At 45.6% G+C, this 121,896-nt stretch overlaps 2 long non-coding RNA genes across 9 annotated transcripts; both read left to right on the top strand.

The window, feature by feature from the left end:
- Window positions 1-8,363: 8,363 nt before the first annotated feature.
- On the top strand, window positions 8,364-83,846 carry LOC308654366. Of its 8 annotated transcripts, none has more exons than XR_014023248.1 (5): window positions 8,364-9,002; window positions 14,358-19,550; window positions 46,054-46,170; window positions 46,346-46,415; window positions 46,909-53,068. It is a non-coding gene; the product is annotated as an uncharacterized lncRNA (long non-coding RNA). The 8 variants fall into 8 exon arrangements; XR_014023249.1 differs by having other exon boundaries at window positions 46,346-46,430; XR_014023245.1 differs by lacking the exons at window positions 46,054-46,170; window positions 46,346-46,415; window positions 46,909-53,068 and adding exons at window positions 56,858-56,908; window positions 57,473-60,338.
- A 214-nt stretch (window positions 83,847-84,060) lies between these two features.
- Window positions 84,061-94,136, top strand: LOC308654368. The gene is made up of 5 exons (XR_014023251.1): window positions 84,061-84,237; window positions 86,531-86,599; window positions 89,738-91,237; window positions 91,703-91,968; window positions 93,423-94,136. It is a non-coding gene; the product is annotated as an uncharacterized lncRNA (long non-coding RNA).
- The last annotated feature ends 27,760 nt before the right edge of the window (window positions 94,137-121,896 follow it).

Genomic DNA, 121,896 nt, shown 5'->3' with positions numbered 1-121,896 from the left:
TGTGCTTCTGGAAAGCTCTTACATTATTCTGACTCGAGGGCTGCAGACCAGCTGTTCCCGCCCTGCACATGGCTGCCTGGCTTCCCTCCCTGGGACCCCAGCTGCTGGTGTGTGAGAAGCACATGCCCGCTCCTGGGCCTGCCGTGGAAGTCCCTTCAGCCTGAGCGGCCTGCTTCCCCATCCTCCCCCTCTTCTCATGGGCATCCCCTCCTGTCATCCAGGCCCACAGAGGAAGGGAAGTCCCCAGAGTCACCTTCATGGGGCGGAGGAGTGGGGGCACCTGGGAAGACCCACGCAGCATAACAATGATATCTTGGTTTCCACCCCAGGGGCTGCCCCTTCTGCAGGTGGGCACACGGGGGCCACCTGCTTCTGTTACACTGAACTGAATACTTAGATGAACATGGATGTGACAGTGGAGAGCCCCCCAAGGTTGGGGCAGGGTCTCTCTTAACAACTGAGACCAGTAAATCTGTTTTCCAGATTTGGAGCAGGAAACTCAAGGGTATTGGGATGGTTATGGAGGAGAGTACCACTTGATAAAGAAGGGTCCTTTTAGGCTGGGGATGTTGCTCAGGGGCAGAGCACTTGCCTAGAAAGTGGGTTTGATCCCCGCACCTCAAAAGGAAGGGTCCTTTTGTTTTGGGGCTTGGCAGTGCTGGAGTGGTGTAGGTACACAAAGAGCTGGGCCTTGGGGCGAGTGTCTCTGTATAGAGCCCGGGTGAGTGTGCCTCATTGGGGTGTCTGTGGACGGGTCAGCTAACAGCGTCAGTTCCATGAAGTCTTTTCTCATGGACCAGGCTGGAGATTAGTACCTGTTCACAGAGTTATGTGCAGAGTTGGTTTTAGTTAGTTGCAAAGTTGTCAGTTTATTTTCAATGTCAATAGAAGAAACAGCTTTTGAAACTTGTATTTGGAACTCTGTTTTAGGATGTGGTAGAGGAAGTTATTTTCTCCATCGTGTCCTCTCCATTGGAAAGATTCTTGCTTGATTTTTCTGATGGACGTGGTGGTTTGTGTGACTCACTGCTGGTCCGTGGGCATCGAGTGTGGGCATCACCGTGATGGCCATCCTGGCCTCACCTTGGCTCTGTTTATATTCTTGCTTTTTAAAAAACTTTCAACTTTTTACTTATGCTTTATGCAGTAAGTATTTGTGTAAGTTGTGTTTTTAATCTTTCCGAGATTATGAATAAATTCTGAGACAATAAAGTTTTAAAAAATGCATTTGTTCTTAAGTAAACAAGCAAGCATGCTGAAAGCAGTTCTCCCAGGGCTGACTGGTTGGGAGCTGGTCCATAACAGAAATGTCAGCTTTATGTAAGGGTCTCTTTCTCCTCTGTGAGTTTGAGTGGAGACTCATAGGGCCATATTAGAAGGGTGTGGTAAAGGGATTCTCACCACAGAAGCCCTGAAAGGTGTTCCTGCGTTAGGTAGCAATCAGGTACAATTTTAAGACAAGCTGCGGGCCCACAAGGTTCAATTTCTGCATGGAATTGTCTATCGACAAGCCCAGCCTCGACCAAAAATAATCGAACAGTTATTCCAGTCTTTGTATGAGTTTCTCAAAGCAGTCAAGGGGGTCTTGCTCTTTGCCAGCCACACATGGTGAAATCTTGGTTCCTCGCCTTTCGAATCCCTTTCCACTAGGGCTTCTGCCACTCTGTGGCTCTGGGTGGTGCCTCTGCCTGGGCTGCTTTGGTCAGAGGCCCGTTTTCTCACACCTCTCTGGATTTCCTTCTCACGACCCATTCTCTGATTCTCCATCATAAAAGATTTATGAAGTAGGCTGACAAAGACGATTCTTCTGCTGTGGGTGGGTTGGGAATTCTCAGATGCTAATAAATCTCTGTCATCCGGGGAATGAAAAGGGATGAACGTGGTAGAAAACTCTGGAATGCGGCCTTGCCTCAGGAGTAAGCGCGGGCTGCAGCGCCTGAAGGGGGCGGTTGAGGCAGAGGTTCCAGAGCGGGCCTCTTCTGCTCCTGTCTGAAACCACACTTCCCCGGCTCCAGGGCAAGGGACTTCATGGCCTCAGCCTGGAGGTGGAGTCGCCATGCCCTGTACTGGACCAGGCTGAAGGTGTAGGTGCCGATCGGGGGACATCTGGGGGGAGCAAAGGAGCCATGCTGCCCTTGGTCTCCGTAAAGTGCTGGAGTGGCCGCAGAACCACACCACCTCCTCAGTGTGGAGCAAGGAGGGAAAGAGTCCAATTCATTACACCCAATTTCCTGCTGGAAAGTGGAGGTGTCCATTCACAAAGTGAGTTATTTTCTTGCTCCAAGAAATCCAGTAAGTGATATGTTTATTTACTGCAAACCCATATGCTTATATATGGTACACCAACTTCTGGTCCCTGATCAAGCCTCCTGTGTAAGGATCATAGTTGAAGGGAATCAGAAATAGGTAGAGGCTAGGTCAGAAGATTGAGCCACAGAAATATTGACCCAGTACCACAGGGTTAATTAATAGGATCATTGGAATTGAACTTATGGATTTTCCTTCTCACTTTATACTCTTTTCAGTCAGTGAATATTTATTGAGTGCCTGCTATTTGTGAGTTCTGCTAAGTGCTAACAACATTAAGATGATAAGGCACTGGCCTCTGCCACCCAGGAACTGTGTCATAGATAGTAAGGGACACGGAAGAGTACAGAGGATAACTGGATCACAACACATGCAAGGCCACAGTTGGGGTAAACCAGAAAGTGGTGGGAATCCAGAAGAGGGAGGAACTCCTGTGACCTCGAAGGGAGGGGAGCCCTGGGGCCAGGATTATGCATAAGAAAGAGTTTGCTCATTTGCCGGGGTTACATTTACTAGGTTTTAGTTTGATCACTCTGTTTCATAAATATTAGAAACCATCTTCTGGCCAAATATGGTCTTAGCATTTGGTCTTTTGGTTCTCCCAATTAGTGACAGACCACGGTAGCATCCCTGGAATGTTCTTCTGAGCTGAAGAATATAAAAGATGTCATACACAGTCAGAAGCCGATCACACCCCTGGGGCCTAGCAGATAAGTGCTCTGATTTGTTAATAAGTTTATGGGAGACTCTCACTTGGGCCACCCAGAGTTGCCTTCCTGTGCTAATAACACCCTGTAAAATATACACCAGTTTTGGGAAAGATGATCATTCTGAAATGTTTGTGTCCAATCTCCAGGTCCAGGCTGAATGGACAGATGTTGCTGTCACCAGGGGCCACTGGCAGTGACTTGGAATGACTTAGCATGTGGCAGAAGTCCCTCCAACCAGGAGTGAATTTGTTGGGCAGAGCTTGCAGCCAGGAGCCTTGTTTGAGGGTGCAGCCTGCTCACCACCAGGAGGGTTGACCGGGCGGCACCAGTTCTCTGAGGCTTTCCCCAGCTCCGCAACACATTTCTTGCCAGTTTTTAGAAATAAACTCTGATTTAGAGCTTTGTATTTCTTCCTTAGTGTTTGTTATAAAAGTGACCGTTAAATACAAGGTTTCAGTGACTCAAACAGTTGGAGGCCACAGTGGGGCTGACAGCTTTAGTAGAGTTGTATTTTAATTTTTTTTCCCCCAGCCTGATTTCGGCTTTAAGTGAGATTGTAATAATCATAGTAGAGCTCCTCCCTGTCCTTCCTTGAAGCGTTCTTCAGACCCAAGGCCTTTCTGAGAGTATTTACGACAGGAATCCCATGCCATTTTAGAGCTTTCCTCTTCTGTGGGGCCGGCATCTTATGGGTCTTCATTTTCTGTAGCACTGCAGAAAGCATTCTCTAGAAAGGTCTGTGGGGAGGACTCGGCCCCTGTCATTTGCATGGATGTGGCTCTGGGGGGCTAGTTCAGGATTGGTGTTGGAATCTTGTCATCTGGGTGTATTTTCCAGCTTAGTTATTTGCTAGCGGTGGGACCCTAGGCACCTCCGTGCACATCTCCATGCTACGTTTTCCTCAGCTGAAGAGGTGACGAAGGCAGTGCCCACCTCAAAGGGTGATTGGAAGGATCAGCCAGTTAGAAGACTTGAAGCGCCTCAGAGTAGCTCTTCGTAGTGGCAAGTGCTGAACAAATGTTAGCTGCACAGAGGTACGTAGCATCATTGATGAAGCCGAATGACCCAGTGGGCATCAAGTCACCCCACGTGGGCTGGTCTGTGGGTTTGCGCTTGCTTGCCAATGGTGGGTAGAGGAAATTCAACGCTAGACCACCCACCTCCATCCGTGTCAATGCAGAATGATGATCTTCTCGAGACAGTGGGAGGCAGTGTAGCTCAGGTGCCAAGAGCCCTGGTTTGGAGTAAGTCTGGTGAGATAGCAGCTCTGCTACTTACATGGCCTCTTTGGGTCTCAGTTCTCTCATCTGTAAAATGGAGCCAATTCCCCATGAGACCGTCCAAAGTACAATATATATGGATTTTTGGAACACATACTGAACACTCAAAAAATTATAGAAGGTGAACAGAAGTGGGATGGATTGGTGTAGGTCAGGGCTTTTCATTCACGGCTTGCTCCCTGGTACAAAGGACAGGGGCAGGGGCTTTCCCAGGGCAGCAGGCATCCAGCAGAAAAGCGGAACACTCCGTCCTCCTTCACTTTAACAATGTCGAGAGAAGTTACACAACCCAGGAGCCTAATGGCAATTTGCTGTTGTCAGTGTTATAAACATACGTGTGAGGGTGGACAGCTTCGTCCAATGAGTCACTGTGGAGCTGTCCCGTCTCGCCCAGGCGCTGTGCTTGCACAAGATGGGGTGACATCAGCTTAGGAAAAGACCTGGGTTTTCTACTTCCTGCTGGAAACAGTGGTGGTGGCTGTGCTGTCCCAGGGTTTGTTCACTCTTACAAGGCCCCAAACTGCAGTGGATTAAAACTCAGGTGGAAGACTCGCATGAAGGGCTCCTGCCAAAGCCTCATCCCCAGCAGTCCCAGTTTGGCAGGTCCTCCGTGTGGCCGGGGGCTCTGCATGTGACAGACTCTCCAGCTGCTTCCCACGCTGGTACTTAGAAGACGACGCTTTAAGGACAAATTCAATGAGGATGGCAGAGTAAAATTCCCCTGAAAAAGTCAACTGTCCCCTGCACTGGCCTTGTCCCTAGCGTGATGATGTGCTCCTGAAAAGGCAGGAGCAAAAAAATCCAATTCTGCTTTATTTGGAGCCAAGACACTGCTTAATAACCTGTGTTAATTGTTTCTCACAACACTGCGTGAGGGACATGATATTCATTCCATTTGACAGAAGAGAAGTCGGGACACAAGGGAGAGTTCTTTAGGGGTGCCGTGTGGTTTGGCGCAAGCATGAGTTATGGGCAGACATTACACAGGCCCTTCAATATGTCCCCAGCCATCTGGGTATTGCTAAACACATCTGTTCCTTCTCCTGGAGAGGATGCTCCAGTGTCACCAGATGATTTAAATTACGTCAAGAGAGGGGCTCCATTTGTCCACTTCTCTGGTTTGCAGGGATGCTCGGGGGATCCTGGGTTTCCGTGAGTGGCATTCATTCAGGGCTTGGGTTTTTAATTCTGAATTTTGATTTGCATTTGCCTGGGGTGTTATTCTGCCAGGGCCTTCCCAGTCTGTTCTCTGCTGTTTTGCTCTTGAAGCTTTACAGCTAATGGAGGGATAAAGAAAGGTCACGGCAAGAGGCGGCAGCATGTGCTCGTGACTCACTGGCGGGCCTGGTGCGGAGCCAGTTTGGGTGGGACGCTTGCTCGACTGGCTGCTGGGCCTGCTTTCATGTGGCTCTCAGCCACGGCCCTGCAGGAAGCCGTTTCTCGCCTGTTCCTGGGCAGAGGGAAGGCCTGATGTTCTACCTGTCCCCTGCTGTTGTAGACTCGAGTGAGTGCAATGGAGCCTGTTGGCCCTTTGAGGAAGAATCCAGCAGTCAGGTGCTTGGCAGCTCAGGAGACCATGGCTAAGCCAGACCTGGGAGGAGCTGGGTTTAGAGACCAGTCACAGCTACTGCAGCCATTAGGGGTGTATTAGCATCAGGTCCTGAAGGAGGTCACACGGGGCTGCCACTGGCCGGGCAGAGTCTGTCTCTCTCTGTTGGCATTTGAGACCGAGTGATTGACTGCTGTGCTATTAGTAGCATCCCTGGCCTCTGCCCCCTGGAGGTTAGTAGCCTCCCCACCCTGCTCAGTCCATGCCACCAGCAAAATCAGCTCTGGTGGAGACCACTGTGGTGTGGGTGGGTCCCAGGCATGTGGCTGTCCAGGGTTAAGAAGGTCCATGCTCCATTCTGACTTCCTCCTCACCGTAGCTAGAGTTTGCTGAGTACTCACCGTGTGGTGGGTACTCTATATTTTGCATTCATTCTCCTATTCAAATACACAACACTCAGCCACAGAAACTCTTATTGCTCCCAATGTATGGATAAGAAAACAGAGGTTCACAAAAGTTCCTTACCTATGTCACACAGTTTGGGGCTTCAGCCTGAGCAGGAGGTGTCCCTTCCTCACCCTGTTGCCCTGTGGAGTGGGCAGGAATCTTGCAGAAGGGCTGAGGTGCAGCATAGTGGTTGCCAGCTGAGCTAGAGGAGAGCCCCTCCCTTCAGTACTGGGGTCCAGGAGTCTAAGGACAAGCCCTGTGGAGGTGGTTAGGGTCGCAGATGCACTGATACCAGGCAGAGGATTCAGACGAGATGCACCTTGCAGGGTGGTCAAAGGTAAACCTTACCTAGGCTACCTGTTCCTGACCCCTGAACCCTGAGACACGACCCCTGATGTGAGCCCAGATGTGCCTTCTTCACTTCAAATGCAGCCCTTGGGACTGGTCCCCACCCACTTGGTTACTCCCGGAGGACCAGCCCTTCTGCGGCAGCGTTCCTGCTGCTTCTGCTGATGTCCTGCTGCCTGGGGCCAGGGGCCTGCCTGAGCTTGGAGTGGACGCTGAGATGACTGGACAACATGGTTTGCTGACCACCTCTTACACATGACGTGGTCTCCAGTGTGTGTGGGAACTGACAATTCTGCACTGAACGCCTGTGGGCAGAGCTGACCCTGGGAATGCGTGTCCAGCAATAACTGCATTTTTCAAAGGAAGGGTCAGGGTTTCTCATGTGTGGTTTCCTCCGGTAACAAGGGCAGCAGGCAGAGGCCAGGAAGAGGCTACCTGAAAACCAAATGACAGTCTCTAGCAGGTCCTCTTTCCCTTTAGTGGGGCAGGATGGATCGCATCTTGGAATGCATGGTTACTTTGTAGTCTGGCTGTCATCTAGATCCAAATGGACTTGAATTTGAAAAGTGGCATGAATAGCCAGCATTAGCTTTGATTATGCGGACTTCTTTTTCCACATTCAATTCATTAGCAATTCAATCCACGTGCAGTGTGAAAACTGGGAGTTACTTGGCAAAAAAAGAAAAATTTCACCTGAATTGTGAAGGGCCTGCTGGGGTCCTTCAATGGTCTGGGGGGAGGGGGGCCCTGCTGCTCACAGGCCTGATAGTCACTGAGGTCCCATTGAGCTCCTCAGGGTGACATTTTACCCAGCAGTCACCACGCAGGTCTATTATGTATTTCCAAAAGTCTGTGACACTGTCTCTGTGATTCCCTCGTGCCCTCTCTGGGGGTCTGCCCTTTCTTGAGGATATTGTGGTTGATTCAGTGACTGGCCATTTGAACATCAGAACACAGCAGGGCTTCTCTCGGGGATTTTTTTGCTTTTGCTTGCTCTGCTTTTACCTTTACTTTATTTTACTTTCAATATTACAAAATAATATGTGCTTATTGAAGGCAAGTTAGACAATGCAAATATACAGCAGAGGAAAGAAAAGGAAAAAAAAATCACCTGTACTCTCACAACCCAGATGGAGCCTCTGTTAGCACTTGGACTGTGTCCTTGTGTTTTTATTTTGCTTTTAACAAAAAGAGGGGAGCAAGGAAATCGTCAGAGGCACGTGGCGTTTTCTTAGTAGAATTTTCAAAATGATGCTTTAAGAAAATCTTTTTATTCCTTGGTAAACAGGAGTCATCGTTGACGATTCTCAATGATATACTTGGTTTGGGAAACCTAGTAAGAAATGCCCTATTTCCTCCTTGCTGAGAAAGGGTATATCCAGAAGAGAGTGTGCACGCACGCGTGTGTGCGTGTGTCTGTGTGTGTGTCTGTGCGTGTGTCTGTGTGCACGTGCCTGCAAGCCAGCATATGTAAATGGACTCTCTGTGTCTCCTGAAAAAGAAATTCTGTTGCTGGATTTGCTGACTCACTGCCAAGCTCTGCTGCAAGCAGGGAGCAGATTCTAAGTTATTCAAGCCAAACATTTGGCCCTCCTGGTTTATTGGCTACTGTGACAGACTTCTCCTCACACCTCACCTCCTCGCTGGCGCGTGGACATATCAAGAATTTTGTTCATTTTGCCTCCTCCTGTTTCTTTCCATTACTCGTTGACAATTAATCCCAGGACCAGCCCAGCTCCCCATGCACAATGTCAGCAACAGCCAGAGGCTTCCTTCCTGAGGTCACTGCAGGAATCCAGGTCTCCTCTAAGACCTGGCTCCTGAGCTCTGGGGAGGGACCCTGGGAGGGAGTGCCTTCAGCCCTCATTGGTCACAGGCACAACAGCTCCCTGTTGCCTTTCCACCCCCAAGGTAAGAGCAGCACATACAACTAAACTGGAGCTCTGTCACACCCTGGGGAACAAGTGAGGAGTGCCAGCCAAGGAAGAGGAACTGTGCTATCATGGAGAATTCCTCGCCATCCAGGTAAAAGATGATTCAGCACAGACTGGTGTGACCAGGAGCACCATCGCAGAGAAGATGCATCGAAGGATAGCAATTCCAAAAAAAAAAAAAAAAAAAAAAAAAAAAAAAAAGAAAAAAGAAAAAGAAAGAAAAGAAAGAAGTGTTTAATTCTAATTGGCAAAACCTAGGCACAGGAAGACACTGGAGGCAGCCTGCAAGGACTTTGCAGGAAGAACTCCTATTCCGGCTCTCTGGTATTTCTTCTTTTGGACTTGACTTCACTTTCTTTGCAGGAGAGTGTTGCAGGGTCTCTTCTATAAGCAGAGGCAACTCCCCTGGGGCAGCTGATTCCATTGGGTAAGTCCTACTTAATGATAACATGAATTTCATTGTGGTCAATCTTCCCACGAAAGATTTAAGAGGGGAGAATTCAGGGAAGAGGAGACATTCTTCAATTAGGAAAAGTACCATTCCACATTTCCAGGGGAAAAAAATTGATCCACAGAGGAAGGACATGTTTAAAAGAACACAAAATAAGGTTTGGAGGACTTAGCACCAAATTGGCTGAGGGAAACACCCTTTTCAGCCGATGGCCACAGGTTCCCAGCAAGTCATTTGGCCAGTTAGTCTTCTGTTTCCCTGGTGGGGTTGCCATGGGAAGACCTGAAGAACCACCTGTAACCCTCGGCAAGATACCTCCTGGTGATCTCCTGCCACCTTGGGAGGCGAGGTGTCTTGGCATGTCCCCTGTCAGTTTGCTGGAGTCCTGTGTCCCTGCCCCCTGCTGAGGGAGCTGTCACTTTCTGACCACTTGAAGGCCCAGCCTGATCCAGCCAGCACTCGGGGCGTGCAGAACTACTGCAGGCAGGAAGGCCACCTGGCCCGAGCATGGCCTTCCACAGCTTGCCTTGTCCATGACAGGCTGTATGAGGCTGGGCTCCATGACGCCGTGTACATCGGGGATGGAGTGCTGTGGCGACGATGCTGACTCGTCATCCTTAGAGCCACTTTATAAAGCCAGTTCCCTTCTGGGTGTTGCCATGAACTTGGGAACAACTTTCTAACTCTTTATCTCTCAGGGCAGAATGCATCCTTTCCCTCTGACCCCACAGAGAGGTAAACATTACCCAGGGCCACATGTTCTGGTCTTGGGAAAGGAACGTTAGAGCCTCAATTTCCTCTCTCCTTTGTTTTCTGCTGTTTGCTCCTTTCATCCCACACTCACTCTCACACCTTTATGGGGGTCTCCAAGGTTCCACTTTCATTAAATGAGGTCATTCATTCCATAAATTTTAATTTAAATGCCTCTTCTGGGCCAGGCAACGTGCCTAGGAAGAGAGCAGATCTCTGCCCTGACATTGGAGAAGCCGAGCACAGATATGGTGCTGACGCAGAGGGACAGGGACGATGCCAAAGGGGAGATGGGAGTCAGATTGCAAAAAGTCCCCCACGTCACACAGAGAAGACTAGATTTTATGTTATGAAGAGTCGGAGCATCACGGAAGATATATATGTATTTGTTTTTCCACACAAAAACCACCGACGCACATATTCACGTGAGAGGCGAGTCCTTGATAAAGTTAAGTTAGTAGCTCTACACGAATGTTTGATGGGCACCAGTTTTGTGCTGTGCTCTGTGGTGGACGCTGTGGACAAAGGTGAGCAAAGCCTGGCTCTTGCTTTCTGGGAGGAGACTGAACTACACATGATGCCTAATGACACGGACCAGTAGAAGTTGGTCAAGACCAGTAGAAGTTTCTTCTCCAAGCCAACAGAAGCTTTTATGCAGGAGGACTGTTCTTAAAAATTGTATAAAAATAGCCCTGCCTTGGTATGGAGGGCCAACTGGCTGTTGACTGTAATTTCCATTCAGGGTCTGTCGCCATGACTGTCACCGATTTTGCTGTTTTTGTCGCGTGACATCACACTTTGGGAAGTTCTACCTAACGGGTTTCTTTCTAGGATTCCATAGCTAGCATCCACTTGGACAGATAAATCAAAATGATGAGAGAAAAGTCCGCTGGGGCCTGGCCAGCTCTGTTTTACATATCAAGAGTTCTTGCCTGTTTCCCAATGTCCTGGGTAAATGTGAATTGTTTGGAGGCTGGCCAACTCAGACTTCTCAGGAATAAAAAATGTTCTTATAATTAAAATCTTTCAGGCCCAAGTTACCTTTTGCCAATAATTCACTTGTGACTTATACTTGGAGACATATATAATATCAAATTCCCTGAGTGGGGAGAGGGAGGACAGGGCAGGAAAGCTAGGCTGTGTTGTAAGGATCAGTTGTCAGAATATTGCTGACTTCATAAGCCACTCCGGCTTTTTTCCAGGCAACGGTTGATCTATTTATAGCCTTGTAATTCAGTTACCTATCACTTAGCTTGTGTGTGAGTCACCCGTGAAATATATGCGCAGAGACCAAATGTACTAATTACCAAGGCAGAGTGCAGGTGGGAGGCGTCTGTTAAGACCCCTGTTTAACAACAGTGGCAAATTGTTGGGAAAGGATCATTTATCATTAAGTGACACTGAGACTCATGGCAAAGCTCTGGAGCCTGGTTTAGAGGGCTGTCCAGCTCTGTGCCCTCTCCCGCAGCCTCGGCTCTCTAGGGTGACTGACAGTGTGTTTGTTTCCTGGAGGGGGTGCTGGGCTGCAGGGCGGGGGTTATGGTGGGTGGTGAGGATTTGCCATCGGGAGGGGGAGTAGCTGTTCGGCTCATTGAGCTGAGTCATTTGTGGTAACTTAATTTTCCTTCAGAAGTGACATTCTGACAGAGCTGTCAGAAATGACTTTTTATTAATTTATTTTTTTAGCCTCCACGTTTCCACCCCCCCCCCCCTTCCTGGAATGATTTTTCATCCCAGACTATACCTGGTGAAATCTTGTTCATCTCTCAAAAACTCATTTCAAAAAACGTCTCCCCCTAAGGAAACTCAGGCCTTCAATTTTCTTTCAAGCAGACATTAGCATATTAAACCCAAACGGAAGGTATTATATTTAGGAGTAAGAAAAGCTTCAAGTTCAAACTGAGTGCACGGTCCTGTTACGGAGGTAGATCTAAGGTCACCTCACTCAGCAGGCCTAAAGCTTTCTCCTGTGAACTCACAAGTGTGGTCGCACCTAGCAGAAAGCGGGAGGAATTGGTTCTTCCAGGTCCTCTTCCTATGCTGGTCCTCTAACAGAGGAAAAAAAAAAAAAAAGAGGCAGATGTTGGAGAATTTTTAAAAGCAAAGTATGTGTTTGAGAGCCAGCTAGGGCCCTGGAAAATGAATTTGTTCTGAATCTGGATGAAACATTTTATCTCTCCACGTAGCTGTCCAAGTGCTCCATTTCAGCAAAGGAAACCTACCTTCAACATGTCTTGGCAGCAAAGAAACCCAAGGTCAGCTTAATTGCCCAATCACAAACAGGGAGCCACAGCCTCTAAAAGAAGCTCAACATGAGATGATGTTTTCATGTTCTTGAAAGATCCACTGTACAGCCCCTTTTGGAAGTGGAATGGCTAAATATATCCTAACATGAGCAGAGAAGTCCCCCCTTGTCCTTGGACACTGTTGTGGAACTGGAGTCGTCTTGGGTACAGGGAGACTGAAGTCCCTGCAGCCTGTGCTGACCTTGGAGATTGCTGGGTTGTGGTATCAGTAGTTCAGAGGCTGGGTTGAACACTGAGAGAGGTCAGAAATATGGCCAAAGCCTGACTTCAGTGCTCTCGGATTGGAAAGACTCAGCCACATCCAACTAATCGCCCCTCTGTGCCTCCGCAACACAGGCCTTCATTGTGCGAAGATTTCATTTGAGTCTTAATGGCTGAAATTGAGAAGTCATTCATCATTCATTGCACATAAATTCTGAGTGCTGAGGGAGGTGTAAAGAAAGAAGTAAGATCCATCTCCACTAAACTGCGATCTCATCCAGACTACCTGACATGACCTGCTCTTGGGGAGCTCATAGGATCCTAGGGGTTCATTCAGAATCACACTTATGTCATTTAAAAACAAGTTTTAAAGAATTTAGGCAATTCATGAACATGGTTTGAAACATCAAGCAGTGTGGAAGGCTTATGCTAAAGTGTCATCACTCTGACCCCCCCTCACTTATCAGAAGTCCCCAGCTGCAGCCATTTCTGCTTTTAGTTCTTTTGAAGCAACACCTTTGTCTCTAAAAATGTGCTGACTATGGAGTCTTGGTTCATCCTGTAGACACTCTATATTGAAGCCCATCCGTGGTGGATGAGAATCAGCTTGTCCACCACTCCACCTCTCTTCTTTTTAATGCAATTATGTCGATATTTTGGTTCTTCTAATGGTTACTTTTGTGACTCAAAATAGTGTACTTTCAACTCTCTTTTTCAATTGGCTATTGACATAATCTCTTGACCATCCACTTAAAAAGATAAGGATATTGATATTCTCATCTTCCTGCCACTTTTTTTTTTATATATAACTCCTTCACCTTCTAGCTTCTCTCAGATCTAATTTTGCTTTCACAATGTCAAGGTTGATAATATTTACACTCTGTTCTATAACATAATTATTCTCAAAAGTCATTTAAAATGATCCATTGTAGGATTTTTTGAGGACTTCAAGCTCAGTGAATCATCATTTCCGGAAAGAGCCCCTCTTTGAATATTGGAGCAATATTCTGGCCTCTTTCCTATAGACTGTGGTTCCTCAAAGGTTATTGATGATGGTTCTGAGCTCAAGCCTAGAAATCCTTTTATACCTTGCATTAGAATGTGTCTGGCTTAGAGTTTTGAGTTAAAATTGATTGATGATGGTCTTTTACTCTCTTCTTCCCCAGTCTTCTTGGCCCTCATTTTCCTCCTGAAGTTCTTATCTGGCCACCCTTAATGGAGAAGAATGCTGCCATCTTCTTTACTGTTTTCTACCTTCAATCCACACTATTCGTGCTTCCTGACTCATTTGTCTAAATAGGACTTCAAACATTCCACATCCCACTCCTCTGTTCTTTCTTGTGAAAGAAGGCTCAAATTAATTGTATGTTAATAATGAAAAACTGGAGTTAGGGTTTTCTATCTGGGTTTACATCATGAAAATAATACACTATTAAAAAACTTTTTGATGTATGAAGTAGTTTTCTTAACACCATTTCATTTAAAACTTGCAACAGTTGAATTCAGAGAGATCAAATAGCTTGATTAGGTCGCAGTCAATATATGATAGAGTCAACAAATCCTTCAGAACTGGGACCCTCTTCCCTTCCACTCAAACATGCTGTTACACAAGTTCTCATCATCCAGAACTTTCTGTAAGTAACCAAATCACACTTGCTATAATATAAACCAATTTCCTTTTGTTTTATCTTTAGTCGATTAAAGAAGCCTACTCTATCACCCTTAAAGGATTATTTCAAAGGGTAGATTGACCTCATACAGAGTTAGAATCATAGGGCCCTCAGGCGAAAACACCAAAGAAACTGATAGGTTTCAGAAGAGGCTTAAATCACGAGATCCCACTTTTCATTTCCAAGAAAAATGTGTGTGTGTGTGTTTGTGTGTGTGTGAACGAGCATGTGCCTGAGGTGAACAGGATAGCGCATAATTATTCCTTCCTTCATTTTATCCAACATGGGAAATCTTTTCAACCTGAGGTAGAAAACTACAGTGAAGAATATAGAACTACAAGTCGGGGCACTCAGAATTATGCTGATCCCTGGGAGAAATATAAAATACATTGTTTCTGATCTAGATCACCCACATGGCACCTTCTCTCAACCCGGTCCTCAGTGTGATTCTCTTCCTCGGGCTGACCTGGTGTATGAATCTGAAAATTGACTGGACCTCTGACCTGAAGGAAGAATCTTCTGAAATTAGTACCAGGATGTGGTCAGGACTCAGCGGGTATGGCCAGAGTGGCCGACAGGTGGAAAAGCAATGGAAAGTTCTGGAAGAAGCAGACTTGGGAAGTGGAACCCTAACGTGGAGATAGGAGAAAAGTACACAAATTTCTTGAAATAAAGCAGTCCCCCTTATCAGGAGACAGCTCAAAGTTGCACCTCTGTTGCCAAATAAGAATCTGTTCGTTTGAGGACCTGTCCAGTTCCCCTCAGGCGTCCTGGGCACTGCTCAGCGGATGATTCTGTGCTAAGTGGGTCTACATGTCTTTGAGGAGCTCAGGGTTTCATGTCACCTGAACTTGGAGCAGGCAGCTGACCTGGGATCCTTGGGCTTCTCTTAGTATAGTTTTCCTCTTTGGGAATGTTTCAGTCCCTGGACTGGAACGAGACTGGGCAGAACCCTGAGGGTTGGATTTGATAAAGCTGACTCTTTTCCACAGAGAGAATGTGATCTGCCTGAATACCCAGTTCTCTGGGCCAAAATCAACATCTTTATGTCACAATCGGCTTTGTGAATTCCAGGAATGAGACTTCATCAGCTTTTTTGAAATTAGGATTTTTGTCAGATCATACCGGAAGAAGAAAACATCAAAACTATGCATACTCAGGTAGAGTCACTGTGCGCTGCATGTCGATGGACTCGCTTATTCTGTTCAGTGGATATTTGTCAAAGGCCTGATACTAGACATGGAAGTAATAAGAAGTAATAAGGTATTGTCTCTCTTCTGAGGAAGACTTCAAGAGCTGAGGAGACACCAGATTGACCATGGAGAGTGTGCTAAGTACTCTGGACGATTCTCTTTAGAGTTTCAGTACAACTCTGCAGCCAAAGTCTCCAGTGTTGTCCAATATGGAGGTCTCAACTGGGATCTTTTTAAAGGACCAATCTGATATGTTGATTAAGTGTGAATTTTTTCCTTTAGGTCAGCATTTCACAGCGTATGAATGTCATTTCACACTGATATGAGGAGTCAGTCCCCCAAAAGCTCACATGTGAACAATGTAAGAATTTTCAGGGGTGAAACAATCACATTGAAAAAACTGTAACCTACTCAGTGGACTAACTGGGCATTCAGGGTGGGCAGGTACGGGTGGCTGGAGGAAGCAGTGTGTTCCAAGCTGCTTTCCTCTGCGACGCCATTCTGCCATGACATTCTGCGTCACCTCAGGCCCACAGCCATGGAGTTGGCCAACCATGGTCTGAACTTCTGAAATGGTGAGTCAAAAGTAACTTTTCCTCCTCCAAGTTGTTCTTGTCAGGTCTTTTGATCACAGTGACACAACCTCTGTGTCCTATATCCCAAAGGGACTAAAATTGGGTGGCTTGTGTTCTCCACACTGGCTTAGAAGCTACTGATGCTGAATATTGTTAAATTTGAAAGTGAGAAAAATTTCAGCTTACAACTCAATCAGCCAATCTTAATTTCTGCTGGAAGAACTCAATTCTAAAGATATTCTAAAGATATATATTCTAAAGATAGAATATCCCTTTTTGGAAAAACGCTACTCTTTATTAATTAGCATAAGTATTTTAAAGGTGACCCATCAATTGTTTTAAATTTGTTCCTATTTTACATAGTTTACTGAGTGAGTATTTATTTTGTGAGATGTGAGATATACCCATTTCTTATTGGAAGCCCAAATGAGAATTCAGTGTGTGTTTGTGGGTGTATCATGGTGGTTAGGGTGAGGGCACCCGCATTTCCAGTGCATCCGTGTAAGTCCTTATTCATTATTATTCATATGAATAATATGAATAGAAGAGGGAAAACATTTATAGATCACTTAAAACATTTCACTAGAAGAAAGGGAACAAATTAGCCCACTTGAATCACTAGCTTTGCAGAAGAGAATGAGCAGAAGATATATTTAATCTTTCATCAAAGACTTTATTTGAAATCACTAATACGCAGTTCCACTCAGAACAGTGCTTAAATGAGTTATTAGAACATTTAAACGAGATCCTCATTGTTTTTATCAGCAGCATTACTCCTTACTCTTTTTGTTAGAAAAACACCCTGCCGCGTGTGCAGATCTGTTTAATTACAATGCTTTTCCATTTTCCCTCAAATGTAGTTGACTTATTTTATAAATATTTCAAGTACATAATTGCTATTTTGCTTTAATGAAAATCACAAATGTATTTAGATAATCTGAGGGGTGAGAATATATGTGCTCCTGGGTCAGGTTTCTGGAAGAGTTAAAGCAGGACTTCCTGACTGTCTTGGCAGCGATCCTGGGAGAGGGTCCGTCACCTTCACGACCCCCTCATGCAATGAAAAGCTTAGGCATTCGGTAGACTTGGGCTTCAAGCCCAGCTCTTCTCTTTACTAATTGGGTAAACTTAATTAAGTTCTTTACCTTCTTTGAGTTTCTGGAACGTTTTGTAGAATTTATTGAGGATAATAATTTTAAATTTGTCAGACTGATAGAAAATAAATAGAAAATATTAAGCACTCCACAGAGGACCAGACATAGTAAGCACTCAGTAAATGTTAGTTACTTTGTGGCTGGCTACTTTTAATTGATAGGAGAGGTTTACTAAGGGGATTCTTAAAATTTTGATCTCAGTTGTCAGTAATGAACCATCTTCTTTGTTACTGGGGCTAAGAGTCCCCAGTTTTAATCTAGGACCAACCCCTCTCTGTGCTGTGCAAAAAAGTGTGTCATTGTCCACATTCATCCTCATCCCTGTGGCTCGAGAGTTCTCACAACAGCAAACGTGAAGAAACTACAGTCATCCCAAGTGAAAAGGTGGAGCAGACGTGGAGTCCAGCCAGGAACTGGCGAAGGGGGCCAGGGACTTTGCATGAGGTGAACTGGCTGGAAAATTAGAGGAGCAGGTGTCTTCCAGGGTCGGGTCTGGGGTCTTGGTGGTGGTGTGAGGTGGTCTTTCTTAGTGGCTCAGAAGCAGCTATCATCTGCAAATAATCCATCCCATAATCAGTGGTTGGTATTTCCTAGGAGACGCTGTGGCGCTGGGGATGCAGCTCAGTGGTACATCACCTGCTGGTCACGCTTGAGGCCTTGGGTTCAACCCCCAAACTTCCCCACCTTCCAAAAAAAATATCCTGGAAAATTACCCATGCTCTCGTCACTTAACCCTGCAGCTCTCACTCAGTGCTCACTAACACTTTGGAAGGGAACTGGTCACTTCAGTTAATGACACAGTCAGGTGATTTACCTGTCAGATACATCTTTCTTAAGTTGAGGGCTAGGAGGATGAACTGGCAAGAGCTCATATGGCTTTCATGTCCCGAGCTGCTTTCCTGGGCCAATTTTCAGCCTACCTTAGAAGCCAAACCTTGACTGCCTATTTATTATTTCTGACGTCTGGAGACACTCAAGGCCAGCCTGGGAATTTCTATTCTAAAGGGTGAGCTTTTAGGACCCCAGGCCTTCCTGGGTAGAGATGGATTTCCTGACCCTCTCACAGAGTCCAGACTGCTGTCTTCACGGCACAATAGTTGCTCAACATGGATCCACTGTTTGGGTGAAGATGAGTTTCTTCGGGATGGCTTTTTAAATATTGGGCATTTGTGCTTGTGGACAGCGGTAACCTGCGTCGTCACTGTTACCATCACCATCGTTGAAATCATCACCAACGGGAAACATCTGTTAAACACTATCCAAGGAATTGTGCAGAGAAAGGTTAGACAAAGCCATCTAAATCGAGTTTTTGAGGGTAGTCACCAGTTCTTCACTGGCTTTTTATTCCTAGAGGTTGGCACAGTGCCCGTCACACCGTAGAGGCACACAAAATTGTCAAATGATGATTTCTGAAAGGATAAAAGGGCTACAAAGAGTAGGGGGAAATTTTTACACCCCCATTTTTCTCTTTTTATCAAACCAGCTCCCCAACATTCCCATCCCACACCTGAAAGAGCTGTGTTCTCCAGTTTGAGAAAGGAGTGCATTTGGTCTCTCAGAGCTACTACTTGGATCCATGAAGGGGAGCACAGGAGGTAGCATGTGGAAATGTTAAGATTTTGGCTGCCTGGGAATTTTCAGAGAGAAGAATTCTTTCTAATACTAGAAATAGATGGATATCCAGCACCCACTAAAATCAGGAGGAGTGGGGGTGCAGTATGGGAACAAAGAATGGGGGCCTTGGTGTGTTAATTTGAATTTCATTCTGTCACTTCACTTTGAGAGTGATTCTGAAAAGTGAATGCATTTATAAGGCTATTAATAACCATATTTCTCTCTTAATCATTATGATTAAGTTGTTGGCACTGCCAGGTACCTGCAGCTTCCATCACAAAGCCCCAAACAGTTTTGCTCTCCCATGTGATGGCATGGAGATGCTGACGGACAAGGCCAGGGCACGTGCTGCTCACTTTCCTTCCTCTGTCACTCAATTTAAATTCATGCTGAAAACACAGAGTAAAGTTTAAAACAGTTTTCTAAATCATAAATGTCTTCCTTCAGATAAGGAACAGTAAGTCAGCTTTCCCTTTATTGGTCTGTTCCCAAGGAGGGTTTTTATGGTCTCAATGTCACAGTTGGTTTTTCCACATTTTCTCTCCTTCCATCCTGGTGTCTTCTGGTTCTTTCACTCACTGCAGCCCGAAGCTCTTGGAAACTTTCAACCTCTCTATCGTATTTACTGTGAAATTGTTCCAGATCTCTAGGGATTGAGTCCAGCTCCTGTCTGTGATATTGCAGTCCACACCACGCAGGGCCAAAGGGCAGACCAGAGTGCAGACCCTGGAGAAAGAAGGCCTAGTTTTAACTTGGTGTGGGGCAAATTACCCACCTCACAAAGCCTTTATTTCTTCCTATGAGAATGAGAATCATAATAGAACTACATCCTAGGTTAGTAATGAACATTAAAACAATACTAGGACCCTAAAAGTGTCACTGTCATGACAAAGAGAAAACAGTCCCCAATGCCCAGCATCTGGATTGCCATGTGGTCTTGGTATTCTCCTGTTGAAACAAGCACTTCACAGGAAATTCAAGATGGCGGGCTAGAGGAAGCTGCATTCCTAGTGGCTCTGTGGCTTGGGATTCGCACAGCAGGAGTACTGCTTCTTAGACAGGTGAGTGAAAGAAGGATCTCATTAACACTCAATGTTGGACTGTCAGAGTGTCTTAGAGACTCAGAAATTTGGGTATATTAAACAAGGAAGAAAGAGCACATTGCAGCTAAGCTGATTGCAACAGTGGTAGTGATTCAGCAGAGAGGGAGGGAGAACACAGGGAGAAACACAATGGGCCAATTTGGGATGGTAAAACCTGTATATCAGAAAAGCAGCTTGAATTTAGCTGATCCAGAAGCTCCACTGTGCACTGGTGCTTGAAAAGTGCTTTGTGTTTCTCGGCTGGTTGAGGGGAGGTGAAGCCATCTTGAAGTACTCACACTGCAGCTGCTGCTGTGGAGCCAGGAGGCCACAGAAAATACTGCCATACTGTCCCTGCAAGCCCCTACTGTGTGACCTAGAGTGTACCTAGCAGAACATTAGTGAAACAGGCACAGAGAAGATTGCACCCACAGAATCAAGTTGGAAACGTGTAGGAGAGTCCAACTCGCTTCTCCTTTGAGTCTGTCGGCTCACATGAGCAGCGGAAGAGGGTCTGGAATACGAAGAGGCAGCTGTGAACACATTCAGGGCCTAAGCAGGGGAAGGCTGTGTCTGTGGGCAGCAGAGAGTGTGGATGATTGACTCCCCTATCCCATGAGTAGAATTCTTAGAAGGCTCTGAGATCTAGACTCTGACTGAGACAGACAACTGCCAGGACCTAAGGCTGCGTTAATCAGTTCTCTCTACCTCAGAAACCTCCCTACAAAGCCCCTGAGGCCTAATTAGACCTGAATCTCAGACTCCAGGACTCCATTCATAGAACTCTGCGGCAACCCCACCCTGGGAGGACAGTGATCTGGTCTGTGCAGACAAAGCTCCAACTGAAAGTACTTTCCATCCCATCCTACCTCATGATGGTGAGAAGGAAAGCTGAGAGCTATCTCAACCAGCTCCAGTATTAGGCCACTACAGTTGGCAGCTTGGTGAGCAACACAAAAAGCCAAAGAAGAAATGGAAGGAAGAACAGTTGGGCTTCGGCAGTGACCGTCCAGGCTCATCAACTGTTTTACCCATAACCACCTCAGTGGAGATGATTCTTTCATTTTCCATTAAGAATCTTTTTTTCCATTTTTATTTTTGGTGTGCTTGCTGTTCTTATTTGTTTGTGGACACACACACACACACACAAACACACACACACACACACACACACACTTGTTTATTTTTTCCTCATTTTAAATGTAGGTATTTTTCTTTGCCTTGTTTTTTAAGGATTAAGGTTTTGGGTTTGTTAATTTTGGTTTTGTTTTGTTTTTATTGTTTGTTCTCTTGTTTTTCTTTCTCTCCTTCTCCCTTAATGGCCAAATCCCCTTGTTCTCTCTTCTTTTTACTTTGTTTTTTCCTATTTTTCTCCTCTTTATAACCATCATCTGCTATGTCTCTTATGTATTGTCTCTATTCACATTTTGAGTATTGTAAATTCTCTTCTATCTTCCTATTACAGTCTCTTTTCTCCTAATGAACTGTGTTTTTAAGAATCATTTTTAGAACTAATTGGTGTATATAAATTCTATCCCCACCACTCATGCTATTGCTGTTATTGCTGCTGTGGATGACATAGTTGACATCTGCTGTTTGTGTGAATGCCAGATCTACTTCACAGTTATTTATTGTTTTTGCTGTTGGAAATTGCTGGCCTCACCATTCCCATTTATGTGCTAAAAATTAATGCTTATTATTATTAATCATAATAAGAACTGTGGTTTTATTTTGAGCTTGAACATTGTTTGAACTGGCTGTTGCTATTGTTCATTTCCCTCCTTTCTGTGAGGTACTGGGAATCTACAGGGGACTATAAGTTCACAGGGCAGAGACTCTGATGCTGAGACGAACTCAGCCAGAAGATGGTGCACCTTGCTCCACACACAAAGTAACAACACAAAACTTTAGCTACACTTTAGTACAAAGAAGAAAAGAGGCAAAAACCCAAACTAACAACCAAGTCCCATATAGGAATGGCTAGGGTGAGCCCTCAGGTGCCATTCATGGACATCCACTGCTACAACAAAAACAGAATTTACACAAAGCCTGTGGATACCACATCTATGAGGGGGGGAGGGTCTCAATATAGATCACTCTAGGACACTTTGGCAAGAGTGGACTGTGTTCTGAAATGACCAAACATAAGCGCGAAAGAGAAATCCATCCCAATGGATGCATAAAACTCAACACATTAATATAAGATATTATACATATGTGTGTGTGTATGTATACACACACACACATAAATACACACACACACAAACAAGGTAACATAGCATCTCCTAAAGTTCATAATTCACCAGAAACTCACTCAAAATATCTACCAAAAGATATTGGAGTGGATGAAATATCAGATAAAGAATTCAAAAGAATGATTGTAAAAATGATCAATGAATTCCAAGATAATACAAAAAAAGACCTGAATGTATTAAGGAAGTCATTACAGGATATGAATGAGAAATTCAATAAGAAGATGGAGATATTGACAAAGAATCAAACAGATCTTAAAAATGAAAGACATAATATATCAAAAAAAAAAAAAGAAAGAAAGAAAAAAAAAGGTCAGTTGAAAAATCTATTAGAGTAAACCATGGTGAAGACAGAATCTCAGAGCTAGAAAATGAAGTGGTCAACCTTGAACATTCAGAGAGTATTAAAGAAAAGAAAATAAGTACCCATGACTAGAATACATAAGAACTTCTGGACAACATTAAGAGGGAGAATTTAAGAATACTGAAATTGAGGAGGGTTGGGAGATGCAGGATAATGGCATGAATAACCTCTTCAGAAAAATAATAATGGAAAAATTTCCAAACCTTGAGAAAGGGATGGACAGCTAGACACAGGAAGCATTCAGAACTCCAAATAGACAATATCAAAAGAACCTCTCCATGACACATTATAATAAAAATGCCTGACATACAAAACAAGGATAGAATTTTAAAAGCCTTAAGAGAAAAACATCAGGTCACATTTTTAGGAAGTCAATCAGAATTATTTCTGATTTCTCAGCAAAAACTCTAAACGCCAAGAAGGCTTAGAATGATGTATTCCGAGTCCTGAAAAAAAAATAACTGTCAAGATTGCTATAACCAACAAATCTATCCTTCAAAATCAATCAAGAAATAAAAATCTTTCAAGATAAGCAGAAACTTAAACCCTCACTACTAAACCCACACTACAGAACTTATTTAAAGAAACACTGCAAGGCTGGGGATGTGGCTCAAGCGGTAACATGCTCGCCTGGCATGCGTGCGGCCCGGGTTCAATCCTCAGCACCACGTACAAACAAAGATGTTGTGTCCACCGAAAACTAAAAAATAAACATTAAAAAATTCTCTCTCTCTCTCTCTCTCTCTCTCTCTCTTAAAAAAAAACAACACTGCATGTATAAGAAATTCAACAAACAGCCAAAAAACAACCACAACAAAACCCAGAGCTCACATGAATGAACAATTATCATTTGAAGTGTAGCCAAGCAAATAAGAAACAAGACCAAATTGTGCATTAGAATGGAATCAATAATCCCAGTGACTCAAGAGGCTAAAGCAGGAGGATAGCAAGTTCAAGAACAGCCTCAGGACCTTAGTGAGGCCCCATTCAACCTAGTTAGATCCTGTCTCAGAGGGGCTAGGGACTTACCTCAGTGCTAAAGTGCCCCTGGTTTCAATTCTCAGTTAAAAAGAGAAGAGAAAAGAAATAAAAATGGCAGGGATTAATAAACATCTCTCTAATAATAATAATATTTAATGTAAATGGTCTCAACTCTCCAATTAGATAGGCTAACAGAATGGATTAAAAAACAAGACCCAACTATATGTTGCTTGCAAGAGAACCAACCATCTTAGAGGCAAAGACAGCCACAGACTGAAAGTAGAAAGATGGAAATTGGTACACCATGTGAATGGAGCCTAAAAATAAGCAGGAGTAGCCACTCTCATATCTGACAAAGCCAACTTCAAACCAAAATTAATCAGAAGAGACAAAGAAGGCCACTTCATACTGGTAAAGGGAACAATCCAACAAGAAAATATAGTAATAATAAACATGTATGCTCCAAATGTGGGAAAATCAACACTACTTGAATTAAAGCCTCAGCTAGACCTCAGCACAACACTGGGTGATTTCAAAACACCTCTCACTAATGAATAGGTCATCTAGAAATAAACTCAGTAAAGACTCATCAAACCTGAAAAATATTATAGATAAAATGGACTTAGCAGACATCTACAGAGTATTTCATCCAATGACAGCTGAATACATTCTCTTCTAAGTGGCTCATGGAACATTTCCCCAAATTTTAGGGGAATGTTATGTTTAGACCATATTTTAGGACAAAAAGCAACTCTTAGTAAATACTAAAAAAATTGATATAATTTCTTGCATCTTATCAGATCATAATTAAATGAAATAGAAATCAGCCAAAAAATCCTACAGAAACTATATAAGCTTATGAAGATTGAGTAATGCACTTATAAATTGATGAATGGATGATAGAATAAATCAAGGAAAAAATTAAAAATTTATTAGACTCAAACAAGAACAGTAATATAACCTACCAGAAGCTCTGGGGGCAGTATGAAATCAGTTCTACTAGAAAAGTTTATAGCTCTGAGTGCCTACATAAGAAAATCAGAAAGATCCCACATAAATAACCTAATGATACATCTCAAGACTCTTAAAAAAGAAGAAAAAACCAATTGTAAAACCAGTAGAAGAAAGAAATAATTAATGTCAAAGCTGAAATCAATGAAACTGAGAATAAAAAGATAACACAAAGGATCAATGAAACAAAGACTTGATTCTTTGAAAAGATAAACAAGATTGAAAAACCTTAACCAAACTAACTGAAAGAAAAAGAAGATTCAAATTAATAAAAACAGAGATTAAAAAAGGAGAAATCTTGACAGATATCACAGATATCCAGAGGATCATTAGGGACTATTGGACTATACTCCAATAAATTGGAAAACCTGGAAGAAATGGATACTTTTGTAGACACATATTTCCAAAATTGAATCAAGAGGACACAAAAAAACCTAAACAGATCAATAATTTGCAAAGAAATAGAAGCAATAATAAAAAGCCCTCTAACAAAGAAAAGCCTGGGGCCAGATGGACTCTCAGCTGAATTCTGCCAAACCTTTGAAGAAGAACTAATGCCAATATTCCTCCAATAATTCCATGAAATAGAACGGGATGGAACACTTTCAAATTCATTCTATGAAGCCAGTATCACACTCATACCCCAAACAGACAAGGACACATCAAGAAAAGAAAACTATAGGCCGACATTTCTGATGAATTTAGAAGAAAATTCCTTTCTAAATTATCAGCAAAGCATGTTCAACAACATATTGAGAAGATTGTACATCGTGACCAAGTTGGTTTGAGCCTGGAGATGCAAGGATGGTTTAACATATGCAAATCAATAAATGCAATTCATCACATAAGTAGAATTAAGGACAAAAATTACTTAGTCATCTCAATAGATGCAGAGAGGAACTTTAGCAAAATTCATTACCCATTCATAATTAAAAACACTAGTAAATTAGAGATAGAAGGAACCTACTTCAACTTCATAAAGGCTAAATATGAAAAAAACCCCACCCAAATCAGCTTCATAGTAAATGGAGAAAAACTGAAAGCATTTCCTTTATAATCTGGAATGGGACAAGGATGTCGACTCTCACCACTCCTATTAACATAGTACCAGAAATTCTAGTAAGACCAATTAGGTAAGAGAAGGAAATAAAAACGATAAAAATAGGAAAGGAAGAAGTCAAATTATCCCTGTAGATGATATGATCCCATACATATAAGAGGCAAAAAAAATTCCACCCAAAGACTTCTAGAGGTAATAAACAAATTCAACAAAATAGCAGGTTGCTAAGCCAGCACACAAAAATCAATAGCTTTTCTATACACCAACATCAAATCTGCTGAGAAAGAAATCAGGAAATCAATCCCATTCACAATAGCTAAAGGAAAAATAAAATCCCTAGAAATAAATCTAACCAAGGAAGTGAAAGACCTCTATAATAAAAACTATGGAACCTTAAAGAAAGAAATTGAAGAAGACACAGAGATGGAAAGACCTCCTATATTCATGGATAGGAAGGCTTATGTTGCTAAAATGGCCATACTATCAAAAGTAATATACACATTCAAAGCAATCACCAGCAAAATGCCACTGACATTCTTTGCAGAACTGGAGAAAATAGCCCTAAAGTTAATTTGGAAGAATTAGACCCAGAATAGCCAAAGCAATTCTAAGCCAAAAAAGCAATTCTGGAGGTACCACAATATCTGACTTCAAATTATACTACAGATCTATCCTAACAAAAACCTCATGGTATTGGCATAAAAACAGACACAGAGACCAATGATAGAGGATGGAAGACACGGAGACAAATCCACACAGATAGTTATCTGATCCTTGACAAAGGTGCCAAAAACACACATTGGAGAAAAGACAGCCTCTTAAATAAATGGTGCTGGGAAAACTGGTCACCCATATATGGAAGGATGAGACCAGTCCCTTGTCTCTCACTCTGCACAAAAATCAACTCAAAATGGATCAAAGACATAGGAGGAATTAGATCAGAAACTATGCAACTTCTAGAAGAAAACATAGGGTCAGCACTCCAGCATGTGGACACAGGCAATGATTTTCTCAATAGGTCCCCTAAAGTTCAGAAAATAATGCCAAGAGTTAATATATGGGATGGCATCAAGTTGAAAAACTTTTGCCCAGCGAAGAAAACAATCTGGAATGAGAAGAGAGAACCTCCAGAATGGGAGAAAATTGTTGCTAGCTACTCTTCTGACAGATGATTAATATATAGAACATACAAAGAAGTCAAAAAACTTATCACCAAGAACACCCACAAATAACCCAATTAATAAATGGGCAAATGAATTGAACAGACAACTCTCAAAAGAAGAAATACAAACGGGAACAAATGAAAAAAATATTCAGCATCATTAGCAATTAGGGAAATGAAAATTAAAACTTCAGAGATTTCATCTCATACCAGTCAGAATATCAGTCATCAGGAATACAAACAATAAGGGATGGGGCTCAGTTGGTAGAGTGCTTGCCTTGCATGCATGAGGTCCTGGGTTCAATCCCCGGCACCACAAAACAACACAACACAACAAAAACCCAAACAATAATAAATGCTGGAGAGGATATGGAGAAAAAGAAACATGTTTACATTTTTCATGGATTTGTAAATTATTACATCTACTAAATTATTATGGCGGTTCCTCAAAAGACTAGGCATGGAACCACCATATGACCCAGCTATACCATCTCTTGCTATTTGCCCTGAGTCATTATACTACATTATAAGTCATTATACTACAGTGGTACATGCACACACATGCAGCATAATTCACAATAGCAAACTATGGAGCCAGCCTCAGTGTCCATCAATGGATGAATGGATAAGGAAAATGTGGTATACATACGCAGTGGAGTTTTACTCAGCCATGAAGAAAAATGAAATAATGTTATTTTCAGGAAAATGGATGGAACTGGTGAAAATGGTGTTAAGGGAAATCAGCCAAAATCACAAGGTCAAGGGTGGCATGTCTTCTCTCATATGTGGAAGCTCGAGAGGGAGAAAGAAAGGTGGAGTGGGGGGAAATCTCACAAAAATTGAAGGGAGATCAGTGAAGAAAGGGGACAGGGGAGGGAGAAGCAGGCAAGGTGGGGGGAGACGAATATTGGGAAATGCTACTGGCCTAATTATATATTGTAATGTGTGCACGTTTGACTATGTCACAAGCCCCACCATTATATACCACTGTATACACCAAGAAGAAATTGTGTGTATGTGAAAAAAAAAGGGTATTGCAAACTTTTTAAAAAAAAGACAGAGAGAGAGAAATGCATCACAGGACATCACCCTCAGACAAGGTCAGTATTTGATAGTGAAGACTAAGGAAAAAACAAGATCAATGTGTGCTCACATTTGAACACAGAATGTGAACATTGTCCAATCCACAAAAATGACCAGTGGCCAGTATGAGCAACTCCTGATTCTTTACCAAGGATAGCTGAACCCTTTCTCTATCTTCCCTCTGTCTAGATAACACTTATTAAGATGCTCCCACCTCCTGAGACCCCCCGGTCCAGAGCAAGCCCACTGTCTTGATCCCTCCAAATCATCCACTGCAGCCCCAAGTCTGCCCCAAGTCCTTTAGGACACTACCCTCTGCCGTTCCCCATGCTCCTCCCCAGTGCGTTCTCTCTGGGCAACACCCAGAGAGAAAGGGAAAGGGCCGGGAGAGGGAGAAGCAGGCACGGTGGGGGGAGGCACCTCGTTCAACTCGTTCCACTCCAGGTGTGTTTCTGTGATCCCCGGCTGGAGGACGTGGACAGTTATTCCTTCTGATAACCACAACTCACAGGACTTAAAGCCATCCCACGGAGCCATGGAAGAGATGCCTTGCAGCCTCAGACGAGTTGCTTAGGGGCTTCGTTGCTTTTCTCATTTATCAGAATTGGGGGTGGGTGGGCCTGTGAATGCCATGGTCCTCTTCGGCAGCGCGATGCTGGGGGTCTCTGTGCCAGACACCCACACCGGAGTGCTGTGGAACAGCAGCCACCAGTGTCTTCAGATGCTCCTGTTAAAGAATCCCACAATTTCTGACCCAGTTTCTCCCCTGCTTCTGCCTCTCTATGAAAATGAGCTTGGTCTTTACAGGACCCAGGAAATATGCTGAGCCCAGAGAAGGAGAGGATGGAAAGAAGGCCATGTGGGCTGGGTGGGAGGGAGGTTTCCTGGGGATCCCAGAGGGTGGTGGAGAGAGGGAACTGGATGGGAAACAAGGAAAGTCTGTGCGAATACGGATTGGGATTCCCTTTGCTGTCTTTAGAAGGAAGCAAGTAAATAGAAGGATTGATTATTGAGTAACTCCATTGTTGAGTTATGCTTCCTGAAGGGAACGCTAATAAAAAAATTGAGGCATGTGGGACTCTGATTCATTAGGATTTATTCTACAGTCAGAAGACCCACAGAGGCAGCCCTCTTTCTCCTGGAGGCCTTGCTATTTCAGTGTTAACAGAGGGAAAAAGTGATTTTTTTTCTCAGACATTTCCAGCAGAACCCAGGATTGACCATACCCAGTTTTTCTCCTGATCTCCCATCTGAAGGACCCCTAGGGCCCACCTCCGTGGGCAATGAGAATATGCATAAATGGAGCCGGGGACAATGGCACACATCACTGTCATTTGCTGAAATGTTCATGAGGCTTGGTTCCTTAAGGCCTTTAATTTGTAGAGATGCCCAAAGAAGCCCATCTGTGGCAGACTGAGCAGTGGGCCACCGAGCATTCTGGAGCACCCTTGACTGTGGGGTTCCCGGAGCGTGGAACTTGCAGTGTTAGAGTGAGGACGTTCCTTGGCCACCTAGGATCGCCTTGGCACTTGCCTTCATTCACAGCCTCCTTCACAACCTTTCTCCTTTTTCTTGTGCTGCTGACTGAGCGCTTCTTCCTAAGGGGCCCCTGGTCCTCTGACCTCTGCTAAACCATGGAAGAGACGTTTAGACCTCCTGACATCATCCACTGCCTCAGGTGGTCAGACGGACACTCCCAACCACGCACCAGTGAGAGGCCACAGGCGATGGTCTGACCAAGGCTTTTCTATCTTTTTATAATCCTTACCATTTGCTAATTGAATTTCTTTCCTGTTATGCCGTTTCTTTCTCTTTTCCTTACACGCTCTTGTGTAATTGGAAGGTGTGGCTGCCCCACACCTCTTATGAGGATGTCCCAGAGTTTAGAATTTCAGAGTTCCTAATAGTAATAGGAGTTGTGGTTTGCGGGGACATTACTGCTCTGTATTGGTAAATATAAACAAAAATTTCCAACAAATATGGGTATTAACTGAGAATTCAGTGTTTAGTGGGTTCCTCCAAACCTCTGTTAGAACTAAAGGAGATTGACAGTCTCATTCTCAGGCAACAAGTTGCTGATATTTCATAGCCTACTGGTTTCGCTTAGAAATGCTTGAATTCCAATCCTTGGTTAATTCTTTATATTTATTTTCTCTTCTACTCAGATGCATGTATATCCTACTCAGGTAATTTTAAAGGTTCAAGAAATGACATTAATTTTCTTTTGTAAATATATTGGTGTGTGTTTTTAAAAATTGCAACTGGGGCAGATGATCTGTCTGATTTCAGTTGGCCAGTCTACTCTTGGGTCCCAGTCACCTTAGATCAGAGATGACTATAGATAACTGGTTCGGATTGTCTGTAGAAAACTGTACTAGATCCAGAAGGTGACCTTATGGATCCCAAACCTTGGGTCTGGTAAGACTTCAAGACACAGCTGGATATGGTATGTATATATTTGCTGTTATTTGTAAAAATAAATTATTTTGTCCCAAAGTTATAGCCAGCACATAATCACTACATTAAATTTGTAAAATATGGAAAAATAAGGGGAAGAGGAGAAAATTACTCTGATTCCACCTTAAAAAACCAACAACCCCAAAACCCAGCTTTGGGCATGAACTTCTTCCCATGACATTTTTGGGTGCTCCTCCAGTGCTGGAGGGGATGACACATGGAGAGTAAGCTCACTTGGTGCTCCCACTGGGGTGCGGCGGGGACAACCAGGTGTCCTCGCAGGGTCGGGGGAGAGAAGAGCGTCCCAGCCCCTCTTCTCCCATCCTGCGTCAGTCTGATGAGACACACAGCTTCCGCTGCTGCTTTCCACAGCAGGCCTCTGAATCTTGAAAGGCCCACCACCCGTTCACCATCCTTTTGTATCCTTCCTGGAAGAATTCACAGGACAAACTATGCAGTTTTGTTGAAGATATTTATGACAACATTGAACTTTCCTGGAACCCAACTCAGCAAAGAACTAAGGTAATGTTCTTATCTTGGAGGATGTGTCAGGTATCAATTTTTTGCCTCACAGCTACAAATTCACTCTTTATTGCTGCTCTGAGAAAATGGATAGGGGCCTTTTGAATGTTTTCTTTTTGTTAGATGGCATCAGGTTAGCCTTCGTCAGTAAAGGGAGCTTTGAGAGATACTGCAGGGGAAAGGGGTTGGCTTCCTGGGCAGGCTCCTTAGTGCCTTCTCCAGCACCTGGCTCCTGTCATGCATGGTAGCCAGAGGCACCCAGTAGCCAGGAGCATACTCTTTCACCTCTTCCTGGGTAATGGTTTCAGAACAACCAGGTCCCAGTATATGAGAACCAACCCCCAGGTCTGATGAGTTGAAGAGAGAGGCTGATAGATCCAGGATTGCCCAGAGTGCAATTTATTGGGGACTTAGGGACAGAGTGTGGTTCAGGGTGGGAGCAAGGCCAGTGGAGTCCCACAATTTGGGTCAGAAGGAGGGGTCTTATATCATGGTCAGGACAAAAGTGGCTGCATTCAAGCTGGAATGTTCCTGCTTTATCTTAAGCTAATATCAAGAACACCTGGCACATTCCCTGCTCTGCTGGCACCACAGTCTGGGTCACGAGGCTCCACATAACACTCTAGTGGTTTTGTCTATTTATAGTATCCTGGGGGAATCACTGGGGGAAACAGACCAGGGTTCACCCTGGGACAATCATGGTGGTGGCAACTTAGGATGGCACTCAGGTCAAGCTGAATCCCTACAGTGCTTTCAAGGTAGAATGCCTCAGAGAGATATCTCCTTATGAACAGATTTCTGGACACCTTCAAGAGTGGATTTCTATAAAGTGCCAGAGAGCAGGTTTCCAGCAATTTCGCTCAACAAGACATCATGGTAATTTTTCTGCAATTCTTTCAGCCATGACTAAACCTCCTCCAGAGAGGTCTGGATTTCAGCTCTAGGTTGGGGAGAAGTTAGAGATCCCTTCCTGGGCATTGTATCATGGCCCTTATTCCCATGTCCATGAGAGTTCTCTTTCCTTCTTATGAGCCAATTCCTTCTACTTCAATCTCCAGTCATAATTAATGGTTCTTTATATTAAACATTCTTGCTCAAATCACCAAGTATCTTCTTTCTCTTGATTGGACCCAGACTGATAAAGAGGAGGAAAGCAGAGTTGAGAGCCCAGATATTTCTGGCTGTAGCTTTCCAGCATGATGGAGAGGCTACTTCTCTCTTCAGTCTACTCCCTGAGTCCCAGATTTCTCAACTGCAAAAGAGCATTAATAATATTACCTGCCTCAGGATTCTTGTGAGGGTTGAGAGAAATAATGCATAGAAATTATTTGAAATAGCACCTGGCACCTATTAAACACTAAGTAAGTGTTATCTGTTAGTATTAATTAATCTAGGTGGATCTTTCAATGAGTTTGGTTGGAGGACCACAAATACAAATTCTATGCCTAACAGAAGCATGTACCATAGTTTACTTAATCATTCCTGCATGGGAAACATTTTAGTTGCTTTTAATATTATACTATAAAAAAGAATGGCATGATGAACATTCTTGTGTACAAAATTCATTTACTCTAGAATTTTATTGATGAAGGGACATGGAAAGTCATTTACCCTCAAGGAAGTGCTTCAGTAACAGGAGTAGGTTCTGGCCTAACGCAATAAGGGAAGTAGAATTAGAAAGTGTAAAATAAATCATGCTGAGGATCCCAGTAATCTTTGGATTTTTATATCTTTTCAAAAACCTCTTCTAACTTCTCTTTAATGTGTGACAAAACAAAGGTTTTATTTTCAAGGGAATACTGGTCTACATGGCAAGTCATCTTGTCATAGTCCTTAGAATGTTCCTTGTCTCTTAAGTCGGGCACCTCGGAGGGGCCCACTCTCAAGTAATCAATTAAGTTAATCAATAACTAAACAATTTTGGGACAGAATTTCAGAAAGCTCTCTTCTAAGTGTTTAGGATGCACCAGTGGGAAAAAAAATCCCCTGGCCCAAAGGACCTTATGTTCTGTTGCTGGCGGTAGTGATGGGGAGGGGACAAATAATGAATAGTGCCGATAATTCTTAAGTAAATTGCTTAGCGTGTTGGAAAATGGTGATGTGATGGAAAACAGGCCGGATAAGGAGGATCAGGTGTGCCTTGACGGAGTGCAGTTTTTTTTTTTTTTTAAAAGGATAATAAACAGAGTGAGAGGAAAAATGGCAAGAGATGAAGACAGTAGGTAACTGATCCCGGATTGAGTGTGACCTTCTGGGCCAATGTCAGAACTTTGGTTTTCACTCTGAGTAAAATGTAGAGTCATAGATGGTTTTGAGCAGAAGAAGGCTATGATTGGATCCCTGGGGCTCTTGAGTGAGAATAGACTTGGTGGGTAGAAGGCAACATTGCCACCCCTCCTCTTTCTCATTCCCGTCCCCATGGAAGACAGAAGATGGCAGCTAAACAGTGACAGTCAGGGGGTCTTGGAGGGCCATGAAGAAGCCTGGGCTGGGGTGGGGTAGACTGGTGGGCGGAAGTGGGGAGAGTGCACAGGGGTGGTGGTAGGGGTGTCAGGGACAGCGAGCATGCAGGGGAGCTGACACTGAGCAAATCGGTGGATCGATTGCATAGATAAGTATCTAATGAGGGTCAGGAAGCCAGGTTTCTCATTGCTGCAGAAGGGACTTCTAAGCACAGAGAGGGGAGGACAGAGGGGCTCTGAGATGACGTGGGAATGGGAGGTGTGTGGTGGTCCATCTCACTTGTCGACTTGATCAGATTAAAGATGCCTAAGATTGAGGGGCTTCCTGGTGGGTCAATGAGGGTGTTTCTAGAAATGATTGGCTCGTGGGACAGCAAAGGGACCCACCCTAAACATGGGCAGCATGGTCCAGGAGGCTCTGGGCCTGGTTGGAACAAAAAGATGGAGCGATGAGGAAGCAACAGCTGATGGCAGCCATATTCTTCCTGGGTGGGTGCTCGGGTTGGTGCCATGATCACCTGAGGACACCAGAATCCAGCTCCTTCCCCCTTCCAAAGTGGACTCTGACCGGTGACTCTCCAGGGAATTTCCAGATGACCAAAAGACCTGACAAGAACAAGGTGTCAGTATGGACTAATGATTATCTGTCCATCCATCCATCCATCCATCCATCCATCCATCCTCTGATTATAGATGTCTGAGTGTGTAATATTCTACATAAGTATGCGCATCTCCTAGTTCTGTCCGTAGAGAGGGCTTAGAAGCAACAACACCCTCATAACAATAAATACAACAAGCATCCAGAAACTGGCCTCTGAAAACCATCTTTCACTAAAATAAACCAGGGCTTCTTGAAAAATAATGAATGGTTAATTCCAGGATGAAGGCTTGGAAAGTGCAAGGTGAACCTGGAACACCTTCTTGTGCTGAAAAATAAGGAAATGCTCAGGGAATGATGGGAACATTTCAGAAGATATGGGGTCTCTCACTGGTCAGATCAAGGACAATTTTAAGCATGATAAATGAAAACAATGGATCACAGTCCAATGAATAGAAGAGGAATGTGTGAGTCCATATTGATTAAGTTGAGCAAATAAATGAAACAAATGAAACAAATGAATAGAGAGGGATTTCCTAATGATAGAGTGTCAAACTGGTAAAGCAAATGGAATCATGGAAATGGAGGGTAACCATCTGGCAGCCTTCATAGATACGCCTCGTTTTGAAGTCATCAATGGAGGCTAACTCTGAGGGGGAAGGTTTCATGAGGAACAGGTATTTTGACATAATCTAGGAATATCACCTCAGAAAATATTAACAAATTACAAAGGAAAAGTGTAATTTGAAATTACATTTATAATTTTTTACATTAGGAATTTTTAAATTTAGAATTTAAGTGGAGAAATCTGGCAGGCATCATCATGACCAGGTGACAAGATGGGATGGGGGGACCTGGTGCTCCTCCTGACGGGGTGAACTGAGAAGAGCCCGATGCTGCTTCTGTGGAATCTGGCCTGAGTCTGCTCACGAGGCACCATCAGAGAGTCTCTGTTACCCTCCATCCTGCCACACATGCCACAGAGCATGGAGTCCCTGGCAGTGGGAAAGACAGAAGTGCTGTTTCAGATGGAAGGATGTGGAGATATATGACAACTGACATGGCATGCATTCCTCAGACAACCCTGGACCACAGAGGAAAGAGGTATTTGGGGGACAACTATAAAACTTGAGTAGCATCGGATGGTACTATGTCAATATTGAGTTCCTGATTTGCAGGGTTGTATACTGGGTACATAGGACAGCGTTCTTGTTTTTGAAAAACACACATTGGATACTCTGGGGGGCTATAGGACTCAACTCCTGAAAGGTTCAGAATATTTGGTTAAATTATTATTTCAAAACACTTGTTTTTTTGTCTTTTTAAAATTTATATATGACAGCAGAATGCATTACAATTCCTATTAAACATACAGAGCACAATTTTTCATATCTTTGGTTGTTTACAAAGAATATCCACACCAATTTGTGTCTTCATACATGTGCTTTGACTAATAATGATCATCACATTCCACCATCATTTCTAACCCCAAGCCCCCTCCCTTCCCCTCCCACCCCTCTGCCCTATCTAGAGTTCTTCTATTCCTCCCATGCTCCCTCTCCTTACCCCACTATGAATCAGCCTCCTTATAACAGAGAAAACATTTGGCAATTGGCTTTTTGGGATTGGCCAACTTCATTTAGCATTATCTTTTCTAACTCCATCCATTTACCTGCATATGCCATGATTTTATTCTCTTTTATTATTGAGTAATATTCCTTTATGTATGTATGCCACATTTTTTATCCATTCATCTATTAAAGGGCATCTAGGTTGGTTCTGCAGTTTAGCTGTTGTGAATTGTGCTGCTATAAACATTGATGTGGCTGTGTCTCTGTACTATGCTGTTTTTAAGTCCTTTGGGTACAGACGGAGGAGAGGGATAGCTGGGTCAAATGGTGGTTTCATTCCCAATTTTCCAAGAAATCTCCATACTGCTTTCCATATTGGCGGCACCAATTTGCAGCCCCACCAGCAGTGTATGAGTGTGCCTTTTTCCCCACATCCTCACCAACACTTATTGTTGTTTGTATGCATAATAGCTGCCATTCTGACTGGAGTGAGATGAAATCTTAGAGTGGTTTTAATTTGCATTCCTCTAATTGCTAGCGATGATGAACATTTTTTCATATATTTGTTGATTGATTGTATATTATCTGAGAAGTGTCTGTTCAGGTCCCTGGCCCATTTATTGATTGGGTTATTTGTTTTTTTGGTACTTAGCTTTTTGAGTTCTTAAATACCCTAGAGATTAGTGCCTATCTGATGTGTGAGGGGTAAAGATTTGCTCGCAATATGTAGGCTCTCTGTTCACCTCACAGATTGTTTCTTTTACTGAGAAGAAACTTTTTAGTTTGAGTCCATCCCGTTTATTGATTCTTGATTTTAATTCTTGTGCCAAAGGAGTCTTATTAAGGAAGTTGGGGCCTAATCCCACATGATGGAGATTAGGGCCTACTTTTCCTTCTATTAGATGCAGTCTCTGATTGTATTCCTAAGTCCTTGATCCATTTTGAGTTGAGTTTTGTGCATGGTGAGAGATAGGGGTTTAATTTCATTTTGTTGCATATGGATTTCCAGTTTTCCCAGCACAATTTGTTGAAGAGGCTATCTTTTCTCTAATGCATGTTTTTGGCACCAAAACACTTGTATTTTTTTAAAAGAAGGCTATTGGACGTAAGAGATAATGGTGATTTAGGCTAGGGGTAACACAGTAGTTGGGGGAGAAGATAACATTCTGGATATATTTTGAGAATAAACTAGTAGCACTTTCTGGTGAATTAGATATGGATTATGAAAGAAAACCAAGATGCTAGAATGACCCCAAGCATTTTGGCCTGAGCCCCTGTAATGAGTGACTGTATTGCCACCTGCGTGTGAGCTGTGGGTAGGGCTGGCTTTTAGGGACGGTGAAGAGTTCTGCTTTGGAGGAGTTGTTTGAGATTCACGAGACATCCTAATGAAGATGTCGAGTATTTAGCTACCAGAATCTGAAGCTCAGAAAGGGAGTCAGGCTGGAGATTTAAATTTGGGAGTTGTCAGCAAGCAGATGGTATTTAAAGTCAGGAGGGTGTGAGATCACCACGCAGGGAGCACAGAGGACTAGAGACAGCACACACTCAGGACCGCCTTCCAGGGGGCTTCAGCCAGGTAAACTCTCCAAAAAAATCACTGAAAAATGTCCACCCATGTAAAAATGTAAGGCTAAGACCCGAACATTCTTTGTCCTCAAAGTGGCAAAAGTTTGGCTCGTGGAGAGAGGACTGACGTAAAAACCATAATGCCACAGGTACTGACATTTTCATTATGTTTACTATGTGCCAGGCGCTTTACGTGGCTTATCACATTTCATCTTCATCTCAACCTTATGAGGGAGGTGATATCATTCCTTCTTTTCATGCAAGGAAACTGAGGCTTATAAATTAAAATGCTGTGTTCAGCTGGATCGGGAGGCTGAGGTGGGAGGATCGAGAGTTCACAGCTAGCCTCAGCAAAAGCCAGGCGTTAAGCAACTCAGTGAGACCCTGTCTCTAAATAAAATACAAAATAGGGCTGGGGATGTGGCTCAGTGGTCGTGTGTCCCTGAATTCAAAACACTGTATTCAACATCTCGCAGCTAGTACCCCATGAGGCTGGGGTTCAGACCGCTGTGATCTCTGCAAGTGGACTTCCAGTTGAATGGCTGCGTTATCCAGCCCTAAGCACAGGAAAAAGACAAAGAAGTTTCTCATCGGGCCCTAGACCTGGCTAAAACAACCAAGCCAACACACACACATACACACAACAAATGCACAAACACACACAAAACACACACACACATCTGTAACTGAAGACTTCCAAGCATTTGAGAAAATTCCATTCCCCAAACAGATTGCCTCTCACTTATGGGGGTGTGCCCTCTGAGAGAGGTCCTGGAAGCTTGGGTGTGATGGAGAAAGGGCTTGTTGGAGTTGACCCACGTCTCCAAGGGCCTCGTCTAACAGACAGTGCAGTTTCCAGGGTCCCCAAATCCTGGGTTCTGAACACAGCCAACCCTGTGTTTTTAAGAGCTCTGTCTTTCCTGAAATTCCTTTCTTTTGGCTTGCTGTTATTTGCCACTTTTACAAGCTACTGAACCACATCACTGGTGTGAACAGTTTCAAAGCTTACATATTTCTTTTTGTAATCAGTTTAGTCGATCTTGTAACTATAAAGAGAGAGATGGTAAATCCTAAGCTCCCATTCTGAGTCAGAATTTATGACAAGAACAACGTGCTTGTGCCCAAACAGAGCCATGCATGTATGGTAATATGGCACTTGAAATTTATGTACTTCCTTTTATCCAAGGAACAGAAAGTGCTTCTATAAAATGGATTAAGAGCCAACTGTCTCCAGCAGGCAATGAGAATGGTTCAAAATAGGACTGCCGTGGGAATCGTTTGATTTCTGCAAGGCCAGAGGTCACACTAAACAACCAGGAGTCCCGTGTTTTTCGGAAGTGGATTTCAGGAGACCACTGCCGCTTCCACCCCGGCTGCCAGTGATGGATTTCACTGCACCTTCGCCCACAGGTGTGGGATTGAAGACTCGCCTGTGGCACTGCTGTGTGGTGCTGGATGCCACACAGGACGAGCCCCGGGTGTCAGGAGGAGATGGCAAGCAGTGTGCATCCCAGTCATCCCCTTCTACGGACTAACTGGTTGGCTCTCCTTAGCAAGGACAACTCTTTGTGATTCTCGTTGTCAGTTTGAAAAACTCCAGTCTTATAGATAAGCCAGAATTGAAGGCCCATGTAATAATATGGCTTCTATATATTGCATTCTCTAAAATGCCCACACTTGGATAGGTCCCTGTATTAGTTACCTATTGCTGTGTAACAAATGATCTCAAATGGACTGACTTTAAATAAGATTTATGATGTCTTAGTTTCTGTTGGCCAGGAGTCCTGGGGTGACTTGACTGGGTCCTCTGCTTTGGGACCTACCTTTAGGTGTTATCTAGGGCTGTGTCCCCTCCAGGCTTGACTAGGGGACAATTTGCTCCTACTCACAGGACTTTTTGCATGGTTCAGTCCCTTGTGGGTTGTCGGGCTGAAGTCCCAGCTCCTCGCAGTCGGTCAGAGGTCCCCCTTAGTCCCTTGCCACATGAGCATCTCACAAGAAGAGGGCAAAGGAGAGTACTGGCAAGACCAGCCGCAGGCTTGGCAGTACTTACTGAGGTTTGTTGCTTCATCACAGAAACACAGTTGGCCACTAGTCAGGGGCATGTCAGCAGCTTACGCTTCAGGGCTGGGGACCACACAGGGCATGAAAGGTGGGGGTGGGGGGCGGACCCCTGGGAACCTGCACACACCTTGTGTCACTGTATCCTAGGAGTAACCCTCCAGTGCAGTGTCGGTCCTTCCCTGTTATGGATGGGACAACAAGTTCTCTGATTCCTCAACTTTCCCCCATGACAAAAAAAGTTCAAACTTAGTGATTCACAGCGTTCATTCATTTATGTGTTTATTCCATAAATATGTGATATGATACGACATAGTTGCCAAGATGCCAGTTTGTATTCTTGGTAAAATATGGGAGTATACCAACATCCTAGTAGTTCTTGAATCAACGTTCCTGTGAGAAGGAACCATTCATAAAACCATATATTATATATAGTGTCTGATTTATTGTTATACCCATAGGAGATGTTCATAAGCTATAAGAATTGTATCTTTTATATCATTGTAAGAATATAAAAATTCTCATGAGAATTATTAATTAATCTACCTTTATCATTTTCGTTGAGACACCTGGGATTGGAGTGTCTAGGATCCGACCATTTCCATTTCAGAGATGGATGAACAGTGGTTATGATGTAAACAATATGCTGCAGGACCTACAATGGAGAATTTCCGCTCAGTCCTATTTAGAGCTCAACCTCTATGTACAAACCAGATGGGAGAGGTTGACATGTAACTAGGGTTGACGCCACCGTTACAGACATCACGTACCCACCACAGGTGTTAGCGAGGCTCGCCGTCCTGCTACCCTTGAGATCATGTGCAAAGTCTATAAAACATAAAATTTTAAATGGTGAAAATAATGCACATATGTAAAAGATGAATTTTAAAAGTTGTGCCGTTTTCTTAACTCAGAGGAACCTACCATGTGGCAAGTACTGAGATGAGGAATTGTTCATAATATACATATATGTATCATAGTGCTTGCTTTATGGTGTTAGACTAGTCGTGGATATTCATTTTATATAGGGGACTTGAGCATCAGGGGATATTCATTTTATATAGGGGACTGTCATCTCTTGGGGGTGCTGGAACCAATCCCCCAAGAGACAGCTGTAATTCTTTTCGGTCTTATTATTTGGTGTGGAGGCAGGCCTCACCCACTCTGAGCATGCCATCTACCATTGAGCTACCCCCCCTCCCGGCCCCTTTGAGATCATGGAAGATACTCTGGGATTGTGAAAGTCGGCGAGGGGAGCTGCTGGGGGAGTGCTTCTTCACTGACAGAAAGGCAGATGCTCTTCTGGGGCATCATCAAACAGTCCAGATGCAACCTAGAGCCAGGGATGGGGTCATTTCTGATCTATGCAATTACTCAGAGGCCAAGAGGAAAGACACGCCCAGTTTCATAAAACCCAACAGCAGGGGTCTGGAGAATCAATAAATGTTGGTGGATACCCACTGGGCAACTTGGAAGCCAAGTCACTCCACTCGGGAAACCTTTCACAAAGAGTTATTTTTGAACAACACTCTGAGATGTGGAAAAGCAGGAATTGAAAGGATGAAGGCAGAAAGCTGACTGGCTGCCTTGAGATCCTCGGTGTCTGTGGCTGATTTGCAGCTCTTTATGCTGTGGCCAAGAGGCTGCAGGATTCAAGGCCTCTCTTGGGATAGAGCAACTTGCTAAATATTCTGTAGAACCGGTGCTCTAACCAGCAGCCTCCTCAGCAGCAGGACAGGGAGGAGGTAGCTGCTGTGGTTGGTCTTTTACTTTTTTCCCTCAAAATACCCAGATTTCCAAGTGGCGAGAAAACAAACACCAAACCCTTATTAGAATTTTGGATTAAGGACAGCTATCTGTCTTGTCTCACTTTTGATTCACCAGCTGATAATTGGGCTATCGCTGGGTCTAAAAATAACATACAGTACATTAAAATAATATTCCTTGGCTACATTTCCAAAGTGGTATTCTGGGACTTCTGTGCATTAATCCTGTAACAATAACAGGATTTGTGCTTTTAACTCCCCCGGCGTAGCTTTGAAAATCTAGCCTACAGCAGCTAATGTTGCTGTTTAAATCATCCTCTCACCATCCACAGGGAAATGCCGAGATTAAAAAATGACAACCCGACCGGTCGAATGACCTATACCTGGGAGAATAAGAGAAACAACCTATTTCCTCTCAGGAACTGGGCCGATCAATATAAATATTTCAAAAGGACTACCGTGAGCTAAAGGCCTCAGAATTGGTGTTCTTCAGAACACCCTAGATATTTCCACAGTGGACTTATCAGGTTTTCCACGGGGGAGGGAGATACTGTGAGTGCTGAATAACTGGAACTGAGCTGGCAGGCCCTGTGTGAGTCTGTGTGTGTGTGTGTGTGTGTGTGTGTGTGTGTAAGGAGGGAAGGAGAAGGCGGCTGTCATTATTGTGTGTGTTTCTGGTAAACATTCTTTTTTATTCTGTCGAAACTTGGGCGTATCCCAGAGATTAGGTGCTCTTAATGGTGTTAGCGTAAAAGAAAAATTGCACGTCCTAAAATTTGCACTCAGCTCTAGATTGAAGTGGCAGGAGTTTTTCAATGATACCATTAATTGCATTTCATTAATGAAGAAAAAGCTTTTGTGTAGCCACGGTTGTGATGGGCTGGATGTAGCCAGTGTCGGTCCCACGAACAGGCTGGCAGGGCTCTCGGCCTGCAATGCCTTTGAAATTCTAAAACGGAAAAGGAGGCCAACACACTGAGCAATTATTTCGGAACAGATTGCCCGTTAACATTTCATAATATCATTGAAATGCATCGTTTCTGGGACGGTGTCTTGCTTTGGCTACAAACCTCCGAGAGGTGGCAGCACCCCCTGCTCCTTGGCTGGCCGCGGCCCTCCAGCAGCTCACCGCAGAGGCCTCCTCATTGCGTCACCTGGAAGCCAGTTTGGAGGGAGGGCAGAGGTGGGGGAGGGGAGATGTTCTTCTGCAGAGTTCAGGAAACAGCTGCAAGGCTTATTTTAAATGGATTTGGAAAGGTTTTTCTTTTCCTTTTTCCCCCCCTTGAAATCCACTGGCCTCTGTGATATCTTTCTATGAAAACCACATGGGCACCGTTAGGCGTTCCCTGGTTCACACCCTGAGGGAGGAAGGAAGAGTTCCAGTTGTTGGGGATCCCCCGAGGTCTCATTTTCAATTCCCCAAACTCGTCTGTTATCAAGACAGGAAGGTGGGATTAAGATGGCATTACTGATGCTTATTTTTTGAGCACACATGTGTGCAAGGCGCTTAGCCCAGCATTGAGCATGGGACGCTGCCCACCTAGGATGGCTTTCTTCTTCCCCAGCTATCTCTCAGCACCCCACCCCCAATCTCATGCTAAAAATATTCTGCAGAGCAAATAGCTGTTGAGACAGCGTCAAACCCTTCACAAATAAGTGACAGAATAAACTGCCAGGCTAAGTGTCAAACGCCGAGATGGAAAGCATCTGGTGTCGGCTCGAGGAGTGTCAGGGCAGGTCTGGACGGGCAGCAGCACCCAGGCGTCCCGGGAACCTGGTCCCCTTCATGTACGCTAGGCGGTTTGAAGGGAGAGCGGGCACACACCAAGGTGACCTTGCCGAGGGGGGTTATTGACAGGATGCAGAGATAGGACCCTCCTGGGAAGCTGGACTCTGGGAGGGAGGCCAGGTGGAGCAGGGCTCAGCATGGTTTCCATCCAGCACAGTCAGCTAGGGACTTCCCTCCCACCTGGCCTAGCCATCAAGGGACTGTCTCTGGTCCCCACCGTCAGCCTGCCTTTGACCCTGCGCCTCTTCATGAGCTCACTTCCTCAGCTCGGTCTGACTTCGTCACCCTGTAGCTTTCCCTGTGACATGGGCCTCAGGTCCCGTGAACACCACATGACCATCTTCCCTGTATTTCCCGGTCAATTTCCAGACAGAGGAGGAGAAGGAAAGGGACCAAGAGAGAGTCCACTTGGCTCGTCTGGTGACATCCCCTGTCTGTCTGAAGAGAAGGTTGGAGGCCAGGACCCCTCCCAGGGACTGAGCAGGCCTGTGACTGGCCGCCTTACAAGGCTCACCCTGGCCCTGGAGGGCTGTGGACGTGGAGGCACGTGGAGCAGCTGCCTTCTCCCAGGCCCCAGGCGGCTGGCTGTCGTGGTGACCCTGTGGGCTGTTCAGCTCTAGGGGGACAGGATTCTTACCTTTTCTCTTGTTTGCAGGGATTCAGATGCAGCTCGGAGAACACAGTTAACAGTGATAATTTATACCCAGTCCTCAGGGGTTCCGGAAACTTAAAGAAAGGCGTACAGAGCCTCCTCAGCACAGGTTTATTTGGGATGGGGCTGGATCGGATACCAGTGTCCTTGTTATGATCAAATCTTCCTTAACGGGTCCCAAACTGGCACTTCAAAGCAAACACAGACTCTCAATGCCACCCCAAAGCGCCGCCTCCAGGTGCCATGACGTAGGCTACAAAGGCTCCTCCTCTGCTGCTCAGGGTTGGCTGCGCCCTGGTTGGGGACATCTGGAGCAGGGGCAAAGGGCACATGGGACATGAAGTCAGATGGCTGCTGCAGGTACCCAGCCCTGGCCCTTGCCTTTCTCTGGTCCTTTCCTGTCACATGAGGACAGGAGGCAGGACAAGGCAGTCCCCACAAGGCAGCTGGCTTGCATCTGGCCCCTTCAGCTGAGCCACCCAGCCCAGGGGGCCTTGTTCCCCACTGGCCTTGACAGCCTGCCCTTCCTCTCCCTCGCTTCCACTTGTGGCCAGTCTCAGGCCCACGGCACTGATGGGAGTACACAAGCAGGGGATGAATGATGGTCAGGTTTTCAGAGGTGACCAAGTTCCTTCAGCCTAACCACCAGGATTTCCATATCTGTTGGATTTTTTCACTAACTGTGCTGCTTCAGGGTATCACATTTATCATTATCTGGATTTTTTTCATTATCTGGTGACTCCTGACGGTCAGACTGAGTTTACTAATTTAGATGGTAAGCTCCCAAGCGCTCCCTGCACTGTCCAACACAGTGCTGAGAGGGCTACCAAGCAACGAGGGTGAGGATTTGCTTCCTGTGGTTTCAGTTACCTGCAGTCAAACACAGTAAGAAAATCTTAAATGGAAAATTCCAGAAACAAACCATTCCCAAGTTTTAGATGGCGCACCTGTCTGAGTGGCGCGACGAAACCCGCGTCATCCCTGTGTCTCCTGGCAGGGATGTGGGTCCCATGCTCCTCACCCTCACCGCTTGGTAGCCCTCTCAGTTATGGTGTCAACCGTCGGGGCTCATCAGTATACTAGGCACCGATTTTTCAAGAACTCAGAGTCCCAGGCTTCTCGTGGGATTCAAAATGTCTAGTTGTCACCTTTCTTCATACTTTCTGCTTTGCCGCCTCCTCTCCTTCCACCAGCCTCCTCTCCCATCAGCGTGGGCCCAGTTGTGCTGTGGAAACAGTGGCTTGCACATCTTGGTGGAGACTCTGCTTGGCAGGGGGCTCTGGGCCTCAGTTGACCAGACGGTCTGTCCTCGCCATGTGAGCTGGTCACTGTGGCAGGAGGGCAGCAGGGTGACTGTGGGTGCACTCACCCTTGGCCACCTCTCCCACCAGGCCTGGCACACAGCTTAGTTGATATTTTAGTAGCCAAGTAGGCCACATGGCCATTCTTAACCTTGAGGGGACAGAGAAGTACTGCCCTTGGGTGGCCCTGGAAAGAGGAGAACCTGAAATACTGGGGACCCCGGCAGTGCCGACCAGAGGCTTGGAAGTGGCTGCCTTCCAACTCCGTGTTTAGTGAGGCACCGAAATAAACATAGACTCTTTATGCACTGGGGCCCACAGGAATGAAAAACAAAATAAACCTGTGATAAGGATGATTTATGTCATTAAAAATGGTTTTTCTATATTAGATAAATGTCAGGGTTTTCCCCCCTCCAAATCAGTGATCCGAAGCAATCAGCTGCAGTCTCTCCTAAATGCCATCTGTCTAAGCGGGGTTCACATTAGTCACCGGAGTCTACACTAACGGGGCCTGCTCAGGTTTCTGATGCTTCCGTACCTCACAAAGGCCCGTCCGGCAGCTCAAAGAGTGCTTCTCCCCAGAGCAGAGTCACCTGAGCTTCCTGAGCTGTGGGGTCTGATCTTTATTCCCACTCTCGTGTCCGGTTAGACTCTGTCGGTCATAATGCAAGACCCCAGATCCTTCCCAAAGCAGACCGGGCGTCATCTTGCTCACTAAGTGGTCTTACGTTCTGCACTCATTCAATAATTCCCCTCCCCCTAAAATATGTCATTATAATGACAAGAACAAGAAGTTTATTTCCAAAGGTAAAGAGCTTGGTGGCCAACTCTTTTTATCCAAGTCAATGCGCCATGACCATGATCTGCCACGTAAGAGCCAACCGCGGTCTGATTGAAGAGGACTCACTGCATTAGAATCTGAAGATTGGTTCAGGTTCCAGCACTATCCTGCTTTAGCTGTGTGACCTTGGAGAAAAACACTTGGCCTCTCTGAACCTTCATTGGTGAATCTGGGATAATTATACTCACCTTCCAGGATGAAGTTTCCTATCCATAAAATGTAGTTATAATCCCTACCTCTCAGGGTTATGAGAATGTAAATTATTTTGACAAAGATAACTTCTGGGCAAAATATATTTGTGTAAGTATGTATATCCCAAGCTGGGAACTTCTTCCCTCCTTTTTTGCTTGCTGATTAAGAGTCATAAATAAAATGCTGATGAGCTGCAGTCTGCCGTCTGTGCTGTAGCTGGAGGGCTGTTTTGACTTTGCCATACAAATGGCTAACCAGCCGTTCCCACCATGCCCCGCTCAAGCGTTCAGCACTGAGAAATCCAGCTACTGCCAACAGCATCTTCTAAACTTGTCACTATTTACTTATTTGGTGACAGTGTTTTTGTTCAGTGATCATCCCTGAGATGTCACCCGTCAGGGCCTGTTTCCCTCCAAAATGCCATTTAACTATAATTCTTTCTCACACCACGTGAAATCAGTGGACAGCTCAGGTGAGACTTGGGCCTCAGAGTTTGTCCCCATGGCATGCAAGCATCTTTACCGGGCAGTAGCAGGACTTTCTGAGGGTTTCGCTCAACAGATCTGCACTGCAAAGCTGCTTCAATAAGCCGCTAGCCCAGACCTCCAGGTAACTGAGTGGTTGCGTGCCATGCAGCAGATGTCTCCGACCAGCTCGGGAAAGCCGATGGTCGCATTTTCAGGAATTTCATGAGGAGGTTAGTGTCATGTTGATGGACTGGCGTTGACCACAGTGGGAGTGTTTACACCAGGAGACTGGCAGACTCTACAAATCAGCCTTTTCTTCAGAGGGCTGCTTGCTGGACACTCACCAGCTCACCACCATACGGATGACCAAGGCTCGGTGCTCCTGGGTCAAGCCCAGATGTGTCTGGGATGGCAGGAGAGGCATCCCACGTCAGAAGCGTAAACATGACCCTGGTTCTGGACGGGGGTGGGGTGGGGGGAGAAGGGAACTCACTCGTGTTTGGTCTTCTTATGAGCCCTGGTCTATGTCAGCCTGGATTGAGATGGGCATATAATAGGAAGTGTCCAGCAAAATTAGGGGGGTGGGTCAGCCAAAGGTATGTTCTCATGACAGATGGAGACTCTCCCAGGAGCTTGATTCAAAGCTGGACACGGGGACCTATGGACACATGGACACACGCATGGTGCGTGTCATCCAGGTACAATCCGGGCCCAGCCAAGACTCGTAAGGGTGCGTGGGAGATTTTAGGTCAAAACTGTAAAGGCTTCAGGAAACTGTGGTCTTGATGGTGCTGTTTGGACCTGGTGTCTAGCTCATTCCAGGACTCAGCTGCAGCAGTTTGGGGACAGCAGGGGGTTGGTTGACCACCTGGAGTGCAGTGGGGTGGGCTCACTGTGAGCCCCCTCCAAGAGAACTCCGCAGAGGGCTGATGCACTTGAGCGGAGGGGGGAGGCCCGTGGAACTTGCTCACATAGCTGCCCTGGGCTGCCTTGACCCTGACTGTCTTAAAGGATGTGGAACCCGAGGAACAGGTTTCTGAAACAGTAGGCTGTTCCCCTTGGTTAGCACAAAGAGCTCTGTTGGAATGCATGGATCCAGAACACCTTGGAGGGGCTCTAAGTGCATTTCAAATTCCCCAGGGTGAAGGACCCATCACCCCTTCTCCTTGCCAACAGATACCTGGCCCTGCTGACAGTGTGTGGAGACACCAATCCAAGGAGGCCACCAAGGATTCACCGTCACGCAGTCCTAGGTTGGAACCTCAGCTCTGCCACTTACTTTCTGTGACACCCAACAAGATATTCAGGCCTCTGCTCCTTGGTTTCTTCATCTACAAAGTGCCTTTTGTTGTGAGGATAAGTTGAGAAAATGCACGTGGAACCATCTCCCCCTCCCACCCACGGCCTGCACTGGACCATGTGAGCGAGTTCCACGGGCCTCCCCGCTCCGCTCACGTGCATCAGCCCTGGTGCTTCTTTCTCTGCTTCTAAGGGAAAGGGTCCTATCTTTATAACCTTATCTAAACACACTACTTCAGACAGAGTGACATTGCAGGTCAGGGCTTCGATGTACAAATCTGGGAGGGTGCAACCCAGTGCACACCTGTGTGGGCTGCATTTTAGCTGGCTGGGCTCCTGTCCATTCCAACCAAACACAGCAGGCCACGGCAGGCTGTGGAGTCCAGGAGGCCTGCTCCAGCTCTGGGGCCTCCTGCTCCTTGTCCATGCGGCCTTACAGAAGGTGGACCTCCCTTTTCCTTCACTGCTCTGTCTGTGGGGACTCCCCTTCCTGTCTGGTTTTGGGGTTAGGTGAAATCATGCAGGGGAGCTGGTACCTGAAAGAGGCTGAGTAAATGAACATCTTAATCTATGGTGTTGCTCACTGCTGTGAATTTCCAATGCAGTATTCAAAGCAGCCCAGGAGAAGAGAGGTGAAGTAGGGGGTCTTCTGTCTTATCTTGTAGGTCCCTAGCCTGCAGCCTCCTTTTCCAGGGTCTTAGGCCAGGGCCAAGGATTTTCAGTATGCACATTCACTCTGAGCTTGCTAAGGCCTACTCTGAGCTTGGTGACATGGATTTTTGAAGATCAATAATGTCAAAGAACCCAAAGGCATACTTGTAAATGAGTGCCCCAGTGACCCGGATTGCGATGGGTACAATGCACCAGAAAGACACACAAGAGCTGAGAGTTTATGCACTGGGAAGAGAACCAGCCCTTGGATGGGGCGAATTTCCCATCGTGGAAATATACTATGTAGATACTTCTCTGTGCATATTTATATCTTCTACTTCTGAAAGTTCCATTTGGGTGAATTTATTTGACTTTTACCCACTAGAGGAAATTTGTTTAAACAAAATTGTTAAGAAAAATCTTGGGAAGAGTCAGGGGAAGGGGAGACAGGGAGAAGCTGGTCCATGAGTACAGGGTAGAGGGGAGGAAGAGGCGCTGGTGTCTACTGCACATTGGGGTGTCTATAATTAACAATAACATCACACATTCCAAGCAAGACCAGAGGCTTTTAACAGTCTCACCCCCAAAGAAAAGGTAATGTAGGTGGTGACGGGTTTGCTAATTATCCTGATTTGATCATTACATAATCTCTGCATGTATTCAATCATCACACCGCACCCTGGAAATATATCTATTATGAATGAATGAATCAATCAGTCAATCAAAACCAACTTGTGGACTTTAAAAACAAAACAGACACTTTTATACCTATAGAAATTGATTTTTTAGAAAAATCTGGTCTATTAATTTTAAGACAAAGAAGCTTTTAATTAAAAGCACAAAGATAAATTTCTGAAGGGAAATATAAATTGTATTATACTTGGTTCAATTTTCTTAACTAAAATTTGAGTGACCCCCCCCAAAAAAGAGGCAAGGGCTTCTGTGGCATCTGACCTTGCCGACAAGCTCTGCCCTTCCTGCCTGGCGCCACTCACCACGCCAGGGAGTCTCACTTCTCTCGGATGCCCTTCCGGTTTCCAGCAATCTCTGGCTAACAAGGGCTGCTCCTCCCTCAGTTCCTACCGGAGCTCCCTCTCTCTGACCTAATGTCCCCGAGTCCTCCTTGTCCTGAGAGAGGTCTCCCGTGTCTGAATCTCCTCCAGCTTCGCCATGCCGTTTCTGGCATCTGGAGTGTGAACTGCCTGGGTTAGGGCTTGCCTACCTAGCTAAGCTGCAGGAACGAGTGGAGGGGACCACATCCCATCCACAAAGTCAAGTGTAGAGTAGGAAGTCAGTAAGTATCACAGGGGTGACCTGCTTTTTCCTGAAGCAGTTGAGGTTATCGCTCATAGCACGAGTGTGTGAATGTTTGTGTGTAAAAACCTAACACATCACAGTAAGTCCATGGATGGATATCAGGCAGGAATTCTCAAGTTGGTTGTGCCATTGTTCTAGTGAGCTCTAATGATTTTTAAATCTGGTTCTGGTAGAAAAGGGACGTACGTCCAAGTTCTGGTTTACTCGGTTTCTGACCTTGGGTATCACTTCACTCTCTGTGGTGGTTAATTTGAGGTGTCAACTTGACGGGGCTAAAGAGCACCCAGATGGCTGGAGAAGCATGATTTCTGGGAACATCCCTGGGGTGTTCCAGAAGAGACCCATATTGGAGTCAGTGCACTGAGTAAGAAAGATAAGCCCTCCCCCAGTGTGGGTGGGCGTTATCCAATCAGTCGAGGGCCCAGAGAGAACAAAAAGGCAGATGGCAGGGGAACTGCTCCTCCCGGAGCTTCTCCTTGCTAGACACCCTGGCTTCAGGTTCTCCTGCCTTTGGGACTGGCTCCAACGATCCCCTGGTCCTCAGGTCCTTGGACTGGGACTGGGGGGTTCTCTGGTTCTGAGGGCTCTAGGCTTGGACTGAGCCCTGCCCCTGGCTTTCCTGGTTCTCCAGCTTGCTGACGGCAGATGACGGGGCTCCTCAGCCTCCATCAGCACACAGCCAGACCCCCTGGTAAATCCCCTCATCTGTTCAGTTCTGTTTTAATCACTGATTCTCTGGAGAGCCCTGGTACACTCTCTGAAGCTGATTTTTCTCTTTTAAGTGGGAGTAATAGCAACACCTTCTCTGATACACTGGTGGCAAAGGAAAAATAGTACCAATAAAAATCAGATTTTTTATCATTAATATAAAAAAGAAGACCACCATGGATATCAGTGCCTACTTGTCTGAGCCAAGTGCAACCTGCATAAAGAGAATGACTTGCACCCTCCTGTCCCTGATGAAAAATACTGAGAGCACCTAGAAGGAACAACTCGCCATCTACGGAGAGTTGACTTCTAAACCACCTTTGCGCTATGTGGTCATAACCTCCCAGATCCTACTTCCCTTTGTAAAGTATAAGTCATTTGAAAATTTACATCAGGCATGTTTAATGCCTGCAAAACACTACATTTTTAGTTTTGTTCCTTGAAGCTGGCCAGGTATACAGGAAGTTCCAGGGCACTAAGTGGAGATCAGTCAGCAAACTTACCTGAAATGAATAATACTGTCAAACCTTAGCCTGTTTTCAGAGAAAAAATATCAATTCTAGTGGAAGAAAAGCAAAAATCCCTCCTAGTCCTCTTACAAGGGCTGAAGCGCAAGCCCTAGAGAGTTTCCGTGGGGAGTGCAGGAGGGGGAGAGAGAGAGAGTGCGCTGCTGTGTTTCATAGAGCAGGGGCCTCCAGAAAGGTGCAAAGTGGCTGGTCAGCTCTTCTGCATGTTCTAGCAAATTAGACATACATCCCAAAAGGTATGCTGCAATATTAAAGTCCATTTATATACGCTCTGAAGTCTCCCCTGTGCACGCGGCGGGCACGCGAAGGCGGGATGGATCTGCAGGTTGACTCCTTTGTGAATTATGTGGAGCTGACCCAGCTGAAACCCACCCAGATGACGATGGAGCACTCGTGCTGGGTGAGGGGAGGAGGCCCCAGTGCCTAGGTGACATTAATCCCCTTGGAGCAGATCGGTGCAGGATTATTAAGGCTGCTTCCCAAGGAATCCTCTAAGACAGCACCTAATGAAAACGTCAGAGGTGTTGAGTTACTGGCTGCTGCTCTGCTGTTTGGAAGCGCCAGGTAGTTCTCTACTTGTTATCTGCAAACAGAGTCTTGTGGGCATGGCCGAAGCGGCCTGAGGACAGCATCAGCAGATGCCTGTGCTGAGAAGGCCGTGGGTGAGCAAGGACTGAGGTTGGTTGCCAGCGTCCAGGGATGTGAACAGGTGAACTTGGAGGAGGACACTGCCTGGTGTCCGGGCTGAGCGGTATGGCAACCCCTGTCACCTGGGCTGTGGATTGGAAAGTTGTCCCAGGAAGTTGTCTCAGCTCTTCTTATTGCAATCGAGACGTGTCACTGCACAACAAAACACGGACTGGGCCATTCTGCGATCCTCCCAGAGGTCCACGCTCAGCGTGGTGTTCTCTGGCCTTGGCTCCCTGTGGAGGTCTGTGCTCTGCGTCTTGAGTGATACCCATTTCGACCGTTTCTTGGACTCTCTGGGCTTCGCCTCCTCCCTTGCATCAGATGGCCTTGGGCCAGATCATCTTTCTGAGCCTCGGTTTCTTGGATCAGCCGAGCGTCCTTGGCATTCCATCAGGCTTCTCTTTGCTGCTCTCCGTGCTGTGCTCTGCCCAGTCCAGGGCCCCCACATCTCGCCTGGACCCCTCCGGTCTCCCTCTGCCCTTCTCCTCCCTGTGGACCTCTCTCCAGGGCACAGGGGTAGTAACAGCTAACACCATGTAACAGCTGCCTTTTCTGTGCCAGGCTCCGGGGTTGCTTGTTTCATAGGCTCTTTCTAATGTTTGCAGTAACACTGGAAATGGTATTATTACTTCCATTGTGCAGCTTGGAAGGCCCCCAAAGGTACATAATGTGCCCAAGGTCACGGCAGATAACGAGGTGACAGGCTAGTCACAACCCAAGGCAGACAGCTCGCTCTCTCCACCTTCAAGGCCACTTTGCTTTCCCTGCCGCACCCCCCCCCCCAACACCCTACTCTTGAGCCCCAGACCCAGACAGACAGACAAAACCCCTATTTTTAATCGCACGCATGCTTTCTTTCCTAAGCACTATTTTATGCGCTATTTCTCCTGCCAGGAGCAGAGACTGTCACTCTTTCCTCTGAATAAGTAAGTGTTGCCCAAGAAAACATCGAATAGGATTGGGCTAGAGATCCATTTATTTTCTGGTTCACAAAGGGTCTATTGGATCTTTATTAAATAGCCTAAAATGTCCTTTCAATAATGTTTTCCTTTAATATCTTTTTAAAAGACATTTAAAGTGAATCAGAAAGCAATTAAATGATTAATTGCCGCAGCTGGATTCTGCTGCCCTCGGCCTCCGTGGACGCTGTCTGACTGATGAACCTCCGTTTCCGAGCTGTCTGGTGCAGGACGCGCTGACGGAAACCGCTCTGCCCGTCACATGACTGATCCTTGCTGTCGTGAGCCATCATTTTCTAACTGCAAGCTTTCATTTTCAGAGCCCTGGCAGGATTTCAGGAGCTGTAAACCCTCCTGTGAGTAAGGGAGCAGTAAGAACTGGCAGTTTTTCAATCTCAAGTCTCTTTGACTTTAAACCCACATTTAAGTGGGATTTCTTTTTTTTTAAGTTGGACCTTCTTTTTTTGCTGAATAGCTTTTTTTTTTTTGAGACTAAAGTAGGGTGGAGGTAAAGAAGACTGAGACAGTCCCAGGTTGGTCCACTTAGGACCCGGGATGGGCAGGGGGGGGGGGGCAAATCAAATCAGCCCCAATGTTAATTCCACTGTCAGAGTAGGAGGTGAGAAAGTGGGTGAGTGTCTAGGGATCTTAGTTCCCCCAGGACAACCATGGGATCAGGTCTAGGCACTGACATGCCCCGAAGGCTAGGAAGATACTGGTGGAAATAACCAGCCAAGCCGGTTGGGACAGGTGTGGCGCTTGAGGGCTTGGGAAGGTTGTGGGGATCTTTTCTTCTACAGTAAATATGATGGAGCAGTGTGTGGGATTTCAGGGAAGGATTATCTTTGGGAAAATGTCTTTTGTCATTGTAATCCTTAAGTGATTGACTACAATTTAATGCAGACTTAAATTAGTGAAGAAGCCGGTCCATGTGATTTACATTAGTGTTTATAGGTAATCTGAAAATAAAAATGAGCATCTCATACGAAGGGCCTTCTCAAAGACTTGTTCCTACCTGACGGTTTTATTTTGGAGTTTATATATCAAATGTTTCATTACCCTCTTTTCATTGTATTTTTTTTTTAGTTTTTTTTTCTTTTTTTTTTATTGATTGTTCACAACATTACAAAGCTCTTGACATATCATATTTCATACATTAGATTGAAGTGGGTTATGAACTCCCAATTTTACCCCAAATGCAGATTGCAGAATCACGTCGGTTACACATCCACAATTTTACATAATGCCCTATTAGTAACTGTTGTATTCTGCTACCTTTCCTATCCCCTACTATCCCCCCTCCCCTTCCCTCACATCTTCTCTCTCTACCCCATCTACTGTAATTCATTTCTCTCCTTGTTTATTTTCCCATTCCCCTCACAACCTCTTATATGTAATTTTGTGTAGCAATTACCCTCTTTTCATTGTATTTTTTTAGGTTTTTTATATGGAAATTTATATTTCTATAAGGAAAAAACTTACTAGTGTGTGGAGCTCATCTAGAAGAGAGTCGTGGAGATGCAGAGACAATGTCTTATGTTTGAGGAGCACTCATGATTTCCCTGGTGCCGTTCTAAGTAATTCCCATAATATTGGCTCATTGGACCCTCTCCTAACTGTGGGGTTCTTATTTTATGGATGAGGAAACGGAGGCACAAGAAGGTGAAATGATTATCTCTGGGCACATAGCTAGGAAGTGGTGGAGCGTGGTTTGAACCCGGGTAACCTGAATTCAGAACAAAAAGCAGAATCAGGAAGAAGCTGACTCTTTTCAGGAACCTTAAACGTAACATCACTACCCATGAACTTTAAGTGTGGAATTTGAGGAAATAGAAGAGGAATTGTTTAGAGATGGTGGAGGAGTGAAAATGAAGAGCGATCCTGGTGAGGCAGCCTCGGTGGGGCTGAGGTAGGGCTCCAGGAGGGCAGCAAGGCAAGATCCACTGTTCTGTGCTGGGGCGGACGGTGATGGGCGGTCGGTCAGTCACGCGGGATTGACAACCCTGACAGCCCCCTGGCTCCCCTCCATCTGATGGCGCCACCCTTCTAGATTTGCAGTCTGCTTTCTTCACAAGCCCAGTGGTGTCCTTTCTGTGCAGACCTCTTCTCACCTCAGAGCACTGAGGACAGCACCCACCCTCCTCTCCCTGAGCCCCTGGGGCCAGCCAGGTGGGGGCATCAGATTTTAGAAAGATCAACTGGTACATATTGCACTTACGATGTTTCTCGTGGAGTCTGGGTCAGCACCCCATAATTCACATTTCTACCACAAAGTGCACACGTCGCCGCCCCGACTGAGGTCAACCGAGACCGTGCAGAGCTTCATGTCAGAAAGGTCCGGTTTTGCAACCAAAGGCGTTTTTGTGCCAAATAGATGAGAAACTTTAGATTGCAGGGCTTCTTGGATTCTGGCCTAGAGGACTAGAGATTGTAACGGTGAGTATCAGTTCCTCCCCTCGACCCAGGGACATGAGGAGGAAGTCACTCTTCCTAAACTTTCTCACTGGCTAGCAAGAGTGGCTGGGACTCAGCCAAAGAAGCAGAGTTCCAATCTCATTCCACATTTTGGTCGGGCACATAGACAGGCACCAGGGTCAGCATCTGCAGTCTACACCCGCTGTAGGGTTGGGGCGCAAAAGATAATAAAGATAATACAAACTCAGGCAAGAAAGACTTGGCTTTGTTTTGCTGTTGGAAAGACCTACTTATACTCCCAGAAAGGCCTTTCCCCTGCTCCCTGGGGACCCGCTTAGTTTAGCTTGGAGGATCACAGATTAAAGTGCAATATGGCAAGTATTGTTAAGAACAACCTGTAAAAATGCATTATCCCAAGATTTAGCAGCTAATTTTCTGTTGCTTTTACTTCTGACATCATCCCCCCCCCCCCAGTGTATAACCTTCTTCAAATTTTATGTCCTGCTCTCAAATTCCTTCTGGGTTTAATGACTAATCTCTTTGTGTTTACCCTGATGAAGCTTGTAGAAAGAAAATCGTAAATTAATGGCATATGTTTGTAGCTATAAACAGGGGACAGATTCAGAAATATACAAACATGCCTAGTAACCTATTTCCTAGAATTGCAATGCTCAACTTCCAATTAACCTCAGATTTACAAGACTAATCAGACGCTCCAGTCTGTTCCCACTGTGTATCATCTTTCACTTGACCTAAATCTGTAGCAAACCTCAGGAAGTACACTCCTTTGTGGAGCCAGTCACACCGCTGGATGAACCCAGTACGGGGCTGTCACGTCTGCAAACATAGTTAGCAGTTTGCGAGGGGACTGTCTGTGTGCTTCAGGTTCAAGGAGGACTTTGCTGACCACAGGATGTGTTCCGTGTTCCTAGGAGGCTGGGCGGAGTCACTTACCTTTGTCCCCAAGTTTCTCTTGGAAGTTAATATTGGCAGACATTTATCTACCACCCGCTGGGTCAGCAGCATTCCACCAAGCCCTCCCCTCCATCTTAACAAAGGGGGAGGAGCCATTACGATCACTCTCAGGCACAGAGAAGTGAGGTAAGTTGCCCAGTGAGCCTCAGCTGGTGAATGGGTGAGTGGGACTCTGACCAGGTGGTCTTTCTCCGGGCTCCGTCCACATACCCATCAAATCACACGGCTTCCTGAGATATTGCATGGCCTATGGTAAAACCTGGCTCAGTGACATGGAGCCTGCCCCTTGGGCTTTAGTAGAATGTGCTGTCACTCAGTGGTCTTCTACTGCAGGGCTCTGCAGAATCCCTGACGGTCATGGGAAGGAGAGGTGAAGGGAGCGTGGACCTCACACCCTTGTCAGGCAGAGCGAGTCAGAGTCCTGTGCGTTATCTGCGGGCACTAACTAGGGTGTCACCTGAATAAGGAACCCTGCTGCTCACAAGAGCTCAAGACTGCAGCTCTGAACAGCCAAGTCAGTTGCTCACACAGCAGCCCCAGCAGCTGCAAAGAGAAATGGGGTGCAGAAAGCCGACCCACAGAGGTCACCGTGTGAGGTCAACGTGCATTCTGGCGATTCCTTTGCAGGGTGAACTAGAGGTTGAGTGTGGGTGAGGCTGTGGGGTGGTGAGGCCAGATCGGGAGCTGCTGAAGCAGAAGGAGGAGAACATTGCCCAATCCTAGGGGCCAGGGGGAGTTAGAGGCGGGGGTGATGGCAAATCAGGTGTGTGATGAAAGATGTGGTGGGTGGGCCGAGTCGGGAGCTGGCCTGTGCAGTTGTTGCTGAATACAGGGCGGAGGGAAGGTGAAGGGCCTCTAAGGGAGATGAGAGAGCCAGCTGGGAGCTTTCTGTGGAAGACGGTGGACCTCAGAGGACCCAGGAGGAGAGACTCTGAGGTTTAGTGAACAGGTCCAGAAGAATGGGAAGCTAGATTTAATTTTTTTTCTTTTTTTCTTTTTTTTTTTCTTTTTGGTACTGGGAATGGAACCCAGAGGATCACACATGCTAGAAAAGTACAGTACACTGAGCTACATCCCTGGCTGGACCTTCCTTCCTTCCTTCCTTCCTTCCTTCCTTCCTTCCTTCCTTCCTTCCTTCCTTCCTTCCTTCTCTTTCTTTCCTTTGAGATAGGGTCTCATTAAGTTGCCTCAGCCTCCTGAGTTGCTGCTGTGCACCACCACACTCAACTTGTATTTCGTTTTACGAATAAAGATTATGCATTTGGTAGAGCAGAGGACACCAAAGGATCACGCTGACTGTATCAAGTACCTCTCCATGCTCTTGATGAAGTGGATTCAAAACCGGTCGGGTGAACTTTATCCAGAGGTGCAGCGTCACGTGTCAGGTGTGGCCCTCCCTCAGTGACCTGGTTTATGAAGCACATATCTTGACAAGTCTCTGATAGTGTATGTTATCAAAACCGCTACTCCCTCATCTTCGCTGTCTGTGTGTCCGTTTCTTCATGGTGTCATTGGTTGCTAATGTGGGGTTCCTGGATGAGCCTAGGGAGAATTATCTACTTACATTTCTGTCTCCCTCGCTAGGCTACGAGCAACCTCAGGGGTGAAGCAAGCTGGAACTGGAAAAAGAAACCTGTAGGTATCAATTCATGGTTGAGCTGTGGTCCACTCTTTCCATCAACACCTGCTATCTCAACAGGCACACAGGCGAGAGGGACACAGACATTAGAAAATGGCAGGATGGTCCTACTCATTATCGGACTGTGCTGTGATCGAGGAAGCACACAGGGGGACACCCCTGGACAACGGGGTTTATGTTCCTGGAGGGCAATATCAGATGATCTGGCAGGATACAGGGAGTCGGGTTCAGAAGAGGCAAGAGAAGGGCGAGTCAGACACAGATGAGAAACTGCACGGCAGACGTGTCAAACGCATGTCACCTGGGATACTGACACCAGAGGGGACCCGGAAGGGCTGAGGTAGATAGGGCCGGGTGGTGTCAGGCCTTTTAAACCCAACCATGAATTCGGATTTTATCCCCAGGGCCACTGGAGCCATTGGAAGATGGAGAGTAGGGAGTGGCCTGACTGAATTCCTACTTGGAAGGATTACGAGAAGGGGGAAGGTCAGGGATCAGGAAAGTTCTAGAAGGCTTCTGCAATAATCAGGGTTAAAACCATGTTGTCCTTGACTGCCCAGGCTGCACCACAGTCACTGTTACTCTAATTACTCTGCCTACTGCTACTGTCACCACGACCACCACCACGGGGACAGAGAGGGGGCAGAGGGACTGTCAAGGCCGTCAGCAAGAATGTGGCCACGGAGCTTGAGGAAGGAAGAGAGAAGTGGCCCGAGGACAAGGAGGTGTGAGAAGCTGAAGATGAGAAGAGCAAATGAGAAGTTGGAAAACCAGGAGACGGGGATCTCCTAGAAACCAGGGCAGGGCGGGGAGAACTGTCACGGTGGGGCCCTGGAGGGTCCCCCAAAGGCTCGTGTACTTGAAGGCTTGGTCCCCAGTGCAGTAGTGTCCAGAGGGGGCTTTTAAGGAATGATTAGATCCTGAGGGCTCAAACCTCATGAGTGGATTAATCCATTTATTTGATGGGTTCATAGTGTGAATGGATGGGGCCTTGTTGGAGAACAAGGTCACTGGAGGTGTGTCTGGAAAGGTCGGTCTCAGCTCCAGCAGTCCCCTTCTCTCGCTCTCCGCTTCCCTCTGTGGTTAGAGGGTAGATGGGCAGAGGCCTGGTCCTGAGACCCACTTCGCCCTGTGAGAGTGTGAGAAACACTTTGACCCTTGTCCAATGGCGGTGTCAGCGATGGTTCGTCCTGTTCAAGACGACACCCAAGAGCTTTCACCACAGAGACAAGTGGTTTGTTCAAATCTGTCCTCAAATAATAAAACACGAGCCAAGATACAACTTGCAAAAATATGGCTCCCTGACCAAACACGGGCTGAGTCGCAGCGGGTGGCTCCACACACCCATCCTCTCGAGCTGGTGGCGCTGGGGAGGTGAAGTGAAGTCGGCCTGTGTGTCTCCTCATGTTGCTTCCTCCTCGGCTCCTCTGCCAGAGCCCAGCGGGCCCGGTGGTGCGGTTTGGTGGCGTGTGGGATGACCACACTCATCTCATGTCCATGGGGGAGTTCAGAACAGCTTGCCCGGCCCCAGCAGTACTTGCCAGGTCGCAAGGGGGAGGCAGAGCCCTGACGCCGTGGCCTCTTCTGACTTGAAGTCGAGGCATTTGGGAATCAGGTCTTGGTGTCAGAAACTCTCAGTGGACTCCAGCAGCTTCAGCAGCGGCCAGCAGTGGAGAACACTGGGTGACTGCCTTCTAAAAACACTGCAGCAGAACAATTTCCAACCATGAATAAGAAGAGGAGGGGGAAATGGCTTCTGCTGTGCATTTAGTCTTTGTCAGACACTAAGAATCTGTACCTTTTCACCCGTCTCCCCATCTTCTGGCAGCTATTTAAAATATTTTACAGGGGGGGAAGTTCCTAGAAGGAGCTGTTTCTAAACGGTATCCATAAAATGCCGATGTCTCTTACTGTAAAGTTCAGGAGAGAGCTGCGTTCACAGAGACCTGCGTATCACCTCCTCACTCCTGGTCATCGGTGCCAAGGAAGCCGTCCGAGCACCAGGAGCTTTCTCCAGGTTCTCTGAAGGGTCGTTGGCGGTGGAGAGTGAGCACACGGGAGACTCCAGGTCATTCTCGTCTGCATTTCTTATCTTCAGATAATCTGGGGACTGACCAACAATAAAGTTGGGACTAAAGATGGGACTGCTCGAGCAACCAGCCATGCAAGTGAGCCACCCTCCGCACAGGTCCTCAGGCCCAGAGGTGTCCCTTGGAGCCCTGCCCAGATCAAAGATTTCTGAGTAAGATAAACAACTGTGTTTTAAAAAATATTAATTGACCAATGACAACTAGGATGCTCATTATAATGTGATATTCCGACACGTGCATAGCTTATGCAGTGATTAAATCAAGCAGATCAACATAGCCATCACCTCGGATTCTTACCAATTTTTTGTGGGTCACTATTTAAAAATCTCCCTTGACAATTTTCAAGTATGCAATGTGTTGTTACGAGCTGTTGTCACTATCTGCACAGCAGGTCTCAGGATGTGTTCCTCCTGATTGAAATCGTACCCTTTGACCAATATCAGCCCACCTGGCCTCTGTTAATTGCCGTTCTACTCTCTAACGCTAGGAGTTCAATTTTTTTTTTTTTTTTTGGATTCCACGTGTAAGTGAAATGCAGGATCAGTTTTTCCATACCTGATTTATTTCACTTTGCCTAATGTGCCTTCCACGTTCATCCAGATTATTTCAAATGACAGAATGTCATTGAGGCTGAATCCTATTCCGTCACGGATAGGATCATATCCTCTATGTCCATTCCTCTGCTGATGGATGCTCAGGTTGGTGGCTTGTCTTGGCTCTCGTGAAGGACATTGCCATGAACGTGGAAGTGCACATACAGCTTCGACAGACAGATTTTAATTTCTCTGGATTATGCCCAGAACTGGGATTGCTGAGGAGCATGGTAGTTCTATGCTTAGCTTTATGAGGAACCTCCACACTGTTTATGATTGTTGTTTTTTAACATTGTGAAGTGTTGGGGTTTGTTACGCAGCAATCAGAGCACTTGACGGCCAGAGTACCATGCTCCTGGCTTTCTTCAGGCTTCATGGTCACTTTTTGGTGATGTCCTTTGATGATGAATTTTCATTATGCAAAAAATCAGCATACACAGACTCCATGTGTCCAATACCCAGCTCGAGTCTTGGTCTTCTCAGAGCCAATTTTATTTCCTCTAAGTCCCTACTTGTTTCCCTCCATCCATCCATGTTACGATTATTATTTTGCAGTACTGGGATCAAACCCAAGGCCTTATGCACGCTGGACAAGCTCTTACCACTGAGCTCCATCTCCAGTCCCAAGCCAACCTTTTATTTTTTTTGGTGCTGGGTAATGAGCCCAGGGCCTCACACATGCTAGGCAAGTTCTCTAACACTGAGCTACATCTTCAGTCCCAACCAAACCATATTCTTTTTAAGCAAATTCCTCAGCCCTTTCTTTTCTTTATAATTGTCCCTTGGTGATCTCAACTGGACTCAAAACTACATGCTGCTCACATGCTGAAGACTCCTAAGTTATTGCATGTAATAGCATGGTGGCCCAAAGCATGGCTTCTGGTGTCTTCATGACCAGACTCAAATTGTGACTTCCACAGACTACCTTTGTGGCCTCAGGCAAGTTACTTAACCTCTGTGTGCCTCAGTTTCCCACTCTGGGAAATAAAAGACAATACTTCCTACTAGCTTGTGGTGTCGTTCTGAGGATTAAGTGAGTTACACTGGTAGAATGCCTGGAATGGAGACTGCACTTGTGCAGCCTCCGGGTGATGATCGTCTCTCCAGCCTGAACCCCAGGCTCATCCGACCACCTGCTCACTTGCCATTCTCACTTAGAGGTCAGAGAGACACCTCAGCTCATTATTCTAAAACCAAGCTCCTGGTCTACCCAGGCCCTCCCTCAGTCTCCGGTCTCAGTTAAGGGCATCTCCGTCTTTCCATTTCTTAGCTCAAAGTGCCACCATGTGATGTCACCCTTGACTTCTCTCTTGCTCAGGTATCTCACATCAAATCCTATTGGCTCTTTCAAGATGTGGCTAGAGATACCGCCATTATGACTTCAGAGAAACCCCCATCGGCCTCGCCTGTGATGTGGTGAGAACCTCCTGACTGGTCTGCCTTCTTCCACCTCCCTCCAGCCTCTCCCTCAGTCCACTCCCAAAACAGCAGAGGGTGCCTTTACAGACTTAAGTCCAATCATGTCACCACTCTGACACTCCATGTCACTCTCCACCGGCTTCTCATGTGATTCAAAGTGAACACCCGAAGTCCCTACCACCCTCTCGGATTCCATCCTGACCTGTCTTCCTCCTTTTTCCCAGCCTTGCGGGTCTTTCTGCTCCTGGACATGCCAAGAGTCTCCACTGTACATCTTTACAATCCAGCCGTCCCTCTTCTTGGGATTCTCTTGTCCAGATCTTCATGGCTGCTCACTTGATGAACATTCTGCTGGATGGAGAGGCTGGAGTCCCTCTGTTTGCTTTTCTCCTTGGTATTAATCACCTAACACGATTTCTAACACACCCACTTATTTTGTGTATCACTCATCTTTGGTCTTCAACTATAAAGTGCACACACCATGAGGGCATTTTTTTTTTCTGTTTTGTTCACTGCTAAATCCGTAGGACAGCACCTGATACAAAGTAGATGGGTAGACAGATAAATCTGTGTTTAGAAAGATCCCTGAGGAAGCAATATGGAGGATAATCAGAGAATGAAACTCTTTTGACCCAGCGATTCCTCTCCTTGATCTATACCCAAAGGACTTAAAAACAACATACTACAGGGACACAGCCACATCAATGTTTATAGCAGCTCAATTCACAGCAGCTAAACTGTGGAGCCAACCTAGATGCCCTTCAATGGATGAATGTATTAAAAAAATGTGGCATATATACACAATGGAATATTACTCAGCAATAAAAGAGAATAAAATCATGGCATTTGCAGGTGAATGGATGGAGTTGGAGAAGATAATGCTAAATGAAGTTAGCCAATCCCAAAAAACCAAATGCTGAATGTTTTCTTTGATATAAGGAGGCTGATTCATAGTGGGGTAGGGAGGGGGAGCATGGGAGGAATAGAGGAACTTTAGATAGGGCAGAGGAGTGGAAGGGGAAGGGAGAGGGCAGGTGGTTAGCAACGATGGTAGAATGTGATGGACATCATTATCCAAAGTACATGTATGAAGACATGAATTGGTGTCAACATACTTTATATACAAAGATATGAAAAATTGTGCTCTATATGTGTAATAAGTATTGTAACGCATTCCAAAGTCATGTATTTAAAAAATAAAATCAATTTTAAAACAAGAAAAAGAAAAAGAAAAGATCTGTGTAAGAACACTTGCAGAAAACATGATGAGTCCTTGAGCTGGAGAGAGGCACGAAGGCAGGGGAGCGGCTGTTCCTCAGCAGAACCACAGAGTTGATGGCCGTCTGAGTACAGAGGCCAGGAAGGGGACAGGGGTCAGTGAGGACATTCAGGTCTCTGGCTGGAGTGAATGCAGGGGTGCCACATGGAACAAGTTTTAAGAAAAGTATAAGTTAGATGTGTCCAATGTGGAGGCGTCATGTTGGAAAGACATATAAGAAAACATAGGCCTGGGGTTGGAAATGAGTCTTTATAATTACGCACTTAATCACATTGTTGTGATTTGTTTGGTTTTTATTTTCTTTCTTTTTGGTGCTGGGATTGAGCCCAGGGGCGCTTCACCAATGAGCCACATCCCAGACCTTTTTACTTTTTATTCTGAGACAGAGTTTCACTAAGTTGCTGAGGCTGGCCTCCATCTTCTGCTTCAGCCTTCTGCGTTGCCTGGATCCAGGTGCGTGTTACTGTGCTTGGCTTAATTGCACATTTTTTAAAAATTATATTTCAATTATTATATGAATAGTCTTATCCATTTAGGTTGAGCTCTCATTTTTTTTTGTTTGTTTTTGTTTCCTCTACTCACAATGGTGAGCTAATAGCAGGACCTTGACAGATAGTTGTGATTGACAGATGGGCTGAAGCATATTAAAAAACAAAACAACTTAGCCACCTATTCCCTTTCCAATCTTTGCTATAATTACAGCTAAGATGCATGGCTACACGATCCCCCAACATTTTCCCCTTCTTTCAGAGCAATGGAATTATAGCTGGATGTATGATGACTCAGATAGAAACTGTCACTTTCCAGGTACCTTGCAGTTGATGAGGGCATGTCCCAGAGGTCAGGCCAAGGGATGATAGTGGCAGCCACGTGTGCCATTTCTAGAGCTTGGCCTCAAAACGACAGGATTGTGTCCCATTCCCTCTGGTCTCTGACCCTAAGTGAAACAAGGCTCTTTTGTGACCCAGGTTTGACCAGGCAGCTTAAGTAGAAAGTCCAAGGGATGGCAAGAGAAGAAGATGGAAGGAACCTGGGGCCTTAAGTGGCCTGGGCGAGCAGAGTGACCCTGCCAGAGAGACGTGCTGACTGTCATCTGGGAGAGGATTGTCCGTCTTCTTTAAACATCTGCATTTTGGAGATGCCTTGTTACGAAGCTGAGCCTTCATTCTGACGGATGGTTTGGGTGACTTAATTGATGTCCTTGTTTCTTAGTGTCCCCAGTCAATTAAGTATCAAGAATTTTTTAAAATATTAATGAAATATTTTTCAAAAGCCTGCCCTTGGTGTTGGTGAATACTTGTTTTCTAATGTGAACGGAATCATAGAATTATTAAAGGGAACAGACTCAGACACGTAGGCATTTAAGGCAGTTTAGTACTTCGGTATTCGTGATAGGTTAGCGATTTGGCACAACAGACTGATAGTTTTCTTTTTGTGGTGCTGAGGGTCACACCCAGGGTCTCATGCTTGATTGGCAAGTGCTCTGACCATTGGGCTACACTCCCAGCTTTAAATTGATATTCTAAAATTTCCCCCATAATATTCAGTTCTTTTTTTCTTAAATAGTTTCTATTCAATCTTTTTAGCACCCTATTTTTTTAGCCTATTCCAGGTGATTTTACTATCTTAACTATTTGGAGGTGCCAATCTTCCCAATTTTTGTGTCCTTATTTCTCTTTTTCTCAAGGTAGGTCATTTCTGCGTGTGCTTTGTGAGCTCATTTGGCAGAAGGACTGAGACTTCAATAAAACTAGAACAACAGCAACAACAAAATTAAAGGAAAAAATAGTGGCTGAGGTCTTTTTGTTTCTCATTTTGTTCTCTGATTTATTCCCTGCATCTCAAACAGGACACGGCACACAGCAACCCCTCAGAACACAGGTGAGGATGAGTGAGTGAGTGAACGCAGGGTGTCTGGGCTCAGCCTGTCCTGGGCAACCCAGCTCTGGAGCCAAATGTGTGTCCTCACCCACAAAACAAGAGGCCTCCCAAGCTCACCTCCGTGGATCACCTTCGGGCCTGTCAACCGTGACTTCGTCGTACGCCTTGATCGTCCTCTTACACCAAGCAACTCATTAAAGCATCCCTCCCACCACACAGACTCCTTGAAGAGAGGCCTGGTAAATATGATTTTCTGGGCTCTAGATTGTGGAATTTGAGCTCCCAGCATGTTACAGTGCCTGCTCAAAGCTGGAGTCCCGGGTCCCATCCATCAGACCTGTCGCCTGTCCACCTCTGAGCGGAAGGGGCCATCTTCTTTCCATATCGTCCTCCAGGCACACAACTCCAGGACAAAGGATGAATTGGTAGTCAGTAGGTTCAGTGCCTTCTGTAGGACAGTGAATGCAGAATCAAAAAACTTCCTGTGGGGTGAGCGGGGCTTTCCTAAACCTTGATGTGAAAGACTGGCCCTTAAGACTTCCTGCAACCCGAGCAGTGTACCTATGTAGCCGCTGTGTGATGAAGGGTGTCTTAGCTCTCTCACTCCCGCCCACAGGGGGGCTTTTGCCTCCAGTGATCCAAAGCACCAGGAATGGTATTTAAGCCAACTGAAGAACATGCTTCATAAAGCATTTTCCACCATAACTAGTGAGACAGACCTGGGTGTGTGTCTGGCTCTGCCCCTTACCAGCTTTAATTCCCTAGGCAAGTGGCTGGGCCTCTTGGAGGCTCAGTTTTCTCATAGTAAACTAAAGATAACAAAACTCATTTTATGGGGATGGCTATAAAAATTAAATCACATAATGGTTGGGGAATGCTTAGCCCCGTCCCTTGCACAAGAGACAGTTAATTTGAGTCACCTTTGCTTCTCTCCCCATTCCTCCACACAGGGACAGACAGCGTGGAGAACTTCTTTATAAACCCGTGAACCTCACTTCTCAAATTCCACAGACTCGTTCCTGAAAGTGACCTGTACACTGCAGGTTTTAGAAATCAAATTCTATTTTAAATGTACAAAGGAGTTTTTGACAGAGTCCTTTTCCCCTGAAAGTCATTTGGGTCTGGCACGCTGTTCCGCCTGGCGGGGGCCAGGGGGCTGAACTGTAATGACATGCAGATGTACCATTGTTCTATGGAAGTCGAGTCTGGCTCCAGACGGAGTTCAGGAAAAGAGAGTGATGATCCCTGTTGAGGGGGCTGGGAATTCTGGCCCCTGAGCTAGTGGTGAGGGGGAGGGGGAACGAGGAAGCTACAAGACCATGGATCCTTGCATTTCCAGTTCATTAAGCACCTGCTACGTGATGTGACGGGGGTTGGGGGGTGCGGGGGGTGGTTACGGTGGTGGTGGATGCTCTACCAACATTTAACTTACCTCTGGCTTTTGATCAACTGGATAGTGTCCCGGGAAAACTAAAGCTCTAGAATACTGCGGTCACTCGGCTATCGAGGGGGAATAATAAAAGAACATTCTTCCCTTGAGCCGTGGACTCCATTGGGAAGAGGTGAGCTCCCAGAATCCTGAGAAGATCTTGCTCTGGTGACACTGATGAGGCTGGTGGCGGGAGAAGGGAGTGGTTTTTACGTAGGGGTGAGGATGGAAGGCTTAAGTCTTGAGGGCTACCAACAGTCGCCCTTCTTCCACAGGGGCAGAGCTGGGCAGGCAGGGAGGGGAGCCTGGGGAAGGTGCGCTCTTAACAGAGTAGGAAACTTGTCTTTGACCCCTAGGACTTGGCAAGAGCACATTACCCACAGCCCCTGCCCACCCCGCAGCGGAGGGGCTCCATTTCATCCAGGGGTTTGCTATGAAGGAATCCTGTGGCACAACACCCCCTCTCCCTTTGTCTTCTCTGCAAATCTGACTTTTCATAGGTTAGGTCTCCTTGCTGGAAACTGGAGCCTTAAAGAAGGTGACATATATTCAGTCTGGAAGAAGGTGACATATATTCAGTCCCAGGGAATGCCATCAGGGGTAGAGGGGAGCTGGGGTTAGGGTTCTATGTTAGTTGGTTTTCTGCGGAAAGGCATGACCATTCACAGAGCAGATGTTAAGGCCTGTCATGGACCCGGCACCTCAGGTTAGCAGCGCCCTCCTGCAGGAGCAGACAGGGACTTTTGGAAGCTGGTGGACCTTTATGACGCAGAGTTGGTGCCCAGTCCCTTTCTCAGATGCAGGCCCTTGTCCTCGCTGTTGGGCCCCTCCCGTCTCCTCAGTGGCATGAGACCCGGGGGGTGGGTCTGGTGTGGGAACACGTTCTGCCACTGCAGTTCCCCTTGGGGATGTCACACCTCCGCTTGCTGTTCGGCAGAGCTCTCACCACGCTCTGAAACACAGGGACTCTCGGTGTTAGAAGTCCCCGTAGAAAGCTGAAGACCTTTCCGACAGCCTTCTAGTTGCTTGTGCCCATGGCCGTCTCAAGCTGCCCTGCCCCTGAGTGAGTTCCTCTTTCTGGCCTCCCCCGGTGTTGCCAAGGGAAGACCAGCTACGTCATCACGTGATTGATTCTTGGACAAGGTCCCCAGGGTGGATCTACTCTTGGGCGACTGACTTCTCTGGCCTAGGACTTGATACTTCATTGACATTTAACGTAGTCTCTGACTCCAAGGAATTGGATATTATTATCCTCATGATTGATGGGAAAACAAACTTTAGAATATTGGATGTTTGGAATGATAGCCTCCTCTGACATCACATGGGTCTTTGCAATTTCTATTTAAGGTTAGATTTTACATGTGAGGGATATTATCATTCTCATCTTAGACAGCAAGGGATATGGGCAAAAAGCATAGCTTCCATGCTGTTAAATCGTGCAGTGATTAAAACCATCAACCAACACTTACTTTGAATCATTTATATCTTTCCATGCGCAGGACCAGGCCCACAGGCTGGTGCAGGAGGCAGCAGATTCACCTGCTTTCCTTGGTCCCAGGGGAGCTGCAGGCAGAGTGCCATCTTCATCGTGACTGGTCCCTTTATACTCGATGCCTACCGACAGGTGCCTCACAGGACCACAGGAGGCGGGGCAGGCGAAATACCTCTCTCCTTGGGCCTCCTGCTCCAAGTGTGCCTAGACTCTAAAACGGCTATTGTTTGAATGTGTGCCCCCAAATTCATGTGCTAAAAACTTTCGCCCCAGGGCAGCAGTGCAGAGAAGAGGCAGCTCTAAGAGGTGGTTAGATCCCGAGGACTCCGCCTTCGGGAGGGTGTTAATGCCATCATGGGAGGTGGGGGGCCATTACGCAGGAGTGCCCCTTCTCCCTCTCACACCTGTGCTCTTCGGCTCTAGTGTGATGCAGCAAGAAAGCCCTCACCTGGGGCTTCCCAGCGTCCAGGCCATGAGTCAGCTAAACTTTCATTGCTCAGAAATGACTCAGTTTGTGGCATTCTGTTATAGCAGCATGCAGCGCACTGAGACGGCTTTCTTGGCAGAAAAAGCAGAATATCCAGAGTCTATCCCAAGATGCCAAGCCATTCTGTGGCTCCTTATGCACCACAAATGGTAGGATCAAAACACCAGACCTAAAATTTCCCAGTGAAGTTGATGGGGCTCAACCCCCGTTGGCCGGGTGCCTTGGGTGCTCAGCCATCTCCTACTCCTCCTTCAGTTACTCCACCTTCAGCTCATTCTGTCACCCTGCTGTCAGAGACTTGACGTCTCTGGTGCTCTACTCCTGCTTTCTCCACCCAGGCCCAGCTATTTACCTGCCCAGATACCAACTTCCTCCTGAAAAAGGTGACACTACGGCTTCTGGTCCTTTTTGCTCTCATACTGCACACAGATTGTCCTCTGCAAACTTGATCCAGGCTGATTCCCTGGACACTGTTTGGAATGAAGGGCCCCTGACCAGAGGGAGTTCTAGAAACAAACACAACTTTCTTGTGGAGCTGTGGCCAGCCTGCCTTTCTGCCCACCTCCATCCTTGTGATCCAGGGGTCCACGCCAGACAGTCCTGCCTCAACCACCCTCACGATTCCAAGGGGGAAAACAAATCTACAGAAGGGAGAGAGTATTTCAGTGAGAGGATGTGGCCTGGGGAGAGAAATAGGAATGAGAACTGGTTTGACCAGAACTCATGCTTCAAGTTGGAGTTTTCAAGTGTTTCAAGAAGGATCAGTGGGGTAAAAGTGTTTAAGACCAATGTTAAGGAATTTGGAATCCAATAGTTAAAAACCATTTGAGATAGTTTTATGACATTACTTATATTAACATTGTTATTTACTGAGAAAAAATGTGTAAGATATTTCACTTCAATTGATGAGTGTTTATGTTCCTTGAAGTTCTGTTTAATTGTTTTATTTATTTTGAGACTGTATTATTCATTGCATACAGGTTGAGAATTGCTATACTTCCTTATGAATTAACCTTACCTGAAATAATGAATTTTGTCTATAAATCTAATTCATATGATATTAATATTTTCTTTTGGCTAGTACTTAAACCAGAGTAAAATATTCTCTCTGTTGCTGGGCCATCTTGGAAATTTTCCTTTTGCCTTTTTAATCATATTAACTATGTCATTCTGTTTCTTTTCCCCGCTGCCATCCATGAGTACCCCCAAACCTAGGCTTGAACCTACAGGTATATGTATACAGGGACGCACATACTAACTTGTATGTGCTGCTTGTTACTATCTCCCAAAGAGAGTTTATTGTATGAATCTTAAGCTCATTTGAGACTCATTTCACAACTTCCCTCCAGTCTCACATTTATAACCACCTCTCATCCTTTTTCCCTCAAAAATGAACTCCTTCCCTATATCTCCTACTCCCTTCTTTTTTCTTGAGTGTGGAGCCTAGGAGTCAACCCTCTCTTGTTTGTTCTCTTTGTGGTCATGGGTCTGGTGGCTTCAGCTGGAGTGGCCAACAGAACCTCGGCACAGGCTCCCAGGAGAGGCTAAAGGCTGACATGCAGGGGAGGAAAAGTTAATATGTAGAACATCTGCCAAATTCTTCCTCTTCCTCTGAATTTCTGATCCTTTGAAGCCCTTGATTGTCCTGGAAAGTTTTGCAATCCAAGATCCCCAAATTCTCAAGTGAGGTCTTCAGTAAAAGTGAAATTCAGTGAAATCCCTGGCAACATCTCCCTTGATGGGAAAAGGAATCAGGAATCAGATTCCTGATCTGGGAAGCTGTGTATCACAATATGGTAGGGTGTGTGCTCAGGGCTTGAGAATGACCTCCTCCCTACCAGAATCTTGTTCCCAACTCTACCTGAAGCCCAGGATGGAGAGAAAAAAAAATCCTTCTTAGAAGATTTTCCATTATTTTTCTCCTTGTGATCAGCACAGATGAAAGAGTTCTGTGATTGAGTTGAAGGTCACATCTAACTATTGGAGCATGGCAACAGATACTGAGCATCACAATTGGTTGTCACATAGGACTTTAGTGGGGTTTGGAGTTAAATGCCATTGTTGTTCTCTATATGGTAACCCCCTCAGCGCTCTCACTTCCGCTCTCTCTCTCTCTCTCTTTCTCTCTGTCTCTCTCTCTCTCCCTCCCCCCCCCCCTCAGGTGAATTCAGGTGCCCTGGTGTCTGTAAAAGTCTTGTCTTTAGAAATCCTTGCCCAGCTTTCTTTCACTCAGAGAATTGGTTTTCTCTCAAGAAAATGCTCTTTCCTTTTACTGCACAGTGAACTGGGAGCCCTAAAAGGAGTGGATGGAGACAAAAGTGAGGCCAGAGGAATTTGCCATATTGGACCCCAGGAGATGAGAGAATTATCATTCGTTCTCTGAAATCTGAAGTTTTAGGGGTCTATTGAGAGGAGAAAAAAATGTTCCTTGGTTTTTGTGACCTACTTAAACATTCTTTGCAAGCTGTAATCATTTGAGGTTTTCTAAGAAAAGAGGAAAAAATAGTCTAAATATAACCCTGAAAGGCAGGTAACCTGACAACAAAGCAACCCATCTGCAGAGATGATTTCTCTGAAAACTGGCAAAACAGGCGATTTCCCTGGTCATTCCTGCGGTGCCTGCTACCACACCTCGTCCCTGCTCTGGGTTCCTGGTGGCACTACTGGCCTTTTTCCAAATGTCGTGCTGGGGCCACCCACATCCCATTCCTCCCACCTGGAACACCCAGCCCACTTCTCCCCCAAGCCTTTCCCACCTACCTTCAAAATGCAGTTTGAGACCCTTCGCAGAGATTGACTCAAAGCCAGCTCTTCCATTAAGCCTGTGGTTCTTTCTCCAGCCCCTTGAGACTCTTAAAACCTTTGTCCAGTGTGCTGTAAGGTAGGGACAGCAGGGAATGCAGGTTGGTCCAGTGGTGGAGGTGGACCTGTGCTGTCTGCCTGCACTCTGCCATAGAGTCTGCCCTGTGAGGACACCAGCTCTGTGCCAGCAGGGCTGCAGGTGCAGGCCAACCAAGAATTGCATGGAGCTTGCTCCGCTCAGCTGACCAGCTGCACCCTCGCAGCCACAGGTCACCCCTCCTTGCTCTTTATGCGTATTGGCATTCCATCTTTTCTCCCGGGTGGCAGGTGTTTCCAGAGACGGTGCCTGAGTATATTAAGGGATGTGGCAGAGTAGAAAGATGGTAAGAGCAGTCAGCACATGTGAGAATGTGGTGATCTTGCAGGCCTTCCACCATAAGGATTCACTTGATCCTTGGAACCACACCATAAATGCCACAAAGGAGGCATTACTCTCATTTTAAGGATGAGGAAATTAAAACACAGAGGACACACAGTCAGTAAATGCCAAAGCCCAGGCTCTTGACCCTAAGCCCATCTAGGTTTTGGAGGCACACAACACACACAGGGCTTAACCCACACTGACTGGACTCAGGAAGAGGCACGGTCATCTGGTATTCTTATTCAATCTCTTTCAATCTGATTTGAAAAAGTGACAGAGAGAAAGTTATGCAGCTTAGATATTTAGCTCTAGATGAGCCTGGACATCACGGTCAAGGCGGTCACCAAGGGTGGGCAGGGACCAGCACTTAGCAGGTGCAGTGAGTGCACTCATCATGTTGGGGAGCCAAACAGGACTCCCACGAAGTCGTTTCTGTCCCTCTCGGGTTCTCTACACCAGGGTGACACTGTGGTTTTAATAGTTTTATTTGTTAAAGTCATTAGAAGGTAAGTACGAACCATCACTGAAACTTTTCTTATTTTATATGAAAGGGAAAGTTTAAAACCTCGCATTTAACAACTAACTGGAATAAAAGTTCTAACTTTTATTTAGAACTGCCATATAATCGAACATAAAGTTTTCTTTTTCACTGTCTGAATCTGAAACTTTCAGGATTATTTTGTTAAGATCTGAAAAGGTAATTTGACATACTGATCTATAAAGTGTGAATTACCCCAGGGGTTAGGAGGTAAGTTTCTGTAGTAATTAGTGTGCCAGAAATAATTTCCTCCCTCTCCCCCGCCCCTTTGCTCCACGTACTCGCTTTACTCCCGGTCTCTCAAGTCATTCTTCCAGGACTGCCTAATGTAATGAATTCCTCCCCCTCCACCCTAGGGAGGACCATTATTGCCATTCTCTTGTGGAGCTGTGTGCTTTCTTGTTGACCTCGTGGTATATCACAGAACTGTAAAATTTTAGCTGTCAGTAATGTGCTGGGAAAGGCAATTTTAATGGAGTGATTTTTTTTCTCCAAGCGAGGGTGAGGAAGGACCCTCTCTCTATCTTTCCCGCTTTCTTGGTTCTGTACTCAGGATCTTGGTGAGATTTGAGGCTATCTGGCAAAGTCCACGTTCTCCCACTTACCAGCCCGCTGGTCCTGAGAAGCTATTGATCGTCACTGAGCCGTGTGTAAAACTGGGATGAAAACATTTGCCTCCCTCCCCCACCAGGGCTGTAGAGTATCCTAATTATTTACAGAAAGTGGAAATGCTTTGTATGTTCCTAAGTTTTATTTTGATAAATGAGGACAACTGCCAAGTTGTGCATGCCCAGGAGCCAGGTGCTCTAGATCCGCTATTGAAATATCTGCACCAAGTCTACAAGGTGTCCCGTTCTGTGATGGGAACTTGGGGGCTTGAGGGATGAGTGCATTGCTGAAGGTGACGAAGAGGTCGTAGGACCAATTTCCTTCAGAGCAAATTGCTACATAGCTTTATCAAAGGTCTTTATTCTGTGTGCCAGCCCTTGGCCATGAAGACAGTATAGAAGATTAACCACAAGTCCCCGAACCTAGGGCACATTGTTTAGCTTCTATAAGTTGTAAGTAACAGAGACTCTCAGTTTAAAGGGATTTCAGAGAAATCCAGGGGCAAAAACTGAATTACAGTTGGGTGTTGATGGAAGCTGGTGAATCGAGACTACTCTTGCCTTCCATCTCCTCCTCCTCCTCCTTCCCTCCTTCCTTCCTCCTCCTCTCCCTCCTCCCCCTCCCCCTTCCTCCTCCTCCCCTCTCTGGCCACACAGTGGAAAATCCTTTTGCGTGCTCCTCCCCCTTCTTTTCTATTTTGCTGGGCTCCCTGGTGACTACTGGCCTGTGGCCCACACGGTTCCCCACACTCTCCACACTGGCACCTGTTGCTGGGCCCACTTGGCTTCCTCTCCTACTGCTGACTGGAAACCCTCCTGAGTCTCATGGTTCCGATTCCCAGGGAGGAAGCTCGTTGGTTCCACTCACACCTTTCGGAAGCCATGGAAGAGCAGCAGATGAGAGCAGCGTGGCAGCTGGGTCTGGCCTGACTATCTGAAAGGCGTTTTTGCCTTTCGTTTGGGGCAAAAGTCCCATATATTCCTGTTGCCTTTTAGCTCTTGTTCCCTTCTTTCCAACATATTCTCTGTTTCCAAAATAATTTCCAGTAATTGGGTCCCAGTTGATTCAGATTTTATGGTATAGGTTCCAGGAAGCACAGGACCTTGAATCTTGCCTTCTGATCCCCCATTTCTGGTATCAGTGCCATAGTTCCATATATCATTGTTTCACATGTTTTTGAAGAAGGTAGCAGCAAACCGTGTCACAGTGTTTCAAAAAGCTTCTATTAACAGAAGCCACTGGGTCCCAAGATTATTGCTGGAATATGTGCAATTAAATTTAAAACATGATCAAAGTAGAAAGTCTCTGAGTAGTGAAGGAAAGGAAGGGCTGGTCTTCCCTCCTGGGCCTCCGGCTTGCTGCCTTCCCACCGTCCTAGGTTCTGTCTCCCTGCTGTGGGGCTTAGCAGGGAGGCCTTCTCTTGCTTTACTTGAGTATCTGCTTACAACTATTTTTCATTTAAAAAAAAGGACAGCTGTTGTTCAATGGACACATGCATGGCTCAGTTCTGTGCACACGGCTGTGGGGTAGGCAGCTCTGTCTAGGGCAGGAGCCCCAGTGGAGCTGGGACCAAATCTGATTTATGCTGACCGCGGTTGTGGGAGAGTGGAGAGCCACGTGTGGACACCCCATCACGTTGGGTTGGGTGGCTGAAACCTCCCTAGATTCACGGCCCAACTCCTGGATTTATCTGCCTCTTGAAGAGAAAGTGCTGGTCACTACTGGAAGGTTTTCTGTTTGGGGTATGGGCTTCTCTGTTTCCCAATCTTACTTTTCTTAATTCTGTCCACACTCTAGAAGCCTCCACTCTGTTAGCAAGACACCAGGTTCTTCTGATGCAAACCTGACTTAGACCTTGGGCTCCGTGGGCTTCTTCAGGCCCTGAGTCTGTGATCCGGTAGATTGCTTTGTGTGCAAGTAGTCAGACGGGGCTGACGATCTCACTCTGAGGCAGCATTAGGCCCTCTTTCTTCGCCATGCCACCTACCCCTGGCAGGGATAAAAATTAATTGTCGCAAAAACAAGAGAGAGTTCCTGTATATGTTCACCTGCTTACCCCAGAGTCGACATCTTAAATAACCACTGCAACAGTGTGGAAAACAGGAAATTAACACTGATACAATACTGTCATCTCATCTACAGATCTTTCCAGTGTTCACCAGATTTCCCTCTGATGTCTTTTATTTTTTCCTGGTATAGACTCTAATAATACAGGATCTTATTTGCATTTACTTGCCTGGTCTCCTTAGTCTTGTCCAATCTGTGACATAATCAGTCTTTTTCATCTTTCATAGACTTGACACTTTTGAAGAGAACTGGTCGGTTATTTATAGATGTCCCTTAGTTGGGAATGGTCTTATGTTTTTTTCTTTATTACTTTGAGGTTGTACCTTGCAGCAAAGAATACCACTGAGTGACATTGTGCCCCCCCTTTGCATGTCATACCCGTGGGCCTGTGATATCAATGTGACCTTCTACTTTAACTCTCAATGAAGGGGACATCTCCCAGGCTCCTCCACCTCCACATCACCATCCTCCCTCTACAGTCATTGAGCATCCTGTGGGAAGGTGCTTAGACCCCATGCAAACCTCCCGTTTCTTGTCATATTTTTACCCACTATTTTTAGCAGTTCTTAAAAATTCTTGCCTGTAAAAGTTACTAGTCCTACATTTGCCTAGCAGAGATTTTTCTACTTCTCCATTGAAAGATAGAGCTGTCCCTTCTCTCCTATTTACTTAGCTGTTTGTTTATATTAGGACAACTCGTGGGTCATAAATTTGATACTATCGTTATACATTTTGTGGCTCAAGTGCAACAAGCATTGATCAAGAACTTGTCACGTTGCTTCTCTGTCCTTCTAGCGTACTCCCATGTTTTCACTGTCAAGCTCATGGCTTGGCAGGATGGTTGTCCGAGATGATGTTTCCGTTTTCCTGGACGGAGCCCTGGACTCCCATTTCTCTAGGGTTAACCCATTCCTTATCTTGTAGGACAGCCTTAGAACCAAGATCAGGCACCAGGGATGCTCTGCTCGGGTGTCACTATCCCAGTCGTGTGCAATCAGCAGGATATGCAGCACCCTTATTTCTTTTTACATTGATCCCTTGGACCCAGGTGGGAAACCCTACAGTCAGGCTGTGATTCAGCCCACACCAGTGCCCATTTTCGGCCTTCCTCCTCTCCTCATTTAACCACTCCTGCTGACCATGAAAAATGTAGCTTTTATTATCTGCAATGTAATATTTTTTTCTAGAATTTTTTAAAGTTAAAAGAATTATTTTAATTTACACATGATTATGGGGTACAGTGTTACAATTTCACACATACATGTGATATGTAAGGATCTAATCAGGGTAATTAGCATGTCTACCTCCCTAAACACTTGTTCTTTCTTTGTGTTGGGAGTCTTGGAACTCTTCTCTTACAATTCTTAGTAAGTTATATTAAAAATTGTTGCCATTTGTAAACTATAGATACCTTACTGTGCTGTAGAATACTAGAACTCATTCCTCTTTTCTAACCTGTTACCCTTATTGACTTAATTTTTTTGATCCTAGTAAACACATAAAATAGTTCCAGAATGATCAAATCGTATTAATCTCCCACCAAAGTGGAGAATTTGTGAGAATTTTTTTCCTTCTTCAGCCTCTTCTATCTGATTAAATACCATTTCCTCAGGATACCTGGACTAGTTTTTCACCTTCCCTTCAGTCTGGTTATGTTAATCATTTGTAATACAGTAAAGCTCATTTATTGCTGTTTGCATTCTATCCTTGTTGATTTTGAATTGTTTGGGTTTTTTGTTTATCATGAAATATTTTAATTTCATTGTCAAATCTGAAGCTTAATTTTGCTGGATACAGTATTCTTGGTTGGAATCCATTATTGTTTGGGTTTTTTGATATAAGAAACATTACTGTGGCTGTGAGAATCATAACATGTCAAAAGATAGTCTCAAAGAAATACTGCTTCCCACTGTTTCTGTGTCTCTTCCCCACTCCCTCCACCCTGTCCTTGCCCACTCCTCCTAGGCCACAATCTCAGTTTCTGGTTCACCCTTCTCGTATTTCTTTTGTATTTGCACAAATGAGCAGATACATTTTTAACATATCTTCTTTTTTACACGAAGGTTAGCACTATAGACATCCTTATTTACTTGGGTTTTTTTTTTTTTAACACTATGTCCTAAAAGTGACAGAAAGAGTACATATTAGGCTGCATGGTGCTCCATTGTATGAATGGACCAGTTTATTCAATTACTCTCCAGGGCTTGAAAAATTTGGTTGTTTCCATTTCATTGCAACTACAATCAGTGCTGCAATGACTGACGTAGGGTGTGTGTGTGTGTGTGTGTGTGTGTTGTTGTTGTTGTTGTTGTTGTTGGAGGGGCATCTGCCTTGTGCACTCCTAGAAGGGAAGCTGCTGGGTTGGAGGGTGTGTGCGCATGCGGTTTTATTTGACATCACCACGGGTCCTCATGATTTTTTATTTTAATCTTTAATTTCTTTATTTTTAGTGTTTTTGGTAGTCTCTTATTCCAAATATTGCACTTATATCTCTTTTCCTTCGTCTATCAATTCTAAAGAGTATTAGATGCCTCGACAAAAGATTACGAAATTACTTTACCTACATTAATCCCCCAACTCTCTCCTTTCTAAATTTGATACTTATAGTTTTTTTTATTTATATATGAAAGTGGAATGCATTACAATTCTTATTACATATATAGAGCACAATTTTTCATATCTCTGGTTGTATACATAGTATATTCACACCAATTCGTGTCTTCATACCTGTACTGTGGATAATAATGATCATCACATTCACCATCATTAATTACCCCATGCTCCCTCCTTCCCCTCCAACCCCTCTGCCCTATCTAGAGTTCCTCTATTCCTCCCATGCTCCCCCTCCCTACCCCACTATGAATCAGCCTCCTTATATCAAAGAAAACATTCAGCATTTGGTTTTTTGGGATTGGCTAACTTCATTTAGCATTATCTTCTCCAGCTCCATCCATTCACCTGCAAATGCCATGATTTTATTCTCTTTTATTGCTGAGTAATATTCCATTGTGTATATATGCCACATTTTTTTTATCCATTCATCCATTGAAGGGCATGTAGGTTGGCTCCACAGTTTAGCTATTGTGAATCGTGCTGCTGTAAACATTGATGTGACTGTGTCCCTGTGGTATGCTGTTTTTAAGTCCTTTGGGTACAGACTGAGAAGAGGGATAGCTGGGTCAATAAATGGGCCAGGGACCTGAACAGTTACTTCTCAGAAGAGAATATACAGTCAACAAATATATAAAAAAAAATGTTCATCATCACTAGCAATTAGAGAAATGCAAATCAGAACCACTCTAAGATTTCATCTCACTCTAGTCAGAATGGCAGCTATTATTAAGACAAACAACAGTAAATGTTGGAGAGGATGTGGGGGAAAAGGTACACTCATACACTGCTGGTGGGACTGCAAATTGGTGCAGCCAATATGGAAAACAGTATGGAGATTTCTTGGAAAATTGGGAATGGAACCACCATCTGACCTAGCTATCCCTTGCTTTTTAATTTTTTCCTAATATCAAAGGTATGGTAACTCAGTATTGTTCTAGTTTTATTTTTCTAATTATGAGTGAGTCTGAACAGTTTTCTCTTTCTTTGTCAAACGCCTTTATCCCATTTGTCTATAGGTTTTGGTCTTTTGTCCCAAAACACTTTGTGGTGTATCCTGAAAATATTTCCTTCTACTTGACAAAGTTGTCTTTTGACTTGATTTATTTTTTTCCCTCATATCGCAAAAATATTTACGTCATCCAGTCTGTCCGTTTTTTCTAATTTCTTCTGGGTTTTGAGTCCTGGTGAGAAATGCCTTCTCACTGCAAGGCTGAAGAGGGATCCCCCCCCACCAGGCCTTCTTCTAGTTAGTACTTCTGTGTACTAACTAGAAGGTTTTTTTCTCCAGTGAGATTCCTAATATAGTTAGGGTTTCTTTGTATCACGTGAGTTGTAAATCTAACTTTGTCTTTTCCCAGTGGAAGCCCAGTTGTTTGAGCACCATTTATTTAAAACTCCATTTCTATGCCAGTGATTTGAGGTGCCACCTTTATCCCACTTCAAACCTCTGTACGAACCTGTCTATTCCTGGGCCTTCTGCTCTGTTCCACCGGCCTACCCATCTCTCCTTGTGCTGGCACTTGGCGGTTTTAATCAGAAGGGTTTACAGCATGTTTTAATTCTGGGGCCTCCTCTTTCCCTCTGCAATGGGTTTTGTTTTAGTGTCCTCTCGACTATTGTTGCCTGTTTGTTCATAAAAGCTATAATATCATAGAACCTACCTCTGTGAAGAAGCTTGTTGGCAATTTCAGTGAAATGGCCCTAAATATGTAAATTACTTAGGAGGAAGGGATGTGTTTACAATGCTGAGTTGTCCTATCCAAGAACAGAGGTGTCTTTGTGATGGTTCGTGTCTGCTCTGCGTGTCTAGACGCTGTGTGTCTTTCAGAAGTGCTTCTTGTCCCTTCTTGACAGTTCTTTCTTCCTAGGTGCTGTGGTTTGAATATGTGCCCTGAAATGCATGTGCTGGGAACCTGGTTCTAATGCCACTGTGTTGAGAGTGGGAGTGTGAAGGGTGATGGGTCATGAGGGCTCTGCTGTGAGCAGGTGAGCTGGTTGTCGCAGGAGTGGATTCCTGGTAAGAGGAGGCATTCGAAGACTCCTCTCAGGTGCCTTCTCCTGCCACGTACGTGATGGCTACCTCCGTGTTTATGGTTCATGGGGTGCAAACCCTCGATTTCCCAGGTTCCAGAACCATGGGCTAAATAAATCTCTACTGTTTATAAGTTGGTATTCTATTTAACAGAATTCAACAGACTAAGGCATTGTATGAGTATTAATTTGTCAAGTTTTGTTATGCACATATATGAATCTACCACAGTGAATTTCACATTTGTGTATATCTATAAAGGATTAATTTAAAAAAACACTAAAGATAAATAGAAGAAATGCCAGTAGCATAGAAAAAAGGAAACAGGGAAAGGGAGGAGGGAGGAAAGGCAGAAATACTGGGCACTGAACTGGAGCGAATTTTCTTCCATACTTGCATATGTATGTCAAAATGAACCTCAGTATTATGTAAGACTATGATGAACAAATTTAAAAAATTTTTTAAAACCCTGTTGATTGAAATTCCATTGAATTTACAGATTGAGTGTAACTGAGGTCTTTGTGATTTTGCATTTTCCAACCCAGGAATACATATGTATCTCCATTTGGTTAGCTTTTATTTTAGACTATCAATAAATATGTCTTTATAATTTTTCTTTAAGCAGTCTTGAACATATATTGCCAGCTTTATTTCAAGATCCTGATTAGTATTTGTTTTCTGTTGTTGTTGCTATTGTAAAAGGAATCCATCTTAAAATTACAGTTCTCCTTCTCTCTATTTACATGCACAAGCTGATATTGTAAACCATTGCTTTAACGCCTTTGTATCACCAGTGTGTCCTCTGTTTCTTCCTACTAATCCTTTACTCCTTCTTTACTCCTTCCATGGTGTTGTTTATTTCCTCCTTAACAAAATTAGCTAGAAGTGATAATAAAGGATATTCTTATTTTTGTTCAGAACTTAAACAGTAGTGTTTGTGATTTTCATCACGAGGCATAATATTTGCTGTACATTTTGAGTAGATGCCCTTTATCAGGTTAAGGAAATACCCTCCTGTTTTTTTTTTATGTTAGCTGTCCATTTAATCATAAAAATATTATTGAATACTATAAATATTTTAATGTCTGGGGGCCTCCTCTTTCCCTCCACATTGGTTTTGTTTTAGTGTCTTCTCGACTATTGTTGCCTGTTTGTTCATAAAAGCTGTAATATCAGAACCTACCTCTGTGAAGAAGCTTGTTGGCAATTTTTCTCCAAAATATAAAATTTTGATATTTGAAATAAGAATTTATTAATATATGTTTGAAAGTTTCTGAAATTTGTTTGCTAATATTTTATTTTGAAAATTTGCCTCTGTTCAGGAGCATGATTAAACTTTCAGTTTTCTGTCTGTCTTTGAGATCAAAGTATATCTGCCTCATGAGATATGTGTTTGTGTATAGGTTTCTTTCTCTTTTTTCCATTCTCTTCAAGACTTTGGAATTATTTATTCCTTGAAGATGTGGTAGAATTTCTGTTAAAAACTCTTTGGCCCTGGTGTTTTTTAATGAGCAGATTGCAATTACTGATTCAATTTCTCCAGTTCCTCAGTGGTTTATTCAGATTTTCTATTTCTTTTTCAGACAATTTTGATAAAACCCCCTGTTTCAATAAAACCCCCTGTTTCACTTATTTTCTAATTCATTTACAATATAGTTGCTAAAGAATTCTTTTATGGGGCTGGGGATGTGGCTCAAGTGGTAGCTCACTCGCCTGGCATGCGTGCGGCCCACCCGGGTTCGATCCTCAGCACCACATACAAACAAAGATGTTGTGTCTGCCGAAAACTAAAAAATAAATATTAAAAAAGTTCTCTCTCTCTCTCTCTAAAAAAAAAAAATAGAATTCTTTTATGATCCATCAACCATGTTTGTAGCTGTAGACTCCGTTTGTCCACAGTATCTTTTATTTGTACTTTCTTTTTGTTGAAAAAAAAAAAGAAAGTTTATCTACTTTTAAAGAACTGGCTTTGCGTTTGTAATTGTTTTCCCCTGCTACTTCATTATTTTGGTTCATTAATTTTCAGTTTTTATCCTTTTCTTTCCTCTATTCAATTTTCTTTGCTGAGATTTCTTTTCCCTAATTTTTTTGATTGTACATTTAGGTCATTAATTTTCAAACTTTTATGTCAAATGCATGTACTTAAGCAATAAATTTCCCTCTAACTGTAGCTTTACCTGCTCCTTAGAGATTTTTATAAATAGAGTTTTAAATGTAACTCAGGGCTAAATATTTACAATTATTCTTCTTCTTATTAATCTGTGACCTACTTAAAATCATTTCAGAAACTTCTTATTAAAGATACATTCAGACTTTTTCTTCTGGATGGTAGATTGAAATTAGAAGTTGATTAAGATCTTGCTCAGAGAGAAGAAAAACATGTTTTAAAATCCCCATATGCATAAGATTTTTGTTTTTAAAAATCATTGATTTAGCCAGGCATGGTGGTGCATGCCCATAATCCCAGTGGCTTGGGACGCTGAGGCACCAAGATCCATGTTCAAAGCCAGCTTCAGCAAAAGTGAGGTGCTAAGCAACTCAGTTAGATTTTGTCTCTAAATAAAATACAAAATAGGACTGGGGATGTGGCCCTGTGGTGGAGTGTCCCCGAGTTTAATCCCCAGAATCCCCCCAAAAAAGAAAAAAAATCATTGATTTATAATTTAATTGCCCTTTGGTCAGGGAATTCTTTTTGTAGATATCAGTTCTTTGCTATATGTTTACATGTATTTTGTGGCCTAAAATGTCATCAGTTTCTGCAAATGTACAATGTGTACTTGAACAGATGGTGTATTTTTTGGTTAGGTAGAGAAATATATATATATATTCTACTCTACACTAATGGTTGCAGTATGTTTCATGCCACAGCATAAATAGAAAACTCTTATACTTGTATCATATAGTAGCATAAACTTGAGTTGATTTAAAAGTGTTTTATATAGTTTAGTGAAATATTTATTACACATTCTTTATGTAAATTACAAGAAAAAATACAAATTATTAGATAAGTCACTAACTATAGTAGTCTCCCCTTATCTGAGGTTTTATTCTCTGTGGTTTCAAACACTGGTGATCAACCCCTCTCTGAAAATATTAAATAGAAAACTCCAGAAATCATTCATGAGTGTCAAATTGCATGCCATTCTGAGCAATGTGATGAAATCTCCCGTGTCCTACTCCATTTTGACCGGGAGATGAACCACCCCTTTGCCCAGTATATCCGTACTTTGTGTGCTGCCCATCCTGGTCAGTGGCCGTCTCAGTTACCAGATCAACTGTCATGGTGTCACAGTGCTTGTGTTCAAGTCACCCTTGCCTGACCTAATATGGCTCCAAAGTGCAAGAGTAGCGATGCGGCAATTTGGATCTGCCAAACCAGGAGCCATAAAGTGCTTTTTTTTAAAGTGAAAAGGTAGAAGCTGCAGACTTAATAGGTGAAGAAAAAAAATCCTATGCTGAGGTTATTAAGATCTATGATAAGTTACTGTCATTAATCTCCTCCTGTAGCTAACTTATAAATTAAACTTTATTATAGAAATTTATAGGGACAACATACTATATCTAGGGTTTGGTGCCGTTTGTGGTTTCAGTCATCCACTGGGGTCTTGAAACATTATCCCAGGCAGTCATGGGGGGACTACAGTATTAAACCTAAATAAAATATTTTTAAAAATTTATAGGAGAAGCTTGGATTTTTTCCCATGAACATAATAATTTTACATCTGGTTTTATGTTTCAAGTGACTATACTATAATGATCTCTTCTAATCTCTCCAAATTCTTAGTGGTAAAAGAAAAAAAAAAAAACAAACAATGAAAAACTAGACCCAAATAAGTGGCAAAAAAAAAAAATCATGAAAATCGTTAAAAGTTGTATCTTCTATTTCACTGAAAAAATGTAATGTTAAACTATCCTGTGATGGGCATGGTGGCTCCGAAAGGTGTCCATTTGACTAGGTGGATTGTTTCACAGGAGTCCCCTGGTTGCTGAAAGCTCAGTCCTTGTCCCCAATGTCAATCCAATAATGAGGACACAGTTTTGAGAAGAAGTAAAAAGAAGGTTTGTTGCTTTGTTAGCAGAGGAGAAACACAGGGGACTCCTGTCCCAAAGGCTGTGATGCTGCCCATCAGCAGGAACGGAGGCTTTTGAAGAGGTGACTCGGAGGCTGCATTCCAGAGTTCTCTGTTGGAGTTGTAATTCGCTTGTTAATTTGGGAGACAGTCATTTCTGAGATCTTCTGGTGCCATCCCCAAAGTCTGGATTACTTCATTCTTATGGTGGATGTACTCAGGGACAGGTAAATCTGCCTAGGATGAGGAAGAAAGGTAATCCTGTTTCCCCAAGATTAGGGAGGGGAGAGATTAGGAAGGAGCAGGGAGAGAGGAAGAGAAAGAAACGTGTCCATTTAAAAAATAAACTGCAGGGGCAGAGCAGCCAGGGTTATATGCAAAGTGTGAAGTGGGCCTTCCCTGTGTGTTTTGTGTCAGGGTGGGCTATAAGAGGCACTTTGCAAAGCTCTGGGGGTGAAAGTGGAGGTGAAGCCATTCTGCTTGGTGTGCTGGGAGGTCGGGCAGGTGCTTCTGAAAGCTCACTAGGTTGCTTATCTGTTGGCTCATCTCATTTGCTTCTGGAAGGCTCTGGGCCTGAACCTGATATACCTTCCTCTGGATCTTCCTTCAGCTTCCCTGATCCAGGTGTGCATTTAGCCCTGCAACCAAGAGTATCCGCACCTCCCTGGGGGTTGGAGACGCAGGTCGGGGCCTCGGTTTCAGGCCACCCTTCTGGTTCCAGTTTGACTTCTCTCTCCCTCTTTACTCACATCTTTTCCGTTCTTGGGCTTCAAATCCAATATTCAATGCAAAAATAATATCCTAACAGAGACTGATGAATTCCCACCAACACTTAAAGTCAAATCCTTGTAATCTGACTCCTTATCTCCTAGTGGTTCTGCTTTTCTAATGGAACCTTGACTTATATACAAAGGACAGTAGGTTCAAGTCCAAACAAAATTTCACATTCAAGTATTTTTAAAGCTGGTGAAGCTTTACTCTGACAATCCCCGGTTACTCGCACCTGGAACGGCCTGTGACTGCCTTGGCCAGTTGGGCAGGGACAGGCAGTGGTGTGCCGTCTCCAGGCTGCTCTCTACTTCTCTTTTTCTCCTAGGTTGCAGCCCCGCTCTTTATTTTTTTTTTATTTTTATTTTTTTTAAAGAGAGAGTGAGAGAGAGAGAGAGAGAGAGAGAGAGAGAGAGAGAGAGAGAGAGAGAATTTTTTTTTTTTAATATTTATTAGTTCTCGGCGGACACAACATCTTTGTTGGTATGTGGTGCTGAGGATCGAACCCGGGCAGCACGCACGCCAGGCGAGCGCGCTACCGCTTGAGCCACATCCCCAGTCCCAGCCCCGCTCTTTAAAAGGACTCAGCAGCTCCTGCCTTGGCCTCCTGGTACGAGAGCTGCCATGAAAGAAGGCCGCTGTCATGCTGGAAAGACCGAGTGGAGGAGACCTGACTTGATGTGCACAGGGAGAGGGCCCTTGGTGAGTCCAGCCGTGCAGCCCCTGTCAGGACAGCAGGTACACAGGGGTCTTGAACCCCCTGCCCAGTCCAGCTAAAATACCCACAAGTGACCCCAGGTTACCTCATGAGGAGCCAAAGAACTGCCAGCCATGTTCTGGCCAGTGTCCTGACCCAGAAGGTAATGGGGCCGAATGCAGTGATTGTTGTTTAAACTCTCATGTCTGAGGTAGCTTGTTGCATGGAAATGGAGAACCAGAATGTGATTCAATATGTAGGTGTCCCTCCACTTCCCATGAGTTATGTCCCCCAAACCCATCGTCAATCCAAAAGGTCTTAAGTTGGAAATGCCTTTAATGCACCTGACTCACCAAGCACCACAGCCGACATCACATTCCGCTGCGGAGGAGCCTGGTTCTTTACCTGTGACCCTGCGTGGACTGCGAGCTGCACTTCTCCGTCTGTCATCTTGAGAATATGACACCATGTATCTCTAACCTGGGAAAAGACCAGAATTTGAAATTCAAAGTATGATTTCCACTGAATGCATCATTGTAGAATAAAAAAAAAATCACCAAGTCATAAATTGAGGGCCATCTGCCTGGAAAAGCACTTACCTGGAGCCAACTTCCCCCATTTCCTCACCCTTCCACGGAAGTGTGAGCTGCATTCCTTGCTCCTCAGGCCCCAGAGCACCAGGCCCCTGCAGGTCCACCGCAGGCAGAGTTTGTCCTACTGTGCTAGCTACTGGCCCACCTTGGTCACGAGTGCACATGTCGAGCCCTGAGCGCTCCATTCTGCTCTCAGCTCAGCTCTGACACTGTAGGCTCCCACCTGACCTTGCCCTGCTGCCTGCAGCCTCCCTCCCTGGAGCCTTGGATGGGGCTTCTAACGCCTGGGGCTCCTGGCAGCAATCCCTGCCAGACTGCCCTGAGGGCCCAGGGGCTCAATAGCTCACAGCACATCTGTAACTGATTCCTGGCCTTCCCAAGTGTCTGGCACTGCTGTGAGCAGCTTTGAATTAAGTCAAGCTTCTTAATTATGTAGCCCAAATTTTCTAAATTTTTACTAATTTTTCATGTGCCAGATCACTCCTTTCCTGTCTTGTAACTTTTATTACTTAAGCTATCCTTTCTTGAAATCCTAATTTCATCGTTATTTATTATGCTAATCAGCTGTCTCGAGCTCTCAGATCTGTTTCCTGCCCTCTTATTCTGCTCTATGCTGTGGGCGACTAACTACATCCACAGACCCTTCTGATGCCCAGGTGAAGTTGGTCACTGGAAGACACTGGGAGGGGATTAGAGGCCTCCTGTGGTGTCTCCAGTGGTGGCCCTGTCTCCTCAGTAACTCCAGCTCAGGTCATGTTTCAGCTTGCCCACTGGCCTGGCTCTGAGCCCCTCTCCTCTGGTCCAGGGATCGAGCAGGGTCCTGCTATTTTAAAGTCTGGATTGTCTCTCTGTCCTCTCTTTGACTTCTTTGTGCTTCCATGATCCCCATACGCAATTAAATTCCCTCTGTCAAAAGCTTTTACCATGATTTCTAGTTCAGGGATGGATACTGACTGATAGATAATATTATTACCACTATAGTAATAATTATTGATCTTATTTTTTACTTTCAGTGGTAATATAAATCTACTCCCATGTTTTCTAATTGCTTTGGTCACCCTTGATTTTTGCATTCAGTTTATTTATCTTTTCTGAGAGTTTTCTTCTTTGTGCAGTGTAGGCTTTGTATTTGTGAAGTCTGTGTTTTGGAAAACTTAACACCTTCAGAACTTACAATTACAGCCCCTGACTTATGAGAGTTAGACTTAAAGTTTTCTGACTCTGCAATAGCGTGACAGTGATATGCATTCAGGAGAAACTGTAGTTTAAATTTTGGATTTTGTGTTACCCTTTATACATGCATGATTACATGTCCTGTGTGATTCGGCACCATGTGCAGCTAGAGAAATGAGAAGTTGTGCTCTATTTGCGTACCATGTGTCAAAACTGTATTCTACTGTCATGTTTAACTAATTAGAACAAATATTTTAAAATTTTTGAATTTTGGTCTCTTCCCTGGCTAGCACCGTGCATTGTGCTGTAAGCTATAATATTTGGTAGGTTATGTGCATTAATTGCATTTTTGACTTAGGATATTTTAAATTTACAATGGGCTTGTCAGATGTAACTTCATTGTTAAGTCAAAGAATATCTGTACAGCTTTTTGTCATTTATTTCATATCTCTATGCAGGAGGAAATGAAAAGACCAATAGGGCAGAGGCCAGGACTACCTACCGCGCTTCCATTCCATACTAATTTAATTTTAATTTTAATTAATGTTTCACATTCTCTTTTATATAGGAAAACAAGGTTTCTCCCTCCCCGCTACTCACACTCCATCCCTTCCAGGAATTGCTTTGGGATCTACAGGTCAGCAAACTGCAAAAGAATCAAAATTTCAGACTGAAAAGAAATGTACATACAAAAAGAGATTCAGATGTGCATTTTAAAAGAGGGAGATTCTTATGTTCAGAAAAAAAACTAGGGGAATGTGACCTTGAAGGCCTGTGAGAAGGTCAGGGTGGGGTTTTAAGGCTTTAGAACATCAGGACATTTTTCTCAGTTCAGTTTTAACTGTCAGAAATGGTCGTGTGCAGCTGGGTTAGGTGTGGAGGGACTGAGTTCATCTCATGGTCTTTTCTCTTTTTTTCCCATGTATTTATTTTACCCTCATCTTTTTACTGGGAATTGAACTCAGGGATGCTCTACCACTGGGTTACAGCCCCAACCCTTTTTATTTTTTGCTTTGTGGCAGGGTTTCACTAGGTTACCCGGGCTGGCCTTGAAATCGTGATCCCCCGCCTCACCTTCCCAACAGCTGCGGTTACAGCCTTGGACCATCAAACCCACCTGCCCAGTTTGCCCTGACCCTTGAATCAGAGTTAGGTAGTGCAGTGGACTGAACTGTGTTCTCTAGAGTTCACAGGGCAAAGCTCTACCCCTCAGTGTACTTGGAGAGAGGGTCTTTAAAGAGACAAGTTTACATAATGTCACAAGGGTGGGCCCTAATCCAATATGATTAGTGCCTTATAAGAGGGAGAGACCCCAGGGATGTGGGCGGACACACGAAAGGCCAGTGTGGACACAGCAAGAAGGAGGCTGTCTGCAGGTGAAGGAGAGAGGCCCCAGGGAAACCAAGCCTGAGGACATTTTTGACTTCCAGATCCCAGAACTGTGAGAAAATAAATTTCTGCTCTTCAAACCACCCAGTTTATGGTATTGGGTTATGGCAGCCTGAGTTAACAAATACAGCTGGGTACAGAACTCGAACTGAATGTCTTTGTGCAGTGCTCTGAGGTGTTTTTCTTTGAAGTTCTGCAGTGTATCTCTGTGCCTTTTGGGTAATGCCTAAAATCTGTTTTCTAGTTATGAATTCTTTTGCTTTATCTAATGTACTATTTAAGCCATCCATTTAAGTTTTTAATTTCCTACGTATCCCAATGGGATAGGGTCATTTTTACCTAGACTGCTCTTTCCACATAGGGTATAGGCCTTCAGCAGGGCTAGCCTTCTGTGCAAGGTTCTCATCCAGGGCCAGTGCTTCCCTCCTGTCCCTATGTGGCATGAGATTCCAAGCCCTCAGGTGAAAAGAATCAGTGGTCACCTCTCCACCACCACGCTGTAGCTGTACGACTAGTCCACCTTTGGCACGTTGTTCTATTTTCAATGTTCTGTTTCTGGAGTCTGGGTCTTTCTTTCTTAAAAGCTTAACTATGAAACATCACATGGTACCCCAGTTAACTAAATAATTTTTATGGATTGGTTAAAATTTTTTTCTTAATATTACTGTAGTTGTTGATAGGCCTTTATTTATTTATACACGGTGCTGAGAATCCAACCCAGTGCCTCACACATGCCAGGCAAGTGCACTATGCTGAACCACAGCCACAGCTCTAAAATTTTTAAATAGAATTTATGCAGGATAAATAAATATGAGGTAGATCATATGGCATTTGGTTCAGTTTCTTTGCTAATAACAAATTATCTCATATTAAAATAAATATATATCAAACATCTTAAATTTGTATTTAATCAAGCATTTCTGTTTTTAAAGCAGTATTTATTTTAGTCTTCCACTTACTAAAACAGAAAATCTTGAGTAACACTTGATAATGAGAAGAAGAAGAAGAAAAAAAGCCTCATTATTAGTTTTTGAAAGAGAAAGACAATTTATGTTGTTCTGGGGCCAAAGAAAACTACCAGAAAATTCCTTCTTGATTCTTAAACAGCACTGAGAAGCCAGACAGGACAAGGACAAGGTGGGCTCCTGGAAGTCCGTGAGGAGCAGCTTACCTTACCAAAGGACTGAGCTCAGTCCTTGGAAGCCGGACTGGCATTTTCCATCATTCAGTTGAAGCTCGGATGAATTATTGTTGAAGGACAAAGGATGCAAGGGCAGTTGGATCTTGTGTGTGTGTGTGTGGGGGGGTATAATCAGAAAGTTCTAAGAGTCAGAACGAGAGACTGGGGCCTAGGATTTTGCAGTCAGATTTATAGAAGGCTATTTAAGGACCGCAGGCACCTACATGAGTGACCCGCTGCCCCGGGTGGGATGGAGGCTTCTCCTATCCTTCCTAGGGTAACGTGAGGCTTCGAGTAATGTCTGCAAGTGTTTGGGATTGCTAAAGAGCTGCCCTACAGGATCCATGGGGTCTTGCCCTTCTCCAACCATTCAATAAATAGCACTCAGCGGAGATTCTGGCTGAGGATACTTGTTTTCAAAACAACAGCCCTGAGCCAACCTCCTTAAGCAGTTCCATATGTTTCTATGGAGAGTTTATGGATTGTGGCCTCCGGAATTCTTTTGTTTATCACTGGGAATCCAAGCCCTGAAAGCTGCTAACTAACCATGAGGTTTTCTGGTTATACAAGCCGTTGGACCTCTTAAGGACTTTGACATAAGGACCACTTTCTGTGGAATAAGAATTAGTGGTTTAAAAAGAGTGCACTTAGCAGTATCAGTCAAGTATCAGTTTCTGAATGTTGTTACTGGCTGGGCCTTTACTTTTTTGCTTTCTACTATTATCATTATTTTTTAAACAGGACTGTGCTGCCTTATGCATGTTCTTAAATGAGGCCCTCAAAGGGAAACCAGAGCAAAGTCTTCAAAGAGGTATATATATATATATTTTTTAATGAACAAATATATTGGGCACACCTGAGAAGATAGAAAGATGGTTCCTTTCCTGCCTGGGGCTGAAAGGCACAGCTCCTCAAAGCACTCAGGACTCATTCCTTCCCTGGGCAATGACTCCTCCCCTCCCCCATCCAAGCCCAGCGAGCAGAGCTGCTCCTCGGCCCTTGCCAGTCCCATGCCCAACTCATGGCGGATCTGTCCTGTTTCCAGGAAAGAGGTTTCCATGGAAGTCTTCATCAGCCTTAATCATGGCTGCTATTTACTGGGCACTTTGTGCCAAGTACTGTAGTCTTTTTATATTTGATCTCTTTTGATCCTCTTCTCACACTAGCCCAGTGAGGTGGGTACTGTAATCATCTCTCTTTTTACAGATAAAGAAATCGAAGCTCAGCGTTGGAGCAATTTGCCTGAAGTTCCTTAATAGCTGCATGAGCCTACTACTTTAATTTTTGCTACCAGTGGCAGAGTTGGGACACGAATTCAGGCTGCCTGATGTGAAGCTGTTCTCCGCCAGGCTGTCCCCCTCCCACTCTCTCCCAGGAAGGGACTTCTGCCCTGAAGGCTCAGCCTCTGCCGCTCTCCTAGCTTGGAAACACTACTGTTCTTTTAAAATGTCGTTTGTGTTGCTTTTCCTGCTGTTTCACATACAGCAGTGCAGAAGAGGGGCTGGTCGTCTCCGGATAAAACAATCCTTCACATGTGAACACCATCCGCAGCTGATGACATCTGGCTTCTCCGGAGCGTGAATGACGTGCCAGCACCCCGGGTTGACACCCTTGGAAGGCCTGGGTGCCCGCTGCCCAGGCTGACGAGTGACTCAGCAGAGAGCACACCATGCTGCGTTTGGTCTCCACAGATGAGTCAGCCCTGACGAATGGCCAGCTCTGGTGGGGCCCCCTGACGTTTTAACAGAATATTAATTGCCCTGTCACTTCCTGTTCCACACAGCTGGGTGGGATTGCTACCAGCCACACTGTGGAGCAGCTACATAGTTCAGCCCAGCCCAGAAAGGTTTCCTGTGGTGGGTGAGATGACAACATGCACAAGGGTCAGACTCCAGATGTGGGAATCTGGACTTTCCTTCTCTTGGGGAAAAACATCGCCTCGTTATCCTCTCGGAAGATTTTCAGTACAGATTCAGGGCCAACATCTGCAGAAAGAGCCCAGCTTCTCTCACCTGGAGGGCACCAGTGCGGTCCATGTGCAGGTCCCCAAGGTTCCGAGGCCATTACCCCTGAGCCCAGGGAGCAGGGGCCAGGGGAGAGTGTTTAGGCATAAATGAGGGGAGCCAGATCTCACGTGCTCCTTGAAGGTGGAAGTCATTTCAAGAAGAGGAGCAAGTTACTTCCTGGATCGAGGGCCTGCAGCTGGTGGGAAGAGCACACAGCGGCAGGGTGGGGAGTTTCCCTTCATTCATTCATTCACTCATTCATTCATTCATCTGTTCTTTCTTCCCACGACATTCACCTCAGGCTGCAGAACTCACTCACAGTATATTCAGAGGGGAGAAGAAAATGGGACTTCGTTTTTCTTTCTTGGCTGATATCATGTTCCTTTCTGGACTCCAGGGTTAAACGGCAGCCTGACGTTGTAAACTCTGTGCTCGAGGTGGACGCTGCGTTTCCTTTCGTCTTTCCGATGTCCCCTCCTTCCCTCGGCTCCTAGGCAGGTTCTGAGCATCTATGTGCCCGGTGGGTGGAATCCTCGCTCAGACGTTGTGTGATGCTGTCAGCTGGGAAGGTCCTGGTCCCCTCGCTGGCCTGTGTGGCAGAGCGGTTCCCACAGGGAACCAGGGAAGTCTGTGATGTTCCTTGAGGTGCTGGCATCCGTCGCCGGACAGCATGGCCCCAGGGCTTGGTCTCTATGCCCAGGTGAGGCTAAGGAGGCGCTGGCTTGGTTCTGACTTCAGGCCCTGCTGCTCCATCAGGACTTTCTAGGAGGGAAAAAGAGAAAGAGAGGAGCTTTCAGGTGAGAAGACGTGTCAGTGAGCTTTTGCTGCAGTGAAGCTGTGTAACAAACCACCACTGACACTCAGGAGCTTAAACACATATTTATTTAGCTAAATCAGCAATGAATATTTATTTAGTTCAGGGTGGGCAATCTTGTTCTGTAAAGTGCCAAACAGTAAATCTTTCAGGCTTTCCAAACCATACAGTTTGAACTTTGTCCACAAAAGCAGCCACAGGCAACATGTGAATAAATAAATGTCACTATGTTCCAATAGAACTATATTGATGGACAATGAAGTTTGACTTTTATTTAATTTTCTTTCTTTTTTAAAATTTTATTTATTCATTCATTTTAGTTGTTGATGGACCTTTATTTTTTATTTATAGGTGGTGCTGAGAATTGAACCCAGTGCCTCACACATTCGAGGCAAGCGCTCTACCACTGAGTCACAACCCCAGCCCCTTTATTTAATTTTCATGTGTCATGAAATATTATTCTTTTGATCTTCAACCATGAAGTCGAATGGCCCGTGACTGCCCCCTGCCCCCGTGGACCATACAAAAGCAGATGGTGCCCAGATTTGGCCAGTGGCTGTAGCCAACTGACCCTGAGCTCTTTCCCGAGTCTGCCCTGGGTTGGGCTGTGCTTGCTGGTGAGTGTGCAGGAGCTGTGAGGTGGCTGGGGACTCTGCTGGTTTTGAGTGGGCTTGTGCTGTGTCTGGGGTGGCCAGTCCAGGGTGGGCGTGGCTGCAGCAACTGGCAGGTGCCCTGCTGGGCAGCCAGCTGGCAGGTTAATCTGGGCTCCTTCTCCTCCAATGGCGAGGCACTGAGCATGGGAGATGTGCAAGGGCTTTGTGCTTGAGTTAGGTGGGCTACATCCTGTGAACCAAACAGGCTACCAGCCTGTGGCCAGAAGGAAGGGTGGGGCAGGAAGGCTCCTCCCGTGAGAGGGCACCACCTGGGGACGTGGCAAAGCACTGGGGCCATTAATGCAATTCACCTGCAAGGACCTAACTTGGGAAGAATTTTAAAACATTCTACTTGGCCTCCTTCTTGTGATTAGGATGTGGTAGGAAATATAGAAATAAGGGGCACAGGCAGGTGAAACGAGTGATCAGAGAGTCTCTGAGAAGGCGCAGAGGCAAGGAGGAGCTTGCCCGTTAAGACGTCCTAGCTATGGTGAGTACGATGATTGACAGGGTGAGAGGAGAAAAACCGGATTTCCACGTAGGCTTGACAATACCTGGTTATGTAGGGGAGGCGCGGGGTGAGGTCAGATTCCGTTCCAAGAGACAGCCGTTCAAGAGGGAGTGAAACTGGGTGTTCTCATTTTAACCCTCCAACAGCATGTGGCACTTGGTAAGGACACAGAGAGCACTGGGCGGCCCCCTCCCCTATCTTTTCAGGAAAGGAAGGAATGAGAAAGGGCAGTCAGGGTTCACAGACTGATTCTCAATTCAAGGTGAAGTTTAGGAGTTTAGATCCGGTTACAGGTTATCGTGGTTTTGGAACGAAGGATCAGAACTCAGCCACTCCCTCGCTCCTTCCCTTTCCTTCCCTCTTTCCCCTCTTCTTCCTCCCTTTTCTCCCCTCTCTCTTTCCCTCCCTCCCTTCCTCCCTCCCTTCCTTCCTTTCTTCCTGTTCATGCTTGAGCTGGGTACCAGGGGGAAATGGAGGCTCTGACCCTACAGACCCTGACCGAGTCCTTGGCATCATGGGAAATTCCTTGGCTTGCTTTCTGGAGGTTGGCTGCGCCCCAAGCCTCCCCTGTTCACAGCGGAGCCATAGATACAGCCTAGTTTTGTGCGGGGACCTGGGGGCTGGGTTATGAAACATCCTGTGCTGTCTGTGTGGTTTCCCGGTGGCAAAAATGGAAATGTGTTTGCCTTAGACTTCAAGCTTCAGTGTTCCTCTCGTCATTGTAGATGTGGTTTTAAGTTCATCACAGCAAATACGATGAGACCTGACAATTTAAAATGAAAATCACTCATATTTGAAATGAGCCTCATAGGTTTCAGAGTAGAATATTCTAAAAGAGTGAGAAGCACAATGGCCTTGTGTTTATGTCACCTAAATGTTAATGCTTTTCCCTTTCCTTATCTCCTAGGTCCTGCTGGCTGTCCAAGATCCCTTTATTCTTTGGCTAGAATCAATGGTATCATTAAAAAGGAATGTTTGGAAGCTCTTTCCTACCTCCACCCCCAGAATTTCAGATGGCATTTGCTTCCCTAGGAAAACAGACTTGAAACCAAGTTAAAGAAGAATAATTATTTGCGTTTTGCTTTATGTTGCTGCTTTTCCCTCTAAAAAGAAACTTTTCTCATCCTCGAAGTTTCCTGTTGAGCAGACGTTTTGTTTTGTTTCTATGATTTTCCCTAATCTGTTCTCACTGCGTCAGTGAAAGGAATGAGCATAGGCCTGAAGGGAATCAGGCTAGGAGTGAACAGGGTGCTGGCAGCGATCTGATAGAACTGGTCAGCTCTGTGCAGCTGCTGGTGGTGCTGGGCTAGTCTGCCTACATAGGCTCATCCAGAGCTTTCCATGCCCCGGGGGGCTGAGCACTCCTGAGTCCTCACCTCCAGGCCTTCTTCTCCTCAAACAGTTAGATCTATATTCCCAACTATTGCTCGATATCATGATACCTTCCAAGTCTAATGATGCACCTCAAGTTCAACATGGCTGAAAGAGACTTTTGACTCTGCACCCACCCTGGGCACCTGCTCCAACCCTCCCTGTACTAGTAAAGAGCAGTACGTCTAACTCTGCTGCTTGCTTGACGTCCTGGGGCCACCCTCACCCTTATGTGCTTCGTACCTCTCCTGCAGTGCAGCAGGCCCGTTCAGAGCCTGGCCTCTTCTCAGCATCGTCCCTGCTGTAGCCTCACCGGCCATGGTCTCCCAGCTCCTGCTCATGGCCAACCTTCGTACAGCAGCTAGACAGACATTGCTAATAAGGAAAGCTCCACCTGCTTAAATTCTTCTTATCCCCCCGACACACACCCTGAAGATGGAATATCATCAGCTCTAAGGCCCCAGGCCTCCGCCGCCGTCCTCCTGGTCCTTCCTGGAGCACTCCACTCTCTGTCCCTCCTTTCCATGCACCCAGGTTTCTCTGGGTCTTTGCTCTTGCTGCCTGGAATGTGCTTTTCCCAGAAGCCCGGCTGCTTCTTGGTCAGCCTTCAGATCTTGGCCCAGCTATCTGGTCCTTCCTCAGAGAGTCCTTCTGGGTCCAGGCCAGCTGAGGCCACAGTGTTCTTCCTCCCCCATCACTATCTGTCCATTTTAATGATTATTTATACTTTTATCATGCCTAGCACCTGGACGAGGTTTAGCACACTGTAGATGCTGCATAGATGTCTGCTGAATTAATGAAAAAGTAAAAATAAAAAACACTGATAAGATAGGATTGACCTTGATTTGGGACTTTAAGATGTTTTCAGTGCTGATAATCCCACTGGGTCTGGTGGCTCTCCTCCTGTTTCCAGCTCACAGGAGCCAGGCCCCCTTGCCAAGCCCTGGTTCCTGCTGATCTGTGCTCCGGGCCTCTTCTCTTGTCAGCACCACCTCCACCAACACGCCTCCAGCTCCTGTTATGGGCCAGGCACTGTTCTGGGCCCAGGGGAGACAGAATTGAGCAAAACAACAAAAGCACCAGCTTCCATGGAGTTTATGATGCCTGCATTTAGCTTACATGTACCTTTGTCCAGTCCCGATACCACACAAATCCTGATAGAACCATCTCGCACCAGGCCGGGGGGCCTTGATGGGAATTGATCCAGGTAGTTCCGGAGATTCCCAATTTGTTGGAAATGAAAAGTGTCCCCCAGCTGGGTTTCTTGGTTGTCCCAGAAGGAGAAAGTGAGGCAGAGTCTGGTCCAAAATCATGTCAGAATGGAATGGAATGGAGGACCCAAAAGGTCCCCTTGGCCCCAACTCATGGCCTCACTCGGCAGGTGGACTCGATTAGAGCTCAGGCGCTCAGGCGGGCCAGCCTCTGCCTCCTGACGGGAGGAGGGCCTTGGCTGGCCAGAGTTGGTCACCTCACTCGGTTTGTCTTTGCTGTCTGTGAGCAAAGCTGTCTTTTAACCTGAAATAAAGCTGAATTCACTACCTGCACACTGTTAGAGATGATTTTTCATTTTAGAAAACTTTAGTGCTGTCCAGGTGGACTACACTAGGAGGACTAAAACTTGGGTCTCAGACAGCAACCGACTGCCAGGTTAGCTTCCAACTTTAAGAAGACGAAACAAGACGACATTCACCGCACTTAGAATCATTTCACTGTCCTAATGGTCAACTTCATTTTCCTGTAAAAACTACCCGAACTTGGCAGCATCCTAGAGGCTGCCGCACTTGGAGCCCGAGCCACGTGGTGGGGTCAGAGGTCGCACAGGCTTCCCAGCTCCACGCCTCTGCCCCTCCCTTGGAACTTCACTGCCTGCTTAGTGAGTGGGATCTGAAGGGTCGGGTCAGCTTGGACCTTAGGGTGGAGTAGAAGTGTGTTCCCATGAGATCTGCCCTCGAAAGTGATATGTTAAGTATTCACCACCACCACCCTCAGGGAGCCGCAGTGGGTCTGGCCCTCTCCTCTTGGACTTTGAACTTCTTCCTCCAGGTGTGTCCCATGCTGTCCTTACTCACAGGGAGCTGTCTCCCAGAGAGTCTAAACACTTGGTTGAGTGCCTGAGAACTCGGCTTTATGCCTTATTTTAAATCATAACAATGTACAATTTGGGTCACATTTGCATTTGTGTGAGAGCCTCCCTTCCTCTTTCTCCTTTCTCCTCCTTGGGGTCTCTTTAGGTTGTATATACTTAGTGATGCCAAATGGTTTGCCTCTGGGGTTTGTTTAGACATCTTTAGTCCATGGAGATCCTAAGGAACAGGAATGGCTTGTTTCTTTTGCTTATCTTTAAGTTTGATTTGCTCCTGAGTGTGTGTGCTAGTCAACTTTTCATTGCTGTGACAAAATACATGAGGAAATTCAACTCAGAGGAGGAAAGATTTGTTTTGATTCATGGTTTCAGAGGTTTCAATCCATGGTCACCTGGCTATTGTTCCTAGGCCTGGGGTGAGGAAGGATGTCAATCAAGGCAGGGAGTGTGTGGGTGTGACAGAGCAAAGCTGCTCTCCTCATGGCAGCTGGGATGCACAGAAAGAGAAAGAGGTTGTGGACAAGATGTACCCTTTAAAGTCATATCCCCAGTGACCTACTCCCTCCAGGGCTCCACCACCTGGTTCATTCAGCTCTGAAGCATGGAAGGGCTAATCCACTGAAGAATCCAGCTTCCTCGTGGCCCAGTCACTTCCCCAGACCTCACCCCTGGACACGAAGCCTTCAACATACCAGCCTTTGGGCCACGTTACAGACCCAAATGGTAACATCCCTTCCCCTCCCCGGGAGCAGAATTGGGTATCTGTGTTATTTAAGGCTGTTCATCTTTTTTTTTTTTTTTTTTTTGCTCCGCCCTCTCCTCTTCCCACTCCTGCCTGGCTCAGCCCCTGTGACATGTTCCTGGAAGGTGCTCCTCCTTATCAACCCCCTGCACTTCTTTTTTTTTTTTTTTTTTTTAATTTTTTATTGGTTGTTCACAACATTACAAAGCTCTTGACATATCATATTTCATATATTAGATTGAAGTGGGTTATGAACCCCCAATTTTACCCCCAATGCAGATTGCAGAATCACGTCGAGGGCTGGGGATGTGGCTCAAGCGGTAGCGCGCTCGCCTGGCGTGCGTGTGGCCCGGGTTCGATCCTCAGCACCACATACAAACAAAGATGTTGTGTCCGCCGAGAACTAAAAAATAAATATTAAAAATTCTCTCTCTCTAAGGCTGTTCATCTTAAAGGCACTCCTCTTGCAGGTGACCCGTTCAGAGCTGCCAGCCACCCTCAGTACATAAATCAACTCTCACAATGGAATCTGGAGTAGGGCTCTGCTCAGATGCTTCTTGTCAAAGTTTCCAAGATTTGAGGGTTTTTTTTTTTCTTCCAGTTATTTCCTGAGCTTACAAATTCCAGTTTTATTTAATCAAAGGAACTTCATGGGAAAACAGCAGTACATGAAATATTTATTCACACACTGCCCTGTGACTGAGCAACAGCAGCAGCTGCCCTGGGCCCACGACTGTGAGAACACAATTAAAATTTTAGCATGTTTTGTGAAATGCTCTTTGCCATCCAGCTCAGCTTTCAAAGTGCTGGGAAAGTGCCTGGGTTGCTTAAAGCCCTGTTGTAAGTTTAAGGATAAAAACAGCTTTCTATTTCAACTAATTCAAACACATTGACCTCATGGATTTCTTAAGTATTTTTTTAGTTATCGATGGACACGACACCTTTATTGATTTATTTATGTGGTGCTGAGGACGGAACCCAGTGCCTCACACTTGCTAGGTGAGAGCTCTACCACTGAGCCACAACCCCAGCCCCAACCTCATGGATTTTGATAGTTGTTGAATCTCCTAGGATTATTCTTCAAGTAGAGCCTCAGAATATCAAATACAAAGATTACTGAAATTTTGTTTATAAGAGTCAATGGGAAAGCTTGTTTAAAATGCAGATTGGAATCAATCACTCATGGACTTTTAGATATTACCAAGTAGTTTTTGGCTATTATGAACAGATGACCATCTAGTTTGTGTCTTTTTGGTGAAAATATCTATATATAATATATAGATATATATTTTATATATCTATATATATTCATTAATTCATATATATATTTCTGATAGGCATCTAGGAGTAGAATTTCTGCATCATCAGGTAGCCATATATCAGCATTAATAATACACTACACCAAAAAGTGTTCCAAAGTGATTTAACCAGTCTATAATCCCACTGTGAGTATTTAAGAATTTCAGTTGCCCCACATTCTCACCAACATTTGGAATTTTCCATTTTAATTTCAGCCATTCTGGAGGCTATTAGAGGTATTTCATTACTATTTAGATCTAAATTATACGAATACATAAAATTTAGTGTAATCACCCATCAGAAGTCTATTCTTCCAAAGAGAATGAACAATCTCCAATGACAGGCAACAGTGTAGGTTAATGAACCCCACACCCATAATTGATAAAAGATGCCAGACACAAAGAATCCATAGGCCAACAGAAAAGTAAAGTTGAAAATAATTCACGATGTTAGAAGTTAAGGCAATGGTTTGTTTAGTCAGCTTTGCTTGGCTGTGACCAAAGGACCCAACAGGAACAGCAGAGAGGAGGGAAAGTTAATTTAGACTTAGGGTTCAGAGGTTCAGTCCATGTTTGCTGACTCCATGGCTCTGGGTCTGGGTGAGGCAAAGCATCATGGTGGAAGGGACGTGGAAGAGGAAAGCAGCTCAGGACATGGTAAGGAGGAGAGAGAGCTCTGCTCACCAGGGACAAATGGACACCGCTAAGGCAAACCCCCGTGACCCACCTCCTCTAGCCACCCCTACCCCCTACACTCACCACCAGTTAATCCACAGCCGTGGGGTGGGCCGCTGATGAGACAACAGCTCTCATAACTAATCACTTCACCTCCACACATCCTTGCCATTGTCTTTTGGGGGACACCTCACATCTAAACCATTTGGGGAAGGGAGCACCGTGCTCCTGGGTCATTGGTGGCCTTTATCTCTTGATCCCAGTGCAGGCTGCACAGACAGGCTTCATTGGGGAACTTCCACAGGCTGTACTTACCCCAGGTGCAGGGGTCTACAGTAGATCATGCTTTATTCAGAGATGAGAGAGAGAGAGAGAGAGAGAGAGAGAGAGAGAGAGAGAGGGAGGGAGGGAGGGAGAGGGAGGGAGGGGGAGAGAGAGAGAGAGAGAGAGAGAGGGAGGGAGAGAGAGGGAGGGAGGGAGAGAGAGAGAGAGAGAGGGAGGGAGGGAGAGAGAGGGAGGGAGGGAGGGAGGGGGAGAGAGAGAGAGAGAGAGAGAGCCCAGGCTTTTACTAAAAAAGGGGGGGGGTGATGGGACTTGAGACTTGGCAAGCGCACAGGTAGGGTGCGTGGGGGTGGGGGAGGTGTGACCACGCACCCTTCAGAAGACTGCTAGTTGTGTTCAACTAGCAGTTGAGATTTTAGAGAGATTTTTAAGGATCCATTTGCTCTTCAAATGACCCCGCGCACACTACAGCTCCTATTCAGAGCCCCACTTTCCCCTTCCGAGGGGCCACACTTGTGGAAAGGACAAGTGTGAGAAGTAGCCACAGGCGGGAAGAGCTGCCTTGCTAGGGCCTCTGGCGAAGGAGGACTTGGCTCAGCTGGACGCCAGGCTTTGGTGGAGGTCCTCAGGGCTCGGCGAAGACTGCGTCGTCGGAATCTCTCCAAGTACGCAAAGGAGAAGCGGAGGGGCATGTGCTGTGCCTCCAGTTGCGGGTGGGTACTGAAGCCTGGTACAGGAGGCATCGCGGAGCGGAAGGGCAGCGCTTCCCAGCCACCTGCAAGGGCAAGTTTTAAGGGGACAAGAGCGGGAACGAACGCACCCCATGCTTGTTCAGAGCTGGCTCCATCCACCCCTGAGAGGGAGTTCTCAGAGGCCGAGAGGAGAAGGGTTGTTTGCTTTTACTAGCTTCCGAGGGAGCAGCTATTGTCCTTGGAGAGACGAGTACAGACAGGGTTACTGGCGTGAGGCTGGTACTCAGGGGCATGGCTGCACCAGTGGTTGGAAGAACGGAACAGTTCTGTTCCTCCCCAGGCCCCCTGAGAGACCCTGCCTGGCCCACACTGCCCCCAGCCCACACTGCCCCCGGCCCTGGGTCTCAGACCCCAGAGAGTCTGCAGCTAAAGCGTCCAAGCCTGGCATCTGGGGCTCTCCAGTCCTCCCCAGCCGCGGGGTAGCGAGGGTGGAGAAGTGGCCTCATCTGGGTGGGATCTGGGACCTCTCCATTCCTTTCCTTTCCTGATCTCCTCCTCTGGTCCTGTTTCCTTCTCATTGCTCATTCTTTGACAGTTTCTCATTCAAACCATATTTTTAGGCAATGAAGGGTCAGTAATTAAATATAGCTGTTTTGTCATCAGATTAACCTTTGATTCTGTCAGTGCCAGATACCCAGCGTCTTCCAGATGCTCTGCGTCATCCGTCACTCGGCCTGCCACTCACTCAGCAAGCATTTGTGGAATCCCTGCTACGTGCCAGGCCCAGGGAGGGGGCCCAGTGAGATGCCCCACAGTCCGGGGGAGTGGTCAGCTCGGGAATCCACAGTGTGGTGCAGTCATGGCCTTTCCCCCAGGCAGGGCCGCCAGAGATGGCCCCTGGGGAGGGAGGGTGCTTCTCCGGGGAGGCACTGCAGCTGGTCCTCGAGCAGGAATTGGGGTGGGGGCAGGGGCGGGGATGGGGAGAGGAGGAAATTTTGGTAAAGGTGAGCAAGGTGAGAAGTAGCAGAGGACGCAGGCCACAGAGGCCTGGCGGGAGGCAGGAGGTGGTGGGGAGATGTGAGAGGGAGGCAGGGTTGGGCACTGTGAAGAGCTGAGATTGGATTCTGTAAGTCAGAGGCTTTCAGCCTAGGAGTCCTGACTCACCAGGGTGCAGCCAAGTAATGTGTTACTAATAATAAAGTATTAGGTTCCTAATGGCTTGACTCCTTAAAAAAACTCAATTAGAGCAGATTCAAGGTTATCCCTGTAATGTGGTGGCTCTCCCCTGCTGGCATTCCATATGCTTCTTGAGAGAAAGGGAAAGAGCAAGGGCTGGAAGCCAGGGCTGGAGAAGCACACTCTGTTCCCCTTATCCAGGCAGCCAGCTAGTGGCTGTGGGACCAACAAACTGCACGGAGCCTTATTGCTGTACCCAGATCCTCAGGTCTCATCCGATCTGGGCACAGGACACCTCTGTGTATGTATCCGCCCATCTTGCTGGTCACAAGGGGACAGTGCTCTGTAAAACAGGCAGCTGTGGGCGGATTTCCAAGCTGTGGGCCCAAGGAGCCCTGAGCAAGTGTCCTGTGGTCAAGAAATCTCACACACACCGTCCATGGTAGTTATAGTTCAGGTAAATTATATGTTTACTGCAATCTATATTGTATAGCACATTGTATTCACTTAAAAACACTCCGAAATAGAAGCAATAAAAGGAGAAAGTGAAATGAGATTAATACATTTAGAACAGGGGCTGGGGGTAGAGCTCAGCAGTAGAGCATGTGCTTAGCATGTACAAAGCCCTGGGTTCCATCCCCAGCACCAAAACAAAAACATCATCATCATCATCATCATCATCATCACACTTTAAAAACATTTAGAATCATAACCCTAATCCTCCTGGCCGAATATGCCTAATTATTTTTTTTAATTTGGCTTGTGTCTTGAGATACTATTGGTCTTGCTCTAAGTTTGAGTTTTTATTTTAACGACTGATAGAGCTGCAAGGGGTTTATGAGCTGATGTGTCTCCAAGTAGAAACGCACTTACTGCATCGGTCCTCAGCTCTGTGTAGTAATCATGCAAATATTTTTGATGAAATTCTAGTGACTAAGTATCTTTGTTCCTGTAGGCGGATTGAAAGTGTATATATTTCTCATAATGATAATGAACAGGTTGCAGATCTGCTGAACCTCTGTTTGAAAAAAACTTAAAGAGGGCAAGTGCATTAGGCCCTGTTTTTAAAGCGTCTGATACAAACATTTGTACGCGTGGCCCCCTTATGTGCTGTTTCGTCACCAAACGATGGAGACATTGCCCGATGTCTGTTTTCAAATTTCTCTTGGGTAGAAGTGTCCTTTGAATGGTAGTTTACTTTCTCACTCATTGTAAAATGTTAACTTCACCTTGAAGGGACTGAATCAGTGTATTCATTTTTCTCAAAAATAACTGCAAGGTAGCACACGGAAGCTATCCATCAGAGGAAAGGGCAGCATATGTAAAATATTTGACTTTTTATAAAAGAACAAGTGTGACTGCTATTTCACTTTTGCAGCCTGGACAGGGGCCTGAGTGGATGTTGGTGGAGCAAGGGAAAGAGTCCGGTTGAACTCCCAGCTTTCCGGCTGGTAACTGCTTACATTGTGGTGTCACCAAAGGAAGGGGAGAGGAAGAGAGGGGTCAGGCGAGGACGAAGATGGGGGAGGAGATGAATTTTAGTGTTAAGTTCAGATGTCTTTGGGACTTCCTGCTGATGCTTCATGACCCACATGTTAAACACCCAACTCTGCCTTGACTTTGTTTCAAACTTACTTGTTCCATCTCCTGCCTCTGTCACGTACTGCCACGTCTCGGCCACTCGAGGCTAAGCACGTCAGAGCCATGTGTCAGTCAACCCTTCTTTCCTCCTGTATCCAATGAGTAACTAAGACCTTTCAACTTTTATTTGTTCTTTCTGCATGGAGTTATCGGGCACCTCCTATGTGCTGGGCACTGCCGCTGCCCCTGAAGCTGTAGGTCTGAGGAAGGCAGACAGACCTGTTCTTCTCATGGAGCGGACATCCTGGCTGGGGAAAATAGATAATAAGTGAATATCTAAACATGTACATGAGGAGACGTCAGAGACCGTTAGACAGATGGAACAAGTAAGTTTGAAACAAAGTCAAGGAAGAGTTGGGTGTTTAACATGTGGGTCGGCGGAGAGTGAAAGTAAGTCATCTAACACTGCCTGGGTGGCTGCTGGATGGGTGGGGTGAGGAGAGCCCTCTGAGGAGGTGCCATTGAAGGTGAGGTCTGAAAGGCCACCCACTATCTATCAGGCCTTCCCTCCAGCAGAGGACCTGAGCCCCTCTTTCCTGGCTGGTACAGTGGCCACTGATTTCTCCCCTCCTCCACACTCTCCTCCAAGCTGCGTGGCACACGTGTGCCCGGTAGCCTTCACTGGGCCGTGGTGAAGAGCCTCCAGGAGTCTGGGCAACTGAGACCAGACTCAGTCAAGAACGCAGGCCGCTCTGCAGCTGGGGTGTCTGCTCCCGAGAGGCTTCTAGGAAGCCGTGGGAGGATATGATGACTCCTGTTACCCTTCAGTGTTCTGATTGTTCTCCGTCTTAGGGTTGATTTTCTGTTGTTGCTGTGACAAATGACAGCAAACTTGGTGGCTTAAAACAAGGTGAATTTGTTCTTTCGCAATACTGGAGGTCAGAACTCTGAAATGGGCCTTCCTGCACTCAACACATAGTTAGCTGCACTTAACTGTGTAACATATAGTTAAAATTCACATCTGCAGGGCCACGCTCCTCTCGGGGATGCTGGGGGATGCATGTCCTTGCCTCTATCCAGCTTCTAGAAGGTCCCACATCTCTGAGCTTGGGGCCCCTTCCTAGTCTTCAAAGCTGGCAGAGCAGTCTCTTCCGATTTCTGACCCTTGCTTTCTTGTTTCCCACTTAAAGAACCCTTATGATTACATTGAATCTTCCTGGATAATCCAGGTAGGAACAGCCCATCCCAAGGTGTGCTCACATCCTATAGTATTACAAGGTGTTCACTGGTATGGAGGATTTGGGTGTATGGACCTCGTCTGGGGTTCGTTATTCTGTCTGCTATGAACTGCTTCTTTGATTTATTAGATTTTGTTAGATATTTGTGGCTCACAGGGGTGTCACCCAGATGAAGAGGAGCCCTGCTGTGGGAATCTCTGCAGATGACTTTGATTCTGTGAACAGGATGAAACCCTGCCCGTTGACAGGGCAGGATTGCCGGTGTTTTCTGCAAGGGAAGCTGAGTGTGGTCGGTGGGAATGGCAGTAGTGGTTCTAGGATGGCACTAAAACAGTGGGAATGTTACTTTATCTCACTTATTTCTACCCAGATGGACACTTGATCGGTTGGCCTTTAAGGTATCTCCTGATGAGATGGTTTCCAAGAGAGAATGTATGGCTGGGGTGGGGGTGGGAAATGGAGTGAGTCACATTAGACAGCACAAGTTCTAACCTCATGAAAGAGATGGTTAAACTTTATTTAGTGGACATACTCTGTCTGCTCCATGCTTAGAAAAAGAGGTACCTGGATATTCCTCAATGAGACACTTTGTTTCTTCAATCTTTGTATTAGCTAGCATTTTGTCACTATAACAAAATACCTGAGACAATTAGTTTACAAAAGGAAAAGACTAATTTGGCAACAGTTTAAAATTTCCAGTCCAAGATCAGGCAGACCCAGTACTTTGGGCCTCTGGTGGGTGTGCCAGATGGCCATGGTAGAGAGTATGTGGCAGAGATTGAGGTGCCACATCTCCTTCAAGGTCATGTTCCCAATGAGCTAAGAACCTCCCAGTAGGTTCCATTTCCTAAAGGTCCTACTACCTTCCATCATGCCACTGAGGGGACAGAGCCTTTGACATATGGGCCTTTCAGAGACATCTGTTCAAACCATAGTAACCTGTAAGAAATGTCTATGTGACAACAACAACAAAAAATTTGGCAAGAAATGCTAAAAATCCACTGATCAGTGACCATATGCCCTGAATTTCTGGATTATTTCTCATTTCATATAAATAACAAAAAATTAGTTACATGTGTAAATGTAGATAGGTAAATAAAATTCAATTCTATATCTTGCTAGGATATTTTAGCCAAATGACTTTACAAATCAGAAAAAAGAATGATTTGCATCCATCTTCATTTTTACTTTGGGAAAATGCAGTTGAATATCTGTTTTCCTGGTGGTGGTATTCTTTACCCGAATAAATATAGTACTACAAAACATTCCTAGTCTGAGAGCTAAAGACAAACAAAACTTATTCCTAGGTTCTCTGGATAAGCAGCAAATTGGTGCCTGGTAATAAATTTACTCAAAAAAGGCAAAAGAAAGAAATGCTAAGAATAATAATATCCAATGTGTATTAAACACCCAGCATAACTTAGGCTCTCTGGAAAGTGCTTTGCATATGTAGCTTTGTTCCCAGCCTCAAGATGAATACTATGAAGAAGTGCAGTCTTCCTTCAGTATCTCTGGGGTTGGTTCCAGGATCGCTGCAGGTACCAAAATCTGCAGATGCTCCATTCCCTTTTAAAAAGCAAGGTAGAGTTTGCACATAACCTATGCACATCTCCCCATGTAGTTTCGATGATCTCTGGGTTACTCATGCTGCCTAATACAAGGTAAATGCTACAAAATAGTTGTGATGCTGTATTGTTCGGGGAATAGGGACGACGGGAAAAAAGATTGAGCAAAGAGCTGGGATTGTGGCTCAGCGGTAGAACATTCGCTTAGCACGGGCGGGACCTGGATTAGATTCTCAGCACCACATGAAAATAAAAAGGCATTATGTAAAAAAAAAAAAAAAAAAAAAAAAAAAAAAAAAAAAAAAAAAAAAAAAAAGATCGAGCATTCCAATTTTAATGTAATTTTTCCTCAAATATTTTCATTCTGTGTTTGGTTTAAGCCATGGATCTCTGTGGATGGAGAGATGCCTCTGTCCCCTCTTCCCCACTGTTTTAGAGTAAAAGGGAGATAAAGGACTTTGAGCAAATTGTCCTAACAATATGTAAAGATAGAAGGGGGAAGAATTGATATTTGGGTTAATTTGCTGCTTCCTAACACTGCTTCAACCCAAAGCCTTTCTTCTTCTAAGCATCCTGGGCTTTTTGGTCTTGAGGGCAGATGTTGGGGAGATGTCCAGAGAGGATCGGAGGCCTTGGACTGCAGAACTGGTCAGCAGTTGTCACTGGATTGGGGCCCAGGAACCTTGATGTCTGGGAGGCAGAGTACTTGCTTCGACCTGGTGGTGACCTGCCAGTCATGCAGTCTGTCCATCCCAGAAAGTGCCCCTCCACGGTAAGCCGGGGGTCATCTGCCATTCACCTCTTTTTCCTTCTTTGTCAGTCAAGGTTGGTTTCCGACCTGCAATACCCCTAGAGTCTGGGCTCTTCTGTTCTTGGTCTGGGCTGCTATCCACAAAACAGCACCCACTGGCTTACAGATGGCAGCCTGTATTGCTCACCATTGTTGAGGCTGGAAGTTCAAGATAAAGGGGCCCAGGTTCCCTGTCTGGTGAAGTCTGCTCTCCAATTCACAGGGTTTTGGTGATTTCTTGCTCCTCTTTGGTGGAAGGGTAAAGAGCTCCCTCAGCCTCTTTCTGAAAGACACACATCCCACAGCTGAGGGGTCTGCCCTCACGCCCTGGTCTCCTGCTGAAGGTCCCACCTACTAGAGCTGCCACTGGGGATTCCATTCCAACCAACATCTGGGCCACAGCATCTGTCCATCCCCATTACGGCTTCTCTCCCAAGGGCTCTTCAGACCTTTCACTCTCTTTTTCTTGAACAACCATGACTTGCTGACTGGCCTCCTGTTTCTGCTCCTGCCAGCCTATAATCCTAACCCAAAGTCAGATGGTGCCTCTTCTCCCTCCTTGACCTCCGGCCAATCCTCCTGGTTCCCTTAGAGGAAAGCCCCGTCCCTCAGCACGGAGCACAAGGCCCACGGAGCTGTTCCTGTGCACCTCTCTAAGCTCACACAGCATCCGAGGTCCTTTCCCACCTCGGGGCCTGCATCTCCTCTATGGGGTCCCCTCCTTCTTCAGATACTTAACCTTTTCTCCCCAAAGGGGCCTCAGGCACACCTGCCCCCACGTGTCCCATCCACTTATCCAGGGCTCCATCACTTCACCCTTCAGTTCTTTGTGTGGCAATTATTCCTTTTATGATTTTATTTGCAAGTTGTTGACTTTCGTTCATCTTGTCCACGGTGGGTCTGGACCCCATCTGCCTAAACCCTCAGAGCCTAGCCTCGTGCTGACCCACTTGGTTTTCACTAAATAGCTGTTAAATGATAAGGGGCATTACAATGACTTTAAAGTATTGCTACGTTCTTAAGCACATACTGTGCCCTGCTCTGGTTTGACTGTGTCCAGATTGGGCTGGACACCCACTCTCCAAGGCAACAGTTGGAGGGCGAGGCCGAGTGGAAGGTGTGTATGTCATGAGGCCTCCTCCGCCCCAGGGAATCGATGAATTCATCGAGAGATTAATTATCCAGGGGCTGGAGGCTGCGGGGTTGATCTCTTGCTCTGTCTAGTCTCTCTGAGCTCTTCTGTCATGGGATGACCAGGGAGAAGGCCTTCCTAGATGCCAGTCCCTTGATCTTGGGCTTCCTAGCACCCAGAACCCTGAGACAATAAATTTCCATTCTTTGTAAATGACTTCTGCATTCTGAGCAGCCCCAAATGGACTAAGACAGATGGACTTTAGAATGTCCTGTTCATAATAACCCCTTCACTGGCTCCCAGGTCAGACATGGCCCCAGGAACACCCGGTTGCCATGTCCCTGACCTCCAGCTACAGCGGCTTGAATGGTGGCCATGCTGGGCCAATCGGGATGGCATCCCTGGTGATCTGGGGCAGGGACAGGATGGTGGTAGGGTTGGACTCTTGAGTTCTGCTCTGTGGACCGGATGAGAGGAGGCTGGTGGGAGAGACGAGAGGACTGGGCTGCTGAGCCAAGAGGAAGTGTGAGGGGAGAGAGAGCAGTCAGGCCCCATCCAGTGTCTTCCTGCGTCCTACCCTTAGGTTCTGGGACACACCCGCTGCAGGCCCTCCCGGTGCCACCCAGGTGAAGCCAGCAGTGAGCGCCCCTCGGTCAGCCGAGTCCTGTGGAAACCAACTCCCCGTTAGCACCTCGCTTCCCCCTCAGCCCTCGCTGCCACCTGCCACTTTCACCCCATGCTGAGCCGTGACTCGCTCTTCAGCTAGAGACTGTGTCAATGACCAGGCTTCCAAAGATGCAAAAGGAGAGAGGGAGCCAGAGCCCAACATCCTCGTGCCACCCCTGAAAGGAGAGGGGCTTGCAGGGTGGCAAGCGTTGGGCAGGGGAGCTGCCGTCGAGGACACAGAACGTCGGCTGCAAGTTGAGGAGCAGCAGAGGGCCTCTCCTCAGGGGACGACGGATCACTGTCCTGAGATCAGTCCTCACAAGGAAAGGTGAAGCCAGCAACATTGAAACCCTCCCTTCAGGTAAAATAGGCTGCTCCATGGCTAGTGACCGTCAGCACCAGCACAGCCGGAGACCTCACAGTCCCTCAGCTGGACCTCATGAGACCAGACCTGTCGAGGGACCGAGGGCCCATGTCATGGGCGGGAGCTGGATTCTGCCACAGTCACACCTATTCAAAAGTCCTTTATCAGCAAAGGCCTGGGGTTGAACTATGTGGGCTTCTCAGCAACAGGTCCAGCTGCAAAGTCCCTCTCACCGAGTCGCCCAAGGTGCAAACACCAGAAGCCCGGCAGGAGCTATTTGTGTGTGAAGATCAACAGGCATTCGCTGCGGAGGGGAATTGCCTCAGAAGACACTGCCCCTGGCTGGAGAGTCCTGTGGGGAGGCCCGGGACACCGAGTTCCCTGCAGCGTCATTTTCATTCTCACAGGAATCTGCAGCGAAATGACGTCCCTCCGTTGTGCGTGTCAGGGTGGAGAGTGACCGTGGGACCCAAGGACAGGGGAGTGAACATCACGAAGTTTTGTGCACATCTACAGACTGCCTGCTGCTTCCACGACAGGCCTTCTGTGAGCCTGAGGAGAGGCTGCGGTGTACGGTTCACATGGGCTCATGACAACTTGTGCAAAAATATCCCAGGGGACCCTGGCCCTGGGCGTCCTGGGCATCTGCTCTGGCATCCTGGTCCTGGGGAATCATGGCCTCAAGCTCTGGCTGGGGCGAGTCTCTGCCAAAAGAAAGAGGTTAGAAGCTTAGAGCCACGTTCCCAAACTCCAGGGTGTTAGTATGTGTGGGGAGATAAGCGGATGACGTGGGCAGAGTTTGTGAGATACTGAACTAAACAAGTTAAATTTTAAATCAGAGCAGATGCACATGGGACTCAGGCATACGAAGCATATATCAGGAAAAACCTGGTTAATAAACACATTACCCACTCCAGCAGGCCTGCTGGCCTATCCTTTGTAGGTCTGCCCTTCTCCTGTCCCCAGGGTGGCCAGTCTTCTGAATTTTGTGTTTGAGTTTTACTTCTCATAATGGCCTTGTTATGTATGTCTCTCCTGAAAGAAGACATTTTCAACTTTATATGCTTTTGAATTAGCTTTATATAAATACTGTACTGTGATGTTCTCCCGGGATGTCCCGCATCTCCAGTTTCCTCTGTGGGAAGCCTCAGCCCATTTTTATTGCGACCACTCTAAGGGTGGACCACAATTCATCTGCTCTTCTCTGATCCGATGGCTATTGTGTCGCTCAGTATTTTGCTATCACAAACGCTGGACTGTGTTCTTGTGCGTGTTTCCCAGAGCACATGTGCAAGAGTCTCTGAGGGTCTGTGTGGGAGCCGAATTCCTAGGTGTGAGGATGGCCCCGTCCCAAGCTCTCAGAGGAACCCACTCGTGTCCCCAGGGATGCTTTCCACGTCGTCACTCCAGGAGGCCTCCGAGCCCTCTGCCCCTCCTCCGCCAACACCCAGACACGGGTTTTTGCCCCTCTCATGCGAGTTTGATTCTCATTTCTCTTATTATTGGTGGTTCGAGCCTTTCCCACATGCCGGCTGGCATGGAGCTCCCTCTTCTGTTCTCCGCCAGTTTCCAGAGGGGCTGTTGGTCTTTCCGTACTGAGTCCTACGAGCGCTTCGTCCATTCTTCCTTGTAATTCTTGAGTTACATGTTAGTGAAATTTCCTCTCCCAACTGGTGACTCATCTTTTCACCTTCTTAGTGGTATCCTTTTGTTTTAAAGAGAAGTTTTATGTCTTAATATAGATGAATTTATTAGTATTTTATGTTATAGTCATGCTGCAGGGATCTAATATAAGAAATATTTCCCTCCCAGAGTTTACAAAGATATTACCTTCAACGTTTAAAGATTTTGCTTTGCACACTTATGCCCCTAACCTGATTTTGTGAGTAGATTTCTTCACCTCAGGACCTCTCTCAGTGATGAATGTGAATGGAGAAGACTGTGGCGTTTTCCTCTCATATTCAGCTTTGCGTTTCTTTTTCAGAGAGCGTACCTTGGAACACACTTTGGGAACCACTGTTCTCTATAGTAGGAAAAAAATGAATCTTACTTTCTCTGCACACTCTTGACTAAGTCTGACATCTTGAACCAATTGCTGGATCACTTCCTGGCGATTTTTCTTACTTGTTTATAAATAAAGACCTTATTGCCCAAGCTAAAATGTGACAGACATTACCAAAATCAATGTGTATGGGAAAACACTAGTTCTAGTCGAGCATTGATGTGCAAAAAAATAATAAAAATTCCCCATGTGTGAATATTCTTGTCTCCTCTCTTCACTCCATGCCACGTCCTGGGGGTGGAGTGCATACAGGTGGGTCACAGCCATCGGGAAGGACAGCAGAGAGGAGAAATTGGCGGCACCATCAAGCGCTGGAGGAGAAGGGCTGGACCCTGGGGTTAGGGGAGAAAGGGGGTGCAGTGAGCTCCGAGCTCTGGGCATCAGCCAGAGGCCTGTGCAGAGCGGAGAGTGAAGAGTTTATAAAAGAGGCTCAAAGGCAAGAATCAATGAGGGCAGAAGAGACTCTGAGGGGGCCAGGGAGCGCCTGTAAGAAACAGCTGGGGATGATGCATCAGACCTCTGTCCACGCTCTTTCAGAGATTCAGATACGTTCTGGAATGATTTCGATGTCCATTTGCAGGTTTCTTTTTGTGACGATTCTTTGAATGCAACACCACAGTAACACCGACCAGGTGACGCTCCAGATTTTATACTATTGTTTCACTCATCATTTTCTTTGATTGTGACAATAATCCAGGGCAGGGAGGGCTCACATCATTCGTCCCATTTAATATCTGAGGTTACTGACTGAGAGAAGAGGAGGGCTGATGGTCACACAGGCTCCACCACCAGATTAGCGCAAGCGGTACCTGTCCCCTTCCACAACACCACCCGGCCTGCAGGGACACTACCACATGGGTGCTCCTGAAGAAGCATTTGACAAACCCAACCATCTCCAAATAAAGTGACTGTTGTACTACTTGGGTCTGATGATCACAATTACTTAAGAAATGCTGGTCAAAGATTAGTAGAAAATACCTGCACCTCAGGTAATTTGGTGAGATAATTTGTTAAAGTTAGCATTTCTCCAGTTTAACTTACACAATGCTGAGCATGCTTTTTAAGTAAGGGGACATTTCCATCAGAACAAGAGTGATTTATTCACAGATGCATAAGATGCTGCTCAAACTTTTCTCAATATTCCCAAGAAAATGGTGGCTGAATAACCGTGGAAGAGCCAAAGTGAACTTTGTATTAGAAAAGATTAAAAATTGAGCCAGTCCTAGGGAAATAACAACTCAGTGAAATAGGACCAGAGTCTTCATTTTCTGAGAAATGTATTTAATATCATGGCTGAGTGGGTCTTATTTTTCCATTTCACAAATACATATGTACCTTAATATGCAGTCTTACGTGACCAAAGAGGGTCCATCTTACACCTGGAATGAACATAACTTTATTTCTTGGTGTCATGGGGGTGGTGACGAGATATTTCAAGAACAGGAAAGAATGGAAATGGGTTACAGTCTCTTCTACTTGCAACAATTAATTTTCACCGCTTACAGAGGAAGTGGGCTTTTCTTCTTCCACTCTACCCTGGGAGTCCACTTCCTGCATAGCCCCATCTAGTCTGCAGTGCGTGGTGGTCCTGCAAGCCCAGCGAGGTCCTGAAGCTAAGCCTTCCTTCTTGGGAGCATTGCTGCACAAACTCTATCATTTCTTCTAATGAGTAGAGCAAACCTGCGAGTATCCACACAATGTGCAAAGTCAGATCTGTGGTCCCAACATAGTAGCAGCCAAAGTGATTGACAGTTTGTTTTAATGAGGTAACTGGCATTTAATAAGTTATTGATTTTTCTTAGCATCTTATGAAAATGCTTTGGAATGTGGAAAAAAGTTTCCAATATACAACAGTATGGATTAAGGATGAATCCATACATTTGGAATTCTGGATGCTTTGTTTTCTTGGGGCCAGTGTATAGTACCTGATTAGTATTGATTGTTCTGTAGCCATCAGTGAATTCTCAAGGCATTGTTTTTAGTCAAGGAAGAAGGAATTGTTCATTGTGACCCGAAATCACTTTGTAGCTGATCCAGAGGAAGTTGGGTTGTTCATGACTCAGAGCAAATGACCGTGGGTTTAATTCACCAAACCAGATTTAATTCTTTCCATGGGTCTTAATGTTGCTATTATGCTCAGGAGATGTTCCTGCTGGTACTCTTGGACTTTGTTTTTCTTTTTCATTTTTTTTTATTAGTTGCTCAAGACAATAGAATGATCTTGACCTATCATACATTTGATTCAAATAGGGGACTTCATTTTTCTTACACATTTTTCCCTACCTATATATTTTTCCCCTGTTTTCTGCTTTGCAAACTCTTACTTATCCTCTAGAACCCAACTCAAAAGTCATCTCTTTTGTGGCCTCATTTTAGTTTCCCCAGAGAAGATTCTGTTCTCCTGGGTCTTCTCATTATCCTTTGTTGTACAAATGTCTTTAATACAGACTGATAAACACCAGTAGTTATGTTTTTATATCTTCACCAACTAAATTACAAGCTTCTTTTGGACAGGGCTGTATACTCTCTCATGATTTGCTTGCTCCTAACGATGTCCTCTGTGGAAGAGGAAGGTACACAGCTGGCAGTGTATAAATGCTAGCTGCCCTCACCCATTGGGTGGATCTATTTCCAACACTCAGAATCTGAAGCTTCTAGTCTTGTAGAATTTAAGTGGGATTACAGGGCCTTGGAATTGGGGTTAAAGGTACTAGTATACCAAGGTCTTCTACGACTTTCGCACCCCATAATTTATGGAGTGCTTGTTTGGGTCACATTCTGTGCTAAACACTTTAAATGAAAAATATAATGAATGTATCATTACAGAGAAAGATCACTGTTATATTCTCTGTTTTTTTTTTTTTTTTGATAAAGTGAGGCTTAAAAAACAATTTTCCTAAGGTTGCATCACTGTTAAGTGGTAAATTGAGAGTCAAACCAGAATCTAACTTCAAAGCCTATTCTACGTAGAATGACATGAGACTTTCTAGGAAGACACACTCAAACCAGAACCCTGAAATTTTCCATGTAAAGATTAACTTCTTGGCTTTGCAGAAGCTTTTTAGGGAGATGGCATCCTTCTTGGATTGTTGGCTTTATTTCTTGCACGTGGGGGTCTTGTTAAAGAAGCCAATGCCAGCCCCTATATGATGGAGTGCTGACCCTGTGTTTTCTTGTAGCAGTTTCAAGATTTCTGGTCTAATTCCTAAGTCTTTGATCCGTTTAGAGTTGCGTTTTGTGATGGGTAAGAGAGAGATTTTTCTACTTACAGTGCTCCAGTTTTCCCAGCACTATTTGTTAAAAAGGCTGTCTTTTCTCCAAGATATATTTTTGGTCTCTATGTCAAATATCAGGTGGCTACAGGTTTATCAACTTGTCTCTGTGTTTTCTATTCTGTTCCATCACTTTTCTTGTCTATTTTAATGCCAACACCATGCTGGTTTTGTTACTACAGCTCTGTAGTGTAACTTCAGAGCAGGTTTTGTGATGCCTCTTGCTTCACTTTTCTTCTTAGTATTGCTTTGGCTATTCTGGATCTCTTATTCTTCCAAATGAATTTAATTTTTTTTCTAGTTCTGTGAAGAATGTCATTGGCTTTTTGATGGGGATTGCACCAAATCTGTAGATTGTTTTTGGCAGTATGGCCAACTGGACAATATTGATTCTGTCTATCCAATAACAAGGGATGTCTTTCCATCTTCTAAGGTCTTCTTCAATTTCTTTCTTCTGTATTCTATAATTTTTATTATAGGTGTCTTTGACTTCCTTGGTTAGATTAATTCCCAAGTATTTATTTATTTATTTTTTTTTTTGAGATTATTGTGAATGGGATGGTTTGCATTCTGTTTGGAGGTTGCAGGAAAGAACTTTTTTGCTTTTAGAGGCTGCCTGCATTTCTTGGCTTGTGGCCCCTTCTTCCACCTTCAAAGCCAGCAGCATAACATCTGTCCATCATTCTCTAACTCTGCCCTCACTGTTCTGCTCCCTCTTTTACATCTAGGGACCCTCGGGATTATATTGAGTCACCCAGAAAACCTCCATTTCAAACCCTTAGCTCAATCCTGTCTGCATGCAAGGCACCATATTTACAAGCTCTGGGGATTAGGATATTGACGTCTTGGGGTGCATGATTCTGTCCACCACAGTGTCTAGAATGGATATCAGGGTCAGGGGACTGAATTCCGATCTTAGTGCTACCAATGAGGAACTCTAGGTGCCTCAGGACACTTCTTAGCCTCTCTGGGCCATTGTTCCCTCCTGATGACTGTGTAGACTTTGCTAGGACACTCTGTTTGAGAAAGAGCCTACACCCAGGGAGACGAGGCTCCTGCTAATTAAAACCCGGACGGTTTTACACTCCTGCAAACGACACCATAGCGTTTATTTAAGGCCCCTTCTGAACATGCCATTAGTCCTTCTAATGCTATTCTGCAGGCCCTCGGCCGATTTCTCCTCATCATCCTGCATTTACTTACACCTTGCCTACAGAGCGTGCAAGTTTTCAATTTCTCATTTTAAATAGGGGGCTCTGGTTCGGCAGCGCGGCTGATGCATTAAATACCCACAGCCAAATTGCTTAACGCCCAGGTTTTTTATCCCCTTCAAATTAAAGCTTTTAAAACACCCGGACTCCGTGCTGGCTGAATGACACAGGCTTTCTGCCGGCTCGGAGGGGCAGGCGATACTGGCTCCTGTCAAGTTCTAAATCTGGATGCTTTTTTACAGTGGAACCACTAAAAGGAATTGCTGCCTTACAATCTATAACTACTACTTATTATAGATTGATCCATTTTGCAGTGGGGAGGTGGAAGGCAGGGAGCTGCAGTAAGAACAGAACCAGTCTCAGGCCCGAGAGCAAGTAGCCTGCTAATTGCCTTCTCCATGACAGCATCATAAGCCTCTTTATGGCGGCTTTATTTCGCAGTGACCTGCCACACGGCTGTGATTTTCCCCGTGTCACTCATGCAGGTTTAAAAAATGATTGGTTTTATGGCTTTTATTTGGGAATTTGCCAAGGTTTCACATTCGTGGGAGCCTTGAAGCAGTGGCTGATAGTCCATAATTTGGTGTTTAAGGGGATATCGGTGGGTAACCTGCTTGGGCCCACAGGTGCCCAGCATGATCTCATCCTTATGCCCTGTGGGGGAATCTCCACCCTATCTTCCACACCACAGTAGACCTTTGCTCTCAGGAGCCTGCCTTCCAGGCCTCCTGGCCTCCTGAGGAGGGAAAGAAGGCTTTCGAGTACCATGATCGGGTTGATGTGCGAACCTAATTCTCATGAAGTGTACTTCAGGTGTTAGTCAACCTGGACTCGGGCCCGTGTGCCCTGGCCATGGGGATGGACGTGCCCCCTTGTGACTCACAGTCTGCAAATGAAAAGCACTGGATCCTGAGCCTCCTCTGTCTCTCCTTAGGACCTCAAAGCCCCTAACAGATGTTTTTAAAAGCCTCGATTTTAAGAACTGCCTTGGCCTCCTGCCACTGTGTGTCCTGGGAGGTTTGATGGGAATCAGTGCCTCTCAACCTCTCCTCCTATGGGGAACAGCTGGTCTCTTGGTGCAGTTGCTGGAACACACGGGCCGGCGATGTTGTGCACACACACACACACACACACACACACACGCACACCAGCTCCTTCCTGGCTTCCGGTCCCTTGCCTAGACTGGCCTCGGTCCTGCATTCCTGCTGGTGGCTCTCACAGCCAGCGTCCCTCTCCGTGGACTTCTGCACAGCTGGGGCTGATCCGAGCAGCGGGCGGTTTTTCTGCAGTGACCTGTGCCTGCTGGAGATGGATGGTGGCGTTTGCTTTCATCGTGTGTCCACACTGCCTCATGAGCTCACTTGTGGCTGTCCCAGGAAGAGCAGAATGCTTCCCAGAATAAGCCTCGGGTATTATCTCTGAACATATGTTCTTGATTAAATGAGAAGAGGAAAGACTCTTCGTTTTTCCCATTTGGAGGTTAAAGTGGAGGGTTTGTCTAAAAACATATTGCAGTAAATTGTGGGTTTATTTGAACAGTATGTCAACATTATTTACTCATGGAAAAAAAAATCTCAAATTGATAGGTTTCTTTTAATTACCTCATCCAGAAAGCTGCTCTCAACAAACAGCAAATATTTCAGAAGCCATTTGGAAAAGTCTGGAAATGCCGAATTACTGGAAACCTGCTGAGAGTAATACCTTTGAAAATGTTTCTGTAGTTCTGAGTATGAGAAAACCTGGTCAGGAAACAGCTCGCCTTGCAGCAAACTGGGCACTGCCTTCCCTGACCCTCCGGGCCTCCTCACAAAAGCTGACTTGCAAGATCCTTGCCTAACACCGGTCTGGCCACCCTGGGAAACAGGCCTTTCTCCTGAGTTAGACCTGAGCGTCCACCACTCAGTCCAGAGCGACGATGTTTAACCCCACAGCACTAAGATCTCGCTCTTGAGTCTGTCCGGAAACACACAAGCAGTAATGGAGAGAGTTCTAGGCAGATCCAGGGGCTCTTGTAGCAAATCCAGGCCAAAGCACATGTAACCAGATAATGTGCTGTGACTTCATGGCTGGGTGTCACTAGATGAAATGATCTCAGGGCCCAAATCTTCTGGGAGGAGAAAGGCTGCAGAGGAGAAGTGGACTCTAAGCTCTTATGGAAGCCAGGGGCCCTCGAGTGCCCATAGGCTCCTGGCCTTTGTGGCCTCCTTTTCAAGACCACTTTTGATAGCGCTGTGTGTATGTGTGTGGGGGTGGGGTGGGGTGCTAGAGGGGTGATGGTGTGCTGGCAAGAGGGCCTATGAGCCAGATGATGGGTGAATTTGGGGCCTGCACACTGAGTCACTATGGGTCTGCTGGGTGCACTTGGTCACCTCCCCCAATTCAGGTAACGTCTCGTTGGGAACATAAACTAAGTATCTCATTAAGAGCATTTCATCTGAGCAGACATGTGCAAGGATGGTTGTGGGGCCCTGTAGCTGACAAAGTTGTGCTAGTTGCTAAATATCCAAGTCTCTAGCACTTGGTGAGTCACCACCTGAGACCTGCTGAATATCCTCCCTTGCAGTAGGAGTGTCCTGGGTCCTTGCTTCTAGGACCCTCTTTGAGACCTTCCTTAAATCCATCCACTAAAGGCTTACTGCCTGGCACTGTGGGTCCTCCAGGACCTGACTGGTGCCCCAGCTGGCCTTGGAGCCTCGCCAGCGGTCAGAATTCTGACTGCCATCCCTGGGCATGTGTGCAACCTGAGCCTAGGAGAGGCTCCCCTGGTGCCTGACCCCATGTGACCCTCAGGCAGCCAGAGCCCCTGCTCCCTGGCTCATGGTCCAGTTTCTGTGGAAGAGGTTGGACGGCCATCTCCCAGTCCCACCAACACAATCACTGCCTAAGAGACGTTTGGAGTCATTCTGGAGAGCAAAGCTCTCTTCTTCCTGTCCTGACAAGGCTTCTCCTCTACACGCCATGTCTTTACCGTGTCCTCACCGTGCATGCCAGTCTAGGAGCAGAATATGCCATCCTAGTCCCAGCTCCAACACTTACAACTCCACGACCTTGGGCCAGGGACGTGACCTCTCTGCACTGCAGTTGCTCCTTCTGGAGAGCATGGATGTTGAGCTCAATTCCTTCCAGCTGTAACAACAAACCATTTTCAGTTCTTAAATTTCTGTTTATTAGCCCATTCATTCTATCCATGGGTATGCCATTTATGCTTCAAGAAGAAAAAAAATGATCTGCAGATGGATAATACTTGAACACAACTTAGGATAAGAAGCAGACCAAGTGCTCCATGCGGTCAGAGAGGGGAGGTAGAGGCGCGGGGCGGGGCTGGCTTTCTCCATCCCTGCTACGTCAGTCAACTCAGATGAGCTCTCTGGCCAGGCTCAGTCCATCGGACTTCAGGCTGATGAGGACATGACCACCAATTCAATTCAACTCCTGCTCCACCCTGCCAGGCCCTCTGCCTTGTGGTCCTGCCCTAGCAACTGTCTTTAAAGATGTGCTGTCACTCATCCAGGGCCGCTAAAAACTGTGTCAAGGTTAGTTTCCCTATAAATAATCAATGAATATGGTAATAAGTTGTGGGGAAACTAATCTTGACATACAAGCAACAAAACTTGACAGGCAGCATTGTAATTCATGGTATTTGCAAAGTTTCTGACTTTGTGACTCACTTTCAGTGTTGGTAGTTATAACTCCTATATTAATTTTTAAATGATTCTTTAAAAGTTGTGGCTTCTCCAAACTGTAATTTAATTTTAGTGTTGTAGGGGTAATTCTGAGGGGAGGGCCGGAGAAGAAAAGCCCTCACCCCTAACTTTGGAAGACATACTGGCTACACTGTAGGAGCTAATATGTAGAACTGCATCTCATAGATTTTATTACCAACCTCTCCCTCCGTGGAGATGACGCTCGGTCCTATGATATTGTCAGCATCGCGGAGGATGACTAGGATTTAAACCCTGTGTTACTGCTTTGGACTTTTTTTTTTTCTTTTAATATTTATTTGTTTAGTTGTAGATGGACACAACACCTTTATTTCACTTATTTATTTTTATGTGGTGCTGAGGATCGAACCCAGGGTCTCGCACGTGTGAGGCGAGCGCTCTACCGCTGAGCCACAACCCTGGCCCCTAAGTGCTTCAGTCTCGATAAACGTATGGTTGTTTTGGGGTCACCCAGATTGGTTTTTAAGGAAGTAAATTTTTAATCTACATTCTCATCTCTTTGCTCTATTTCTCTTTGGCTTCCCTGCTTGTACCCATAAAGAAAGGTCCCAGTAGGCTTGAACTCCATCCAGTTCAGTGTTAGGAATGCAGCTTTGTTCACAAGCAGCACAGCAGACACTTAAAAAAAACTTGAAGATGAAACTTTTAATATGTTGGAATCAGGAAATCCTAGGATTTGTCGCTATTAAGCACTCTTCTTAGCTTAAGAGCTAAAATATTGATGAATGTCACTTCTAAATGCATGTACTAAATTCAAGATCTATAAATAATTGCCAAAGCACAACATGAATAAGTTCACGTGCCTTCAGCAATTTGGTCTCGTGCTGAGGATTTGTCAATCACTGTTGCGATAACATTTGAGATTTGGCCCAAATTTTCCCAGAATGCCAAACTTACCAGCCCACCCCTATCCTCCTTCATACTTGTGTGCATATAGGAACCAACAAGACCCCATGGTAAAATCAAAGCCAGATACTTAGGGCTCAGCAATGATGGAGAACCTGTACCTTCAGAGACAGACAGGCATCCTGGCCGACACTTGTCTTCAGCATTCCTCTTCTTGGGGGTTTCTTACTTATGACACTGTTGTCCCACATTCATTCCTGTGGGACACTCCTCCGAAACTGTTCAGGGCCCACAGTGGACTCAACTGTCTCCTTAATTCTCCAAAGCACATAACAGAGCTATGACTAAGCTGGAACTTATAAAATTTTTAGGCACCAAAACCTTTGGGAAGAGCAAAGGGAAATAAACACCGAGCATCACGTAAAAGCAGATGATCTGGTTCGCCCTATTCAGGTCTACACCCAGTTCCAGCCTCCGTTGGCAGACACCTCCCACCTCTAACCGCTGGCGAGGGCCTCGAGCCATCCCAGAGAGTGATGGCAATTTCCTCCCCACTTGTCTCAGCCTCTCTTTTTTTCCAGCCAGGGACCCCTCTTCCTTGAATTGTGGGTGCTGGGGATATCTACGCCTTTGGTGGCCCTCAAACCCTACCTGGCACAGCCTTATTCTGTGGCCTCTGTAAGATCTGAGTGGATCCAGGCTGCTCGAAGCCCACAGGACACAAGTCTAAGGAGTGTTCACGTTTGGGCCCCGTAGAAAAGCCAGCACGGAACCCAGCCAGTGTTCCTATAAGATGGTCCTCGCCCTCTTCTGTGGTTACACCACACTTAAAGTGTTGGGGTTCTTGTTTTCTCAGTGCCCTGAAGAGATAGGAAATTAGCAAGTCAACAATGATAAAGCAATCCCTCCTGGACACGACAGCTCACACGGGTGGTGTCCGGTTGCTTTCCTACTATGGGACAGAATAACGCATTGACCTGACCTATCTTCTTCAGGCCTCTAAAGCCCAAATTCTCCCTTGTTCAAGAAGCACCCTTTGTTTTTGGTTGACCTTGTGATCCCCTCATGATCCCCCTCCTCACAGGTTCTCCCTTTGTTCCACATCACGTAGCTTCTGCCCATTGAGCTCTGTGGAGGGCTGGGTGGGCATCAGAGGAATAGCAGACTCAGATGTTGCTGAAATGAATCTTGCACAGCATTAAGACCATCAGAGCTTTCTCTGGCATACGCAAGCACCACCAAGCCCGCTTGAATATTGTTATACTATATTATTAGGGCAAACTGAACAAGGACCATAATTTTTATACTACTTTTTTTGGAAAATCTAGTTACATAAAGTTACTTCTAGAACACATAGATAGGTGCATGAAGATATTTGCATTTAAATTCCCCACATCTGTGAGGACTTGGAGGCGTGCGTGTGTGTGTTTTCAATGAACAATATGTCAAGGAATGTGGCTCAAACACAAAGATCTATATGTGATTTTTCTCAGTGTGGGCCCTTGGGTCTTGTGGTGTTGTAGCTACCTCAAAACAACAGGAAAGGTTTTGCTATGAATTTCCTGTTCCTGGGAAACTACATGGTGGGGGGAAAAAATCCCTTCTCTTGAGAACTCTCTGTCTTGCCAAAATCAGAAGTCCCTGAAAAGATTATTCAAGCTCCCCCAACATCTTCTCCCCAACTCCAGAGTCTAATAATTTTTTTTTTAAAAAAAGAAGAACGGAAGAGCACTTGTCAGTGGGTCTTTAAAATAGCCAGATGCATTGCATGTAGCCGTGTCAAACTTGGACTTGCACCAGCCCTGAGCATACTGTGTCGGTTTAGGAAGTGAACCAGGACTGCCGCACATCCACGGAGGGTATTCTGAAAAGTGGCTTCTTTCTGCTTTGTCTGAGCGGCTCCCATGTCCGCTCTAACCACGCTCTGCACCCCGAGACCTTCCCTTCAGCTCTGCAGTCTTGCAAGCCTCTGCTTGGTCACCTGGGTGGCGGCTCTGCCTCAGCTGGTTGCTAGGAGGGCAGGACATGCAGGCATCTTGGGCTTGGAAGGGCGATTGAGATGGTTTATGTAATGCCTTATTTTGTAAATGAGCAAATTGCAGCTTAGGAGACTGAGTGACTTGATGGGGCCACAGCCAGTCTGTGACAGAGCAGGAACCAGTTGATCCACCCTTGGTGCTGCATCATTAGCAAGCACTGCCAGGTGCCACGACATCATAGAGCATCCAGGGGAGGCTGAAGCCACCAAAAGCTTGTCTGCTTCTTGTGGAGCTTGCACAGGAAGAGGGCCTCTTCTCTCCAGCCACCGGCTCCCGTCTCTTATAAAATGGTTGAGAAAATGTAAGAATCTTCAGCCTTACTCTTTAGAACCTGAAGAATATAAAGTTTGTGATCATTCAGATGCCAACACATAATTCTTGAAGAATAATAGCTTCAAGGTACGCACTTATTTTCAAGATGATAAATACTTATAAGAGGAATTTTGTCTAAAATGAGGACAGAATTCCTTCTGAATCCACAGGAATAAGAAGGCATGATACAAAACCCCCAGTGGATGCCTGAAGCCTCAGATAGTACCAGACCCTAGACTACACACCAATATAAAATTTTATT

Source organism: Spermophilus citellus, assembly GCF_964194105.1.
Source record: "Spermophilus citellus genome assembly, chromosome: 8".
In the NCBI taxonomy this organism is placed as follows: domain Eukaryota; kingdom Metazoa; phylum Chordata; class Mammalia; order Rodentia; family Sciuridae; genus Spermophilus; species Spermophilus citellus.
This window is presented reverse-complemented; position numbering and strand designations above follow the sequence as displayed.